This window comes from Rousettus aegyptiacus, unplaced genomic scaffold, assembly GCF_014176215.1.
Source record: "Rousettus aegyptiacus isolate mRouAeg1 unplaced genomic scaffold, mRouAeg1.p scaffold_m13_p_1, whole genome shotgun sequence".
Lineage (NCBI taxonomy): Eukaryota > Metazoa > Chordata > Mammalia > Chiroptera > Pteropodidae > Rousettus > Rousettus aegyptiacus.
This window is the reverse complement of record NW_023416284.1, coordinates 141,887,899-142,010,251: the sequence shown is the minus strand read 5'-3', so window position 1 is coordinate 142,010,251 and position 122,353 is coordinate 141,887,899. Positions and strand designations below refer to the sequence as shown.

At 33.5% G+C, this 122,353-nt stretch overlaps 1 protein-coding gene and 1 long non-coding RNA gene across 4 annotated transcripts; one reads left to right on the top strand and one right to left on the bottom strand.

The window, feature by feature from the left end:
* The first annotated feature begins 1,921 nt into the window (after nt 1-1,921).
* On the top strand, nt 1,922-27,315 carry LOC107500709. 2 transcript variants are annotated; one of them, XR_001594579.2, is made up of 5 exons: nt 1,922-2,215; nt 11,825-11,901; nt 15,241-23,486; nt 23,835-23,859; nt 24,966-27,315. It is a non-coding gene; the product is annotated as an uncharacterized LOC107500709 (long non-coding RNA). The 2 variants fall into 2 exon arrangements; XR_001594580.2 differs by lacking the exons at nt 23,835-23,859; nt 24,966-27,315 and having other exon boundaries at nt 15,241-19,878; nt 23,371-23,828.
* Nucleotides 15,105-110,889, bottom strand: LIN28B (lin-28 homolog B). 2 transcript variants are annotated; one of them, XM_036220404.1, is made up of 4 exons: nt 110,815-110,889; nt 103,066-103,253; nt 61,776-61,960; nt 15,105-15,584 (listed from the first exon to the last, which is right to left on the bottom strand). In XM_036220404.1, exons 1-4 carry the CDS (start codon nt 110,849-110,851, stop codon nt 15,215-15,217), a joined length of 780 nt encoding a protein of 259 aa, XP_036076297.1. In that variant the 5' UTR covers nt 110,852-110,889; the 3' UTR covers nt 15,105-15,214. The 2 variants fall into 2 exon arrangements, with proteins under 2 accessions (XP_036076297.1, XP_015981667.1); XM_016126181.2 differs by lacking the exon at nt 110,815-110,889 and adding an exon at nt 104,105-104,161.
* Between the last annotated feature and the right edge of the window lie 11,464 nt (nt 110,890-122,353).

The window sequence follows — 122,353 nt, the reverse complement described above, 5'->3', positions numbered from 1 at the left end:
GGTAGTGATCATTTGCCATTCTCTGAGCTCATCACCTAGCCCATCTACCGGAAATGCCCCAGGATAAACTTCTACACCTCCCAGTTAAAGTGTCGCACCCTCTTTGAAGTCGGTTCTTCCTCACTCCTCACCTTCTGCTGCCTTGGGTTTACAACCATGGCTTGTCTGGTAGGTAGTGTGCTGTGCCACGGCCATGGCAGAGAGATTTGTGCAGGTTCTCAAAGTCCCTTCAGATCACTGATGGATTTGACAAAGCCCTTATCCTTACCCACTCAGCAGCTGAACACCCTGCAGTGCTGTGAAGGTGGCAGGACAGGTATTAGCATCCCGTTTTAGATAGGAGGGAAGTACAGGGAGGTTGAGTGACTGGTCCAAGGTCACATGGCCACCAAGTGAGCAACCAGGACCCAAATGCATGGTTGGTCTGGGCACTTTCCTAGCTCCACCTTACAACTCTGAGAAACCTATTTCTTTCCAACCATGCTCTTATTCTACTCTTAGGCCTTCTTCTCATTCCACTTTGAGACCATTTGCATAGTTTCAACATTGTCGTACCAGATTCCTCTGAATTGCTACACTCCTGGATACTGTATGTTAGAGAATGCATTCATATTTCCTTGCTATTTACTAGCATCAAAGATATCCCACATTGACATTCAAGATCGCCCAGGCTCCTTCTTCATTCTGTCATGAAAGAATTCACCTCTCTCCAGTTTCCAGATAAGCCTTTCTGTTTTTCTACTCTTATTTGCTTGTCAGAGCTGCTTGTCACACTGTGGTTATTTAGCATCGCTGGACCTGCTCCCTGGAGAAGGAAGCACCGTGACTTGGGGTTGTCCTCTCTGACTCCCTGCATGACTGGCCAATAGAACCAAATGTGGTTTGAACTAAGCTAATCTACCTGACACCTGAGTAAAGGAAGTCCCACAACTATAAAATGGCTCTTACAGGAAAGGAGCCTTGAGTAAGAAGTGATTATAGCCATTTACTTCTTGATATTTTTCTGCATGTGATAAAAACACAGAGCTGCTCACGTCTGTTAGTGGTTACATATAATTATGCCATTTGTGCAGAGACTGACTGAGATGAAACACATGTCCCTTTCAAGGAGCTCAGACAGGGACGAATCTCAGGCACAATCCTCCAATGGGCTATCTACACTGCACGTGAAACAGAACAACAGAGATTCATCCCCTTTGAATTCGTTTCTCTTAAAATAGCTTCTGCTATCTTGGAGACATAGCCAAACTTTTTCAAGGTGTTTCCCATTATTTTTGTTGTTCTCATCTGTTTACTCTTCTTATTAGTACTGATATGTATTATGAGTAAGAATAATAATATCATACTTTATATTTTTTGTACATGTATTTACATAGAGAGGCAGGCGTTTTTTAGAAAAAAGAAAAATTAAAATCTGATGTTCCCCTTTAAGATAACCTGTCCGTTCATGTGAAAATGCAGGATCCAAGTTACATGCTGCCCCAAACAGATTTCTTATCTATGTTGTCTACGTCGGTCTCCCTCTCAACTCAGAGCAACTCTGAAGTACTGACCTGAAAAAGGAAGCAGAGTCCTTCTCCTTGGACGTGGCTTTGAGGTCAGACAGAAGCACGTGATCTTTGGCAAGTTGTTAAAACTTTCAAAGCGGCCGTGTCCTCATGTGGTCACTCAAACTTTTCCTAACATGTAGTTGGCACTCAGTAAATGTTAGTTCTCATCCTTTTTCCCTTTTTCCTTCAGCTGCCAAGTCAAATCCTTTAGGTTCTGGCATCTTGGCAACCCTGGTCCTTGTAAAGAGCCAGAGGGTCAGTGCCAAGACCTGAGGGACAGGCAGGGCAGAGAACTGTTACCAAGGCCCCTTCTGTTTACAGCATACATAGCCAAAGGCACGGGAACCCAGCGCTCACAGGCTGCAGTCTCTCTGGACATGCTGGGCTAGGGCAGAGAGAGAAGCCAATTCTGACTTCAATAAGTGGTCCCAGAAAGCACTCAGCCGGGAAAGGAGGCTGCAGGCACCTCTCTAAGGTGGCTAGTGAGTGGAAAACATTGGCATTAGGATAATGATGATCTCCATGAAGTGAAGAGAAGGAAAACCACGTTAAGCTGCGGTCAACTTTTAACACTTATTTTGATCTAATACCTTTGCTCATCTCCCCACGGTGGCCGGACGAAAGCTGTGAGCGGGTGGGACGGAGATGCATGGAATGTTCAATGGGTAAGTTTCGACAATAGGAAGGATGGAGAGAAATTCATCCAGACCCCAGAAAATGTGAGAAAGGGAGAAGTTCTCAAAAACTTAGGAGACTATAAGACTTGTATTCTTGACACGGTTTGAGTGCTAAAGAATGCCAGACATCATCTTTTAGACTAGAGCAATGAGGAGTTAATACCTCATCCTCAAACTCCAACATGATCTATGCCTGTTTGATTTTTTTTTGTTTGCTTAGATGTAAAAGCAAGAATATTTGGAGCAAGAAGCTGCAGTACTTCAAATACACAATAGGCCTTTTCTTCATTATTCATACATTTATGGTTAAACTATATATAGATGGACCATGTTATTTGTCCAGAGGAAGAGAGTATAAAGATACAAGAATAAGTTTTTAGTATGAGATGCTTTTTTGTTTACTTTTTGTCAAGATATTTACCAATGTCAAATTCAAGCTATAGTACTATGTAATTATACCTAATTTTTTTTTTATGTATTTGAAATTAGACGATATACATTTATCAATTTAAAATTTGGCTGAACAGTGTTCTGTTAACTCATTGCATGTGTTTCCTTTGTCTTGTGTTAATAAATAGCAATGTATAGAAAAAAAAAGAATGCTGGGACATTGGGCAGTTCATATGACCTGTTTGGATCTCGGTTTCATCTGTAAAATGAGGTGAGCGCAGGTGAGGCCTCTTCTAGTTCTGATATCCATAACTCTAAGTTGCATACTTTTTAAGGTCTGACATGGTGCCTCCTTGCTCCAGGACTTTTTTTTTTTTGGTTGAGGATGATTTGTAGTGTTCCTTAAAGTCTCACCAGCTGCCCCCACCTCTGGCTATCTTTCCTATTTGGGGCAGTCCCATCTTCTCCCTGTCTTTCACAATGCTCTGCTGGTTTGAAGTCATGTTACCTTTATTCTCAATACCAGAACTATATTTTATGTCCTCTTTTCACCCAGTATGCAATGTTTCCTTTTATACCATTTAAAGGGTTTCTCAAAAGTACTCCTCAAAGCAGTTAGCTTGCTGGAAAACCCCTTCTAGCCCTTTCAAAATGGTATTCACTGAGATTTTGGAGGGACAGGCCTATATAACTTCAGAACAGATGGAATCTGTGTTTCAACTGGTTCAGATATTCTCAAACTTGAGTGTGCATCAGAAGAATCACCTGAGCCTCCTTAAAACACAGCTTGCTGGGCCCCACCCCCAGAGTCTGATTCAGTACATCTGGGGTAGGGCCCTTACTCTGGATTTCTGAGTTCCCAGATATGTTGACACTACCTTTAAGGAGACCACACTTTGAGGTCCCCTTAATTATTAGTCCAATGCTCTTATTAACCTATGAGGAGACTACGGCTAGGAAAATTGAACTCAAGAAAAATTATTACCCAAGTAATCTCATTCACAGTCCAATGGCTTTCAGTTAAAAGCAGCTTGTATTTTGGGGGGGAAGGGGGAGGGGGCTCTAGACCAGTGGTTTTCAAACTTTTAATAAAAGAGTCACTTAGGGAACCAGTAATAATGTGGCTCCAGGAACGCAATACACCCGTAGGAGTGATTCATAACCCTAGCTGCACATTGGGGCCAGAGATTCCAGTGTAATTTACCTGGGCATCAGGATTCTTAAAAGACCCCTAGATGATTCAAATGTGTTAAGTTTGAGACGCTGTGGTCTGGAAAAAGTCAGAAACCTTCCCTTGTACCGGCATCCCAGGTGATGTGGGTATAGCTGTGAGATGGTACAGACTTTGCAGGCAAATACTTATCTAGTTTGGCTTCCTGTTTTAGGAAACATAAAGCGGCAGGGGTGTCAGTGTGGGGTTTGAAGAGTGAATAGCAGGTGGGGTAGAAGGAAACGCGCAGATTAAAGCAAGTGTAGATCGTCTTTCTGGTGTGGTTTTTTTCCTGTGTATATCAATATCTGGTTTTGGAACTTTTTAATTGAGATGTAATTGACAAATAATAACATATTACTTTCAAGTGTACAACATAATGATTTTTAAAATACATATCTAATGAGAAATAGTCGCCACAAATCTAGTAAACAACCATCGCCACACATGGTTTCAAATTTCTTGTGATGAGAACTTCTAAGATCTACTCTCTCAGCAACTTTCGAATATGCAATACAGTATTATTAACTAGGAAACAGTATGTTAGATCCCCAGGACTCGTTTATTTCATTAATGGAAGTTTGTACCTTTTGACCACTGTTGGTGTGTGATTTTGATCTGTTCAGCTCCCTCACTCATGTTCTTTGGCTTTCTATAGCTTCTTATATAAAAGAGTCAGAAACAAGCTTACAGCCTGGTTCTGGTGTTTGGGAGAAGAGAATAATTACGATCAGAATTCTGAAATGTCTCTTCCAGGACTAGTTATGTGACCTGAGCAGTTAATGTCACCTCCTTGAGCCCAATTGTATATTCCTTTGTAACACAGGAATATTAATATCCAATATCTTTAAAAAGGTTTTGTAAGAACCAAATTTCAAAGCCTATGTAAACTATAAAGCACTATAAAATTGAAAGCTATTGTTATATTCACCAGTGACCCGTAAATGGAAGCTTAAGATAAAAGCAATTCCTCCTCACTAAATTACATCTAGAAATTTGCTTGTAACATTTATCTAATTTGTCCTTATTTCTAGGTGCACACTTTCAAATCCCAAACCCAGAATACCTGGGTGTGATAGTATGAGCATTTCAACGAGATATAGTTTTTTTCTCAAATAATGGGAGCATGGATAGACTTATTAAAATGTCTAAGGGAGAATAACACCAAAGTTTTAAGTGAAAAAGATCCTAAAATTTTTTTTAAAGGTCTTGTATTTCTTATAGCTTGAAACGGGGATAAGAAATTTATGGGACAGTAATGCAAGTATGAGTAGTCAATGCAATATAGGTGTTTACAGTTTTGAAGTTTCTTATTACTAGAAGACCTAAAAATACTGAGATAAAAATTTTTGTCTTAGACATTATCGACATCAATATCCCTTAAACACCACAAACTCCACATTGACAGCCTCTGCCTTTTGCATAAGATCCCATAAAGTCATTTCTTATAATTACATATTTTTCCAAACAGAAATTCTCCTTGGCTAAGTTCATCAAACATATGAAATATACAGAAATTCAAATAGCAGCTATGAGGTGATGTAAAATTGTTTCAGAGAGCAAGTGAAGGGTGCCCTCTGGTGATGTCATGCAGCAACTGAAATGCATCATACATAGTCTTGAATCACAGAATCATTAAACCACACTTCTACAGTTTCTTAAAAATCACACTTTCATCTCAACCATAAGGAATTTCTACACTTCCAAAGACTCATTGTACAATGTGTCAAATTAGGAAATGCTATTTAGATTGTGTTATATTATTTAGGTTAGATTTGACAGATCTAAAAAAAATTTTAGTTGGGACGATGTTCCATTAAGAAATATTAATTAAAAAACAAACAAACAAACAAACAAACAAACAAACAAACACTAAGGGTGTTTTTAAACTGAGGATGACACATTACATTTAAGTAACAGTAAAAGCTTTCTTTTCACTTTCAGTTGTTTCCATATTAACTCCTGCACTTCCAAATTGAATCTCTTAAGTAACCTGACTTTGGCCCGCAGTTTTTTGTTTTGTTTTGTTTTGTTTTACTGCTAATATGTTTTGTTTTATTTTGTGGTGGGATTGGAGACTGTTTTGGAACACTTAGACATGGTGATGGGGTTCTAATAGAACTTGCTGACTCTCCTCCTGAAGGCTTTGGGAATAACATTCTGGAACAATCCAGTGTGACCCTTGATGAAGGTAGAATGATGGACCAAATGACATTCCAGGGCTCCTTCCAAACATTTTACTCTGTTAAAATTGCCCAGGTAATCTGATATGCCTCCCCATTAATGCTGTGCAGAATTAACAAACAAATACAAACCCAAGGAAACAGTGAGCACTGGCACACCTTCAGAATACTTCAACAACAGCTTCTCACATTTCAGCTCCTTTACATTTTCAAATTATTCTACCATGAAAAAGGCTTATTATGGTCATAATTAGATTTTATTATTGTTTTAAGTGGATTGCTTTAGGTGAGTAGCAGAAGCAAGTTTAACATAGGACTAGCTAATGAAAATTATTTGTACAGAATTAATTTCATGAAGAAATAAGAACATTTGAAGAGCCAGTGTGGAGGTAACTGCAATGGCTTGAATATGTGATCTGATGATATAAATGAAAGAAGTGATAAATAAAATTTGAAATATCTGATATGCCAGTAGTGAGGCCACACTTAAGAAAATGTAGAAAAGCAATAAGAAAGGACCACATGTCAATAATACACCTATTTGAACCAAGTCAAATGTAAATATGGTTTGATTCTTAAGTTCAAAATTCTCTTTCCATCTACTCTGATTTTGCAGCATTGTTGCTATTATAATATTTAAGTGTGAGTCCAGTTTTCTTGACAAAAATGTAGAACAAACCATGTCATTTGAGGTGTGAGCAAAAACCCAAAGGGTGGAGTTGACTTTAAAGAATTTTTATAAACTGGAATGGGCAAATAGCTATAGGTGTGAAGCAGCTCAGAAATTTAATGGAAATTGAAGTCCTTGACCTTCAAAAAATAGCTCACATCTTCAATAAACTTTGACTTATTTTATGGCCAAAGTACGTATACATATCTTAAAGATAAGAAAATTGTTAAGTGGGAATATTATGTTAAGAAACATGCCTGATATGCAGCCTCAGAAACATTTACCATCTCCCAGAGTACTTAAAACCACTTCGGAAAATGTGTGTACCTGTGTGTGTGTGTGCGCGCGCGCGAGAGGGGGGGGGGCAGAGAGAGAGAGAGAGAGAGAGAGAGAGATTAAGAGAAAGAGAGAGAATATTAGAAAGGGTAACATATGCTGATTTCTAAACTGAGGATGACAAGTTATATTTAAGTAACAGTAAAAGCTTTCTTTTAAATTTCATTTGTTTCTAGAAAGCAAAGCAGACAATAGAACCCATAGAGTTTTTGAGAGGAAAAAAATCAATTTTGTGAAAATAACAAGAAAACAGGAGCAGAATCTATCAGAAAATGGTAGATTGTCACAAAAGTAATTTTTCGATTTAGTAGCCTAGCAAGCAAAAGCTTCATATAAAGGCTCTTGCAGAAAGCTTATACAAGAGGCACAAACAGGGGTATAGGGTAAAAGCAGTGTGTCGTGGGGCTTCCTCTCATCCTCAGTGGGTCTTACATTTTTTTTTTTTAAATTAGGAACAAGAAAAGAAGCATTAATTACAGAAGCATATCGGACCACCTATATTTTAGTTGCCAAATTCTCCTATCATTTAAATACTATAACTTCTTTTTTTCCCCCCAGTGTAGAGGAGAGGGTGAATGTGGTAAAGGATGTTTCTCCAAATCAGCATGTGGGTTCACCAGCAAACTAGCTTGTGGATTTCTAAACATTTATAAAAAATTCAGATTATCCTAAGCCCCAGCTTTTTGGTGATAATCTAGGGAGTTTCCATTAAAATTCTAAAATTAAGTGTGCTTGTGTTCACTGCACCCCACCCTCCTACCAATGGCTGCTTAGAAAGTAACTAACTAACTAACTAACTAACTAAATAAATAAATAAATAAATAAAATAAAGTGGTGGGAAGTCCTTTCCCCTAGGTTCTTTCATGAAAGTACATAGTTTTATACTTAGGCCATCTTCCAGAACCTTCTCTCTCTCTCTCCACTGATTCTATTTCCTCTTTCTTTAAATGCATGCTTTGTATCCTTAGAAAATCAATGATAAGGTCGTGAGAAGACGTTATGGTATAGGAGCAAAGGGTTGCTGTTCTCTGATTTATAGATTAGTCTTTTTTGTCTGTCTGCCTGTCTGTCTGTTTTATTGTCAGATTCACTCGAACTCAAAACCTCGGCAAGGTATTGGGAAAAATAGCCATCTTAAAGAGTACAAACACAGAGCAGGAGTCCAACAGGGCTATTAGCAAGCAAGTTGGGAAGCAAAACTATACCATTGCAATAATTTGGTTAAGGAAGCAACTTTATAATAATTTTAGTAACTTTTTTAACACCTGTAGCTTTTCCACATTGTAGCACATTATTTGTTATTCTACGTATTTTCCCGTAATGAAATAAAACAAAACAGTAAACAAAAAACCTCTAGTTTTTTTAATCTTGAAAAGTTTATAACTGACTTTTTCTAATGGTTGCATTGCATTTATCCTCCCTTTCACTCCCATAAACAAGTGATATATAGGCTGTGTTGCTATTTTTTAAAACCTCTATAATTTGGTTTCACCCATATTTTTCCATTAAAAATTTTCAGTCTCTGATTCTGGATACTTTTTATTGACCTTTCTTTCTATTTATTAATCTTCTGTTCTGTTGTTTTTCTGCCTTTTTTTTTTTCTCTCCCTGTTCTCTCAGCAGTTAACCTTCTGTCAAACCCGCCTGTTGAATTCTTATTTTTAGTTGTTATAATTTTGGATTCTAAAATTTCTGACTTTTATATTTTCTCTATTTACTAGTTATTTTAAAAGTCTTTGTGTAATAATTGCAATTCTGAGACACCTGTGTATATATCTATTGTTTTCTGTTGTTTCCAGGGAATTAATACTGTTTATTAGCATGTTTCCTATTATTTGACTGAATGCTGGGCATTGCAGATGAAAATTTGTAGAAGCTTTGGGTAATGTTATCTTCTTCCAAGGAGGGTTGTTTTATTTTGGTAGGTAGGTAGAGTATCAGGGTTGATTTTAGTTTTCATTAGGGCTGGTCTATTTCAAGTTTGCCCCTTTCCTGGTATTTGGCCTGTAATCTTAGGGCAGGCCGTTATTCCTAGATTTTGCCCTTCCGGGATCCAGACAAAAAGCCCAGGTGTTGACCAAGGCCTGTCCAACTCTTTGAGGCTTCAAATTCCATCTCTATCTGTCCAGCACTGGATGGTCGAGAAAAGCTCTTTTAACTCCTTTAGCTTCCCAACCAGGGGCTGACTAGGGTGAAAGAAGGAAGGTGACTAATGCACCTTCCTCAGCTTGCTTAGACTGCCACTTCCTGTTTGGGTTCCATCACCCTGTGGCTGCACCTAAGGGAACAGGAAAGTGCCCTCAGGGAAAAAGCTGGGGGTAAAACTGTGGTGCTCAATTGTGCTTTGCCTTTCTCTCAAAATTGATGCCCCCTGAAGTTCCTGGCTGCACAGATTGCCCTCCAATGTATTCACCCTGTTTTTAATACTTTGTCTCACCAAATTTGTTTCTTTACTGATTGAATGTGAACTGCTTATTTTCAAATCAGATTTTTTGTTTATGCTGTTTCTTGTCTTCCATTCACTTCCTTCGCCCATCCAAATCAATTCTATCTTTCTTATTTCACTTGAGTCTTACTTCCTGCATTTATCAAAAAATGTTTTTGAACAATTTTTACTGATATGGCAAAACATTGTATGATGTGAAAGGAAAAAGTGTAAAGTTCCAAACCATTTATAATGTAACTTAATTTTATTTTTTAAAAATAAAATTTATTGGGAAAAAAGAACATAAGAAAATCAATAAAAATGTTAATAGTTACTTATAGGTGATGTGATTATGTATTTTTAAAGAGGTTTTCCATATTTGAAATTAATAAAGCATATTTCCAGGTGATGGGATTATGTATAAATTTTTATTTTTTTAAGTTTCTCCCTATTCTCTACAGTAAATTACTTTTATAACAAAAATCTGCTCTTTTAAATATTATCAAAAATAAATGTGGTTGAAATGTTTATGTAATCACACTTTCATAAGCATCCACAATAGAGACCTTCACATTCTAAAAGTGAGTCATTCACTTTTGTACAATATACTAAACACTACTGTAGACTTAAAAATGATTAAGATGGTAAATTATCTTTTTTTCACCACAATTAAAAAGAAAAAAAAATAAGTTGGAGTAGATACCACTCGCCACCCACAAACATGCACACACACAGTGAATCATTCAGGTATAGAGTAGAAATGAAAAAGAGCTTAATCATGGGACTGGCCAATTTATAGAACTCAAGTTTTATCAAATTGTTTCTGTAGTATATCAACAGTGTATACACAGTTTGACAAATCTACATTCACATTTTAGATATTGGTACTGGTGTAACTTGACTTTGTTTCTTTGTAACTTTACAATTAATAAGAAAAAAAATGGTAGGAAAATCCTAAAATGGTTCCCCCTTAGGGTTTGAATATTTTTGTTTCAGGTGACTTCTCTTGATCACATGAAGTATCTATCTTGATTCCCAAGCTTGCATGATCCATGCTGGTTAATGCAGGATGACTCTTAACGATGACAGAACCCATCTTTCCTTCTTGATTCATTCAGGCTGAATTTATCCACCATCTGTGTTATCTTAGGTAAGGTCCATATTTATAATCACCTCTGAAGATATGTTAAAACTCTTTAATTTATGCTGATTGATGCAAATACTGCCTCAGCAGCCTTTTATTCATTCATTTGATCAAGCAGTCATACAAATCATGAATAATATCCAAAACTCATCGTAAATGCCAACGTTATATGTTTTATTTTTAATCAAGTAATTTTTTTAAACCTCAAAATATCCACAATTGACAGAATAAGACATTAGGCATGAAATGAAAATATAAAATTCATGGTCTGCAGAAAGGCAAATAGTACTTTAGTCCATTGAGATGTCTGCACATGGGTGAAATGCTATTCCAAACATCTACTCTTTTTTTTTTTTTGTCATTTATAAACATACAGTTCAAATGATTTTTTTAAAAAATTTTCACTTGTAAACAACATGAGTCAAAATGGACAATGAGGTCCTCTAAATACTACACAGGATAATTTAAAAACACTAGATAAAACACCATATTAAAGACATAGAGAAATCAGTGTTCACTTTGGTCTCTAGTATGGTTAGAGCTGTTAATACCAAAAACAACACGTACTAATTAAAGTCAGCTTGGTGGTGAGTGCCAGTGGTTGGTAGATGTAAGTAATTCAAGAGGTAGTCAACACCATCATTTTCAAGCTGGTAAACTCTCACAAGTGTTAAGCCACAGATGTATTAAATAGCGTAATAATTTCTCACAGTACAGTACTTTGCCATAACTTTGCAGCTTTGTTCCATATATAAAATTTAAAAACGATTTATAGGTCAACCTCTCACTCTAACTGAACTATGACACAGATCACACAACCACCACATCTTAAAGAGGCTGATGACAGCTATGTAAGACAGAATTTGATGCTTTTAACAAGTTGTTCTCTAAAACAAATAAATCTCATTAAGACATCTAGAAAATTAAAGGCAGTGCAGCTGCACTTGTACATACTTTCCCAAATTTTATAACCGAAGGGGAAATACACATATATATTTTATGATAAACATTTCTTAGAGGAAAACAGATAAATTAATTTAAATTAACTTTAGACTTAATGAGATTTCCCATGTCCTGTATAATTCATCTTACAGTGAATGTTACAAAGTCTATTAACACTTATGAGCTTCTATTCACAAACTAAATACAACTAGCAGTAACTTGGGGCCACATTGGTGCAAAATAAAACTGGGCCAGAGTATTACAAAAATTGGCAATAAAAACATCCTATTTTTGTAGATGGACCGATGCTAAGAACATGATGTTTCCTGATCTTTTCCCCTACATTGCACGCCAAACTTCCAAGTTATAAGCAGGTAAAAATCTTTCTATATCTTTCAATTGTAAAAATACATCCAAAGTCTAACAAAGACTAGAAATGCAAGTATAAAAATGTTTCCACTATCATCTGCCATGTAGCAAAGGAATAGCTCACAGGGCTAAGAGACTGGTAAAGCATCTTTCTTAGGAATTACATTTGTGTTGACATGGGGGTGAAGTCAAGGGGCAACTAATTCACAGACATCTTGCCCAACCCATGAGTAACCCTGTAAACAGATGCTTCACACAGACCCTTCCCCTCAGTAGCTAGAAATGGCATTGCACATGCACTCTATGTCCACTCCTTGGCAAGCCAGTGCTAGTTAGTGTGCCTGGGGCAATAATGCTGCAATATGCTTGGCTTCAGGGCATCACAGACACAAATGAAGAATGGCATCTTTTATACTGTTTGCTCAGCATGAATACACTCATATACCAACCTCTGCTGCTACACTTTCCCACCCCTAACCTCTGGGCAAAGCAGCTATTTCCAAGATTGCTTCTGTGTTCTGTTTGGCTTAAATGTAAGAGTGCCCATGATTCCTTAAATTAAATACATGATAACTTTAAGGAAATGTTTGGAGACTTTGCTAACTGAGATGCTTCATTATTTCCAAGTGTTTGTCAGAAACATGCAGTTGTAAGTTGTTATCTATACTATAGATAAAAAGTTTCTGTACCAGAGAATTATCAGCCAACTGTAAGGCTGGAGCAGCATAAAGGTGTGCTATGCATCATCTATGAGGTAGCCTTTTGTTGTAAACAGAATATATTTCACCCATGTAAATGAACACTGCTCACATCAGTGATATTCCCATATGCAAGGAATTCAGGAATTCTGCTTTAGAGTACTTTCCACATGAAATAAAGAGAGAGAACTGATATCTGATATTCAGAAATTTTGATCTGTCAAACGAAGAGGTAGTTATTACTAACATCAGTACATAATACTTATATAAAGGTCCAAGTTATTTGGTTTGTTTTGAGTAAGCAGGACTGTAGACTATTCTGTAAAAAATCAACATTATATGGTATGTTCCCTGAGCAAAGTTCTTTGTCCTGAGTATGTTATGTAATAGTGATAATATTCTTATATAAAAAATAAACCCCAACTTTTGATCAAGATAGGTTTGGTATGTGCTCTTAGTTCAGTCTGGTAAGATGCTTAAAATGACTTCAAATTGTACCCACGAAGTCCACAGTATAAAATGTTTTTTTTTTAACCATGATGTCAGCTCTGAACTTTTTATATGTAAACAGGGAATGTCCAATTCTCAAGTCCATAATGTCCTATTCCTATAAAGTCAAGGAACTTTGGTTTGAATTTTCAAAGTGACTTACTGTGTTTTGCATTTTTACTGTTAACCTGCTTATTATACCTGCTAAAGATTAAGCGATGCCACTTTGATTTGTCTACATAATTTAAATAAGCTTACGATCCTCACATAAGGCAAGGAAGTACTTCTCTACAGCTATTATCACATTCAATATCGTCAAAGGTAAGCGTTGCATCACAGCACACTGATATTTCAGTATATACTATGGAGATTCTCACAAACACTGTCATGGAATTCAAGCTGGGCTGTAAAGAACTGATGACCCAGCCCAAGGTATTTCTCCTTATTTGTGGCTTGCTGAAACAGCAGCAACTGTTCAGGTCTCCCATGGCAGGACAGGGGGACAGGGCGCCAAAACTGTTCAGTAGAATATGTCTCATTTTAGTCATGCTATTTTCTCTTTTTTGATTATCCAAGCTTACACCAACAGGCTCATACAAAACGACATTTACTGCCAATGTTAAGCATTATAATTAAATGGTACCTTCTTGTCTCAGAAATGTACCCATCATATCTATAACCAGGATGACAGCAAAATGTTTGTTTTTCATGACTGAAACCTAAAGGGACCAATATTACGATTGGTCCCTAATCAATTTATTAACTTAACCAAGGACCAACTTGAGAAATGTCTTTATTCCCTTCATTGCATGTTCATCCTGAATCCACCATATAGGTACTTCAGCATGAGTAATGAAGGGAACTTCCATAAGATCAACTTTATCATATAAAATCCTTCTAGCTCTCTGGTAGGAGAGGTTTTGCTACCTCTGTCCAGGCTCATCACTCTAGTTGCCTGCAACCAAACACCACACTTTTTAATATTATTGACGGTGACACATATTGGGCAATTGTGAGCATCTACTTACTGTTCATTCTCAACTGTGGCATTTTATTCATATTTCTTGCTATTTTGTTTTAGAAAGAAATTAGATAACTCACCAGGGGGAATAAAAACAGCCACCAAAAATGTACACCAAATGACTGGAGTTTTCCTCCAAGGTCTTCAGTAGTAAACAAGGAGGGCCCCTGCTCTAAGTGATGGTTAGGACTGACTTAGTCGAGGGATGCTGCTGCCACAATCCCATCAAAAACCTCACAACATAAAAGATTATGAGCTGGTATCAAAATACCAACGAAAGCAATCAAATCACTACATTTTTACATTGCCCTCCCCTTCCTCTCTCTTAATAGGCATCTAATTTACAATCAAAATATATGAATTAAGAACATTGAAATATCGGCACAGAAATTACACATTCATTGTCTTTTCTGGAGTTATGTATCCCAGATTCAAAAAAGCTTATGGCAGTCAGAGGCATATGGAGTTAAGTTACTGCCTTCAAAGGGGGTGGGGGTCACACTACAGGTATCAAGAAAAAAAGGCAATCCCAAACTTGGGAGAACTGATGATTTAAAAACCTTTAGTACCATATGATTGGCAGCTCTGAGATCTGAAGTATCCTTTGGTTCACACAAAAGCTAACAGTCATGTTTTTATTTGTATGTAATCTAAAGGGAATGGCATTTCAAGAAAAACTTCAGGGGTTATTTTTGAAATCATCTAAAATGCTTCACATGAGTGTTTTTATTTCCTAGGGATGTCAAATTCTGTGAGGGAGGGTGTGTGCTTGTATCTATATACACACATATATAAAGATAAACTCTCTTTATATATATGTCTACATTTCTATATAAATCCTCCTACACACACACAGATTCAGGCTCTCTCCCTCTCACACATGCACATATAGATATACACTGTATCTCATTCTCTGAATAACATAAAACATGACACCCTGCTCAAATGTAATTTGCTTAGAGTGATTTGTCTGTTTAAAAAAAATTCACAGTTCCTCAACAGTAGTTAAAAATCCCAGGTCAGCTGCTATTTGTGAAATACTGTTCTCTTGTACTTGCATGAGGTAGACTTCCCAACCGGGGAAAGAAAATGACACATTAAGAAGAAGGGTTATGTCTTTTTCCTTTTTTGAACAGAAGGCCCCTTTTTGCTTTGTTCTTCTGGTGCTGTCAGTGACTTCGTGGAGGAAGCCTCTTGAGGTGACCTGCCTGGCCATTCTGAGATCTCGGACCTGGCCTCCTGAGAAAAGGGTGCTGATGTACAGCCATGCCCTCCCCCCACCTCCCGAGGGAAAGTTGAAGTGCATGGCTGTGATTCTACTTCCTGTCTTCCCTGAGAACTGATGGGCGGCTGCACAACAGTTTTATGTGGGCAGTTTGCCACCATGTGCGTGATGCTCTGACAGTAATGGCACTTCTTTGGCTGAGGAGGTAGACTACATTCCTTAGCATGATGATCAAGGCCACCACAGTTGTAGCATCTGCAACAAGAATGAAAACATCTTAGAAATAGGGAGCATATGTCATAAAATAGACACTATTTTATGTATGTAAAAAGATACTGAAATATACAAACTGTCAATGAGATCAGCTTATTTTAATGTGCCTTCTTAATAAGAACATAATGCTATTTATAACGACAGTTGCTTCAGACTATCATCGTAAAAATGCTCCAGCAAAGTTATAAAGTTAGTTGTACTAAACACACCAATGTAAAACACGAAAGATTAATCACTTCCATAGATAGAAGTAACCCTTTTATAAAATCTGGCAGGTTATTTTAAAAGAACAGTTTAGTCCACTAGAGGGCAGCCAATGTTCAACAAAAAACAACCAGCTAGCTCTAAATAAAGACAGTTTAAAAAATACAGCTGTTGACATAACATGCAATGGCAGTACATTCTGCAATTGGGAAAATTAGAGAGCAGATTAAATTTTATCAGTTTAACATTTATTTGGGGGTAAAATTACTTTGATCGTGGAAACCAGCTGACTTAAAGAATCTTTTTCCTTTGTACAAATTAAGCCATGCAGTGAAAGTTGATATGTAGGAAAACCATACGTCTATGGTGAATGATATCTGGGGCAAATTATCAAGTAATCTAAGAGCAATACAGTAAGTATCTGAATCAAAAGAATGTTATAAAAGAAAGCTTCTAACTACTTAGATTGGATTAATAAAAGTTGATGATAGTTCGGTGATGGAAAGAATTTACTTTCTTTTTCTTCTGTAAGAAATTAGTTTTCCTTTAGAGTAAATTCTTCTAAATTGAAATAAACACAAATTCATCCTAAATTAATATTTACATGCACATTAGGCGTATAGCTTTGTATTAGATATTTGAAAATTTGACTAAGCTTCTAAAAGCTGAGCGAGTAAATTAGTTTCATTCAGATTTTAAAATTTTATATTAAAAATGACAACACAGTATAAAGTGGAGAAAATCAAATTTTATACTAAAATTTTTAATCCACTTGTTGAGTATAAAATTTGCTTATTACTTTGTCCCCAAATGAAATGTTTTAAAGATTTTCTATTTTAAATTTATTTTCAAATACATTTATAACTCCATAATTCTCATTATGAAGCACAAACCATAGGTCACAAAGTTTTTAAAAAATAGCAAAGAAAGTGGGAACTGTGAGTCAGATTAAGATGATAATGACAACAAAATAATTGATTATAATTAATTGGATTTATGTGTGTGTGAGAATAACGAGCTTAATAATTTATATTACCATATATTTCAAAGACAAACTACTAAGCTACTACTTAATCTACTGAGCGGTATATGTAAAATACTTAGTATTTTATCATCTGGGGTAAATTATAAAGAGTGAATTTTTTTACTTGGCAAAAACTAGGATAACTATGGCCTGCTTCTCTAGTTGTCGATATTACCTTGGAGATTTAAGAATAATAGGTTCACAAGAAGAGGTTTTACTCTTTGCAATATTAACAAGTATTTAGGGGGAAAAAAGTGCATCATTTAAAATATTAAAGGGAAAAACCAAGAAGTCACTTTTTCTAATTGAATTATTTCTTGTGTAATTACATGCCTTAATATGATAAATTAATAAAATATTACAATGCAGATTCACTATTGTTTCAGCCATGTGCTTTAAGATAATACAAAAATAAATAATAAAAACCACTTATGCTTGAAATTTGGGTCCCCAAATATCACACTCAAAAATGACATCTTTGAAAAATACCTCCAGATTACTCATAATGTTTTCTCATATAGTTCTCTTCTATAACAGAATTCTTAAATTAAATTTGCCCATCTATAAAATATCTCCTTTTGAATTAAATTCACTTTCTTGTGGATAACATCCACTCAGGAGCTCATTTTCGAAGAAAGAAAATGGGTTAAAGGCTCAGTAATAGAGCAGGCTCTCCTGCGGACACATCAATTTCATCAGTCACTGTGGTATGCACTGTGTTATCCAATTCAGGGAACCATTTTGCCCACTCATTTACCAAGGGCCTGATGTCAGGATTCCACTTTCACAAATGCAGTCTTCCATCATATTCTATATGTGCATGTACCATTACATTTGGATTTTAAAAGTTATTTTTAAGGATATTATATAATTTTGGTTTCCTTGTATTTTGATCTGCATAGTTAATTTACTCGCCTAGCTTTTTAGATATGTGCTATCATTAAGCCAGACTGCCTTCCACACTGAAAAGATTTGCATTCAGTGTATATATGGTTAGCCTTTAAAGGGGAGGAGTGGTATTTATTCTCCTCTTCTGTTTAATTGTTCAATGTCAATCACTCTTACTAAGTGTGCGATCACACCCCATTATGAAACCCCTTCCTTCCCAAGAGACTGACACCAAAATGGAAATGTTCAGCTCACAAATGACACCACATCACATACAAGCTCTATATGGTACTATTCTCCTTTGTTCACTCTCCACACCTCTCCAAGTCATCTTGCTTTTGTTAGTTTGAATGAATTTTACATTATGGTGTGAGGTTAAAAGTGGCATGTGTCCACATGTGTAGTTACATGCTTAAGAAATATAAGGACGGACTCACGAGTGAAAGATTACATAAAAAGAAATCACACTCTATGTATTCCTGCTAATGTTAAGTATTCTACAGAATGATGAGCCAGTGGCCCAAAGGATATTTTCTCACATATTAAACATAAAGTAAATAAAAATGTTCAGATTAATCTTAGAACTTTATCAAATTCTTCATAAAAGTCATTTTACAAATAATTTAATTCTAGTGAACTAGCATAGCACATTCTAAAAATATTATTTCCTAAAAGATGCTTTTTAAGATGGAAGATAATCAAACTGGAGTCAATTTTTTTAAAGACTATCAAGATAAGATTAACATTTTAAATGGAAGGAGAGTACCAATGACAGAGCAGAAGGGAAGCACATAAAATGGGAAAATAAATAAAAACAAATCTCTTAGATTTACATTTTTAGAAGTATTTAATTACATGATGAAACAAGTAATTATGTGAATTTTAATAAACTAAGCCCAAACTCCTACTTTAGTTAATAGGTTAATCAAAACATATCCAAAGTTTTGAGGATTCCACAATAAAAATGGCAACACTGATTCAGAAATCAGAGTTTAAATCTGCTCTGACCTTTGTAAAAATTATCATTTGGGGAGTCTGAAGCACTGAATAAGTAAATTATATTTTCCAAAGACACCAGAAAAAAATGGTTAGAACTGAGCTCAACTAATGACTACTAGATTATATAGACATTATATGTAGATATTAATTTTTAAATGATACTTCGATGGCATAATGAGAGGATTCCTCAATCGTGTATTTCCCTTGAGTCTCAAAACTGATTTAAAAAAATCAGGCAGAGGGGTGACACTGCAGATAAAGGGCCAGATTTGCCTGTCTAAAAATGTAATGGATAAAAATGTAATTTAGGTGCTTCTAAGTATTTATAAAGTGTTAGCTTAATAAGAATTTATGTGGAAACTTAAATCTGTGGGGTTTGGTGAGGTCATTAAAGAATAAGGATATAGTGATCTGTAAGCTACAAGAGGAAAGATATATTGAAAGAGTAGTAAGTAAAACAATATCAGGGAAAGGGAATAGAGTGGAAAAAACAAGTGCAAGCTATGGGGAAGGGGAAAAGGAGTGAATATAGGAAGAGAGTACATAAAAATTCTTGGAAAAGAAAGATAAGAGAAAGGATCAATGAAATTTCCAAATGGGAGACCAGAGGGGCTAAAGAAAAGCCACAAATTGGAAAGAATTTCAGAAACCAATTTGGACAAAAGGTAACTGATTCTTTGAAGAGATTGTGTAATATTTGATCCTGACACGATCTAACTAAAATTCAGAAATAATACTAATGACATTCATCAAGTCTATAGTTTTCTATTCTAATATCTGCACACTTGTTATCTAATTCAATTGTGTGTCAATTAACCAAACCCAGAGAGTGTTAGACCCCAGTCTGGTGGTGGGAGGAAGGTCAATGGACAGAAAGGCCATCAAAGAACCCAAGAAAGATGAGAAAAAGGAAAGGATCCAGAATGTAGCTTTAGATAGATGCAATCTGCCTACCCTGTATGTACCTCTTAAAGGGAAGTGAGACAGATTCTAAAACTAGCTTTCCAGAAAAAGGTTCCATTTTGTTCTGATAGCTTCCAATCTAAACTTACACCTATGTATTGTTTATTCACTCTACAGAATCTGCTCCAAAACACTAAGAGGAGAATTAGAAAATGTTGAGCCTTTCAACAGAGCACATGCTTTCTGACCTCTATCAAAGTAACCGTATTCTTTAAGTAAATTTGTTTCTTTTATTTTATTCTTCTTGTATCCTAACTCTTAAGACTGAAAGCAAATTAAACAATAAAATATTTTAATAAAGTTAATTTTTATATGTTCTTCCTAAGTATAGTGGTAAAAATATTGAGTTTTTAAAAATATTGATTGGTGGTGGGTTTATGTTCTTTTAGAAAGGTTCTTATAGAACAAACATATTTAACACCAGAAAAAAATTTTATTTGTATCATTTGAAATATAGAAGCCAGTATCCCCATAAATTACCTTTATTTGTGCTAAAAATAAAATGATCTTTACACAGGATTCTGTTAACAGAAGTAAAATGATAATAACAGAAATGATAACAGGTTCATTTTATCAAGAGTTTAACTTATGTTCCAGACACTATGAAAGGTTTATAATGTGCTAAATAATTAAATCTTCTCCTAAACTCTATGAACTAGGTACTATAATATCTATTTCTATTGATGAAAAATTAAGACTCAGAGTTTACACGGAAGGCAATTTTAATTGAAAATAATAAATTTTACCTGCATTTTAATTATATAAAAACAGAGCCAATAATATTGATGTAAATTTTATTATACATAAGTCTAAAAATATACAGTGTCTTGAATTTAAAACACCAATACACACACACACACACACAATTTTTCGTGAGATTTGGGTTAATGCTCTGTCATTATGCTGTGGGGAAGTAAGTTTCTCTCTTTGAGTTACCCCATCTATAAGATGAAAGTTGAAACTAGTCCAGTCCAGACTTTTCACTGTCAATGCCCAATTTTTTTTAACCCCTCTGGTACTTTCTATGTTGAAAAATTCTGTCTAAAAAATGAATACATAATTTTTCCATTCTCCTTTATCATAAGTTTAAGACTATAGACCAGAACTTCAGGTTAACATGCTATATTATAGTCAGAGCTATTAAACTGCCTCAATAAAATTCCAGTCACAATAAAAAAGTCTGACATTTTAGTTAGCACATGATGTCATACTGTAATGTAAATGATTTATCTAGGCCCTGAAATAAAAATTGCAATTAGAGTCTATTGGTTGGAGCGAATGTAAATTGAAATTACCTCTCTTGGAGGGCAATCTGACAGCATATTTCAAAATATTAATATTACATACTCTCTGATCCATTAACTCTATCTGTAGGAATTTGCCCTATAGGAATATTCACTGATAAGCACAATGATTTGGGTACTAAGATATTAACTAGAATGTTGACCATAGTAGTAAAAAATAGAAAAATTAAATGATAATAATACTAACCCAGGTAATCTGGCTACAGAGTCCATATTCTTTACCGCTACGCTGTAAATATGTGAAAATAAAAAAGAAATTAAAAGTACACATATACCAATAAACACTGCAGATATTGAAAGGAGTTAAGTAAAAGAATTTTTTTTAAATGAGGTAGATCTATTGGTATTGACATGGGAAGACCTCTAAGACAAATTAAGTAAAAAATAAAACAAACCACAAGATAGTATATAAATATAGTATAATCTCATTTATGTTTCAAAAACACTATGCACAACTTCAAGTAATTGTATGCATTTTTAAAGGCACAGAAAAACCACTGAAAGGATAAACAATAAATTAGCAGTGGTTACATCTGGGAAGAGAATAGAGTTAGTAAGGTGAAGGAGGAATTTCATTTTTACTGCATAACTTTTAGTATACTTTCTGAGTAACAAGAAAGACTCTATATATTTGTGTAATTAAAAAAAAACAATTATAAAGCTTTTCTTCCATTTTTTAAAATCTGACTCTCATTATTACTGTTAGTTAACTGGCAGTGAACCTGTATACCAGTAGTTCTAGAATCATCTTAAAAGCTTTTAAAAGACACAAATGCCTGGGCTCAACTCCAGACCTATTAAATCAGAATATTTGAGATGGAGCCCCAGGCGTCAGTACTTTTTATAAGCCTCCCAAGAGATAGGAGCGTGCAGCTCTTTGAGAACCACAGCTGTGTAAAAACCCAAGTTTAACACTGACAACATGACCAAGGGATGACTCTATAATCTTAACCATAAGAGATGTGGTTCAAAACCATAAATCTCCCACAGCAAGTTTCAACAGGTCACTGATACCTGGAAGGAAGGAAGGAAGGAAGGGAGTGAGGGAGGGAAGGAAGGAAGGAAGGAAGGAAGGAAGGAAGGAAGGAAGGAAGGAAGGAAGGCAGGCAGAAAAAAAAAGGAATGTATGTATCGTATTTCTTTGCTAGGAAGTAAAAATGACTCCTTAAAATTTAAGTCTGTGAAAGTTGTAAAAAGTCCACACCTTTTAATGTCCCTAATATCTGCTTATTTTGGAAGGAAGACATTGCAAAAATCTACTGAGTTTAGTTTCAGATGTGGTTTCTCTTTTTCCGAAGCCATTATTCAATTCTTACTTAATTCATCAGTCAAGGATGGGTTCAATGTGCAGGCACCTATGTCATAAGAATGGGTGATCCTTTACAGCTCTGGAATCAATTGCTGCTTTCTCTAAACTTCAACCATCATTACCAATTAACATTTACTGATTTCCCATAACTCTTTTAATTCTCCATCTTGTATTGCCTTGCATCTAAAATAATTTTCAAAAGCATACACACTTGTTTAGTATGAACACACTCCTCCTAATGGTGAAATTCTGTTGGTTCTTAAATAGAAAATTACTATCTTATAGACATAAATCTAAAAACAAGATTTCTGCTTTTTATAAACTCTATTAGGCATGGAATTCTTAAAAACTCTAACATTTAAACTATATATCGACTGAAAGAATGCCACTGATAACTACTGTTCAATCTGTTTCCTATACTTGGAGAAAAAGAAAGTCCGTAAGAGAGGGACTACAACCCTAAAGCTAGGTTTTCAATATTATTTTTAAAAAGCAAAATGTAGTTACTATAATTACCATTCAGTTCTTTCTGGTGCACGACAAATGATAAGACATTTGGATGGCTCTATATTGCCTAGTTCTGGTCACAGTAAGCAATGGTCAGTGTGTTCTAGCATGGATCTAAAGTAAACTCTAAAACCATTGGTAGTGGAAAGGACTAATTTATGTCTCCTCTAAACCTTAGTTTTCAGATCATTTACTAAACTATCTGGCATCTGTAGTGAGTTCAAAGGGGGTCTTTTTATTTACCAATCACTGTTCTAACCTCTTTTATTATCTGGCTTTTTGAAGAGAAATTATATAAATACCTTGGTCTGTTAATAGATTCAGCTACCTATAATATCCATGCATAAATTCAAATGAAATGAAAAATAGAAAAAACAACAAGCACTTATTATCTATTAATGTGCACAACTTTGTACCAGATCCTAATGAAACATACGTGAATACTTACCTAGATGGTAAGATATATGTAGTTACATATTTGATGTCTTCTTCTGACTGCTTCTTAGATTGTCATATGTTTATTAGTTTTTGTACACTTTCTGATTAATGCTATCTATATTGTAACTCCAGCTAAAATTGCACCAAAGTATCTTGAAAACCAGCTAAACTACAGTAATAGCTCTGTTCACAAACTTCTCACTATCACATAAGAACAAGAAGATAAGATGGAAGACGTGGACGACAAGGTATGTGAATGGCAGTGCAGGTTGAGAGAAGTGGGGATGGAACATGTAGCAGTTTTAAAAGAGAAGGAGACATGGAAGAGAAACATCACTGGAGAAATGGGAGCTATAGGAGGAGTCTTTTTCATGTAAGGACACTTCAATCCGGTATGGTTATAAGCCAGGTATTTTTGTATTTCATTCCATTATGTTTAAAAGTACTCAGCACATTCTCCAGCAATTCCATGGAACAAAAACTATTTGTTGAGAGCGTTCTACTTTGCACCATAACTTTAAAAAGGGGATAAAAAATGAGTTTTAGGTCTTTAAGTTAAATCTGTATTTAAAATAGAAATGTTATTTCTCTTTTAGGTGACAGACAACATCTCGGACACAGGTAATCTTTTCTGGCTAATGGAAAAGTTGAAAAAACAAGGAGAAGGATGTACTCAAACTCATAACTTAGTGCTTTCCAATTTCTTGGGAGTAGAATAAGTTTGTTATGAAATAGAACCCATCTCACAGGCAGCAGGCCTTCTGCCAGCACTGCTTTCATGATCCCAAAACAAAATGAGAGAGAAATGTCCGAGTCAGGACCTCTCTCTCTCTCCCCCTCCCTCCCTCCCTCTTTCTTTCTTTCTCAGTGTGTGTGTGTGTGTGTGTGTGTGTGTGTGTGAGAGAGAGAGAGAGAGAGAGAGAGAGAGAGAGAGAGAGAGAGAGAGAGAGAGAGAGAGAGAGAGAGAAATGAAAGCCACATACACACATTTGCAGTGGTGGTGTAACTATCCAAACTTATTCTTAGAAGGTTAGTGCTGGTATCAAATATGAAGGGAAGACATTTAATATTTAACAGATCTTGAACTGGTCAGAATTAGGTGTCTACTCAGATGGAAGAATCAGATTATCATATGTAATCTGAAAATGTTGGTTCATTTATTTATGACAGCAGCCATGCTGAAAACTTAAAACCCCCAGGGTTGCTTGCTTTTCCCCAGACCATTTCACATTTGCCAGTGTCAGAGGTGTGACATCTGTTGTAAATAAGCATCCGTTTGGCCTGAAGAAATACAATTCCACTACTGCTTTTATGTCAACTTTTATAAATGTTTTTTTCTTTTTTTGCTCATCACATGATGTCTTTTAGGCGTTTGCTCTGTAAACCAACCTTATTTTTAGGGCTGTCATTATTTCACAAGTCATTCTAAAGTAATATCTTTTCCTTTATGTATACAGTGAAAACATTTCTTTACTACTAAACATTTGTCCAAAAGCACAAGAAATTTTAAAAGAGGAACTTCATCATGATTACTTGATAGGTGAAAGAATAATCTGTTATCTAGAGAAGTGAATGTAAACATCAAAACAACATATGAAAGAATTGAAATACATAAAAAAATTACATTACGTATATATTAAAAAAGCCTTAGGTATACAGATAAGAACTGCAAAATAAAAAAGTGACTACCTCATATTTTATCACACACACCTCTCTGTAAAACACAGAAGGAAGACGACATGAGACATTTCAAAGAAAGATACTACAGGTCAAAAATCAATGTCAGCGGCACGACTGAGAACTGCACAGAAGTTAGGTAAAAGTTCCAGACGTGTAAACTGGTTGTTTGCAAGCTGGAGGCAAAAGGGGGCTGGATTAAAAGATGCTATCCTAGTTTTATCCAAGTGAGTTATTAGAATTATTTAGCCAAAAGGGTTATTTAAAGCCTTGACTGACTTTCCTTTGAGATAGATACGTAATAATAATAATATATTGGTAGTATCTGTGTTTCTATGCAGATAGTGTTAAAACTTTTCCCTGTTATTGTATTACTAAATTAATATTATTACTGTTACTGCCATATTACAGAACTAATAGAAACTATGCATATGCTTTCCATTTTGATGAAGTTTATATGAGTAGCATAAAAATTTTTTATAGAGGAGTTGCTGTCCTAGAGCACACTGCTTGGTGTGATCTATCTAAAATATACCTTCAGGATTAATTTATGTGCAAGAGGCAAAAGGAGACTGTGCCAAACCATCTCTTATCTCTATAGCTACTCAGGAATCAGAAGGAGTTAAAACTATTCTGCTGAAATCACTAAGGAAAGGCTTCTAATGATCGATAAATTTGATCTGTTCCAGCACCAGCTACTGCTGAGGAAAATGATGAAGTACAGACGAGAAGTAAATGACCTCTGTCTACTTCCCCCTCCAGCCCAATTGGTCTTCCTGTGACTGACTATATATCGTCCTTTGCCAAGTATCAGCAGTTCTTAAATTGTTCACCGTGTAGGTAGGTAGGTGAAAATTGAACAAGGAAAATCGCTACTGTGTTCAGATAACCTCTATAAATTGTGATATTATCTCCTTTCCATGTAGGTCTGATTTCGAAAATTAAAGCTTAAGGTAAAGTCATGTAAGGTATTCTTGGCCTTGTGGCTACTTTTCACCCCATTCTGACTGGGTGCAGCTGCCCTTCATGTCATCCAGCTTTTCAGATGACTAAAGCTTGATGGTCAAACTGCTAAGACATCCCTGCAGATCTCTTCTCTATCAGTGATACCTTAAGCAATCTCGTTTCCTTATTTGAACAATTTAAGGCTGTGACCCTGTGAACACATGGCCATTGACATAAAAAGAGATAGCTGTCAAGCCAAGGATGGAGGCAAAAAACTAAAGGTCTGTAGGTATGAGAAGAGCAGATAGTTCCCTGGACAGAGATGGGATTGTTTACATATGTGCAAATACTCTTAATAAGTATTACCCGTTAGGACTAGATTCTATACATTAACAAATTTATTTGTGCATATTCTATAGGCCAAAAATTGGCTTGTCTTGAAGGCAATTCCTTGAGTATTTAAACAATACATTTTCCATCTCCTTTGGACTGCCTTTCAATTTGACTGGTAGAAATGTTCATGAAGAATTTCATTCATTCTCTTAGTGAGACAAAATAAAGTCCCTGCATAATTTTTCTATGTTTTTCTAACAAAAAAAATTTGAAAAATATCCTGGAAGATGTGGTAAAAGGAGGTAAACTTGCTTGGATAATACTTGATCTCGTTTCCTCATTTGAACAATTTAAGGCTGCATATATAAAAATGCGTATTTCAGAAAACTAATAGTCATCTAAAATGATAGCTGCAAATGACAAAGTGTTCTTTATTTATCATACTGAAGTTGAAGTTCTCTTTATGTTTTATTCTTATAATTTATGTGAATACAACATATGTGTAGGGAAAAAGCTGTGCTTCAGTGGAAAACTGTGCACTGTCTTGATCTGGAGCTCATACTATAGATGATCCAATTCTGATTCCATGAAAGTTACTTTACAGCTCTTTAGGATGCTGGTAAATGACAGCAATGCCTACCGAGAAGCCAATTCTGTCCTGTCAGGTGAAGGTTCAACTGACTCCTTTTCCCCACAGAGGACAAAGCTGGTTTTGCCTCCATTTGCATATTAATTTCAATATTCCCCATCTACAAATAAATAGCCTTTGGAGTCTCCTTTGAACTCTTATATCATCGCCTTTTCCCCTCATTTAATTGAGTTAAATAAAATCTAACACTTGCTTAATTTATATCTGTATGACAGTCATGATGTTACCTTTCTTAAAAATTATCCTTTAATTCTCATACAGTGAATATGCACCACAGAAGCCACTGGATGAGATATAAAGACCATTATGCCATGGTCCTTGCTTATCTTTAAGCACAGAGAATCTAGAAAAGAAATAAGTTAAATGCACAACTAATTTTAACCTCAGAGTTATTGGGCCCAATTTTAGTTTTTGTATTTCTTCTTGGTGATCTTATTTTCCTTACACCTTGAGACATTTTGTTCTTTCATAATCCTGGGAATTATTTTCAACTATGCTAAAAAGTAGCTTAGAATAATAAAATTAAATAATATTTAATAAAATTGAATAATCAAATAATTAATATAATATTATTTAATTAAATAATATTTAATAAAATTAAATTATTAAATAATAATTAAAATGAAATAATATTTAATAAAATTAAATAATAAAATTAAAAATTTTCTAAAGACATACAAATGGCCAACAGGTACATGAAGAGTAGCTCAACATCATTAAACATCAGGAAATGCAACTTAAAACCACAAACTGAATGGCCATCATCAAAAGACAAGAGATAACAAGTGTTGGGGAAGATGTGGAGAAAAGGGAACTCTCATGCATTGTTGGTAGAAATTTAAATTTGTGCAGACACTACGGAGAACAGTATTGAAGTTCCTCAAAAACTTAAAAATAGAACTATCATATGACCCGGAAACACTTCCTTCTGGGTACATATATGCAAAGGAAATGAAATCACTATCTTGAAGAGATATCTATACCCTCATGTTCACTGCAGCATTATTTACAATAGCCAAGACAAGGAAACAACCTAAGTGTCCACTGATGGATGAATGAAGAAAATGTGAGATAGATAGACATACATACAGATAAATGTCATGTGCTACTTAACGACGACGATACGTTCTAAGAAATGCGTCTTTAGGTGATTTTATCATTGTGCAAACATCACAGAGTGCACTCACACAGACCTAGATGGCATAGCCTACTACACACATAAGCTACATGGTATAGCCTATTGCTTCAAGGCTACAAACCCATATAGCATGCTACTGTACAAAAGCAGGTTAAATTAAGCACAAGAGAAAATGATGCAATCAAGAGACACATAAACACAAGATGTACGAGGCTGCTGCTGGCATAACTAGGATCACTACAAACACATGAGTAATGAATGTGTTGTGCATTTTCTGTCGATAATTACATCATCAGACAACAAGAACTTTTTAGCTCCATCATAAGCTTACAGGATCACGATAGTATATAAGATCCATTGTTGACCCAAGAATTGTTGAGGTCCATGACTATACACAATGGAATATTACTGAGACATAAAAAGGAAGTCCTGGCATTTATGACAACATAGATGGACCTTGAAGACATTAAGCTAAGTGAAATAATTCAGGGGAAGAAAGTAGTGTATGATCTCACTTATATGTGGAATCTAAAAAAAAAAAAGTCATACTCAGAGTAGATAAGTGGTAGTTGGGGGCTGAGAGGGCTAGAGAAAGTAGTAAGAGGTTAGTAAAAGACCACAAACTTTCAGCTATAAGATAAATAAGGTCTGAGAATCTAATGTAAATGAAAAAACATTTTCCTTACAGGAATTCATGCCACCTTAATGCATTTACTCTTTTCTAATATGTGATGTAATTTTCCCTTCGGTTTGCCTACTTCTCAATTCACTGTGCTGGAAAACACTGAAACAAGGGTCAGGAAACTTTGGCTCTTGTTTTTAGTTTCGCTAGTAACTAACTCTCCATCTCATTTCCAAAATGGTGCTAGGACTTGAATTCTTCTGATTCTCTCAATTTGATCTGTCTATGATCTTGGTATTTCTCTACCCTCATAACCAGTAAGTTAGCCTGTTTTTATGACTTTCTCCAAGAAATATTTGTCAGTCCAGTAGTGGTCAATGGGAGGTAAAAGAGATCCAAATTTTTCTAGAGTTAGTACTGGCAAGGTGGATACTAGGAAATGATAGAGGGAGGGGGACTACTTTGCTTATAAAAGCATTATTGAAATGAGTCAGTCCCAGCTGGGAGGAGAAGCAAGTAGGACCAGAAGGAACACAGAGGATAAAAAGCGGGGAGGGAGGATTTCAAATACCTAAACTCAGTAGTCTCAATCTTCTCTGATTTCATAACCCTAAATATCAATTATAGTACATGTTCACCTGGAACTGAGATGATATAAATTATTACTCAATTGCCCCATGTAATCTTGGAGTACAAAACTATTGGCAGAAAACCTAATCTGTTTAACAGTATTCTGTATTGCCTCCATAATGTTCTATTAATTATACAATTAAATAATTTTCTGATATGTGGGAAATAATCATTTTGAACTTAAGGCTCTCACAGAAAAAAAGAAAATTTAGAAATAACATGATCACCTAGAGAGATGATAAAATAGTGGAATAAATCATCACTATTTCATTATCCTTCAATTTTCTTATTGCATTACCCACAGTAGGGTCTGATTTTCCCATTAAAGACATCAGGAAACAGTAATTTTTTGGACATATTTTTGTAATTTTTTTGTTTACTTTTTCATTGAACACAGTTGAGAATTCAAAAATATTCATTTGTTAGATGAATAAGAACACAAATACAAAAAGGTGGCAGCAGTCCAGACTCTTAATGATTTATAACTTTGAGTTCCTAAAGAAAACTCAGAGTAACTTTGTTTTAATAAATTTCATCAGAAAATTCTGAAGATGAAGAAAATTATAAAGATGTTAACCTCTGTATAATATAGTTTTGCATATAGGGACTCTGCTCACTACTCCTATATACTAGAAACTATTCTTTCATTTAGTTTCCAGGATACTCTATTATTATATTTGTTTTTATTCTACCTTTCTGATACAATTTTCCTACCTTATTCTCAGTACCTTCCTAGATTCACCAAGATCTAAACTTATGCTTATCTAGCATCTCTCCTTTGAAAAACGGATACATTTCCTTTAAACAAACTATTTTTTATGCTGATCACTCACAAATTATTCCCACTTTGATGTCGTCCTGTAATTTCAAACTCAATTAATCTCTTCAAGGCAATTTTGACCTCTAGTTTCCAGATCTCTTCCAATATTTATTGATTTTTCCTGGAAGTTCCATCATTCATCATTGCATTCATAGTATTAGTCCTTATATTATTTGGTTGGTTCAAAGAAAAGGAAAGAAATTATTAAAATCTTCACTATCTTTTTGTCCTTTCAAAGCAAAATGGAAAGATAAAGCTTACTCTTGGGTCAGCGCTCTTAAACTTATTAACAGTTTTCTCTGTTTCTTATCCATTTGGAAATAGATTTCTGGTATCTTATCTTTATGCCATGCCAAAGACTGGTCATGCTTACTGGTACTTCGGGTATTTTTATTAGCACAATTGGCCCACTCTATCATCAACCAATGGTGATCACATTAATATTATCTTAGATAATGTAAATAACACACATATAAATTTATTAAATCAGTCACCTTGTATTTTTTTTAAAAGAGTGTAGTAAAAGAATAAAAACGATGAAAAGGTAAACTGTTAGGAGCTGTTGCAACGTGAAGGTGAAAAAGAGAATATTTAATATTAAAAGGGCAACGTTATTAAAATGGGCTAGATATAGAGTGACTGTCAAAAAGAAATGAAAACATAAATTCCCACCTACTTTAATTTTTGTACCAAATATTACTGTAATGTAGTCTAGTCAATATTGCAACATAACAGTCACCCACTGAGCTATCATGTAACTTTCTGGCAGAAACCTCACCTCCTGGGCAAAAACTACCAAAACTCAGCCCAGTTTCCCATTATCTAGTCATCTTTTGACAATTTTTTCTGGCTTTTTTTTTTTTTTACTAAACTTCAGTAATCATAAGGAGTTTTTAAATAAGTAGTAATGAGAACTGAAACAACTATTGGGTGATGTGCATCTTTGGAGATACTGTTCATGTGAAATTTGAGAAGAGTCTAAGGTTAAACTCACAGAGGAGACATCATTGAAAGAACAGATGGTAGTTAAAGCCATACGACGGAGGTTATTAGCAAAATCTGAAGAGTGAGAAGAGGACTGCTGATAAAGCTTTCAGAAATACTTTTGTTCAATAACTTTCAGGTAGAGGAACTAATTAGAAGTCTAAGAAAGAAGAGTCAGATAACTAGGAAGGAAGACAAAAAAGGAGGCATTTCTCTAGTTTAAAAATAAAATAGTTTTGCATTGGAGAAATTGGCTAACAGTGATCGAATAAGATGATCACAAAATAGGCTGATGGATTTGTCAAGTAGGAGGTAGTCTCAGGTAGAACATACAAAAATACAAAAGAATAAAGGAACTAAAATTGAACTGCAGTGCCAGTATCATATTTAACAACCTCAAACACATGACATCTTAGGAAATAGGTTTGCCAAGGAGATTCACTTCCTCAGAGAGTGTAGAAGACCCTTCCAAATATGCACACTACCTATTCTTTTGAAAATCAGGAGAGTCCAATAGAATAACAATCAAAAGCCTTTAAGAGTAAAATCATAAAAAAAGAAAAATGACACAAATACTTCTAAAATACTCAGATTAGCAAACCATTTTCAAAACTTAAAAAAAAATCAATCATACAAAAAATCAATGAATTATAGTCTCTTCAAAGTAACACGTAAAAAGACTCTTACTGTAGCAATGAAAACAACTAAAAATACTAGGGAAAATATTTTAAAAACTTCTTTCGGAATGCATTACTGATCAGGCAGGAAAGTAAGGAATGCTTAGAAGTGAAAAATAAAGTGAAAGCAGAAACCTAGGGTGGTAAGCAGAGCACTGAAACATTCTCACCCTGGAGGCATCTACAGATGCACATTACTTTGTAAGGGGGATGATGAGTGGAGAGGTCAGGTAACAAAGCTTAGGATTTGACTGGAAGTTGACAGTCTAATAAGAGATCCTGCCCCATTGCAAATAGACCCCTCCTCCCCAAACTGCACTCACAATGTAAAGATAAATGAAAAAAGCAACTTGTCCCCCCGCCCCCCGCCCCCAAGAACAGCATGAAAATGTTTCTACCCCTAACATAGTGATGGGAGGAAGAGAAAACAAATCACTGCTGAGAACTGATAACTACAACCAAGACCGTGTATGGGTTGTAGCTCAAGAGGAGATATGGCAAGAGCTGAGAATTTATTATAAAATGGTTTCCATTTGGTACAAGTGCCTCTCAGCACATAATAAAGCAAATACACACAAAAAATCTCTGGAAAACATGTATCTTTCAGCCAAGAATCAAAGAATTCCAATAGATAGAAGTCCAAGAAAAATGAGCAGTTAAAAAATCATAAAAGACATAAGAAAATAGGGCACCAAAACTACACTCAGTAGCATCAGACCCAAAGATTTCAGATATTGAGATGACTATATACAGACTATAAAATAAATACATGTTGATATGTTTAAAGCAACAGTTCTTAACATCAGACCAATGTCTGTTTTTTTATAATATTTTTGTAGTGCCCCTATTCTTATTCTCAAGCAATTTAAAATAATATAATCTACACACACAGAGCACACTACATGTTTTCTTTATAATACAAAGGGGAAAATAATTTATAATAAAATGGTATATTTTTTTAATTAAAAAATGCAGTTATGAAACCACACTGGAAGACATAATGAAATTATCACTTGTTTATGATATATTTGGATTTCAGAGAAGCCATTCCATATAAATACAGGAAAATAAAAAAAGAAAAGGTATAGGGGAATACTAGAATAAAAATTAGTGTCAGTGTACCTATATGCAATAAGAGGTGGGAAAATTACCTTAAGAAGCATAATGTGTCAAGACAAATTAAGAAACAATCAACATGTAAGAAATCAAAAAATACAACACTCTTCAAATTAGTTAGACTTATTTCATAAGTGTGGTATCCAATTAATTCCCCATGTTGTAACATGGTAGACAATAGTGATGAAGTATAATAGAAAACATATTATGTATTTTTTAACTCCACCACATTCTGAGACATAAATTCAGTGTCGAGTATATAAAAAGACTTTGGAAACCATATCTTTTAATAGATGATGGAGAAAAGTTGATGGATTCGAAAATAAAATATTATACAAGAGACTATAAAGAAATTGTTTCTGGGGACACTATTACAGTAAACTGAAAAACAACTTGTAACCCCCAAAGAAACAATTTCTACATGTTTTTTTTTTTTTTAACAATATAGATTCTTTATCTCTGTGTTACAATGAAAATCAAGAATACATAGGTTCAGTGGATTTCTGACCATGACAGACTTACTGTTACTAGACCTGCTCTTCAGTAAATAACTATAAAACTGGAAAAATAAACAGATATAAAGCAACTGTTAATAAGTATCATATGGAACAACAGGCAATAGAAAGCTGTGATACTTTATAGAAGGGGAATGTTTAAAGTAAGCACCATGTTTGACCTGGCTTTCTGCCTGAGTAGACTCTTGAGAAATAAGGATCAAGAAGATGGGACCCAAGTATAGTACAGTGGTGTCAGTGAGCTGAAGAGGTGAAGATTTGAGCTCAGGGTTTATGAAGCAATTCTTGGGACAGACTACTGGAGAGATCTGTGCAAAAGAGAACCCTTTACCTCCATACATAGAGTGAGACTGCAAAGCATAACAGAAAGAGACTGTAGTTGTTTGGTGGAGAAATAAGCAGACACCCAAGGTCACACAGTGCTGAGAAATACCAGAATTTTACTCGGCCAGGGTGAAGAGACCACACTGGATTCTGAGTCCAGTACCTTGGGCATTCAGTTGAGATCCCGGTAAGCTCATACCTTATGAATAAGGAAAAACCATACCCTAGAGGAAGGGCCACCCCATAGGACTAAACACAAAACCAACAAATCACTACAGTAATCTAGAACAAAAACAAGGCTGGCAGAATAGAAATCTACCAGTAATTCAACTGCCTGTCAGAACAAGACACAACACCTTGTAAAGAAGATAAAAACCCAGACTCCCTACAACCCATAAGCCACACACGTTCTGCATACAATAAAAAAATTACTAGACATGTAAAGAAGCAGGGAAAATCAACTCACATGCAAGGAAAAAAGTAGTCAATAGAAAAGACTTTAAAAAGACCCAAATGTAGGAAATAAAAGGACTCAAGACAGCAATTATAAATATGTTCAACAACATTAAGAAGGACATAATGAATAAACAAATGAGGAATCTTCGCAGAAAAAAATGTAAACCATAAAAAGTAAACCAACTGCAAATTCTAGAAATGAAAGCTATAATATCTAAAATAGAAAAATCACTGATTGGATAACAGCATCTTAGAAATTACAGAGAAGTCAGTGAACTAAAAAACAGATTATCAAAAAAAAAAAGAAAAGAACCGAAATACATGAACAGAATCTCTATGACATGTGGGACAATAGGAAATAGTGTGATATATATGTAATTAGTCTCAGAAGTAGAAGAAAATATGGTGAAGAAGAAAATACTTGAAGAAATAAAGGCCAAAAATTGTCTAAATTTTATTAAAAAGATTTGGGGCAACAGATTGAAAAGTTTATACAACCCCAAACATGATAAATACAAGGAAAACCACACCATTGCACATCATAATTAAACTATTAAAAATCCAAATAAAGGAGCAAGGCGAAAAAAAAGACACATTTCATATTGTGAAACAAAGAAACTGAATGACATGTAATGTCTTCTCAGAAACAGTGGAGAACAAGTGACAATGGAAGAACACCTTCAAAATTGTAAAAGAAAAAATACTCGCTGAGAGAGTTTGTGGCCAGCAGACTGCCACAAAAAAAAAAAAAAAAAAAAAAAGCAAAAAAAGCAAAAGGAAAAAGTTTCTTCAGGCTCAAGGTAAATATTACTACATGGAAACTTAGATCTACACAAAGGAATAAAGAGAACTAGAAATGAGAGATGTATATATAAACATAAGATACTACTTATTTTCTACTCTTAGTTCTGAGGTATATATCAAATGAAAGCAAAAGATTTATAAGATGAAGTAAATATATGACAAAGTAGTACAAAGGATAACATTAGGAATGAATGAAATTATATTAATTATACTTTTGTAAATAAGATTCTTACATTTCATAGCACATGAAACAATATTAAAAGGAGGCAGAAAATGAAGAACAGAGAAACAAGAAACATGATAAAACAAAAAGAACAAAATGGCAGACCTGTACCTAACTGTATCAATAATTACATACAAATAGTCTCAATGCTCCAATTAAAAGGCAGAGATTATCAGGTTTTTTAAAAAATTAAAACCTAATTATATCTTTGACTATAGGAAACACTTTAAGTATAGTTGCAGATTTGTTGAAATTATAAGGAAGCAAAAACATAAACCATGCAAACAATAATCATAAACAGCTGGTGTAGCTATATCAGACAAGGATACTTCAAAAAGAGATATGTTATAAAAGAAGTGAGTAATTTCATAAACACAAAGGGTCACTCCTTCAGAAAATATTCCCATATGTGAATGAAACTCACTTGCTGTTAACAGTTTCCAATTTCCAAATGCAGGAAGCAAATACTGTCAGAATTCAAAGGAAAAATAAGAGAAATGGCACAACTATAGTTGGATTTTCGCATCTCTTTCTCAGTAATTGGTAAAACAAGTACACACACACACACACCATATAAAAGATATGAGCCACATTATAGAACAATCCACACAATATCTGCAGAATGAGCATTCTTTTCAAGAGTACATGGAACATTGTTCAGGACAGAATATGTTTGGGGACATAATGTAAGTCTAAATGAATTTCAAAAAGTTGAATTCATATATAATATGCTTTCTGATCACAATGGAATTAGGTTTAGAAATATATAAGGCAGAGAGAAAATCTAGTATTTTAGAAATTATACATTTTAACAGATTAAAGAAGAAATCACAAGTGTAATAAAAATTAAAACAAAATGTTAAAATTTGTGAGATGCAACTAAAGAAATTCTTAGAAACTTAACGCTTCAAATGTTTATATTAGAAAAGAAAGGTTTAAAAAAAAATCAATGGTCTAAGTTTTTACCTTAAGAAGCTACAAAAGAACAAAAAACCCCAAAGTAAGTAATTTAAATTAAATAATTAAGAGCAGAAATCAAAGAAATAGAAAACAAACAAAAAGTTAAGAAAGCCAAAAACTAGTTTAAAAAGATTAATAAAATTAATAAACTATTAGTAAGATTGATCAAGAAACAAGAGAAATTACCAAGAAACAAGAGAAATGAAAGACAGGATATTCATGTTACAGACATTAAAAGGATATACAAGAATATTATAAATAATTTTATGCAAAAAACACTCCACAAATTAGATAAAAACCCATTCCTTTAAAAAAAAATACAATAAGAAAACTGACCTAAGACTAAAGAGAAAATCTGAATTGCCTTTTTTGATGATTAATTTTATGTGTCAATTTGGCAAGGCCATGGTAGCCAGTTTTTGGTCAAACACCTGTCTAGATATGTCTGTGAAGGTCATTTTTAGATGTGATTAACATTTAATTCAAGAGACTTTGAGTTAAGGAGATTACCCTCACATAATGTGGGAGAGCCCGCTCCAATCAGTTTAAGGTTTTAAAAGCGAAGAACTGAGGTTCTTGAGAAAGAGTGCGTTTTGCCTCCATACTGCCTTTGGATTTGAGCTGTAATATCAACTCTTCCCTAGTTTTTCAGCATACTGGTTGGCTCTGCAAATTTCAGACCTGCCAATCTCCAGGAAGTCTGCCTTCAGACTGACTTCACCTCAAGGTGAGCCTAAAGGCAACGTCAAAAATTCTCTGGGTTTCCAATTTACTGGTTCTTCAAATTTCGGACTTGCCTGTCCCTAATAGTAGCATGAACCATATATATAGATCCCATTTCCCCAGGGAACTCTATTATACCTTCTGGCCATTAAAGAAATTGAATTCGCAATAAAAAAATTTTTCAAAAAGGAAAGCTCTAAGCCCAGATGGTTTCACTGGTGAATTCTATCAAACATTTAAAGAAATTTTAAAAATAATTGATACAATCTTACAAAACTCTTTTTATGAGAACACTTATTTAAGAAGATGCAAATAATCTTCTTAAATAATACCTAAACCTGACTAATACATTACAAGAAAATAAAATTATATACTACCATTTTTCATGAACATGGACATGGACATACAAATCATTAGCAAAATATTAGTAAAAAGTGCAGCATTATATAAAAAGAATTATGTATATGACCAATTGAAATTTATTCAAGAAATACACAGTTGGTTTATCACCTGAAATGTCAGTTAATTAATTTACTATATTAATAAAAACATTTAGTCATTTCAGTTCAAACAGATAAAAGCATCTGACAAATCTCAACATTTACTCATGATTAAAAACTCTCAGAAAGTAAAAAAAAAAAATTTACAATAGCATTACAGTGCATAATACTCAAGAATACAAAAGGTATGGCAGACTTTATATTATAAAACAATATTCAGAGAAATAACAGAAAACCTAAATAAGTGGTTATATACCAGGTTAATGAATCTGAAGACTCAAATTGTTAAGATGTCAATTGTCACCAAATTATTCTAGGATTAAATGCAACCTCAATCAAATTCCCAATCAACAAGGTCATTTTGTAATTTATACAATTGACTATCCAAGGCTATTCTAAAAAATATAAACAAGATTAGAGAACTGATGCTACCTGATTTCAAGACTTACTAGAAAGCTGCGGAAGGGTTTTTCAAACTTGGCACTATGACATTTTAGGATAGACAATTCTTGTTAGATGGTGCTGTCCTGTAAATTATAGGACTTTTAGCAGTATCCCTAGTCTCTATCTACAAGAAGCCAGTAGCAACACTGCTTCTCAGTTTTAACAATTGAAGATGTCTCCAGACATTGCCAAATGTTCCTCGCAGGGCAAAATCACCCCCAGCTGAGAAACAACAAACAAGACAGTGTAGTATTAGCATTAAGATAGACAAATAATATAGAGGACAGAATCCATAAACATGTCACCTCTATGCGGTCAATTGATCTTCAACAAAAACACCAAGGTAAATCAATGAAACAAATAAAGTCTTCATCAAAAAGGCATTAGAAAATTTAGATAAACATATGGGGAAAAAAGAACCTCATCTTCTACTTTACACGACATATCAAAATGAGTTCATTTATGAGCGACAGACCTAAACATAAGATGAAAACAGAACTTTTGAAAGGAAATATGGGAAAATTATTTTCATAATCTTGAGGTAGGCAAACATTTCTTAAAGAGAACATAATAAGCACCAATGATTATAAAGAACTGATAACTGGACTCTACTAAAATTATAAAGCTTCTGCTATCAAAAAACTGGTATAAAAATGAAAAAGGTAAACCTCAGAAAATATTCTCAATACATTATCTGTCAATGAAATTGTATCCAGAATATATATAATGAATTATTATAACTCAGTAATAAAAAGGTTACCCTATTTAAAAATAAACGAACAAAAGAAGAAATATAAATGGCTCAAAGTACATGAAAAGATTCTCACCCATCATCATGGGAATGAAAATTAAAACCGAAATGAGACACCACTACACAGTCAGTTGAAAGACTTACATTAAAAACATTAAAAATTTAAATACCGAGAAAGATGTGGAACAACCTGAACTCATAAAAATTGCTGGTTTAGAAAATGCCGTTTCTTATTAAATTTGGAAAACTACCCTATGACCCAACTATTCTACTTTTATGTAATTACTCAAGAGAAAAATATGTGTCCCCAAAAAACTTTTATGAAAAGTTTACAGCAGCTTTATTCATAATAGCAACACATTGTAAAACTGTGACAGCATGACTCATTCCAATTATGATAAGTTTAGGCAAAACTAAACTATAGGGACAGAAATCAAGAGTGGTTATATATAGAGAGCAGAGACTGGCTGCAAAGAGGCACAGGGTAATTCATAGAAAGATGAAAAAATACATGTTAATTGTCATATTTGTTCGATGAGTGTATATTTTATCAAAATGTATTAAATTATAAATTTCAGATCTGTGCATTTCATTATATATAAATTTTAACAGAATTAAAAATGTAAAGTATGAAAATAATATGAAAATTATTAAAAATATGCAATAATATGAGATATTTTAAAATAACTTATTCATGTATATATGCTACTCGATAATATTTGAATTTAAATCTGTTAAAAGAAGTCTCGTATCTGTTCTGCAATGTATTTACATATGACTACTACAAATTAAGAGTGATATTGATGACATCAATATTGATATTGATATATAGAGCACTGATATTTTTAAAAGAAATGATATGTATATTATATATATGATTTCAGAAACTTTAAATATTAACACCAAACATCTGAGGGATGAAGAATATGGAAAACTGACCTAACTCAGTGACCTTTTAAACGATAATACTTTGGTTTCAATCTCTCCTTTTCCTCCAAATTAAGGATAAAAGACTACCTAGTATGCATAAAAAATAAATACTAAAGTGAGTTTTCTTGCTAGATAAGAAAGTAATCATCTCTTTCACCCACAATCACTAGAAACACCCCTTTATTAAAGTCACCACTGACCGCTATCCTGCCAGATTGAATGGCTGCTTCTCATCTCACCTTCTTGGCAGCATACCAACACAGTTAACTCATTCTCTCTTTGAGACACTTCTCTCTTAGAGACATAGCTAGCAAGGGCCGCCTCACTTCATTGTCCTCCCCTCTGCCCTCTCTTTCTTAGTTGTTCTTCTAATCTCAAGTTCTAAATTTTTCTCAGTCCTCAAAGTGCTCCCATCCATCCCCCGGCTTTAAATGCTGTCAATACATTGATAACTCCCAAATTTATATTTCCAGCACCTACCTCTACCTTGAACTATGAGATTTCTGTTCTAGAGGCAGATCAAACTTAATATACCCAAAAGCTTACTCCTGATTCTCTAACTCTGCTTGCCCCTATCTTCATTTCAGTAAATGGTACTTTCATCCAACTGCTCACACCAGAAATTAGCAGTCATCCTAATTCCTTCCTTTCCCTCACACTTCATATCCAGTCTGTCAACAATTCTCTTTGGCTCATTTAAATCATGTCCAGAATTTGACAGCAATTTCTTGGATGTTCACGACCATATCCCTGTCCCAGCCATCATTGCCTCTCATCTACCTGTATAATTGTAACAGCCTCTAAACTGGTCTTTCTGCTTCTATTCTTCCTCACCAAGGTCTATTTTCCACAGAGCAGCCAGAGTGACTCTTGCAAGATAAACAAACAGAAAAAGGTCATGTCACTCCTTTCCTCAAGACACTTCAAAGCCTATCCATCTCACCAAGAATAAAATCAAACTTCATAAATAACCACGGTGCTATATAATCAGACCCCTGCCAATTTCTCAGCTCTCATCTTGCACTTCCCCCTTCAGTCACATCACTTTCATCATACTAAAGGCTCTTGGAGGAGCCTCGCAAACCCGGCTAAAGGCTAAATTCATTACTGCCTTAGAGTCTTTGCATAGGTCTTGCCTTTGAATAGAAACCACTTCCTCCAGAGCTATAGAAGGCTCGTTCCATCTCTTTACTCAGGTGTCTGCTCAGATGTCATCTTCTCAGGTATTTCCTGACCGCTTTACTTAAAATAGTCCTGCTGTTAACCTCTGTCCCCTTATTCTGGGCATTTTTCTTCACAGTAGTTACTACCACCTGGCTATATTATGCATTTATTTGTGTATCTGTTTATTTGCCTCACATTAAAGCATTTGCTCCAGAATGACAAAACCCTGTGTCCCACTCCCAGCTACATGCTCAATGCTAGAACAGTGCCTGGCACACAGGAGGTATGTAACAAACGCTGGTGGAATGAATGATTTTACAGAGGAGGGACCTGAGGCATACAGAAAGTCAAGTACTCAAGGCCACAGCTACTTTATTTAAGAAATATTCACTGAGGACTTATTATATACCACACTTGGTGCTTAGAGCTAGAATACAATGATGAATAAGAAGATCAGATCCTGTTCTCATGGACTGTACACATCAGAAGAACCCAGATTGTAGGTCTCATGGCCTACTGCTCTATTATACACGCCTCTTTGAAACTTTAAAAAAGTCTTTTGAAATGGACAGGGGACCTGAACAGACACTTTTCCCAGGAAGACATACAAATAACCAATAGATGTACGGAACAAGATGCTCAACTTCACCAGCTATAAGGGAAACGAGAATCAAACCCACAATAAGATATCACCTCATACACGTCAGAACGGCTATTATCAATAAGATAAGAAATAAGACACGTTGGAGAGGATGCGGAGAAAAATAAATTTTCATACTCTACTCATAGGAATGTAAATGGGTGCAGCTACTATGGAAAACAGAATGGAGGTTCCTCAAAAAATTGTGAATAGAGCTACTATATATGACCCAGCAATCCCTCTTCTGGATATCAACTTAAAAATTTTGAAAACATTTATTTGTAAAGATATATGTACCCAAATGTTTACTGCAGCATTATTCATGGTAGTCAAGACATGAAAACAACCCAAGTGTCCTTTGATAGATGATTGGATAAAGATGTGTTACATATATGTAATGGAATACTACTAAGCCATAAAAAGGATGAAATACTGCCATTTTTGACAATATAGAGCAATACTGAGAGTATAACGCTAACTGAAATAAGTCAGACAAAAATAACAAGTATCATATGATTTCACTTACATGTGGGGTATAAAACAGAAAGCAACGAATGAACAAACAAACCAAACAAACTCATAGACATAGACAACAGTGTGATGGTCACCAGAGAAGAAGGAGGTTAGGGGAGAATAAAGAGGCTAAAGGAAGTCAAATTTATAATGATGGAAGGAAACTAGACTTTAGGTGGTGAGCACACAACGCAATCTATCTGATGATGCATTATACAATTGTATACCTAAAACTTATATAATAATATTAACCAATGTTACCTCAGTAAACTTAATTAGTAAAAGAAAAGTCTTCTGCAAGAACTGAGTAAAGCTAGAATACAACATTCCTTAGCAATTTAATGACAACTAGGATGTCTACTTTTTAAATTCATGAATAACTGCAATTTTTCTTTTTTAAAATTAAGGTATAATTGATATACAACATTATATTAGTTTCAGGTATAAAGGATAAAGATTTAATATTTGTATATATTATAAAATGATCACCACCATAAGTCTAGTTAATATCTGTTACCATGCATAGGTTTTTTTCTTGTGATGAGAATTTTTTAAATATACTCTCTTACCAACTTCCTAAGACAATCTAATTTAAAAATTTTTGATATATTTATTTAGCCTTAGTGAGCCCTATATACGTCTTACAGCATCACTTGCAAAACAGTCTTACATTTTATACCATATCTTGAATTTCCTAATAAAACAAAGTACCTTAATTAATATTTCTCAGATATTTTGGTGATCTGTGACTCACACACAAAATTTTTTTTAATTAACGAAGCCTATAATTGACCTAATAATATAAAAATAGGAAGTAATTTTAAAACACTTTAAAATAATTTAGTATTAATTAAAATGACCAACTATAAGAAAAAAAAACTTCAGAAAACAGAATAAAAACAACACAAAAATGAAAGAATATCTGAGTTTTAAAAAGTTTTTTTTTAAGGCAGTATTAGCTAGCACACCTCATGTTGATCATTAGGAGAGAGACATGGTTAAGTTTACAGTTCTGAGTTCTGGCCAGGTTTTGCTCATAATCTCACCAACTGGACTTTGAAAAGCAGCCTGGCCATGCCATTCAGGACATTGGACTTCCTTCTTGAGCCAAAAAATGAGTAATTTTTTTTTTTAACATGTTCAAGTATGTGCAGACATGACAGCATTTTTAAGTTTTGAAAAAAGTTAAATTTAAAACGAGTAAATTTAGAGTCACCCAGAATTTAATTAAACAGGCCTACCTATATAAATATACACAGGATAGCTATACAGTGTCTTCACGTATTCTTGTTATTTTTCTCAGTCCATGATGGGATTATGTATCTGTTTTTCTATTACTGCTCTTAACAGTTTAACTGTTAGACTCTTCATGATACATATACCTGTAGCATTACTTTCCCCTTCTATCTTTGACAATATCTTTCTTATACATCATAGATCTAAATTTTGCTTATTATGCTGTTGTGAATAATAAATATCAGAGGTAAATTTTTAATAAATATGAATAGAAATTAAACTGCTGCTTTTAAAATAATTTCCAATGACTATATTAATTCAATTTTTAGAGCATAAAAAACAGATCAAGCTTTGTGAAATAACAGTTTATGGAATCATTATAGAAATGAAAATTTCTATTTAAAGTACTGTACCTCTGACTTATCAACTATAAAACTGGGATTCCTGTACCAAAGGAATCTCATGAATAAAATAACTTTGTATTCCTATCAAAACCAGTGGGATTATTTTGGTAGTGACAAGAAGACCTGACAAAGTGATTTTAAAGTTCATCCAGAAAAATAAAATAGCTACAAGAATATTTCAGAATAATAAAGTGAGATTCACTTTCTAGGTACTATACGGTAATAAAAATATATAGAAATTAAAATAATTGCTAGAAGAAAAGGCAGAACAAAAGCAACACAAAATTAGAGAGCCTTGAACCATGAATACTAGAAGAAATAAGAGAATGAATCATTGTAACGAAAGAGGCTTCACAAATCTCTGGAAAGGGTTTAAACAAGGGATGCTGAGTATGGAGAAATTCAGAATAAAGCTTCATATTATATAAAGTTCCAAATTAAATTTTAGATAGATTTAAGAGTTAAAAGAAATAAACCAGAATAAATCAGATCAATATTTATCTGGCCATCAGATGGGTAAGAAACAAAGGCAGAAACTAAATGGAAGAACTCCCCAAATAAAAGTAATAAAATTGAATATGCCAAAAAATTATCATAGATGAGTCAAAATTATTACTTGTAGGTTAAAATATTTTATACCTTGAAAATCATAAATGTTCTGAAAATTTATTAAAATCAATAAAATAAGCTGGTAAGGTGACTGGTTACAAAATTATATAAAATTAACCCTCTTTAAAAAAAGATTGTAAAAATAAAAGAAATCCCATTTTCAATAGTACACCTACACACACACCCACCCACAGCACCCCCACCACACGCATACATGCACATAATACACTCCAGGACGGGCTCTATACATGTGTTTAGATTTACTCAACTTTTCTTTTATGCTAACAAAGTATAGTTTTCATAGTATAGTTCTCTATTTAGGTTTGCTTATCTCTTGTTAAGCTTTATTACTGTTTTTTCCCCTCCCTTTTGGTAAATGGAATATATTCTTCAGTGAGTTGAGAAAGATACAGAGAGGTTCTTTATTCAGCTATCCATCCTCTATCCTCCTATCTCCCCTAGCAGAAGGGTCATGGTTTGATAGTTTATTTACTGCCAGCTCAGAAGAGCAGAAATTATACCTTCCACAGCTCAGAGATTTGCCTCTGCTCAAGAAACGTTAAAAGCTAGCTCCTTACTCTTCTTAAGGGGAAGAAAAACCACAATTGGAGACCAGAAAAAAAAAAAAAAAACTCATATGGACAATGTAACCTAAGGAAGAAAGATGCACTTTTAGAAAATGTAGCTCTCACTGAAATTTTCTGGAGAATTTTAATATAAACTAGTATAGAACATAAAAAAAAAACAGGCTCTCGAGAACTAAAAATGATTTCAAATTTTAAAATTGAACAGAAAAAAACAGTAAGAGGAAATAGTCATACTTGAGAGAGAATTCAATAGTCTAGAAGTTCAAGAAAAACAATCTTACAACAAAAAGCAAGACAGGAGATGGAAATGCTGAGAGAAAAGATATGAAACTTTAAAGACCAATTTAGGAGCACTAACATTCGACTAACAGGAGTTGCAGAAGAAGAAAAGGAAACAAGTAAAAAAAAATTTTTTTAATAATAAAAGAATATTTCTAAACACATGAAGAAATGAATATTTAGAACAGGTGACATTGTTTTGTAACAAGACTTTCTCAATGAAGGAAGTAGCATGTTGACTTACTTAGATTATGGCACAAACTCCTTGTGTTGTTGGAAAACAGAAACAAACTGTCTGCAGACTGGATACTTTGAATAGTACTGTTTTGTGGACATTGGTTATTTTTGCCTAACTTCATCCAGTATCAATTTTCATAATAACACTTTGATGTTCTTTGGGAGAGTCTTCCTTCCCCTACTTTTAATCTCTGTGACCTGAATGGGACTCACTTCATTCCTCAGCTCAAGAGGTGTGCAAATGATTCAAGTCGATCGAATCAGAGTGTCACGTTATAGGTTAGATCAATAAAATCAATCCTAGGCTTTTGTTAGAATTGCTGGTAATTCTATCCTTGGCACTTGAATTTAGCACTCAAATCCAGATGTATCTGAAAACTATCCTAATTCCTGGAATTATAAATTATGTGAGTCAATAAATTTTCTGTTTTCCTTCTTTAGTCAGTGATTCTCAGACTTCGGAGTCTATCAAAATCACCTTCAGGGTTTGTTAAAAACAAAACAAAAAACAGTTGCTGGGACCAATACCCTGAGATAAATCTGTATGAGGCCTGAGAATTTTTATTTCTAACAAAATCCCAGTGATGCTGATGCTGATCCAGGGCCCATACTTGAGAATAACTGCTTTAAGCCATCATGAATTAGTTCATATAACTTATACCTGAAAGATTAGTGCCAATCTATCTTGTCAGATGAAAAACAAATGTCTTGAAGCAAAGTGGAAATTAAAATTAATTTTAAATTGTCTAGAAAATAATTAGAAATTCATACCAAAACCTGTGTAACAGTTAAGTTTTTCTTAAAGGAATACCTGTGTTCTGAAATCCTTATTATTTATAAAAAATATAGAGTAAAAATAAGCTAAATATTCAATTTATGAAAATAGAAAAAATATAACAATTAAGAAAAGATAGAAAACTTTATACAGAAAAGATATGAAAGTGAAGAAATAGAAAATCAATAAAAACACCAGAATATGTAGATAAAAATTAATTATTTGAAAAGGTAAATCCATGAGAAGCCTAAATAGGAAGAAAGGGAGAAAATAAAAATGTAAAACGCTAGGGATTATTAAAATCCAAGTGCATATATGGAAGTGACTAAAAGAATAAAAAAATGTTATTACCAAAAATTAGAAAGTATAAAGGAATAATTTTGCAGCAAAAAATTACCAAATTTGAATGAACAGGAAGCAAACAGCAACAACAACAAACCTAACAGACAAGAATCTGGAAATGAAAGTTTTCAAACTACAAACAGAAAAGAAGTTAGATGTTTTTAGCTTAGTTCTATCACCTTTTGAAGCTATAGGCATATTTTCGCCATGCACACTTATCAGTAAAATATTTTTGAACAGCCACCCCAATATATGTTTATTTTTTGTATTTACAGATTAAACTAGTATACATTATAAAATGAAAAGTATAAAGTATATAAAATATAAATACAAACTGTGATATTTTTTCCACGTATAAAGAAAATGAATTTATTATCTTGTCTGTCCCTTGGAATGTGGACTTTCCACTTGGGAAATCACTCTTTAATTCTTATCTACATTAAATATTCTATGACATGGAAAGAGACAGAAAACTCCCTAATACATGAAGCTGGAATAACCTTAATAGTGAAACATGATGAGTAAAACACATAAAAAGTCCAAGTTATGGACCAATAAATGTGAATTGAGGACATCAGCATATCATGACTAAAGTTTTTGTCCCCCTAAATATAAGAATAGTTCAACCTTAAAAAACAACTATAATTAATTTTATCAATAAACTGAAGTAGAAAATTAATAACTATTTTAGTAGATCCTGCAAAGATTTTTTTATATAATCCGACAGTCATCCACAATAAAAATTGATCAAAAGAAAAAGGAAGCAATTATGCATGATGGTTATTTATGAAATAATAGCAAACAGATTAAATTTGAAATATTAAAACCATTTTCACTAAATCAGAGGACAAGATGCTTGCAGTCACCAGCATCATTTAACACCATTTAGGAAGTTTGAGCCCACTCCATAAGAACAGAACCGGCTCTTCATCATAATATCAATAACCAGTTAAAACAAAATTTAAAAAATCATTCACAATAACATCAAAAGTTAGAATACCTAAGAATATTATAATGGATCTATATAAACATCTTATAGAAAGACAAAAAATAACGAAGAAAATGGGTCAAAATAGCTCATATGCTCCTCTAATCCACTTCTCCAAAGTAAACACTGTGATGAACTTGGGTTTATTGTGTTTTTACATTTTTTACATTTTATATTTTACATCATACATGTAAGTATCCATAGACAATACATCATATCACTAGATGGGTTTTAAAAATTAATAAAGATGGAAGATCTTTCTGCAACTTGCTTTGCTTTTAAAAAGAATTATCCAAATTGATAAAAGTAGCTATAATCTGTTCATTTTGACTCTATATCATCTTGTGAACATACTATAATTTAGCCATTCTCTTGCTAATAAACATTTAGGTTGTTTCCAGTTTTTTGCTATTACAAACAATGCTGCAATAAATATTTTTTTGCACCACTGACTGTGTGTGCATGTGACCACAACCCATGCTAAGAAAACATTTTGAATCATGATTCAGTACTCACAAATGCAAATGTGCACAGCACAACCCCAAAGTTCACAAGACAATAGTCACTATATGCAGTGCGGAGATGAATTTTATTCTAGTTCATTAAAAAAAAAAACTAGTAATACGGGTCATCACCCACAAATTAATATCAAAAGCCACTAGTGGGGCTCAACTCACAGGTTGGGAAACACTGCTCTGGGAAATCCACCTAGAAGTGGAATCAAAAGATTATGAAAAATTTTGATGCTATCAGATATTGCCAGATTGCTCTCTAAAGTGGTTTTTATCAATTAAGAATCTCATCAGAATTGTGTGACATTCTTCACAACATTTAGTTATGGTCAGATTTTGAAATTTCTGCTAATTCAATGGGAGCAAAATGGTATCTCATTTAAATTATTTTATTTATTTATTGAACATTTTTCTCTTTTATAAATTACTGCTTATTTGCTCATTTTTCTATTGTTTTTACTTCTTGATTTGTAGTCCTTTATATGTCTTGTATATTAATTCCTTATCCACTGCATGCATTGCAAATATCTTTGCCCACTCTTTATCTAATTCTCTAACTTTGCTTATATTGTTAGTACTGGACTGTTTTATGTCAATTTAGTTATGGCTGGTAACTATGCTTCCCAGAATCTTTCTCTGGATAAGGTTTCGGGTGAGGATTATCCAAAAGAGAAATTCATACATGATTAGGAAGGCAAAAGTGAAGCCGAAGCCATTATTCTTGGAGGGTCATCATGGTCAGACACAGTAACAGACACAGATCTGCCCAGCAGGCCCCAGCTTTTTCGCTCTAGTGCTCTGTGCCCAGCTTGTCTTCCTGATATTGGCCCTGCTGGCTTGCTACCAGCCCTTGTCTGCTAACCCAGAGAGGGTGTAGCTACACAGAGGCAGCAGTTTCACTGACCTCAGGGGCTCCCTCTTCCCAGTTCCCCTGCAATAGCCAGATGTGACAGCTTTTTGGAATTCCCTGCAAGCTCTGATTTGTCTGTCTAGCCCAGGGCTTCTGAAGACTGGTTTGTGACTATTTCTTTAATGTACTGACTCGTCCCTTCCCCATCATACTTATTTAGCAAATATTGAGATCTAGCTGGAAAAGCCCCTACACACTTCTATTTTCATCTACAAAATTGTGTGGTTATTATTGGCCCTATGACCTTTCAAATCAGTTTTAGATTCAACCTTATGAGAATTCTGAATGGAATTAGACTGAATTTGTAGATTAATTTATGGGAAATCACCTTTATAAAAAGATTGAGTCTTGCCATTCATCGACCTTTATTTATTTGGGTCTACTTTTCCTCTCTCTCTCAATATAAAGTTATCATTTTTTCTATAAAAATTTTTCATAATTTATTAGATATATGAATATAACATATTAATTTTTTTAATGTTCCAATTACAAAATAAACTTTTTTTAAAAAAATTACAGTTTCTAATTATTAGTTCCTGGGGTATAAGATTGTTCTTACATTCCTGATATTCAGTTGTTCTTAGTTTAATTTCTGTGTATTGAATTTATAACTAGCAATATCTGTTATTTTATTCCTATTATTTCAACAATTTATCCATAGATAATCATAGATATAAAATCATATTTTTGTGAATAACAAAGCATTTAGTTTCTTCTTTTCCAATCCTTAGGTGTTTTATTTTGTTTTCTTCTCTTATTACATTGGTAATATCTTCAGTATTATCAATAATAAGCCCAGGGAGGGACACTGTATAGGCTACTAAAACTGAGGAGACTAAAAGCAAATGCTTAAATCAGAGAACGGAGTTTGGAGTCAGCAAAATAGTAAAGGCAGAAACTGACTTAATAGCAATTCCACACAATAGTCTTGTAAAAAAAAAAAAAATTGTTATCCCTCAGAGGTTTTTATTTGTGACAGTGTAGAATGGCTAGGGATTAAGAGCTCTTTGTTTAAATTTAGCACAAGGCAATCAATCTCCTCTAACTACAATCATATCCTGCTTTCTCAATTAATGAGGACAGCTATGAAATTCAGTTCATAGTATAAGATTCTTAGAAACTAAGAGTTTTAAAAATAATTCTGGAAAGTATCAATAACACTTTTAGCCTTCATGGAAGGGCATCAGTAGATTTTGAGCACTTTTAGAGATTCTGAACATTTTCTATAGCCACTAAGAGTCAACAAATAACTCTCCCTCCTAAAAGGAGAGGAAACACTCAATTTCGTTCCTTATTAATCTCTGTTCTTAAAAACACTTGCAACAAACAAGACTAAACTTAAAGCAAAATTTTACAGGCCAAGATTTTTCAATTCTTGCTTGACTTGTTTAGATTTTCTTTAAAGAAAAGATGATGACAAGAGCATTTTTCCCTTTACAAAACATTTTCTAAATTTAAAATCTGTTCTCTGCTTATATATATCCAAGGATACACTTAAAATAGCCCTTCATTATGTAAAAATGCATGTTAACAATATTACTTTATAGAAAAACTTACTGATTATGAATCTGACTTTACAAAAATGAAAACTGCTTTACTTCTTAAAACACTACTTCTTACTAATAAGTATAAGCAGATTATAATTTGTATATCACATATATTATAAATTATAATATAAATAAGGCAATTTTGTTTATACCAACAAAAAGAAATATCTCTATAATCTGAGACTATTTCATGTCGTAGCTCTTAATCAGTTTATTTTAACCAAATTTCAAAAAATTAAAATTCCAGTGTAAACTTACAAGAACCTCTATACAGGCTCTTTAAATTTATAGGAACAGAATTAACTTGTACTTCTTCATTAATGGAGAATAAAGAAAGGCTAGCTGTTGGCTCTTAACAACTTTGTAATTCCCTGGATTACTACTTGGGCTTGGGCACAGGACTCATATTTCAGTGGAGGGATTTAGCAGTATAAATATGGAAATTTTCTGTTGATTAGTCTTCATTTTGACCAGCTCTTGTTCTATTCACACAAGAACAGATTGAACATCACAACAATATTAACATGAGAATTTGTCTTTACAGTTTAAAAGTGACACTCTAAACAAAGTCATAAGTTCATTAAAAACATACATACTTAATATTAAAGGTTAAATTAATTTCCTTTTTTGAAAGAATATGTAAGTTTATAAATATTACCTAATTCTCATATTGTCTTGTATGGAAACCATACTATAAATATTTGATCTCATTTTCACCAAGACCACAGTCTAAAGAAAGCAAGCTATATAAAGTTACTTTTTAAACCCACAATTTCTACTTGAAATATTATTAGAGTTTCTTCTGGAATATTGTTTTCTACAGGCATTATTTTACTATTTAGTATTCTTAGAATAAAACAGCAATCAAAAAATCAATCTAAAATTGTGATTATATGCCACTTGGCTTTTGACCGTTCCCATCAGGCATCTTGGGAGACCTATGCAGCGCCAAATGAAGCTCAGCCCCACACAATGTCTTGCGCAGGGTGATGAGAATGGCACATTGTCTGCCTCGTCTGAACAGAGGTCACAGCAGGGAGAGCATCTGCTAAGATAATGTGAATGAAGGAAACAACTATAATTGCCTCATTAAGAGATCTCTGGCCAAATAATCGCAAGAACAAAGGACTTGGAAAACCACCCTAAAATTAAGTCTATAATAAGGTAAATTTGAGGTAGAATAAAAATACAGAAGAATTAAAGAGACTTGGGTATTCTATTGGTTCTACTAATTTCCTTAGTCACTGTATGGATGAATGGAAACTAGGATGCAACAGTTCAGTTATTCAACTCTAGCCCTTGCCAGTCATTAGTAAGAAGCAGAAGATGCAAATCCACAGCTGTCCAGGATACAAACAAATGTAAAATAAAGAGTGCTGGAGAACTGCTTAGAAGGGATCAAAAATAGAAACTAAGAAGGGATGTCTACTGGTCTATATTGTGGAATAATAATGAAAGCATGTAATTAAAAGCATAATAAACATATTAGGAGGAAAAGAGGTAAATTTTCAAAAAGCAAAGTCTCAGAAAGACAAAGAAAAAAGCACAAATTTCTAGTGTCTGATCAATTTACTTTCCTTTATTTTCTACCTCTACCTTTTAAAATCAGATTTTTCTTAAAAGTCGATAGTGTAGAATTACAACTAAATCCCCAGTCACTGCAAATTACCAGTAGATATAGGTGTATGTATTTTATTCAACACTGTTGATTAATTAAAATATTTTATAGTAAAAGCTAAGGTAAATGTTTTCCCAATTTAAATTTAAATTAAGTATCCAAACTGGACACAGACTAAAATGTATTGACCCTGTGACAAATTATTTTTGCATGTCCTGATATTTTGAAGTTAAGCTTTATGAATTTAATTATATGGTTAAAAATTGTTATTATATAATTAGAATCTTAAAGCGAATTATGATTACTAAATTTTTCTGATTCCAACACAGTAAAATTAGCTTGTAACATCCATAAGCCAGGTTTAAAATAAGCAAACTATTTGAATGACTTTGATGTTTTGCACCCAAAATGTGCTGGCTAATTTTTCCATTCCATTTACCATTCCGGTCTTTAAACTGCCTTAATCTCCTGCCCTCAGATGTTGACCTTGTAAGAATAGGGGTCATAGGTCAGAATAGACAGACCTCAAAGGATCTGGACTATCAATTCATGCCTGAAAGATTTCTCTTCCACAATAGGAACCTACTAAACAGCAAATTCCTAAATCTAATCACACAAGTATCAGGGTGAAACAGTTATTTATTGGAATTTGTTTATTTACATTTCCAAACATCTCTAGCACTTACAAAGAGCATTTTTTCTTGTCATACAATAAATATGAAAATAAAATAATTGAAAGAAATTTTAATGTAAAATAGATATCCTTAATACATTGGTATCATAAAACTAAGTATAGATTTATCGTTTTAAAAATGCTATGTAGGTTTTAAAAAAATGTACAGCACTAGAAATCCTAATTATAAAGTACTCGGAAAACTTTGAATTTCAAAAGAGATAATGAGTGGAAGAGGTTATACTGCTGTCAAGGTAGATGGGGGAGGGGCTAGGGGAAGGTTACCAAAAGTTTGAACACACTTGCTCTAAAGGTAAATGAGGGCATTAAATAAATATATTTTTAATAAAACAAATGAAAATACACAGTCCTTCAATAGGAAACCTTAAGTAGATAAAAATCAAAACTAAAACAGTATCTTATGGCTTCTAAAAACTTATTACAAATTTAAAGAATTTAAAACCACAAAATTATTGTCCTGTAAAAATAACTTTACTAACATATGTCTTAACTTTTATTTTTTTAAAAAAAGGCAAACTAGGTCTTCTAGCTGAGAATAAATTAGACATTCATAAGTTCCTGTTTATGCTTACCTTGGTGTTTCTAACCATAAACAGTAAATATACTGAACCATCCTAATACCATTTAAATACTGAACTGTAAATAATGTCAATTTCATAATTAAATCTAAATGAAGAACATCTTAAAATTGATAAATTAACAACTCTAATATGATAAAAGGAAAGGAATTTCCTATACTTCCATGCCAAAAGCACTAATACTGAACCACATGACAATTACTCTTCTTTCTAAACAAAATATTTAAAACTTCAACTCATGTAGAAAATCAAAAAGCTTACTCATGTGCTAATGCGGTGATGCAAATAAAATATTGTCTGAAATGGAATGAAAGGAGTAGAACGATGGTATTATTTTCCAAGTTATTTTTAAAATCTCAAGTTAACATTGTTGAAAGGGAACTTGCACTATTATGAATAGCAGTTCTTGGACTGTGTGGTTGGGTCAAAAGATGTGGAAGGTTAAGGAGAACAAAGAAGATAGTCACTACCCAAGGAAAAAAACAGAATGAAAAAGGAAGTTAAAAAGAAACCTTAAACAATAAAAAAAAATGAAGCTATATGTATATACCCAATATGTACATCTACCATGTATGCATGTACTTCAAATGTTTTTTAAAAATTACATCTATTTTTATTCCTTAACTATTAAATATTAAAATAATTTAACTTATATAGAAACACTTCTAAATCAGTTGTTCTAGTCTACATCCTTTTCATAACTATCACACTTGTTAACATAAACTAAAATTTTATTATACAAAATATTTAAGTCTATGTCATAGGCTGACATGATTATTTCATATAAATACTAAAAATCAACAAGGGCAAACAAATAAATTAATCATTCTACTATCTTCCCCTTACTGTTAAAAGTTACTTCTTTTTCCTTAGTAAGTTGTGATTTATTAAAGAATAAAAATGTAACAAGTGTAGGTCAGTTTTTGAGAAAAAATATAACAAAAAACTTCACTTTACTATAAAGAGAGTTTTATGGGGGTCATTCAATCTCTTTGCTCTTTGCTAATGAACTTAAGGAAAACTAAACAGCAAAAATAAATCTAAAATTATTTCATTTGAAATTTTAAGAAAACATATTTTAAGTGTGGAGGATTTAAAATAAAACAAGATGACACTACTATTGGGTAACTGGACACTAGTAACTGATCACTAAATGTAGTACAATTTAAGACAGAATGAAAAAATAATCCAACTTTCATTTGTAAACAGTTTACTCAAAATTAAGGTAGAATTTTTAAAATTATTTATATTTCTTGCCACAAAGACATAAATCTTCACAAAATGTGGTTCTATCATATATATAAATATTAGAATTGAACAAATAAGTTAATTCTCTTAGGTGATGAAACCAAATCAGAATTTGTTAAATATTTTAATAGCATGTGATAAAAACTTTAGAGTTTTAATTTTTTAACCTGAAATTACAGAAATTAAACTTTCTAATTTAAAAAAAATTTCAAGAGAACAATGTTCTCTTCAACAGACAGCACTTGAACAATTCATATTATTAATTATCAAAAAAAAATGAAACCCAACCTGAACCTCACATCTTCTATACAAAAACAAACTCTAAATGGATTGATGATGTAAATATAAAATGTAAAACTATAAAACTACAAGAAACATGGGGAAAAAATATGTGTAATCGGAGATTAAGCAAAAATTTCTTAAACAAGACATCACAATCAACATAACCTAAAATAAAAAATAAATGCCTTTATTAAAATTTAAAATTTTTCCTCTGTGAGATGTTTAAGAGGTTGGAAAGACAAGCCACAAATTTGAAAAAAAATATTTGCAAATCACATATTTGATAAAGAGTTGTTATCCACAATTTATATAGAAAGTTCTCAAAATGCAACAATAAGAAAACAAAAAATCCAGTAAAAAATGGGTAAAAAATATGAACAGACACTTTACCACAGCTGACAAAATGATGACACAAAAACATAAAAAGAAGTTCAATATCAGTAGCAATTGGGAAATGAAAATTAAAACCATAATGAGATATCACAACATGCCTATTAGAATGCTTTAAAATAAAAAAATATTGTTAATACCAAATACTGGCAAAGATGTGGAGCATTGGAACTCATATACTGTTGGTGGGAATTCAAAACAGTATACTGGAAAAAAATTGGGGCAGCTTTTTATAAAGTTAAACATATACCTATGACCATGGTATCTATCAATTCCACTCCAAGATAAATAACACTTATGTTCACATGAAAACTGGTACACAGATGTTTGTAGCAGTTCTATTCATAATTACCAAACTGGAAGTACCCAATTGCCCTTCAACAGGTGAATGGATAAAGTGTTATATCACTGTAATGCAATACTACTAAGCAATAAAAAGGAACAAACTACAGATAATACTGGACAGCTTAGGTGAATTTCAAAGCCATTATGCTGAGTGCCAAATGCTATTTTCAAAAGGTTATAAGAAAACTAAGCCCAAAGTTGGCAGAAGGAAGGAAATAACAAAGATCAGAATGGAAAGAAATGAAAGAGACTAAAAATACAATAGAAAAGATCAAAGACACTAAAAACTGGTATCGTGAAAAAAAAGAAACAAACTAGACAAAGCTTTAACTAGATTACCAAGAAACAAATAGATAGGCTATAAATAAATAAAATTAGAAATGAAGAGGTAGCATTACAACTGATACCACAGAAATACCAAGAATCATAACTACTATGAACAATTATACACCAACAAACTGTACAACCTAGAACAAATGTATACATTCTTAAAAACATAAAACCTGCTAACCTATCACGAAGAAATAGAAAATCTGAGCACACCAATTACTAGTAAGGAGATTCAATTGGTAATCAAAAACCTCTCAACAAAGGAAAGTCCAGCACCACATGGCTTCATTGGTGAATTCTACAAAACTGAAAGAATACCAATCCTTCTCAAACTCTTCTAAAAAACAGAAGAGGTGGTAACAGTTGCAAACTTATTTTATGAGGCCAGATTACCCTGATTATAAAACCAGTAAGGATACAAGAAAATTATAGATCGACATCCCTGATGAACATAGATGCAAAGTCCTCAACAAAATATCAGCAAACCAAATTCAATAATACAGGAAAAAGAACATACACTATGATCAAATGGGATTTATTCCAGGGATACAAGGATTGTTCAGCATTGGCAAATCAATCAATATGCTATTCCACACTAACAAAATGAAGGATAAAACCATACGATCATCTCAAAAGATGCAGAAAAGCTTTTGACAAAATTTAATATCTATTTATGATAAGAATTCTTAATAAAGTGAGTATAGAAGAAACATACCTCAACATAATAAAGATCATATATGACGAGCCCACAGCTAACATCATACAAAAGCTTTCAGCTTTTCCTCTAAGATCAGGAACAAGACAAAGACGCCCATTCTCACCACTTTTATTCAACATAATATGGAAGTCCTAGCCAGAACAGTTGTGCAAGGAAAAAAAAGGCATCCAAATTGGAAAGGAAGAAGTAAAACTGTCTCTGTTTGAAGAACATATTATATATAAAAACCTCTGAAGACTCAACCAAAACGCTGTTAGAACTAATAAATGAATTCAATAAAGTTTCAGGATACAAAATCAGTACACTAAAATTAGTTGGTTTCTATACACTAACAACTCAGAAAGAGAAATTAAGAAAACAATCCCATTTATAATTCAATCAAAAAGAATAAAATACCTAAGGGATAAATTTAACCAAAGAGAGATCTGTACACTGAAAACTACAGGACACTGATGAACAAAACTGAAGAAAACACAAATAAATGTAATGCTATTCCATGCTCATCGACCGATATTGTTAAAAAGTCCATATCACCAAAGCAATCTATTTATTCAATACAATTCCTATCAAGTTCCAATAGCATTTTTCACAGAAATAGTACAAACAATCCTAAAATTTTTATGAAACCACAAAAGACCCTGAATATCCAAATCGATTTTGTGAAAGAACAAAGCTGGAGCCATCATGCTCCCTGGTTTTAAACTGTATTACAAAACTCTAGTAATCAAAACAGTATGGTATTGGCATAAAAACAGACAGAAAGATCAGTGGAATAGAATATATAGCCCAGAAATAAACCCACACAAATAGTCAATTAATTTATGACAGAAGAGCCAAAAATACACAATGGAGAAAAAAATAGTCTCTTCAATAAATGATGTTAAAAAACTAGACAGCCACATGCAAAAGAATGAAATTGAACCACTATCTTACACCATACACAAAAACCAACTCAAAATGGATTAAAGACTTGAAGATCTGAAAATATAAAACTTCTAGAAGAAAACATAAGGGGCTAGTTCTTTGACATCAGTTTGGTACAATTTTTTGGATTTGATACCAAAAGCAAAAATAAAAATATTAAACTATCAAACTAAAAGTCTCCTGTACAGCACAGTAAACCATTAACGAAACGAAAAGGCAACCTACATAATGGGAGAAAATACTTGCAAATCATATATCTGATAAGGAGTTAGTATCCAGTATATATAAAGAACTCATAAACTCGCTAACAAATAATATGATTAAAAAATGGGCAGAGAATTATACACTTAAAACTTATATAATGTTATAACCAATGTTACTACCATAAATTTAATTTTAAAAAATTGCCTAGTGAGTTAGAATTAGAATTGAAACCCAGATTTCCCGACTCCCAGCCAAGTGCTTTCCACATCATCTTCCTAAAAAAGCTAACTAATAAACAAATAACTAACTAAATAAGTAAATTTATAAACATCACAGTTCTCTAGGGAATGGATTCTTCTGGTAACTGCCAGCAACTCTTATACTACACTTTCTTTTGTGTAGTACTTTAATACTTTTATTATTTCACTTTATGTTTCCTAAAACTCTGTAAAATAGTTATGGAAGATACTTTTAGCATGTGATTTATAAATAAACTGAGAGGCAATATAGTATAGTGGAATTCTAGCTCTGTCCTTATTAGTTATATATGACTTTGGGCAAATAATCTCTCTAGGCTTCAGTTTCCTCATCCGTAATATGGGAACAATAATAGTTTCTATCTTACAGAGTGTTGTGAGGATCACATGAGTTAACAAATAAAATGTTTATGGCAATGCTTGGCGCAAAGTTAGAGCTCAAGAAATGGTAGTCATTACATAGGGTGATCTTGTCACGAGCTGACACTGTTAACAAAGTTAGGACTAGGATTAGCTTGCTCTCTGCTAAGATCTTTCCACTTGACCCACAAAATTCCCCTTCCCATTGGTAAAATCTTATAAAGGTAATATAAAGGTATTTTGAGACAAATTATTACTCTAAGCTCTTACTACCTTCTTAGACTCCCTGCACAACTCAAAACTTGACACACCTGAGACTTTAAGCATTTATAATATTAATAAGCTCTTAAGCTCCATCACTTTCAGTAGGTTCTTTCTCAAACTTGCTTTCTGAAATTCTCTGCTTTTCATTCCTAAGTAGCCGCTGCTGTGTGATGAGCTCAACGGAGATAACTTGAGCGGAAACGAAAAAAAAAAAAAACATTTTGATGACACACTAAAGCAAAACTTCAGATGACATGGCATTACTGGAGACTCAGAGAAATCACAGCGTCAGATAAACCTAGGGAGCACCTGGAATATTTCTTTCTGAAGAGAGGATGGCAGGTACAAACTGTGCCCAATTTAGTACATGGAATCTGCAGCTACAAACCATGGACCATTGTGTGTGGGCAACTGGTGGGGACCCGCTGGCTAGACAGCAATCACTGGTCAGCGACTATCATCTTCAGCTACAAAGCCTAAGGTGTGGCTCTCTGTATCTGCATTCCTCAACCCATTATTTATCTCAGTGCTAAAGTGCCAGCTGGCCTCGAGGCATATTATCCATCTGCCCAACAAGTAACAATAGAAAAGAATCAAATACAAACACAAAACACACAAAGGGCTTCATAAAATTAGTACTGAGCCATATGATAGGTTATCTCCTTTCAACCCTCTTTGCATCTTACTATAAAAAAATCCCTTAAAATCTGAGCATTCACTCCCACCAATCCTCTGAACCTTATCAACTTCACTAATGACTTCTCATATTGCTAAAATGGTCAAATGTCATTGACCATCTTATTTAATCATTTTACCATCAGCAACATTTATCACGCATGATATTCTCTCATTCTTGACATAATTCTTTCTTTGGCTTCTGAGACAAAACCTTCTCTTGATTATCCTATTTCCCTCCTTCTTACAGAATGACCTTGGCTATTCCTCCTACTTTTCTCAATCCCTAAAAGCTGGAATGCCCCAGGGCTCAGTCCTCTATTCTTTGATATGTACACTCACTCTCATGGTGCTCCTGTGCGGTCGTAACAGTTGGAAATATCATCTTTCTACTGAATACTGCCAAATTTTTATCTCCAACCCTGGAACTCCATACTCATGCATCTATCTGCCTAATCTACATCTCTACTTGGATGTCTAGTATATATCTCCAACTGAGTGAGTATGTCTGAAACCATACTTCTGATTTCCTGTTCCTACCCTAGTCTTCTCTATCTTGGTAAATGGCCCCTCCACCTTTCTTGCTGCTCAGGACAAACAAACCTTGTAGCCATCCTGGACACTTTATTTTCTTCATAGTACACATATATATTTATCAGGAAATCCTGCTGTTCTATCTTCAAAACATATCAGAATTTTTTGCTCACCACTTCTAATGCCACCATTCCAATCTGAACCACCATTATCTCTTTCTGTATTACTGGAACTGCCTCCTTAGTGGTCTCTTAACTTTAATCCTTGCCTCCCCCAATTTGTGTTGTCATCATAGTTTCCAGAATGATACTTGAAGGAGAGAAATCACATCATTTTACTTTTCAAATTCAAATCTTCCAACACTTTCCAATTCCCCCCAAATCAAAATCTTACAAAGGTTGACAAATTCCTATTAAAGGAATGTCCTATCTTATTTCTCTACTCTCAGCCTCCACTACTCTTCCTCTCTTAATGATTCCAATCCAGCACATAGTTGTTGAGCCAAAACTATATTGTTAAAAATTTTATTTAAAAGACATGAAAAATAATTTTTAAATTTTTATTTATTTCGTTTTATTTTATTTTATTGTTTTACATGTCTATACTATCTGGCAGAAAAAAATCACTTTAACGGTAAGTGTAACATTTCACTTTTATACATTTTTATGGTCTTTCTTTTATACAAAATTAGCTCCTTGAAATGTAGATGAAAACTGAATTTATTTTCTTACTAATGGCTTTTCAAACCAGTGTAAAAATATGGACTAGATACTGTAGAGATAATTAGCAATTTGGAGAGGAAAAAAAGCTAGATCCTTATAGTTCTTGCTTTAAAAACAAATTACAAAGAGAAGAGATAGGTAAAGGCAAAAGATAAGTTAAAAAAATTATGTAAGAAAATATAGGTGTATACAGTAATTTTTTTATTTGGTAGTTTAGAAAGCCAGATAGCTATCAAGTCAGACAGCATTAAGGAAAGAGTAACAGCCTTGTCTATATAAAAATTCGAAGCTTCAACACTATTTTTAAGTCACTATAATTAAAGCTAAAATATACTTCAAACGCTGAAAAAATATTTCTGATCTATTTGAGATAAGGTTAACATTGTAAATATACAAAAAAACTTGCAAATCAATAACAGCAAAATGAAAGTGAATGAAGGATAAGAAACATACAAGTCATTGGAGAAAACTTTTAAATTATGATTAACATAAAATATATTAAATCTCTAATCAAAGGATACAAAGAAAAAAAAATAAGCTGCATCTCTTAACCTATGTAATGGGAAAGATTAAAAACATAGCATCATTCAATGAGCAGTCTTACTTTTGAGGTGTTGTATATATGTCCTTAATCATTTCTGGAGAGCAGTTTGGATATAGATATCAAAATCTTTAAATTGCACAGTTTTTGATCTAGATATTTCATTATTAGGTATTGATTCTAAGCATATAAATGGATAATTTTTCAAAATAGTACATATAAGGATTCCACTGTGGTGCTGACAAAATTTAAATGCTGGAAATGGCCTAAATATCCATTAACATAGCCATGTTAAATTAAATTTTGCTATAGTCACACTGTGGGAATTTATGAAGGTGCTAAAAATTGACATGAAATGTTTCATGAGATACTGTTCAGTGCAAAAGAAATGCAAGTTTCAAAAAAATTACATTTATATTATGATTCTTACCTCTAGTTAGGATTTTGAGTGATTTTTTTCCCCAACTTCTTTATAGTTTTTCATACTGTTTGAATTTTCTCTATATGAGTTATCTCTTAAAAATAGACAAAACAATAAGTGTATTCTCATTGGAAAAAAACAAGTGCACTGTTTGGATGTACAGACAGGCACTTCTGTCTATTGGAAACTCCAACCATACTGTGTCAGAAAAGTCTGGTGAAAATGGTGGTTAGGGGACTATTAAGTGGTCAATGCTGAGCGTTCAGTTCAGTACATTCTGCAGATAGTTCAAATTGCAACACAGCTTATATTCCTGATACATTTTATTCAACTACACAGTGGTGGCATTTTATTTCATTTTGGCTAGACTATATAAAGTCTGGTAACATGATCAAAATGTAAATAACTTTTCAGAAGTCTTTTCCAAATAATAAACTGATAAACCAACAAAGCAAAATGATTACCTACCTATCTCCCTTTGGTTTTCTTTTTTGTAGTGTCTTCCCTTTGGGTCTTCTTTCACTTCCTAAGCAGGGGCTCCCACCAGGTCCTGTTACCCGTATTGATTCAAGGCCTTTGGAAGATTTTTTAAATGTGAATTCCACTGGTTCTCCTTCTTTTAGGCTTCTAAATCCTTCCATGAATAATTTGCTCTGTAAAGAATAGGGGAGGGATAGGAAGAGAAAGAGAGATCATGATTATTATCAATGCTTTATAAATCATCTCTGTAATTTTAAGATTAACATAGCAAGATACTCTCTGGTACCCATTACAAAATATAAAAGTTTTTTTTTTTTTTTTTTTTTTTTGAAGTTCAGCAAAAGTTATACCATTTTAAAGTCTCCTGTTGCAATGCTGGCGGTGAGAATAAACTAATACCATTTTCTAAAGGCAGTTTGGCATATTTACAAAAATTTAAATGTGTATGCTCTTTGACCCAGCAATTCAACTTCAAGGACTCTCTTACATATTCACACAAAGGTTAAAAAAAAAAAAAAAAGACCTACATCAAAATTTACCACAGTGCTGTCTGGTAAATAATTATAACTACTCTAATGTCCTTCGATGGGAAACTCATTAAATAAATTATAGAACAGTTACAGAATGTGATATTATTGAGCAATTAAAAGATGATCTACATGCATAATATGGGAAAATAAACAAGTAATATTGTTGATTTAAAAAATTAAGGTTAAAGAAGAGTATGTTTACCATAATGCCATCTTTGTCAAGAAGTTAAAAGATACATGTTTCTTTATGTAGAAATGGTGTCTGGAACAACAGGTAATGCACCATAAACAGTCGTTTTCTCCAATCCTTTCCTGGGAAAGTGGGGAAGCTTTTTTATACATACATGATCATACTGTGTGAGCATTTTATTATTTAAAAGAAGAGATTTTTATAACTTGAAATATATTTGATTTTTGGAACAAGTTTCCTGATTATAAAAGTGTAACCTCAGTTACAAATACGAATTGGCCCTTTCAGTATTATCTTTTTGTCAAAGTCAACATGCCAATTCAAAATATACTAACAATTATTGTCAGTTTTATTTATTTCTTCAAACACCTTTGTGTATATTTTACAGATATAATTTGGACTATCATTTAGTGTTTGAAGACTTTTCTGAATTTGGGGGCAAAAGGAAGTAAAACTAAATAGGGTAGAAGAGCTAGATTCAAGTCCAGTTGTTTAAATAAACAGCTACGCAGCTTTAAGTGGGCCATTTTATCTCTTTTCTGTTTATCTGTAAATTCAAGGGATTTGAATTTCCCCACATGTGTTCTGAGGAACAGTGGTTCCACAAAAAAGGCTCCATGAAGAAAGAATTTTGTGGTCAAATAACTTTGTGAGATGCTGTACAGTATATTGTTTCTCCTTAGGTCATATTAACATATTAAAGTTTCTGAGATGCCCTACCCTCCCCCACCACCACTGAAATAAAAATCTCTTTTAACTGTGTTTAACCTAGTAATTTCCTGACATAATTGATGCCAGAGACCTTCTTTATAAGCACAAATGACTGGTATACTTAGGGAAATACTGAACCAGAAAAATCTTCACTCCTCCCAAGTCCATTATTCAAAAGGCAGTTAAATAATTACATATAACCAAATAATTACACGAAACGAATAAAAACAACACTTCAAAATTCAATGCAAAAGACTTTTCACTATAAAAGTAATATGATACGTGAAAATGGGGTTTTTAATCTGTTTCTAAGTGTGGGTCATCTGACACTGCTACATACTTCATGTAGAAGTCTGCAACTGGCAGCACCTTTTCTGCTGTCTAATGTTATGTCGAAATCGGAAGGAAAAAAATCACAACTGTCTACACCTCTTTAAAATAAAAAAATTATTGAAGCTTTTTTTTTAAACATGTCCAAACCTGTTTTTTCTCTTAAGCTTTCTTCTTACTAACTATAAATAGTTCTTTTGCTTTTATTCCCTTTCTCACTCTCCACTCAAGAAAGTGCAGATTATCAAATCAGAAGAAGTGGAGCACAGGACAACTACTGCAATTAAGAGAATGGACAGTTTCAATTAGAGTTATCATATATTCATATGTTTTGTTTCTGTTGTAAAAACTCCACCTCTTATTTAGTTTCTAATGTTCATGTGCACTTTCTCCAACTTAATTTGGTTTCATTTTCCATTATTATAATTTTTGATAATAATAAGTAAACTTATTAATAATCTAGGTTTGGACATTTCACATCTAAAGTTAATTTCCAGCTCTTCTGGACCACTAAGTTCTGTATATTCTTCATGATATCCTGAACAAAAATATTTCTTAAATTCTATTATATGCTTATCTTTCCCCACATTAGTACATAAGATAATTTAGATTTATAATACTTCACAAAAAAATTATGACAATATCCTTAAGAAACTACAGTGGCATGGCAAGAAAAAGATGATTCACATAGAATGTTCTATCTTTGCTATTATACCAAAAACTGCTGCTACATAGGTGAGAAAGATTTGTTGAAAGATAGGGAATTGACTCATTATATTTTTTCACAAAAATCCACTTCTCTCTTTGCCTTGACAATTTTTATTAAAGGTGCCTCAGTTTTTCTGGTCAAGCTGATTCTAATCCTTAGTTTTACCCACACCGTTTACTGAATCTGGACATTCTATCTTCCTAATTTCTTTCATCTGCTCTAACCATTTCATTGGACCTACTTCAGGTCCTATCTTCTACTTGGATAAGTTTAAATAGTTTCTTCATTGATGTTTCGGTATCAAGTTTCCTCCCTACTCCATAGAGTCTTCCACACCAGCATATTCTTTTAATTAACCTTAGCCTGTTAGTCTCCTGTGTCAAAAATCTACAATATCTTTCTCAAGTTGTAGGTGAGACCAATCATATTCTAAGGCAAATAACTTGAGGCCCTTCTCTAAAGAGGCTGAAGGAAATATCTGGGGAACTTGTGAAATATTGGATCCGACATACAAACCCCTATTCATTCGAACAATTAGGAGGCCACTGGTACAAGAGCTGGCTCCCTATCCAGTCAACCTTAAATCATTCCTATCCCTCATTCTTACCCCTCATTCATACATCTGAAGGGTCAACCAAGAATCACAAAACATGCAGCATAATGAAAAAAGGCCAAGATAAATGAGAGAACAAAAGAAATTTTATATAGCATCCAATTAGTATCTCCAGAGATATTTGAGATAATATGACATCAATAAAATAAGAACAAAAACGACCAGATAATTTTAAAACACTCAGAAAATTTTATATGCTTGCTGAAATTAAGAGGGTTGGAAGTAAAAGGTTAGAAAATCTCTCAGGACATAGAATAAACAGACCCCCCTCAAAACAAAATATATGTGAGAAAAGACAAGTACAAAGGCTGAATCCATAAGAACAAATATCCAACTTGAACTAGCATTCCTGAATAAGAGAATATGGAGGGTAGAGAAAGAGAAATTATGAAATGAATACTGTAAGAAAATTTTCCTGTAAAAGCTATAGGGTATACCAAAGCGAGGCCTAGACTGGGTAGAGGCAGTATGGAAGCTTATAAACATGAGGTACATTTCTGAGTGCATGAAAAGAGGCAATGGAGATTGAAGGTAGTAATCCCAACTAAGATAACAGTTTAACCATATGTTTGTGCAGTAGGATAGCTAATACATGTTTGGAGATGACAAAAAGCTTAGTTAATTATATTACTGTGATGGGGGTAAAAATGAAGTGGGAAAATACAAGTTAGAGCCAGATCATGGAAAAGGTTGACTGACATATTAATTTTACTCTGTCTAAAATAAAGATCTAATGATACTTATTTTGCTTTTACAAGTAGCAAGATCAAGTCTGTGTTATAAAATATATAGCTTCTTTGGCAGCGTGCATGTGTGGAGACAGGAGGAATGTAGGTGGGGCTACCTGTTTCAAGGTAACTGTCATAGTCTAAGCTAGAAATTGTTATAACTACACTAAAAAAAGAAAGGAGGAATTGGTTTTGCAAAACATTTCAGCAGTCATATATATCACCAGCTATAAATTATGACTTACCTCATGTAACAATTTATTGTTAAAACAGATAGTGATGTTTTAAGAGTAGCACAAACATCTCTGTGAGACTGCTTCAAATGCTTCATCACAAAATGATAAAGTACCTTCAGCACAGTCAGCTGGGAGAAAACAATTCTAAAAATCAAAATCTGGCTTTTGTTTTCACCAACAAAAAAATTCATTGACTCTTGAATTAGTCAATTAATATCTTGAGAGTTGACTTTCTCTGATTATAACAATAAATTTAAGTGATTCTCTCCATTATTTGGTAGTATAATGAATATAAAATTAAAAATTAAATGTAGAAGGATTTCGGTAATAAAGCTGGATGATACAGTTATGTTAAAATATAAATGTATTTCTGGAATAACAGATAGTATTAGTAGGCTGAAAAGCTGAAAAAACATAATGAAAATTCAAATACACCCATTTATTTTTAAAGTCTTTATAATCAAAGACTAATTTTTTTAAGTTATCAGTGAAAAATCTAGAATTAATGAAAGGCAATTAATAATTACACAATATGCAGTGGTAGTATCACACAATATTCATGAGTAATGGCTGAGACTCTTAAGGACTATATACTTTTGACCTATCTGTCAAGACGCGGCAGGAATCATTAAGCCTGAGGCACACAGAACACAACAGAAAGATCACCGGACTAAGTGTCTGGAGATCTGGGATCTGATGTTGGCTCCACAATTAATGTGTTGTACAACCATGGACAGACTGCTTATCTCTGAGTGCGTCACCCACTTTTTTTGTATTACAGAACATAGAACTCGGTCCTTTTCTATAGAACTTTAATTTTTTAAATTCTGTGACTTCGCTCTATGTGAACATAGATAAAAATAAATAGGTAAATACTTTTTGTCAATGTTGGAGTGTAAAGGGATTTCCCTTTAAAGATTCTTAATATTTCTCAATTTACTGAAGAGAAGCAAGATTTTAATTTTTACTTAACTCAAATCCCGAAAAAAAACAAATGCTAAAAGAAATATGGAGACATCGTGGAAGTCAATGTTTACTGAATTTTACTTATATAGATAAAATACAGTTAAGTCCCATTCAAATCATTAAATTTCACATGAATAGGATCAAAACCAATTAAGATTTTTCTACCTTTCCTGAAATTAAAGAAAGCCTTAAGTAAGTCTTTCCATCTGGCCTGCACTTTCAAAACTGGGAAAGACACACTAAAACAGACAACATTCCTGGAATGGCATTTAAAAAGGCATAATGGAAAGCACCCAGTAATTAAAGTTGGATTGGAATCCCGGATTTGAATCCTAATCTTTCTACTTAAAACCTCAAGCTGCATAACCAGAGACATGGTAGAAAAACTCTAAGCCCCAGTTTCTTTATCTATCAAATGGAGACAATAATATATTCTCAGAATAAAAAATATCCAGGTCTAGTAACTGCGAGATTCCAAAGAATTAATGTAAAAGTTAAGGACAATAAATAGCAGCTCAATAAATAGTTTATACTATCTTTGTAAGAATCCAGTCTGTTCCTCTACCTGCTGATGTAAGTACAGGAGAGGTAGAAGAAAACAAACAGGTGTCAAGAATCTATTCATTAACAGGCACTGTGCAGAATGCTTTCTTTCAGTTACCTTACCGTCATTCCCTACTCCCACTTGGCAAATGTCTGCATATTACTGAGTTTCAGTTTAAACATTATCTCATCTTTGAAGCCTTTCATGACATTCAAGAGCAAATATAGATACTCCTTTTCCAGTGTTTCAATTATACCTGACATATATCATCATTATAACACTTATACCGCATTATAATGTGTCTTTTTTTATTATAAGTCTACAAACTTCCTAAAAGAAAATGTCACACATTTGTATATACATCCCCATTCCTAAAACCACCCTTGAAAGATAGCAGGGTGCTCAATATAAATTCAAGGCACAGGGGAGAATCAGGGTGGTGGGGATCAAGGGAGAGTAGCTGTGACTTACTCTCTTTTAGATGAGAAAATGGAAAGGGCCAAGGTCATTTCTGGTAAATGGTAGAGCCAGAACTCAGAGCCAGATCTTTGATACCAAAAGCCCTTTTGTAGCATGATGCCTAGGGTAATAGTCTTCAGAATATTTCAATCATCCTTCATTACCATAATCATAATATTAAGCTTTAGAATCTTCAAGCTTATAGGCCCTGGTAGGCCTTCCTCTATAACTCATGCTATCTTCTACTCTTTAACTTTTAAAACCTTTTCAAAAATTTATGTAAAATGTTTTAGTTACTTTTTAAGGGCTGACTCAGTCTGAGCGCCAGTGCTGAGGCAGCAGCTCAAGAGGCAGCAGCTTGCAGGGCACCAGCAACACAAGGGGAGAGACTGAACTGCCTGGCTTCAGGGCGAGGGCTGGAGGGCAGCTTTTTCCCAGACAGAGGTGTTGGCAGAAGCCATTGCTCCTTTGTTGAGCCCTCCCTCAACCCAGCGTGAAGACACAGGCAGCCACCGTATTTCAGTCTCCAACACTCCAGCTAACACCATTCACCTCACCCAACTCGCAGGCTTACCTAGGCCACCTCCAGTTGCTTTTCCATACAAATGGCCTGTCTTGGCTCATGCTGTGGACTTTCTTAAAATCTCTCAAAGGTTCACAAACCCCAAACAAGCAACATCTGGCCTTGGCGTGCCCTGTACCTACTGTTAAGTAGCCCCAAGCCCGGCACTAGCAGCGGCTGGCTTCGGTTCACAGCTTAGCCTCTCCCAGGCACCTCTAACCCCAGAACAAGTGGAGACTATCTGTAGATCACTTTGTAGCTCATACTGAGTGGCGCTGGGCAGGTCATAGGCAGCAGCTGAACTTGGCCTGACCAACAAAGCCAGTTGCCATCTTCAGACCATACCAGAGCACCACCCAGCAACAACACACCCAAAGGGAAGACTGGGCAGGCACCAGAGCTCCCACTAACACATATCTTGCCCCACAGGGTCAACCCCTGCATAACAGTTCCTCCCGATGTAGTCACAGCCAGTCCTCACAAGCAATCATCCTGGAAATAAATCCCTCCTATTCTCATGCCAACAGCAATCAAAACACAACTACTACAGGAAGGCACGCACAGCCCACACAAGGGACACACCTGGAGCACCCAGCTGAGGTGACCAGGGAGACTGTGCACTAGACACATACTACATAAGGCCACTCTACCAAGACCAGGAGACACAGCAGCTCCATCTAACACATAGAAACAAACACAGGGAGGCAGCCAAAATTAGAAGACAAAGAAACATGTCCCAAATGAAAGAGCAGAACAAAACTTCAGGAAGAGAACTATACAAAATGGAATAAGCAAACAACAAGATGCAGAGTTCAAAACAGTGGTTATAAAGATGCTCAACGTTCTCAGCAAAACTTCAAAAAGAGATAGAAAACATAAAAATGAAAATAGAAAACAAAAACAGAACCAGTCAGAACTGTAGATTACAATAACTGAAATGAAGAATACATTAGAGTAAATCAACAGACTAGATGAAGCAGAGGATCAAATCAGTGATTTGGAAGATAAGGTGGTAGAAAACACCCAATCAGAACAGCAACGAGAAAAAAAGAGTCCAAAAAATAAAGACAGTTTAAGGGGCCTGTGGGACAACATTAGCATACTCACATTTACATCACAGGGACACCGGAAGGAGAAGACAGAGAGCAAGGAATTGAACACCTATTTGAAGAAATGATGGAAAATATCTGTGTACCAGTTTTCATATGAACATAAGTTTTCATTTATCTTGGAGTGGGATTGATGGATAATATGGTTATAGGTGTATGTTTAACTTTATAAGAAGCTGCCCAAATTTTTTCCAGCATGATTGTACTGTTTTGAATTCCCACCAACAGTATATGAGTTCCAATGCTCCACATCTTTGCCAGTATTTGGTACTGACAATATTTTTTTATTTTAAGCATTCTAATAGGCATGTTGTGATATCTCATTATGGTTTTGATTTTCATTTCCCAATGGCTACTGATATTGAACTTCTTTTTATGTTTTTGTGTCATTCTTTTGTCAGCTGTGGTAAAGTGTCTGTTCATACTTTTTGCTCATTTTTTACTGGATTTTTTGTTTTCTTATTGTTACATTTTGAGAGCTCTCTATATAAACTGTAGATGACAGCTCTTTGTCAGATAGATGATTTAAGAGCTCCACAGTGAAAACTACAAAACACTGCTGAGAGGAATTTAAAATTAATGGACTGGTTGATATAACGTTAAGTTATTAATTCTCTCCAGTTTGATTTTTAAATGCAACAAAATCCAAAACATAATTTTTGTACAAAATGAGATGTCTAGAATTTAATATAGAAATTATATAAAAATTAAATTTATATAGAATTTATATAGATGCACAGTGTAAAAAACAATATTATAAAGGAAGAACTGAGCTGTAAGACTTGTGCCATATCACTATAAGATGTAGTATACAGTTACTGTATTTAAGAAAAGCTCTGGTATATGGATCAACAAATATATCAAAGTGACAGAATAGAGCCCAGAAGTAAACTTGTACTTATACAGTCATCTGACTGCTGATAAAGGTGCCAAAGCAAGTCAATGAAGAAAAAACGTCTTTTCAATAAAATAGTGCTGGAACAATTTGACATCTGTATGCAAAAAATGAACTTTAATCACTACCCTACTCCAAAAACGTAATTTGACATGATCACAGATCTAGTCAAAAAACTAAAATCTTAAGGCTTTCAGAGGAAAATATAGAAGGATATTCTTGAGACTTGTGGGTAGGCAAAGGTTTATGAGGACACGGAAAACAATAATCATAATCAAACTTCATCAAAATAAAAAACTTCACATTAAAAGACATGGCAAAATAAATTGAAAAGACAGATAAGTAAGAGTAAGCATGCTTGACTTTTACTCTGGAAGGAAAGACAATTTCTGTGTTCCAAGGCTGTTTGCTATATAAACTTCATTGAAAAGATAGTGTGGAAGAAATGAGTCAGTGCCTCACTCACAAGACCAATAGCAATCTGAGGGAGAGACTCAACAATTGTCTCCTAACAATATCAAGTGAAAGCAGCTTTATACAAAAACGTATACTGAGTGATTCCATATATTCAAATTTATGAAACATACAAAAGTAACCTATGGTAGGAAAAAAATTAGACTTGTTTCCTATGGGTGAGTGCATGTGTGGAGGCACAGGATGAATCCTTCTGAAGTAAGGATAATGTTCAATATCTTGAGAAGAGTTCAGATTATAGAAGTGTAGATATCTGTCAAAGTTACTGGATGGCACATTTAAACAATTTGGTATTTCATTGTGTGTAAATTTTACTTAAAAAAGATATTTTACTCTAGTTAATGATATGAATGTTGACAGGATTTGGGGGAGACAATTGATATCTGCAAATTCTTCTGAAACACATCAAAAAGATAGATTTAAATTTTAAAATATTGGTTGATATTGAAGTTATTATCATTATTATATTTAGAAAGAATTTAGTAAGACCAGTGTATATAGCATTATATTGGAAATTACCAGGGAATTTTATAAAATCTTATATTCTAGTGACTTACAATCTGACATTTTATATTACCTGTATAATTGGAATAGAGGGGGAAAGGAGGGGTTGGTGGAGAAAAGAGATGTGTGTGAATAAGAAGTAACATGATGGAATGTTATTCAACCATAAAAAAGAATAAAATCTTGCCATTTGCAACAGCATAGATGAACCTATAGGGTATTCTGCTAAGTGAAATAAATCAGATAAAGATAAATACCATATGATTTCACTTATATGTGGAATCTAAACAAACAAACAAACAAACAAACAGATCAAACAAAACAGAAACAAACTCATAGATACAGAGAACAAACTGATAGTTGTCAGATGGGAGGGGTTGGGGGACAGGTGAAAAACATGAAAGGGATTAAGAAGTACAAATTGCCAGTTATAAAAATAATATATGGTGCCAGATGGGTACTAGTCTTATGTCTAATCACTATGTTGTATACCCAAAACCACTGTAATACTATATATCAACTATAATTGAAAAATAAATTAAAAAAAAAGTAATGAACATGAACACAAGTGGAAAATAGAATAAATGAATATAGGAACCTTGGAGTGAATCTGCAGAATCATTTCAGACTGTACACTCCTGGCTGCTAGGCTGACACCTGAATTTGAAAGGTGGCAGGAAGGCGACTGAGAGAACATATGGGAGCACAGACCACGAAACTGAAGAGAACAATGACAAAGAGACCCTGCTCTCCCTTATAGCATGTTTTCCGAGGGGAGTTAGTTACACTTCAACTTTTTGTCCAATGCAGCTTCTGCCCTCTGCATGGAGCTGATTTGGCTTTGAAAGCAGTATGATATTCACCCTTTTTACAATGATCATTGATGCAGACAGGTAGTAGGGAAGATGAAACAATGAGAAGTGTGTCTACTTTCACTTTAGAGTTGAGAAAAAAATTAGGGACTTCTCAAGCTGCACAGGTAATGACAAAAATTTCAAACTTATCTTTTTGGCTTTATTCAATACCAACAAACAAACAAACAAACCCTCAGCCTTCCACAACCTCTCCGGCTCACTCTTATCTGAAGCCCTTTCAAAGAACGATTTTTAAACTGCACTATTTTTAAAACTCTGGAGTTCAGAGAAATGCTTCCGTGATTCTATAATAATTGATTTGAATTTCTATTTTTAAATATATTTTTAACATATCTTAAAATCTGTGATAGTACAGTCATATTACATTCTAAATTAAGTCAGTAGAATCCCTCTAGCATGCTACTTGATACCATTAGGTTTGCACATTTTGTTTGTGTGATTTCATAATAGTTTCTATTACTATCTTCATCCCCCTGGCTTTTTTGTAACTACCAATTTGTACTTCTTAATCCCTTCAGCTTTTTCATCCAAACCCCTAACCCTCTCTCCTATCTGGCAATTACCAGTTTGCTCCCTGTTTCTGAGTCTGTTTCTGTTTTGTTTATTTTGTTTTTAAAATTCTACGTATACGTGAAATAATATGGTATGTCTTTTTTTGGTCAGACTTATTTCACTTAGCATAATGCCCTCTAGGTCCATCCATGTAGTTGCAAATGGCAAGACTTCATTCTTTTTATATGGCCACATAATACCCCACTGTATATGTGTGTGTGTGTGTGTGTGTGTGTGTGTGTACCACATATTCTTTATTCAATCGTTTCTTATATATCTTTCAGTACATGTATTAAAACTCATGTTTTTGATTTTTAATACTATGCACAGCTCTGTATTGCCTTCATTAAAGCTTCTGGATTGTTTTTGGCCACACACACACAGACAAATCAAACAAATGCAGTTATTACTAGAGTACATGTAATATACTCAAAAGCATCAAGACTCGAGTACATAATGTGTCAGTTGTTTATTAACAAGTAAACATACATGTCTTGTTTCAATACCTTGAGAGTTCTTCCTAGCTGAATATCAGTGTGTGTGAAGTGAAAATAACCACCTATAAAAGCTAGAGGTTTCTATTTCTTGATTAAAAGCAAGGCATTTAAAAGGAAATGGGTCAAGTCATTAGACTCAAGCTTAACAAGTTCCATTATACTAATAATAATGAGTTCTTCAATTGTTTCCACTATATGGACAGTGCCCAAAACTTTCATATAAAATCATCATTCAAAGGCAAGCAAATATTATAACATTATTTTGATGTTTAGGTACTCCTCCTAGAAAAGAAAAATTAAACATACATAAGCTTCAAATAATGAAATTTAGCAAAGTGCTTGTGTGGCTTCTGTTAAGAGATAATGTCATTTTCAAATACAGAATGAAAATAAGGCTGTTAATTTGTTTTTAGTATAAATTGACCAACTTAGTTTGGAAAACAAAATTATGTCATTTGAAATAATCTACTAAATTGAATATGATGGAAAAATAGGCATTGACAGGGAAAAGCTTACTGATTTAGTATTATGGTGTTACAATGTTACTAGGCTTACAAGGATAATTTCAGCAATAAAACTAAAATAAAGTCTGAATCTAAAACACAAAATAAAGAGGAATGAAATTTTATCTCACAGAAAGATACTGACATTTTTGATATTTTTTAAAAAGACAGCATAGAATAACTTATGAGAAAAGTATTTTTAAATATAAATGTTTATTTTCAACCAAGAAAGAACAGTCAAGTCAGCTGATGAATTTGTCATATATGAACTTGAAATTGAACATTTATAATTCAAGGGTACAAGCAGTGGTTAAATACTGTCAATAATTCAACAAAGTAACAAAAAGGTCTTAAAATTTTTTCAAACTTTGGAATGTTTCATTTTTCTTTAAGAAACTGCTATTGATGAAAACAGCTACCACCTTTTATGGAATATTAATGTTTTTATTTCACTACATTTATTAAACATAGTAGTTTTCAACCGTTTGTCAAGGGTGAGTGGCAGTTCTTAAATCACCAGCCACAGAATTTGAAGGTGGAAGGGAGCTTAGACATTTCACTCCTGGAATACACACACTGCAAAATCTACTAAAATAGTGAGAGCATGAAGAAATCATAGAATGTGCTTAAGTGGAGTGCCATTGTGGTAGCTATTATAGCGGTTGACAGACATTCTGGTGATGCTCCTCTTTAGAGAAAATGGCAGCTTACACTTCACGACTATCTTTTAAATTAAGCATGGCCACATGAGTTACTTTGGCCAATGAAATGTGAGTAGGAGTGGCTCAGAATCTTTGGAGTAGAAGCTTTAAAGGTAGTGCTCAATCTGCCATATTCTCTTTTCCGGCCTTAGCAATTAGAGAAACAAGTTGCATGACGGAGCCTCCACTAGACTGAGTCCTGAAGTAAGGATCATGAGTAGAAGGCCCTGCAGACCACACTGCCCATGTGGTGTGAGAGAGACAGAACTTTCATTGTGTAGCCGCTGAATATCAGAGGTTATCTGTTAGCGAAACTTGATCTAGACTGTCTTGAGTGGTACAGGAATAAGAATCTAAAAGTGAGTTGTGGCCATAACAAAAAGCTAAAAATATCTGGCATTATCTTACAGGTGGCAAGTGGGAGGAGGGAAAATTATCCTGGATGTTAATCCATGCTATGTGGTGTGTCAAAGCATTTAGTATATCTGTCACATATCAAAATGGCTAGGTCACTCTTCAAAATAGCCCAGAACCACCAGATACTTTAACATGGAGGAAAGGAAGCAAAATAAAAAAACAACAAGACAACAACAACAAAAGGCTGGAGGAAACAAGCAAAGGTAGGGAAAAGAAATATTAAAAATCTGCAATTAACATCCTCAGATAGAAGAGACTATATTACATCCATAAAACAAGTCAAGGTTCTCCTGAAAACAAAAAAGACCTCTTGGAAATTGCATATATGATTAGAGAAACTGAAAATTCAACAGAAGTGTTACTAAACTGATTAAATATTCTAAAAGGAGCACAAAGAAGAAAAAACGGAGTGAAAGGTTTAAAATATAGCATCTACCCATCAAAGTCACAGAAAGAATGAAATAAAGGAGAGGGCTTTATTGAGGATAGTTTAAGAACAGAAAAAACATGTGTTTTCACACTGAAAAGATCAAGTTACAAAAAAAATTAATTAAAAACTCTGCACATGACAGAAATCTCAGAACAATCCAGGTTAGGGGGAAAGGGGAAGAGGGAACCTAAAACATTCTTAGGAGAAAGAAAGAAAGGTGAGGTTTTATAAAAAGGAATGGGAATCAGAATGACATCCGACTTTTCAACAGCAACAACAGAAATAGAAGATAACAGAAAAAGATTTGCAAAATTCTGAGGTAAAAGTATTTCCATACGGATTCTCTACCTAGCCAAACTACCAGAGAGAGTCCTGAAAACCAGTTACCAAGTTTGATGAATACTGATTTTACTTCCTTAACATATGTAGAAACTGCCCCTTTCCTTCGATTTTTTCTAATATGATTCTTCACTTCTCACTTAAACTGAAAAACAAACAAAAACAATAGCTTCCTACTGTTCTCTTTGTTTTCAATCCATTCTCCACATTGCTGCTACAGTGAACCTCCAGAAGTACGGTTCTGTTCTTTCTCTCTCCGTAACTTCGTGTTCCCTCGCTCACACACATAGGCTTAAAAGTTTTCAGTGTGTTCCCACAGTGTTCAACATGAAGTTTAAATATCTTAGTCCTTTACTTTCTAGTCTCTGGTTATATTCTCAGGCTTAACTGTTAACATACTTTTCTACTCCTCTATACTTTAGCTAGATCCCTTGCCTGCCTACACATGCTACTCACTCACTCTGCCTGGAATACTACCACTCTCTTTTTCTCTACCTTGACTTGTCTGTTAGATAGCCTTCCTTTCCGTTTTTATAATACTTGGTACACCTCTATGACAGACTGTCCTAACTATTTTTATAATAACGTGTCTTTCTGAAGTGACTACAAGCTCCAGGAAATAATTATCACCTCACTTTATCCTTTCAATGAGAAACTGAAGCAAGATAGGTCATGTAACTTGCTCAAGGTTACAGAACTAGTAATCAGAGGAAATGCTATCTAACCCAGATCCGCATTACTCCAACACTAATTAAGGTTTTTATGCAGAAGGAGTGAACATGATGAAAGCAATTATTTATGATAAGCTGCTACAACTTAAGACCGACGGAGTCCCTCTTATATTCCTGGGCATTGGTTTAGTGGTTTTTACAGCTAAGTGCTCTGTCTTTAAATAATTGTGAACAAGAGCATCGTTCTCTTAGCCACTTCATCAATATCTCTTTCTCTGTGGATTACCTCTTCCACTTAAAATCATGGCTCTTTATAAAAGTTATATGTAAGGTAACGGAAGTACCCAGAATTAACTATTATAGCAAAAAAAGTCTAAAACTATTTTATTTAAATCTACAATTTAGGGATGAAGAAGTTAAATCCCCAACTAACTTCGGAAAATTAAATGTCCAAAGTCTTATAACTAGTTAATGAGAAAGCTAGGACAAGATCACGTTTCTTGTCTTCGAAGTTGGTATTCTTTTTCAGTACCTACACAATGCCGTTTCCTGCAAGTCCAACTTCAGGTTACTTTACAGCCTAGCACAGTAAATCTCTATTACTGATTAACTTGAATAAAGCTTTCCTCAAAAAATAGTAAAGTGAGCTAACTGGGAAATCTGTCATTGTAATATACTGTCACAATACAAGAACAGCATTTGCTTAATTTGAAAAATTTGAAAAAACACTATGGTTTCTCTTCAATACGTGTACATTTTAAAACATGTGGAGGAGGCAACATCAATGACCTCCTCAAAAGACACATCTTTCTATAGTATTGTTTACCAATAGGATGTGATCCAATGACAGAAATAATCTGTATTTGCACTGTCCAAGAGGGTAGCTACTAACTAGCCACATGTGGCTATTGAACACATGAAATACCGTTAGTGCAACTGAAGAACTAAATATTTTATTAATTTAAATTTAAATAGCCTCAAAGACTAGTGACCATCACTTTGAACAGTACAGTCTTAAGAGTTATGTCATAAAGATTTGAGAGGTACTTTACAAAGAAGGTCTGAAAACAGATCACATTTCTATACTGTTTAATCTTCTCATTGTAAACATAGGTAATGACTATGAGATATATTATTCTGAAATATTTTTATTAACCGCATGACCACCTGACCATCGTCATCTTCCAATCTATGTATTAGAGAGTAGGATCTTATATGCCATGGAAGAAATCTTTGTGGCTGGTGCAAAGTTGGGCAAAAAACGAACAAACTTTCCTCCCCAAAAATCAGAGGATCTCTTCAAGTGCCCAGCCTGCTCCAAAGATCACAGAAGGGTCACAAAGCCCCAGGGGATCTGTCCAAGCATGAAACAAGTTCTACGACTCTGGTCTAATTCTTTCACTGGATAAATCACTGGATACATGTAAGGCAATGTCCCAGCTATGCATTCATTACATTATTTACATTACTACAAATTGTTCCAAATAACCAGACAGAAAAGAAAAAGATGTAATATTAATCAATGGCATCATTAACTTATGATTGTGCTATGTATTTTATCCCTCTTCCCCTTTCTCTAATATTTAAATATGTGTTCGAAAAAATAACTTTTAGCTAGGGACATGAATTATTTTAATATCAAGAAAAACTTGGTGAAGGGCTCCTTTTATTATTAGGGATATCATAATATTTTCTTAATCAACTCATCATCTTTCAGTAATACTGTGCCAATTTCTATACTTTCATTAACACAGTTCTCTTGTCTTCTCCACCCTTTCACTCAACATGCTCTGTTACCCTTGTTAATAATTCTTCCTTTCTCCTACATGTGCCTTTTCCCTTAAAGCCCTGACGATGTTTCCTTTCGACATTCATCAACCCTAAGAAGTATGAATTTTCGAAATGAACTATCTTCTGTTGAAACAAGGCACATGCATGAGAATTTCTGGTCTCTAAATGCACTAAGGCCTCTCCCAGCTTTTTCATCTTCCTCGGTGAAGGCCCACAAAGTCACAGATAAGAGAATATAGAAATGTCTCAACACAACTTGTTACTACCATTAGTAAGTCAAGCATAAATCTTGCCGACAGTGGGAAGTCTGGATCAGGAAATAATACCAAAAGAAATGTCATCTCTGAGTATAAAGAAACTGTGATTTGTGTATGTTTCAAGGGCAAATGATTTATGTGTGTTCCAGAGGCACGGCGTGTAGATATTGTACATATCCAGACACGTGTGCTGCTCAGCTTGCTTAAAAACGAACGCAGTAACTTCAGGGCCAGGGATACCACAGGCAGGCTTCTAAAATGTTTTAATGTGAATAGGCATCTGATCAATCTAGAAGATCCTCTCGTTTCCTATCTGCATATGACAGTAGCAGTGAGTGAAGCAATAGCAGCAGCAGGGCAAAGTCTTCTATCTAACAAAAGGAGATGATAAACCAAAAATACAAACAAAACATAAAATATATACAACATGTCAACAACTTATATATGTTTTCATATTCACCATCTGAAAACTATTTCTGAAATTTAAGGGAATTAGTAATATAAACTGGGGTTCCAAGAGATGGCATTTGAAAACCAAGGGCAATGTATCAAGGCAATTTGAATCAGCACTGTGACTTTGGTCATACTACTTAAACTCTATGTATATAATACAGTTGACCCTTGGACAGCCTGGGGGTTAGAAGCACCAACACCCTGCGTAATCAAAAATCTACATATAACTTGACTCCCTCAAAACTTAACTACTAACAGCCTACTGTTAACTAGAAACCTTACCAAAAACATAAACATTTGATGAACACTTATTTTGTATGTTATATGTATTTTATATTGTATTCTTACAAGAAAGTAAGCCAGAGAAAAGAAAATGTTAAGAAAATCATATAGAAAATATATTTCCTGAATTTATTGAAAAAAATCCACATGTAAGTGGACCTCCATGGTTTGAATCTGTGTTGTTCACGGGTCAACTATGATACTAACTGTATAGGGTTGTTAAAAGTTTTAGGTAAGTTAATATATGTCAACTGCTTAGAATAGTACCTGGCATATAGTAAATTCTATACTTAGACCACACGAATATTAAAGGGCACTTTGCATGTAAATGTGATAACATTTTTAAAGTATAAATGATTGCTATTGCTTTTTTCCTTCATCACAAATAGTACTTGCTCATTTCATAAAATACAGATTAAAATTAAAAACAGAGGGTAATAATTACCTAAAATCTCATCACACCACTTTTTTTTTTATCATTTTGTTACCACTATTACCATAAACTTTTCATTTTTTCATATGCATATCAACAGATGGAGATAGAACTTTTTAAAAATATATCTATCTAAACATTGAGATCCTGCTATTGAAAGCCACCAATGTTTATACTCCACTATTTTTCATTTAGCGGGGTAATAATATCAGTATCTTTCCATTGTATTGAGCACACTCTAAGGCCATGTTTTTAGCAGCCAAATGTACTCCCTTTCCTATCCTTTTTCCAGGCAACGCTTATCAGAAAATTCTGTATAAAAGACAAATATAGCAGGTCCTTGAATAACGTTGTTTCATCATCTCAATGAGAAAAAAAAATCGATTCCTGGCCAAGGCCACTCTCTGGGTGGAGTTTGCATGTTCTCCCCACTTCTGCTTGAGTTTTCTCTGTGTACTCTGGTTTCCTCCCACATCCCAAAGACGTGCACATTAGGTGACCTGGTGTGTCTACACTGTTCCAGTCTTAGTGAGAGTGGGTGTGTGTGTAAGGGGCTGTGTGATGGAAGGGTGTCCTGTCCAGGGTTGGGTCCTACCCTGCGCCCCAAGCTGTCAAGAGAGGCTCCAGCCACCCATGGCCCTGAACTGGAATAAGTGGGTTGGAAAATAATCACCTTACATGTTTTTATTAGTTTTTCTTAAATTTATTTATTTAAATGTTTAACATTAGAAGTGTTTCGAGTCTTTGTTTAAAAGTTTGGTGATGTTTTTGTGATCAGAAATATGCCCTAGGAACTTAACTCTTACTTATATCAATTAACCTAGCCTGTGGTAAAATTGGTTTCATTTAAATCGTTTCACCTAAAGTTGCAGTTTACAACAACTGATCCATGACAAGGTTAAATGATGACCTACAGCAGAGATAAAGCTGATATGGTTGAATCAGAATGGAGTTGTTCTCAGCGGCCCCTTTCCCAGTGGTTCTCAAAGTACTTCTAAGTAAATCAAGGTCACTTCTGAATACAATTTAACAATCTCAGTTTGAAAACATCATTTAAAAAAATTGGCTGCATAGTATTACATTACATGGATGTTCATAATTTAATAACGTAATGATGTATATCTACTTTTTTCAATGCGTTATTATAAAAAGTGTCAGAGATCTGAGGCTGTCCATTTCTCTGAAACTTTATTAATATCATATATTACTAAAATGCCAAATTTTATCTGTTAAATGCTGTTTTCTACAAGGATGCTTGTTTTTGTCTTGCCAATTAAAAAGACTTCTTTACACTTCAAGGATATTAACCTTTGGTATATGTACTGAAAAAATATATATTATTTGCATTTTGCCTTTCAATTTCCTAACAAGTTTCTACAAGTTATTTGAGTCTAATCAATAAAAATACAGTAACAGGAAAAAGATCCACGGTCATGTACAAGAAAAAAAAAATTCTGGTTTATTCCTGAGATGCATACATATATAATTTATACACAATTTACTAACTACTTAAATGTATAAGACTGCAATGTATAAAGTGTACTTTATAAATTTAAAATGTATTTGAAATAAAAGAGTTTGCTCATTAAACAAATAGCCATCTTTACATTTATAAATAATAGGTTATCTAAATATAAACATGACTTTAAGCATCAACATCAGTGAATGATTAATGATACTGAATTCTAAGAGGAAATACACAAGCAAAAAAATTAATTTTTTATACATGCAGTTGTAACATGACAAGCTGGCATATTTGGAAAGGAAAAAGGTTAAATATAAATGGTGAAGGTTAAACCTTTTTTAATCAAAAATGATAATTTGATTATTGTCGATATTTGACCAATAAATTAAACTACTATACTATAAACTATATAAACTATATACTATATAAACTACTACTATAATAAAATTAGATGAAGTAAATCATGTAATTCTGAATTATTCTGGGGTATGTTCATTGTTAAACATGTTCCCTGTTAAAGTTTAACATTGGAAAATCTAAATAAAATGATAATAAAATATTAAGAAATTTAACATCTCTCTTTTAGTTGAACTTTATACTTTATGAATGATATGTAGTCTCAGGACATTAACGATAGGTTAAATTCTACTACAATGAACTTCAACAATTTCTAGTTTTTTCCTTATGAAGTTTTATAACACTAAACACTTAAAATTATGGGCCAGGAATTAGGCATGTTAATTTTAATATTCTATTACAGTATGATTGATTTGTATTACATATTACATATAAAACTATTCTATATGATTAAAACAAATTAGATAGATAACAAAAGTACTTAACTTTATAGTATAAAAAAGTTTAAAACAATCTTTCAATATATCCAATAATGAAAACTTCCTCTTCTCAGTTTATTACTGTATATAAGTAAGACAATTTTTTCACCCGAAGATTTCTAAAGAGGACAATCTTATCAAAAAGGCAGATAGAAATAAATTAAGGATGAAAGGTTAGTGCTTCTTCTGATGAGTACCACCAATACTAATGGGATAGTTAAGCAGGCATCTTAAACCCAGAAGTGTCAGCCGTCACTAATGTTTCCACACTGATTTTTATGGGATATGAACTCAGACACTTGCAGATTATAAATCCTTATTGCAATATTAGTATGGACTTCTTCTCTCATCATTATTTTCATTAATGGTCACCAAATGTCAAAGCTTTCAACCTAAAAACACTTTACCATTTTAACAATTGTGTGTATTTTGGAACTTTCAAAACATCTTATAGAAATTGTGTTGGTGTTACATACTTTTGTTGATACTATATTATAATATTGTCCAATTGAGAAATTATATATATAAAGAGAGGGGGCGAGAGAGGGATCAATTTTATCACTGTTAAAGGGTCAGAATTTTTAATTCTTCTCTTCCTTTATGCCAGCTTATCAGTAACAAGAGACTTGTTGAATTTTTCTCCCCCAAATTTATCATTTCCTTTAAGTTACTGCTTTTACTGCCTTTCCCTTTCAGAGAAAACTGATAGCCTCACAGACTATTACCAGAATGATCCTCTTCAAACAAGGTAAAAACACAGAACAATAATGGTAAATTAAGCAAAAAAATTTTCAAGTTCAGAATATAAAATAACAATGTAAAAAAAACATATGGACAAATACTTAAAGAAAAATTAGTAGTTCTTTTAGTTACAGGCAAGATAAGGTTCGTTAAAATCATTTTTAGATTTTAATAATTTTAAAAGGTAGTTTATTGTCCAGAAACACTAATTTTGTCATACCATAACCTGTTTCAAGACTTTGTGTGAACTCTATTCGAAGCTGATTATTTAAAATCATTCACCATCTGGTCTCTATTTAGCTTTCCACCTCTCCAAACTTCGCTTAAATACTACCCTTATTGTATCTCAACTACAGACTTACTAGTGCACTTCCTAATGATGCCCACAATTATCTCTGCCACTGAGCCTTTGCTGAACCTTTTCTCTTATCACTGTTTTAGACTGAAGAAGACAAAAGTAGCCTGTAGCAGGCTAGGACTGGCCTGTCACTATCAGTCAGGCCTTGTGTTGTGGGGCGTTAACTTGGTTCTCACAGCCATGCCAGGGTTTTCATAACATAACATTTTATTTTGAATGTAAGCAAATTTAGACAATACCAACTCCAGACAAGGCCACTCTGTGACTTTATCTGATCAGAGACAAAAACAAACAGTATACAAACAAACAAACAAACACCCCTTTGCTGGCTAATATGTCTGCTTCCTTACCCTCTCCAGTTTTAGCACCATCATGTTTTTCCTGCCTTCTAGATTAAAATTCCAGTCACAGCATTATTGCTGCTTTTTGACAACATCCAACACAGAGAAAACCCCTGCTTCCTTGATTTCCCTGCCAAATTACCTAACACAAATCCAAATCCTATAAGTCCTTTCTAACATCCTCTCACTGGGATGTTCCAAGGTTCCACACGACGTGTACATCTCTCATTGCCACAAATTAGTAAATCCAATTTTGAGTCAGGTGTGCTCATAATGGCATTTATTTCTATATGGAGCATATATATTTATATATTTTTATCTTAATTTTAATCTTTTTCGAAACACATATCTAAAAGTCTCCATTATCTAAAACCAAGCTATTTTTGGTTTCAGTATACTTTTATAGTTCATATTACATTTCATGTATTTACTCACATGTTAAGCAATTTTTCCCATTATAAGAGTCTATACCTTTGCTCATTAATTCCATAAAAAAGATAAGCTCCTTGTTAATCCCAATATCTGTATCTTTAGATCACTACAAAGAAAACTATAGATATGTCATTGATCCCTTTCATTTATTGGTACTTTCCAGAATTTTGTTCCTGGATCCTTTTTTTTCCCATTCTGTATCTCTTCCTCTTTCCCGTCCCTTTTTTATTATTCCTCTTCTTCCTCTTCCTCCTCTTTCTCTTTCCCTCCCCTCTTTCCTCTCCTCTTTCTCCTTCTCCTTCACTTTCTTTCTTTTTTTAGAGAATTTTTATGAGTTTATTTGAGCCACACTGATGACATATGCCAGAGAGCAAGATCTCAAATGCGCCTTGCATTTTCTTCTTTTATGATGGTCTCCACCTCACTTTCACTACTATCTACATATGATGACTTCTAAATTCACAACTATAATCCACAAAATAGTTGTTAAAGTTATTATTAAAAATTATAAATAAAAATAAAATAAAATTTTTAAATAAAATTTATAAGTAAAAATAAATAAATGAAATAAGAAATACAATGAAATAAAGAATGTAAAAAATAATTAAAATACTCAAAAGTCATACTTCTTAATTATTTTATTATAAATATTTACTATGAAAGTATTTATACCATGGAAATTGGCAAATGCTGCAAATCAAGGCTTGACTTTTTCTTTTGTTGAATGTCTAGACACTTAGGAAAGTGATGGAGAAAATGTTAATAATGCAGATTAAATTTAACAGTGTATCATGCCTATATATATATATATACATATATTTGTTACATTGTAAATAGCACAAAAATTGAAGAAATAGCCTTACAGTATTCAAAAACTGTTATCCAATTCAGCAATGAAATCACTCACAATAAAGTTTTGACATCTTTGTCTTTCTTGTGTGAGTTTCGTGTTACTCATCAGTGTGGTAAAATTGTTTAACATTCATGTAAGAATTACACTTGTTTATCAATTACAAGCACAGTTTGGCTATGGATACAAGCATTCAGAAAAAAATCAACAAAAGCAATCTGTGAGACTAAACTGGCTACACGAAATTTATAATAAAATACTATAAATGTATTATTTGTAGATTGTGTTCTACATTCTTTATAACAGTGAAATTTATAACAATTTTTTTGGAAAAGCAATTATTAAAGATTTGTTAAATCACCCCAATCTTTAAAAAATGTTTACTGGTTCACAAATTACCAAAATTATAATCAGTGATACAGAATCTATATTTTTAAATCATGTTTTCCCTACTCGTGGAATTAAGTTTAGTTTCCAGTAGGAAGAATTTTAAGCAGCTGTAAGCAGTAAGATATTTTCAAGGTGAGAGCAGGTGGAAGTGGTGATAGTTTTTCTAGTAACAGTGCTGGTGTGTGTGTGGTCTGAGGACCAATGCTTTTCAGTAAGCTTTCGTTACTGGACAAGTATATAAACCGAGGAAAGCATCTGTACAAAAGTGTTTGGGCTGCAACAGATCAGAAATTTAATAAATTTTTAAAAAATGCTTGGAATCATTGCTCTTAGGGCACTAAAACTTCCCAGGGGAGGATACCTGATATTGTCCTGTTAAGAAACTGGGGTAGCTGTCTTCCAGCAAGCTCAGCTGCTACTCAAAAAAAGCCAGCCAGGTGCTATAGGCCAGAGGCTATTCCCAGAAGCTGCTAGTGAAAGATAAATGTGTATTACTTACTCTTTTTCTTTTTTTTCCACCTGACTTACCCTAGCCAAATTTCAGCTTCCCTATGCCACTATCACCACCATTTACCAATCTCGTGCTATCTTCACTTTCCTTTTCAGATGCCTATGTGTATGGCTGATGTTTTCTGAATCCTTGCATGAGTTTAGCTCACCTGTAAGGCTAGTTTTTATGTGATGAAACAGCCCCCACCCCCTGCAGCTTTTCTGGATGTCTTGGATATTATTTATGACTCTGGTCAACACTAAAAATGTTGAGAAATGTTTTAAAAACCTTTAATTTCCTTTAACTTAACAATAAATTATGAGATAAAGAGTAAAGATGTTAATACATAGATTACTGGCCATTGGCCAAAAATTTCTCAGTTTCTGCCCCCCATGGAACCATACCCCATGAAACAATTCTTAAAAAAAATAAAGAGGGGATGTGAATGTTCAAGTATGGAAAGTACTACATACTATATCCCTATCTTGGAGACTGATAGCATAATACAGTATAATAAGGCACTGAGAAGTCATTTACTAAATAAAGACACACAGAATTTTGTATAACCAAGAATTTACCAAACTTATTGAAAAGGGGCTTTTTTTCCTTTCAGGGAACACTTACTAATCACCATACAACTACTTGTTTACGAAACATGCTCTGGAGCATTAGTCATCATGCAATTTCACCACTAAGCCTAAGGCCGTTCAAATTAACTCCTTCCTATGATAACTTGTCCATATCTAATATCTCTATGTGTAAACATCTTTATGTAATGCCTACGGGATAGTCCAAATATATTTTGGCTATTTTGTAAATTTTCTCGTCAGATATTATAACTTTATTTTGAGGCTAACTTGGCTGCTCAAACTTGTCCATGACCTAAAGACACATTTTTTTTTTAACTCTGTATCTAAGTATAACAGTACCTGACATGTTTAAAGAAATAATCCTATAAAAAGCAATATAGTAACTCTCCCTGGTTTTTCTGGGTCTCATTGCATTAGTTTCTATGACAGCATGATTTCCTTCTAAGTGCTTTGGAATTGCTTTGCCTTGGTTTTTGTAGAAAGTCAACAAGAATGAGGAAAGAAATGCACTCATTTTGATCTGTAGTCTTTGCTTTCTGAATAGGAAGCAGCTTTATAAATTAAATTGTGCAAGTATTAGCTGGAATCATTGAGGAGATACAAATTCATGAAATAGGCTCTTTACTTTCTAGTCAGTACAAATGAGGTAATTAAAAGCCATGAATTAAAAGTTTATAATAAAAAGGTAAAGTGATAGGAATAGAAAAAACAGAAGTGAGGTGGCAATGGGCAAATGACTGAAATTTCAATATAGTTTTCTTTTGTTAAAAGCAGCTACTCTGGTACAGAAAAATTGATTAATCAGAGAAACTGACAAGGATCACAGGAACCTGGTCAATTTCTCTTAGCAGCCAGCTCCATGTGTTAAAGACTTTGAAGCAGAAAGACACCGATTATCAATTTCCTACAGAAGCTCTTTACACCAGGAAGAGGGAGTGGGGGTGGAAGTTGAGAAAGAGGAGAAACACACACACACACACACACACACACACACACACACACACACAAAGTGGTGAGAGGAGCAAAATGAGTGAAAGATTTAAAAATAGCAGTGTTTTAGAAAAGATGGAAATAATAGCACAAAGGAAACAAAGGCTAAGGTGACTTTATAGTGTGGAAGGATATATCCTGCATCCTCTGTGATGCTATATTTTTGCTAGCTAAAATAAGATGTTCCAAAATCTACCGTGGTGTCCAACCTCAGTTCTGATTAGCATTATATTAGGAATGGACCAAGCACCCAGGAAGCATGAGAAAATTTATAGCATAAAATATACAGCAGAAAATGATAAGAGGCATACCTTTCAATATATGATAGGAATAAAATTAATAGTGATAGATTAAGGATGGGCTGTTCCTAGTGGCTATGTTGAGACAATGAGGATAGTCAACAATGTAAGTGGACATGATAGGAAAGGGTTAATTCAGTATGCATATGAAGGAGGAATTGTAGCAAATAGATAAGTTGCATGGGTGACAACTAATAAATATGTAGACGAATGGATAATGAATCAATCACTGTTAAGAAAGGAACACTTAAGGAGCATATAAAGGCTGCTTCCTTTCACATTAAATGAAATTTGTTCCTTTAACATAGGTTTTTAATTTCTATAATGCAAAACAGAACCCGAAGTATGTTTGCCACTTAAATTTAGGTCAGCATAGATCTTCTCAGCATGAAAAGGAATATAAATATTTGTGCAACTCTGAAATCAATTTGGGAATTTAAAGTAGAGAGGGGCTCCTGGAAACTCCCAATGTCATATAAAATTTTCAAATGCAAAAGACTACTTCTACCTTTTAGCACATGCACCATTTTTCCTGTCCTTGCTCTATGGCCAAACATTTTTCTTTCTAAAAGAGATAAAAAGTCACCCTCTCTTAATTGTAAATGACACTGACAAGGTACTTAACATGCTTTGGTTAAGATTCATTAAAACTTGTGTAAACCTATAAATTTTAATATTTCATCGCATTTTATTATTAAGATAACTATATTACAGAATTTTATATAATATATTTTAGAAGTAAAGGTCATCTCTAATATATTTAGAATCGAATTTCATACCTGCTAGGAGAAAAAGGTATTAATTTGCCTATAAAACTGATAATCTACCTGAAGATTTAATGATGGCTTTCAAATTTATGTAAAATACATATACCAATCCTTTCTATATTTTGCATGTGAAATAAAGACACATATTTGTTTTCCCCCAAGTTTTCCTAATGACAAAATTTCCCAGATTTAAAATTTTTTAAAATAGATATTTTACATATTCAGACTTGTGAGATTATAAGTAGATTAAAATAACAAATAATATAGGATGCTAGGTTTACTCTTATTTCAAAAAATGTATGTCACTAACAAATATTATTTAGAATCACTCAAATGCATAGTATTTATTTCTCTATACTTTTTCTCAACTTCCAAATTAATTTATAAATCTCTATTTTTCCTATTATACTTCAATTAACTTTAAAATCCTCTAATTTAAAATTGGCAATAATCTGACAAAGGAAATTGGAAAGCTATTGTTCCCACTTGTAAAAAACTTTTAGGCAAATAACCTAAAAGTAAATAATTCAAAAATAGAATTTGTTTTTAAGTTATCCAGAGAAAGAAAAAAAGTAAAAGAAAATAAACTAAAAGGGAAGCAGTGATTATCTCTGGGTGGTAATGCATGATTTTTATTATGGTCTTTATATTCTTCTCTGTCTAAATTCCTGTAATCAACACGTACTATATTTACAATCAGAACGATATAATATATAACATTCTAAAAATAAAAATGTTAAAAAGTTTCGTGTTTAGCTTTCAGTCCATATTGCTACTTAAATATGAACGTATTGGTAATATCGTACCCCCCATGTTCAGGCCCTCTAAAATCATTTTAGATTACATTTATGTTTAAACAAAAGATTATAGATATTAATTACGAAGCATTACATATTTGATAAAGCACTTACCAGAGTCATTAAATCAGAGGTTCTCAAATGGGGCATTTTGCCTTTCCTGGGACATTTAGCAATGTTCGGAGACACTTCTGATTGTCACAAATGGGGAAGTGTGTTGCTGGTATCTAATGGGAAGTGGGTCAAGGATATTGCTACACATTATGAAGCACAGGATAACCCCCAACCACCAAGAATTATCTGGTCCCAAAGTCCAACGTGACCCAAAGTGTTGAGTCAACACTTTTGCTGTGGATCACTAACTTCTACTTCTCTTTATTAACAATACTATTGTATGTACCTCAAATTACAATTTTTAGAATGCTCTAGAACTCAGACTTTGGGTCATCATTTCATAAATGTTACTTTACACCTTCTTCTTTTATGCTCTTCATGTTCAAACTCTCCTCAGATTAAGTTCCAGAGTTCAAACATTACCATGAAATTTTTAAAAAAATTAACAATGTTGTATTTTGTAGTGTGTTCCTATTTTTGCAGTAGAGACAGAAAACAATGCAAAAGAGATGAGGAGAGTGGGAGTTGGTGCATGAAGGCTGGTATTTTCATTCATTTTGTTTTGCTCATTGCTGTATCTCACATATTAGGTGTTCGATAATTATTTGTTAAATAAACTGATGGAGCTAACTAAGTCTTGATGGAGGCAGCCTGCTACCAGATTTCCTTTAGAAGGCGATTCACCTGCAGGAGCATGCCCCTGGAAAAACCTAACATCAAATCATATTATATGCCTGCCTTTAAATCCAAAGCTTCTTTATCTGACTGCCTAATATTCAGACCCTTGTTTTTCTAGATATAAACTTCAGGACAGCCAATCAAGACTCTAATCATTAAGATCTCAAGTACAGATGATAGGAAGTTACACACACACACACACACACACACACACACACACACACATATGTAATACACACACACATTATTTAATTATTGATTGGACATGAAGGATAATAAGGAGTTACAAGTCAGAAATGACATTAAATTTTCCTATCTAAGTAACCCAATTTGGTGGAAGGGTAAATGTCATTTTCTTACTCATCCTGAAACAAACAAACGAATAAAAGGCAATGTCACAAAAACCTAAGAAAGTAAATAATTAAAACATTTTTAGACCTATCAATATTGATTTATTATCATTGTTAGCCTATTTTAGGAGTCACTTTGTAGTTTAAAAAGGCTTCCAGGCAAAAACATGCTAGACATATAAACGTTATCTTTAGATAACGAATGATGTAGAGTAAAACATTTCATATATAATTTCTCTGGAAATTTAGGTAAATACTGCAAATATTGGTAAGTTGTTACAAATGCTAAAATTACCTGTCTATTGCTTTTGTTCAGAGCACACCATGCTCTTTAATGATGGTAAAATCACTGGTAACAGCCTTTGGAAAAATATAAAAGATTTAACCAAAGCTAAGTAAAGAGAAAAGTGGTGGAGGACTGGATTTGACCTTGCTATTGCCTAAACAAAGTACACTTCTTTTTTCACAATGACAGCAATATCCAGCTATATCGAAAATAAATTCTACATTAATTAAAGATGAATTTCAAAAATTCTAATGTTATTAACTTCTCAACTACACTTCTCCAAGGGATGACACCTCTGTCAAAGATAGACACTTTTGCTGAGTGCTTGCTTTTTCCTTGTGTCTCCAGAGCTAGGGCCTCAGGCTTCCTTCCCAAATGGGAGTGGGGGAAGGGAAAAAGGGGGAGGAGAAAACTCAAAGAGAAAGACCACTTACGGCTGTAATAATTCTGGTGGCAGATGAAATGATAATGTTAAGCCAGGGAATAACTTGGGGACTGCCTGCTATAATAATTTAGGTGACTTCTTTTTTTTTTTTCAATTTACAGTTAAAAATTTTAAATATAAATTGAAATAATGAACTATATTCTATGAAAAATCTCACTGACAATATTATCCCATGTCTTTTGAGATTTTCCAAAATTTGTTTGGATTTTGTAAATTTGGATAATTGAATATATGTTGAACACTGAGTCTCACAGGAAATTCTGGATTACCTTCAGGAATATTAATGGTTTAATACTTTTAAAAGTAAATGCAGGGAGGATGGAAAAGTGGTCAATATCTAATAAAAAATTTCCCAAACACTATTGGTTAAGATTTTATATATATATATGTATATGTATGTATATATATACACATATACATATATATACATATATATGTATATATATATACACATATACATATATATTTTAAGATATAGCAAGATATCTTAAAAATATATATATATATATATATATCCAACCTTAAACTAAAGAATGAATTGAAACAAATGTTCTTATTTATTTGGCACTTCGTATATTTAAAGATTTGAAAGATTATTCACCATTTATTATAAAGTTTATTTTGGGAGAAAGAAAATCCAGAAAACAAATAATTTATCAACCATATATTTATAAAAACCACATGAAAACAAGTAGCAATATCCCAAATGGTGTTACTTCCACAAATGAGCTTTGTATTTATAACTAAACATGAAAATACTTAAAGCCATTTAAATCATTTTAAAACTACTTTTGTCCATGCAAATTACAGAAAACTTTGCAGGAAGAAAAGAATTATAAAGGTAAAAAAACTCAACTTTTCACTTTTTAATATCAAATTTTGTGTGTAGCGGGGAAGCATGTGGTACACAAAAAACCTACTAGCAATTGTTTTAAATTAGGTTTTCGTTTCTCGATATTTTAAACTCACAGGAACACTAAGTACTAAATGGATTATTTCAACAATAAATGTCATTACTAGATTCAAATGTAGTACTTAATAATAAATTGTGTTTTATGAATATCTTGCTATGCAAAGAGTAATTGGGGTAAAATAGATTTCAAAGATACAGTACCCCAATCCTTTCCACCAAAGCAAAATTTTAGGGACAATTCAAACATTAAATAAATATCAATCGATCAATAAATAATTAAACTGCAGTTGAAATGTTCAATTGTAAAGCACATGCAAAATTAATCACTTACTATAAATTTCAAAGTAAATGAAAGCATGACCATCATATTACAGACTTCATTACCAGATCTTAGTTATGAAAAGCTGATAACCCACCATTTTTAATAGAAACTTAAGTAGCTTTTCTATATATCTCAACGAATTTTTCATATTTACACATCTATTAACCAAGTCATCTTGGATTGATAGTAAAATCATAGGATTAAATATCATTGTCTTTTAAGATCTATAAGACCATAAGAAAGACTATAAGTACATGTAAGAATATGTTTTTAATGTAACAATAGTCTGGAACATTTTATTGAAACATAGTATTTTAAATAAAAATGCATACTAGATTTTAAAATAGTATTCTTCTTAGAAGTCTTTTAAAAGTAGTTACTTACATGGAAATATGTGCCAAAAACATTTCTATCTTAAAAATTGAGAGGCTACTTCTTTTAAAACTACCTTTGTTTCAAATATTTTACTTATTATTGGGAACAGTTATACTGTTTACTAAAATAAATTTAAATGTTTGGAAAAATAGCTTAAGAACAAATTAAGATAATTTTAAAGATTAAATTTTTGATAATAAATTACAACATCCTGTCTACATCACCAAATTAGGACTAAACATAATTTATCCTCAAGTTATATAACTTCATAATGAAATCCTTATGGTATCTAACTTCATAATATAAATATTCTAAGAGCTGGATAGCTCTCCCTAACAGCTAGTTACACTGCTTATTTATCATAGGTGACAGAAGAGAAGCAAAAATATATTCGATTAATTCCTTCCTAAATTTGCATGCAGTCCTATAAAACATTTTTTTCCCAACTAGCAATTTTCCTCACTAAAATGATCCCAACAACTATCTCTGCTTTACACTGCGAGTTCTGAGAAATAAGCTACAGTTCAGAAACCTCAAATGTTACTAAGATAACTGACAGAAAAAATAAGTATACTAAAAAACTACCATGGTGCAGATAAAAAGATCAGTATTATTTTAAAAATCTATTTAGTAACTTTTTTGGCTTCTTAAAAAAACAGCAGCATGGTTGTAAAGGTATAGTGGTTCAAAACATATTTTAATGCATTAAAAAAATAAGAGGCAGATTTCAAAAATATTTCATATAAACATAAAACTTTGATAGCTTATTTATTTTGAGATTCACTTCAGCACTATCTGTAACTAAAAGGGAAGTCACATGACTTACACAATGAAAGAGAAAGAAGTTTTCTTTCCTTTCCTTCCTTTCTACAGGAAGAAGCAAAAGCTCGGTATTAGCTATCCAAGGCCAAAGGGTGGGGCCTGCAAGCCAAAAAGCTGTAATGGATTGAGGTTAATCTTAATGGGGGCCCACTTTAACCTTCTAAAAGCATCAAAAATGTGAAAACTGCAACTAGTACTTGCATAAAATAACAAGCATTTAATTTAAGTAAGGCTTTAGAAAATTCTAATTCAGTTTATAAACAATGATGCTGCTTCTGTTGGGGTAAAAGCACCTATGATTTCCTACACAGATACACACACCATCCCCCACTGGCATACGGATACTTCACAAGCTTCTTGAATAAATAGGAGTATCCAGTGTCCAGGGTGATGGGTGGTCCTGAGGTCCTGAACCAGAGCTGTATACTTTTAAGGGATGCTGAGATAAGAACAAAGTGTTTTGTGTTTGTTTAAACCTGGGTTTATATTTAAACTCTTTATACAATTATTGATATAGTTCATAAATTTGTCCTATAATTGACTCATGCAAATTTTAGATGTCAACATAAATGCTGGAAATTAACCACATCAAAACAAAACTTTTTTTTATAGAGCTAATTCAAATTAACTAATTCAGTTTACTAAAAGTAATCACTACATCTAAAAGGTGTAAAATCTCAACCTGAAATAGAATATCGTATCACCGCACTTTCACTACCAACAGGATGCTTTTATAACATCTTATAAAATAAAATGTACTTAAATAAAATCATAAGCATCAAATAAGCAGCAATGCAATGAAAAACTTCTAAAAATAGTAAAATTAACTCATTTTGAGTCATAATCAAGCATTAATCATTTGTTTTATACTCCAGGCTTTACTATAAATATAATATAAAGGGTTTTTTTTTTCTTCTTCTTCTTCTTTTTTTTTTTTTTCTTTTTTTTTTTTGCAGAGCAGAAAGGCAGGATTTACAAGTGGCCCAAGGAAAAGATAAGCGGTGAATAGTTCTGACCCCAGTTTTTCTGGCTTGATCAAGTGGGTCTGCAACCTGAGCCAAAGGGCGCAAATTCCTCACCATTCAAAATTCTTCAATGGCATGGGGGAGGAAACAGTGAAAGGAGCAAACATGCAAATCCAACTGTACTTAGATTTGATATTTTGGTATTCAACTAAAAATCTTAATTAGAAAGCTAAAAAATGAGGTCAATATTGTAGTTAAATTTCTGGCTCATTGTTTAACCAATCCTAAAAAGAGATTTAATAAGATTTTTTTCTTGTTAAAATTAAAAATGATTCATTCATTTATCTTTTTAAATATGATACACTAAACTGTTAGGTATGTGTCTCTAGTATCATTTAATTTATTTAAAGGAGTTGCTGAAAAGTGTAATCAGTTTCTAAGCACCAGTCTTTCTATATTATTAAAAAAATGTATTATTAAAATCATACTTTGAAAAAAAGTTGATAGAATTCATTCCAAGCTTTAAAATACATCAATAATCAATTAAGCATTTAAGGTGATAAATATAACCTGTGTTGTCAGCCTTCTGTTACAGATTCAGCTAAGGATAAAGATGATTCATTTGAATGAAAAAAACATTAATATAAAATGATTTAAGCATTATAGTATCTGGGAACACCTCAGTACTGGCCTAGGGAATTGCTTACAAAGCTTAAGGAAAGAAATGGTCATAAACAAATCCTGGTTAAAATAAAATTAATTTTAAATTTACATAGTCTTTATGTAAAACTGACCAAAAAAATCTTATTATCAAATTAAACTTACAAGTTTTTGAAATAGAGGCCAACTTTCAGATTAACAAAAGTAATAAATTTAAGTGGGTTTTGATTTTTAAAAGTGGACTGTTATAACAATAGTTTAAAGCAGCTGGAAAAAATTAAGTATGTTATTAATAGCACAATAAAATAGTATGGTTCTAAGCATCTGTAAAGATAGTTTCTATGTATGAAATCTGAAAACTCTATATTTTAAAATTGATGAGAAATCGTTTCACTCAAAACTTAAAAAACAACATTTTAAAATTAGTTATCCCCAAATTAAATGAGTAGAGGCTATATAATTGGACATTTTAACAAGTGTAAATATTACATCAGAAAACTTTTTCTTTGCTTTTATACCTTGTATAAAAAGAATGAGAACTGGAAAATTTTTATGAAAAAGTTTGCTAAAAGAAAGAAAACAAAAATATATATAGCAAGCTGAAGAGCGGAACTTTTAAATCTATCATCTATCATACAATAGTTTACACTTAGCATGTGATCAATAAAAAATAGTTGAATAAATTATTGAACCAGAAATTTTTCTAGAGTAACCATTTTCTTAAAAGATAATACTTTTATATGACAATAAGCCATTTTGTTAACTTACACCTCTTAAGAATGTTAATACAAAAACTCAGTTGAGACAGAAATTAATTTCCCACAAGAAATATGAATATCAATAAACCTAAATCCCCTCTCCATTAGCTAAGAAGTTAGTTTATATTGTATGAAAAGTACAAGATTAGTGAAATGGATATTAGTCTTACTTTCACCAGCATAGAAACTATTGGTGTAAAAATAATTTCCAAGCAGAAAAAAGTAGAGAAACAAAACACATGAAAATAAATGTAAACTGTATTTGATAAAAGATACTGGATTCTAGCCTATGTGTGACAAGACAAAGTTAAAAAAAAACCGGGTTAGTGAACCAGTAATGTAATGTATAAATAATCATATAGGACAGCTGAGCCTGAGACAACTAAGCCTCTTCTCTTCAAGGGTGTCTACAAATGGACACAAAGGAACTCATTGAGGTGATTTAATATTCTATATCATGACAGTGGTAGTGGTGGTTATACAATTTGTCAAAACTCATCTAATCGTATACTTAAATTTGGTGAATTTTATTCTACATAAGTTATACCTCATTAAAACTGACAAGGTAAAAAGTAAGTAAAATAAATGATGTGGGATTCCTATCTTTTAAAAATTCTGACAACGCTTTATATGGTGAAAGTATTAATAAAAATATCATGCTTGAAATAAAGATTAAAATTTGGAATTGCTACAGTTTTTAAGTTTTTTTTTCGCATATTACCTCAATTGATCTTTACCCTACTCCTCAAAAATAGGGAGAGAATATTGACCATATTTTACCCAGGAGAACAGTGAAATTCTGAGGATGTGACTAGCCAATAGTAAGGAACCAACCAAGTGGCAGAGCCAAACCCAAACCTTCATTTCCACTGTTTTTTTCCTCACTCTACCATGTTACTTCTCCTTAGTAATAACTACATACAACATTGTTATGTCTTTACTATTTCCCAAGGTCTGTGTTAAAAGCTTTACATGTGAAACATTTCATCCTCATTATAAACCTCTTCAAGGTGGATACATTTTTGTCCCTTTGTTTATAGGATACCAAGACACTGACAAAGTAACTTACTTTCCCTCCAGATACATAATAAACTAGAATTTGACTATTGATCTATTTGACCAGATTCTGTACCATTATATAGTATTTCATAAAGATTAGATAATTGTTAACAGAATAATAGACATGAAATTATCATAGAAAGAAAGTCTATTTAAAACAATATTTTTTCCTTAACTTATACTGAAGAATATATAAACTGGATATGTATACCTGAAGACATAGGTAAATTCTCATGATACAACAAACTATTAAAAATATCTGTGTAATAAAATTATTCCCAAACCTCAGTTTATCTCTTGATACTTTAAACAGTATTAAATACCATAAAATTATAATTAAAAGCCTTGTAGTTCACTGTAATGAAAATTAAGCTATTTATACAACACATTTTGCCAAATTTTAAAGAGAGCACATGAAAGATGATGCCAATTTAGTTTTTCACCATTGATACATGCCGCCAAAAATAACTTAACCATAATTTTACTTTGGCAAAGACTAGTTTACATTTTAGTTTATTTATTCAACACATATTTGCTATGCAGTTTATGTAACATCTCTACTCTTTTCAACAATCTGAAAAGTTAGGTATTACTCTAACTTAGAGCTGATTATAGAAAAAAATGTAAGACTAAATCTGTCAACTACTCAATTATTGAGGGTGGGGGTAAAACTGTATCAGATTATTTTCCAATTTGTTGAAGATAAAATTAATCCTGATGTATCAAAATGTAACACAACACTTTTGTTACTTATTTGATAGAATACTCACTAAAAGATCATTTCTAAATGTACCCCACTGACATGCAATGTATCTTCTTGAATGTTATACTGTTATCACATTTTCTGTTATTAGATGTTATAGTCAAATTATTTTAGAGAGGGATATAAATCATTTGAATTTCTTGTGTCTGTATATGTTACAATACTATAACCTGCAGCAACTTTCCATTACTTAAAATTCAGTGAGAAATATCTCAAGGTATGATAATAAAATAACTATTTTATTTATTTCATATTTAACTCCAAATCAAGTCTATATAATATATTTAAAGACTTTCCAATTTAATTAATTAGAACTATCAGTTTGTTTAGGTTAACTTGGTTTAGAAATAAGAATACAATGCACTATATTTTTAACTTCTAGGTTAAGTGTAATACTAAAAAAAATAGGATATACAAAACTATCCTCAATATTTAAGTAATTTCTGAAAAGGAAAAATTCAACTAAATTCAAATAATAAGGGTTCTTTGCTTTCCTAAAGTAACAAAATTTACAATAAAGGACACAGTTTTTAATCTACTATGTTGAGTGCAGGTAACAAAATTTTAAAAATTTATGAAACCCAAGAACTCTGAGATGAATTAAAAGATAGGTTAAAGAAAGATGTTATGCTGAATACTTAGTAAGTGGTTTGTGGTTTCAACTTGGTATAAAAAACAATTCTGTAATTTGTTGCCTTCATTAATAGTGAATGATTTTTTTAAAAAGAAGAATCAAACATAAGAAAGAGGAATATACTTAGGAGTTATATCAATAATCTTTAAGATGAGAAAAGAAGACCAAGTCTTAAATATGCACCCAATTCACATTTCATGTTTAAATTGAATATGAAAAAGATTATCTTTTTAGAAGGATACAAAAAAAGGTCTTGAAAATAAAAAGGAAAATAATATCTTTTATAAGACAAAATCTTATAGAACTTTGATTTAAATGCCATTTAATGTGAATGAGTAGCTTTAAAGCATTTAGTTCAGGATTATTCAGAATTGGTCGACTGGGCATATTGTCTTGAAAATTTATTAGGTTTAGGAACTATTTTCAAAATATCAAAATGCATAACTCACCAACTAATGTTCTACAATGTTACATGATCATATTTTAAAATTTCCAAGATTTCTCTAAATAATTTTTTAGGAACTGAAATTTTCAATGGACCTGAGAATAATCATCATCATCTATTCTGCATATGAAAAATGTTCTCATGCTAAACTATGACAAAAGTAGATATGACTAGTAAATTGGTGATGAAATACTATGAAATGCCTTTAAATATAAACATATTGAAATGTTTTAAAATTTTATAATTAATATCGAAAACACTGAGATTTGAACTCTATACTATACCAACTGAATTGTGTATAATATTTAAAATTTTCACATAAATATGACTATTAGTTACCTCCAATGTTTTCATCTTATATTAATAAAATGTTTTAAACTTATCAGTTACAATAATTATTCTTATTTCTTCTATTTCCATTACTCTTTGAGATGTTTTCTAAGCAAATAAAAGGAACAAAAAACATACGAAATCTTTGTAATATGGACCTTTGTATTCTCCAGAGATCAAACTATAAATTTATAAATTAGAAATAAAGAGCATAAGAAGAAAACCTCAGTACTTGAAAAGTAATGAAGAATTCAACATCAAATTATTAAAAAATATATATAAGCCTGCTGAATAATGGCAGCTAAATTGAAGCCATTTTGAATTACTTTCTCTTTGAAAACAATTCTTACATAATTTGTGAAATGAAATACACATGCATCTTAAAAAAATTCTTTGATGGCAAAGAATTCCAAATACAACCCAAGTGAAAAAAAATATTATGCAAATGAGATTAAGAGAGGGCAATAAGGAAAATAGATTCTATCTCTCCCCTAAACGAATTAAGTTTCAGATGATCATTAGGTAAGATAATGACTTTGGATATAAGTGTCAAAATCTATGTAAAGAAAAACTTACAGGATAACAAATATCAACAGGTAGTTATTGGAGAACACCGCCCTTCTCCAGAAAAGATCTAATATTTAATTACTGTGTTATTCATCTAAAGTACCGTCAAATATTTGTCCTATTAAAAGCTTTTAATATTTCAAAAAGTTTTCAAAGACCTTTCCAGGTAATTTAAACATCTTAGCCCACAATCTACCTGTTGATGCAAATTTTTACAATCCATTAACAAAAAATTGAAAGAAGTATTAAGAACGTACAAAACAATTGTATTCTAATTGATGAAATTGCCTTATAGGAACTTAGAATTACAAATCGTGTTAACCATGTAACTCTTCAACTGAGAGACAAATTATGTCTTGCACTAGACTCTAAAGTAAGAAAGTCCTACAAATTTATGCTATTTACAAACTAAATCATGATCAAAATTTTCAAATTTTGAATATTAAATATTTTAAGGAACATTTCAAAAACAGTGTGCAGTGACAAAATTCAAAAATAATATTTATACATTTTTGTTAAGTTTTTAAAATTAAAATATTCAGTATTGAAGGCTGTTTCAGTATTAACATGTGTCGGAATACATATATATTAACAGTATATAAAAATAAGATCATTTAAATCACAAGTTAACATTAGCAAGTCAAATGAAGACTGTCATTTTAAGCCACCAATGAATGGTCACACACCGTTCTCAAACAGGAGAATCTCACTGCATTTATCAACAAGTCTAAAGATAGGGAAAGTGCAGCACCTAAGTCATGTGTTTCTGTTTGAGGAGCTGGTGACATTACAGAAACTAATAGGTTGTATTATTGCTAACAAATTTTAAATAAAACTAGGTTAACAAAATTAGGTAACATCTATTTTTTAAAATACATATATACGTTCTCTTCATTTCCTGGCAACTGAATTATTGTTTTTTATATCCAGTTCTTGGCAGTCAATATTTTCAAAAGAGAAAAATATATCCTGGGTTTTTAAATATTATTTTACAGAAACCAATTTATTTTCTTATTTCCTCAGGTATAGACTATTAAGAATATGTCTCCAAATATTTAAAAAAATCCATCGACACATAATACTTCTGAACACTCATCATATATTTAAAATGAGTAGATATTGGTCCAGAAGAACAATTAAATTTCCTAATTATCCATAATATCTATCTTTCATAACAGAAGAGTATATAGACATGAGGAAAAAAATCTAGTTTATAATTATACATAAAACCTAGTATGCTTTTGAAATTGCTGAAAGTAAAAATGGCAGCAAAAACAACTGAAAACATTTTTAAAACTTTTTTAAAATAGTCCTGAATTGCAACCTGATTCTATAAGCAATGCTCACATGATACCTACACATATCATTTATGACCATCTAATTGTTACTTGTGGCTGCTTGGCTAAAATCAGTAGTATTCCTACCTTTTTCAAAACAGTTATTCACATGGTTTATATGCGATTTATGTTAAGTCTCAGTATAAGACAGAAATCTAGACATCAAAAAGAAGCAACTGATATCTAAATAATCTTTCCCTAGGAAAAAACCCGAGATATATTTTAAAAAGAAACAAATACTGTAACTAGCAAAAAAAAAATCTCCTAAAATATCACTTTCTAATTTTAAATGTAAAGATTATCACAGTCTGTTTTTTTACATCACAAAAGCGCTAATACTTAAGTCTTATTTACTTTTTACATACTTCTTCCTAAGAATGTACATTCTTCTGAAGACTACCGATATACATATTTAAAGAGAATTTTTATCACATCATTTTAACATTGTTCTTTTAGTAAACATATGATGTATAACAGAAGATTAAAGCAACTCTTAAATAATCAATTATTATACTCTGGAAACTGTTTGCTATCTATAAAACTTTTCTAGCAATACAGTATTCCTTAATTCAGTGAATATAGGAATGTTTATTAACATATAATCATTGAACAGCTTAAATTTGGATGTCTCATGGTTCTAAACATTAATATTGATTAATAAGATATCTAACATTTGAATATATTAAAAGGTAAACATAGAAAACCAAATTATAACAAGGTGTGATCAGACAAAGAAGAAAGGGCTGTTTTTTTCATTCATCTATAAAACAAATTTATGAGATCGTAAAGAACAATTTAACAACCTAGAGAAGGTTCAAAGGGGGGAAAGCCAGAGCCTGACAGAAATGGATCTGTCAATGATTTCAGTCATTCAGTCTAGGGAGGAAAAAAGAAATGTGGCTTCATTTTGCAAGGTAAAGTAGGAGGCATAAAATTCAGTAGCCTGTCTGTGGACTTCTATTTATGCATTTAAACACTGTTTCAATTCACAGATTATGCTGATTCTTCCACATGTAAACAGCCAATAATGATGGCCAGGCCTTAGGAAAGGAAAACACACACCATACAGCAAGGTCAGGAAGCTACCAAGCACCACAGGACAACAGATCAAAACAATGGTTTCATGTTTTTCTATTGTTTATAAACTTAATTTAAAGATGATTCCTTAGGGAGAAAAGGAGGTTGTAAATATTATCAAGGACATACAACATAGAATCAAACAAAATATATAATTTTCACTCAAATAGACTATTTCTTGCATGTATCTATGTCAGTCAACCTACAGTATTGATAGTCATTCATAAAAATTTTAACATAAATGTCAAGCCAAACTAAACCTCTTTAATCTTAAATCCCTTTACTCCTATCTAAGAATTAATTATGACAGATAACTTAGAGTTCTTTGACTTCTTTCAATGAAATATTCAACCTTGCAAACTGTAAACATTTTTTTTTTTTTACTATAGAGAGATTAAGCAACAGAGAGGAGTGGATTGGAAGAGGATGAGGTATTAATTTGCTTGTTTCTGGATAAAATCTTGAAAATGAGAGGCGACGACATTCTGATGATATTAAGCATCTTAACAAATTACAACACACTATAAGCAATAGTGGAAATTTACCCCAAGTAGGAGACTAGCACATTTTAAACATACAGGCTAGAGCCGCCTCTGGCCACATGTTTCTCTGAGTTCAGTCTCTTAAAGAGACAGTATCCTTTGGACCTATGCCCTACAGGGAGCACATTTTTAAAATGTTTGATTACCAAGCATCCTCTCTTGCTTTTCTTCAAGTCCATACTAGGCCAACAGTATTCTACTTTATTTGACTGTAAAATCCAATTATTTTGACTTAAATCTACAAATGACTACTGGGCAGAGATTAAATAACAAGGAAAACTACCACCTAGTGATATCTACAAATACGGGGACCTATAGATTTCTTATAACATCAATTTTTTTTTTTTTTTTTTTTTTTTACTTAAGACGCTCAATGTTTCTTCATTCATTTGCCCACTCATTCACCGGCCATAGGCGACAGTATACTGTATTCCATAACAACGGAAGCTACACCACCGCAATTTTGCTGTCGAATGAAGGGAGGAACTTGCTAATACAGTCAACCAGCACCCAAGCAGTAAAATTTCAAAGATTTTATTTTCTGTTCAGGAAAAGATACTCAGGAAGGGGCCCAAACAGCACCCTAAAAACTGTGTTAACTCGTGACTATAAGGAAGATCTTGTCTTTCAATATATCTAAGGGCACATTATTGTAAAGCCATTGACAAAACTACTGACCCGCTCCACGTGGAAAAAGGTAAAGAGGGGGGTGAAAAAAGTTTGGCTTACTTGGTGTACGAATACATCGACTGGAATATCCAAGGGGCTTCCCTCTCGGTTTATCATGGAGATGAATCCAAATCCCATTCGCACATTGAACCACTTACAGTGGCCAGTTCCGTGCAAAACCTGGGATTCCTCCTCTACCTGCTCCGGCAGCTTCCCGGGCTCTTCTCCACCACCTTTGCTTGCCCCGCCTGAGTGGAACAGGACAAAAAAAGTCAGTCAGTCTGTACTGCCATACAGTTCACTGAAAGTAAGAGAGAAAAGAAAAAAAAAAAAACTGCTTGGAGGCTGGGGAGAGAGGAAATAAGAAAAACATGATTAAGTGGTTGATTCCTTCTTTTCTACAGAAAATATTTAAAATGAAAATGGCTAAAAGGGGAAGCGGGGGAGGGGAAGCCACACTGTTCTATGGATCACATCCACTTCCACGTTTCAGTATAGACGTGTACTTTTTCATTTAACTCCATTTTCCAGCTACATATTACATTACGGCACAAGATACTTTACTTGCATATTGCTGATTTAACACTGATCCCATTTACAAAGAGAAAATTTCAGAGAAACTCTTTTCTCTGCGGGCACGAGGAGAAAAGAGAAATCGCGAAGATGGTTAGAACTACTTTAATGCACATGCGGCGGCAGCGAATCCAGGGTTATCTGCAATGTGCATCTGCCCCCCACCCCCCCCCCCGCCCCGATAACTTTCAATTAAAGTTGGGGTGGGATGGGGGAGGGGGCAGGTGTATAAAAGTTTTCTTGGGCTCACTAACTGAAACTGCGCTTAATCACACTCAAACAATTCAAACAATAGCCCCCTGAAAGCTTTTCAAGTTGTGAATCAGTGTGGGCGGTACAAAACATTTTTGGAGATCTGTAACAATAGGTTGCAGAAAGCCCCATTGCGCGATGGGGGGTGGGGGTAATGCCCAGTATTGGGGTAAAACCGGGAAGGGGGGGAACGGCAAAGAAGGATGGGAGAGGGGGAGGGGGGAGAGAAAGGAAGAGAGAAAATCACAGTAAAACAATAGAAAAGAAAATTAACCTTCGGCCATGTTGCCCCACGGGCCCTCTGCTCCAAACTCGTGAGATGAAAACTTTCCCTTTGGAACGGAGTGATCTTCTGCATCAATCTAACATCTTGATTTTGTGCGATCACAAATTTAGCTCGCATGGTCTAATGTGCTTTCCCTCTTTTGATTTTTTTCTCTTCTCTCTCCAGTTTCTGGCCCCCTGAGCACACGTGACTTTGTCAATTACATGCTTTCTTGCTACTAATTTCACCTCGGATCCTTAAGGGGCTGGCAAGAGGAAGAGATAACCAATCGCCATTTCATCTATGCTGACATCAAAATAATTTATGAATGAACACGAAAAACTCAAACATGTTATCTAAAAGACATTTTGGGACGCTTCTTTACGATTAATCAGAATGCCGATTTTGTGCTTTTACTTAAACACAATGGAGGGTCCTTCTGAATCGTCGATTTAGAAAAACGGCACAGTCATATATGTGCCTTACACACAAGCCTGTCCAAATAATCTCATTTAGGGGAAAAAAAAAAGCCATCTAAATAAAGCAACGGATGTTACGCTTTTTTTCCTCCCTAAGAATTCAATTGATCGATAGCAGTAAACCTGCTTGGGACGCAAATTTCATATTTTTCAGTTCTTAGAAGGAAATACATAATTTCCAAAAAACCTAATTAAACCTAATTACATTCCTGTGAAAGTTTGGATAATCGTAATGTACACCTACAATACGAAAAAAACCACAATTACTTGATGGTGCCCTGAAATTTTTTCAAATTTGAAATAAAATCCTACAGGAAAAAATTGCTATCACCTTCACGTAGTAAAATTGTGTTTAGGTTTATCATTTCGGAACACTTTGGAGGGGGTTGGTAAGAAATTGTACTTCACAGGTTTCTCCGCCATCTCTTTCCGGGGGAGGAGATGTGATTAATGACTTCCTAAATAACAGCCCAGTTTTCCAGCCTAACATAGAGTGAACCTCAATCAGTGGCGATTGTTCCCCAAGAGCAAGACGACGTAGGGCAAGGAGGGGGAGGGGTTCTCCAGGCAGGGGAGGTGAAGAGGAGCCGCCAGCAGAGGCGGCTGCAGAGCCAGAGAAAGAGGTGGGGGAGAAAAAAGCGGGCGCCGGTGGGGGGAGGGGTGAAGAAAGAGGCAAGTAGGAGAAAAAAGGTAAATTCATGTAATATTGACTGACCCTGACATTTTAAAAGTCAACTACCAGTGGATAGAAGAGTGGAATAAACGAAAATTTAATAACGGATTAGGCTCCTACCGTCCCGTCCCCGGTCCGGCCCTTGTTTCAAAATGCTTTCCCCTTACCTTTCAAATTAGTTCAAATGATTGTAGATTACTAGATGCTGACACCAATATTACCGCCCTCATCGAATACAATAAATATCATAGATCAACTAGAAATGCTTTACTTCCTTTAAAGTAGAAAATATCGCCCGTTTTTGAAAGATTAAAATGCACCACCACTCTTTCCCCCACCCCACCCCCATTTTCTTAAACAAGCAGTTTACGGAGAAACTGTACAGATACCACTTCCCTTAGGCAAAGCTACCGAGTTGACCCTCCCCCACCAAACCCGCAATCCCCTTCGGTCTCTCCAAACGTCCACACTGCTAACTCCTAACACTCCTGACACTTTCACACAAACTAAAATGTAGGGATCTTGAATCTAAAAGCTTTTGAAAATTCACATACAGCACCTATGTACACCTCCTCTCCATATTAAAGAACTAAATATAAATGTATACTAATTAGTTCGGATCTGAAGTGAATGGATGTATATTTATGCTATTTTCCGCTGTTTGTGGTAAAAGGTGTCAACCAAGACATGCATTTGTAAAGATTTTTCGTGTTTATTTCTTGTTGTTTCTCCGAAAATGGGGCAAAGTTTTCTCATTTTATTTACTTTGCGGGGATAACCATGTATCAGCTGGTAGGGAGGAAAGGAAAAGTGTGAAAATCCAAATGATTTTGAAAGAGTAACAAAAGCTAGAGGATCTCAAAAAATTATTTGTTAAAACATTTATTAGGCATTATTTTAATAGTAGAAATCAACTGATTACATGAAGTAACTTTAATGATGACATTCCAGGTTAAACATTTCACATACAAAATAGAAAATACTAAAATAAGTTGAGTTTTAAAAAAATATTTTAAATGAAATAACTACTTTTGGAAATCAACATCTGGTTAAGAAAAAAATCTGAAAAAGTATTATGTAAGTTGAGGGGAAAAGCTGTTACTTATGTAAAAGTAGTTGTAAAATTCACAGGCCAGTATAGTCACTGACACACATTTACAAACAATATTTTATCTGTTTGTTTTAATTAGAAAATTGTTTAATCATAAAATCGGAAATAATTGATTCTGAATTCTTGTTTATTAGTGACTTTAGAGAAATTCAAACCTATCAACAATTAGATGAAAAGTGTGAAATGCCATAACTGAACCACATAGGATGGTACAGTTATGAGATTCACCTTCTGCACTGATTGGGGGCCTCCACTATTAGTGGAATTAAGGTAGGGTTCACTGGACTGGTCACTGGTGTCAGAGGTTATCGACTCATTCATTTCCTGAGAGGGACATCAGCCTTTCAAGTTGTGTAGAAGGCTTTTTCCAACTGGTAACTCTGAGAAATTCTCTAACATTCATTCACAAAGAATTTAAGGCAACTGCATTTACATACCTTGGGGGTGGGGTAAAGAGGGAGAGAAGGGAAGAGGGAAGGGTATAGGGAGGAGGAGGGAAGGATATTGGGAAGGAAGAGAAGTGAAGAAAACAGTGAGAAACAAAATATCACCATTTCAGGGATGTGGTACTGTCTTCTACATAGATTCTTCTTTTGTGTACTCCCCCCTCCCCTTCTTTTGAGCCCAAGATCCTTTAATAAAACTGAACATAATCTCTCTAAGCTCATAGAATGCTTCTATCACATAAAATGGTCCTATGAATCTCCTAGAATGCTTTCCAATTTGTCACCTTCCTGAAGTCTTCTGGTTTTAATTTTTTTCTCATTTCCTACTTGTTTTTAGTGCCAGAAAGACCTGTGCTTGACTCAAAACGCATGTTTTATACTTGTGAAAGCCAAATGTTTTAGTAAGTTGATTTATCATAGTTCTTTCAAAATGTCTTTAAAATAAGTTCAAGTAGCAACAAAGAATTGTCAATGCACGGGGGGGGGGGGAGGCGGGGTTGGTAAAAAAATCAAGGAAATAACCTAGCATAATGCCTGCTGGTTATCATACTCTAAGGTTTCTCCATTTAAAAAGCTAAGTACACATGTTCGCAGCTGTTGGTGTGTGTGTGTGTGTGTGTGCGTGTTTATCCAACAGTACAATGCAAGGAGCCAAAAGAGGTGCCAGAGCCCACCGTCGTTGTCTTCCTATAAGCAACGAGTGACTTCTATCAAACCAGAAACAATGCTTCGGTTCTTCTTAAAACTAGGAGGAGGGGCTGTGGCATTGCAGCAAGCGACTCCACCCGTGCTCCCCTCCCGGCAAATAAGGCCAGGCTCAGGAGCCCCAGCGCTGCCTTTGCAGCCGTGTATCTTCACGCGCAGCTCGCGCCCCAGGGTCCCAGAGACCCCCAGGCCAGCGGATCTGCCCTTTCCCTCCACCTCCACCCCCTCCACTTCCTCTCCTCTTTCTCTAGTCACCTTTCCCTTTATTCAACACATCACCACCTCCTCTCTACAAGTGGAGCGGTTCAGAAGAAGGCTAATGGTTTCTCACTAATTAAGGGATTTTACATTTGTCATTGTGTCCCCAAGAACACCAAACAAAGGAAACCCTTGCCTTCACCACTATGGAAGGCAATACTTGGCACAATCGACTACTTTTACTGCCTTTCCAGACATATATGATTTATAATTCGATCCCTTTGTCAGGTGTCAGTCTCGGAAATATAAGTGAAGCAGAAGGAAAAGGGGACTCTGGAGCACCCGAAAAAATGACCACTGCCATCACCCGCCTCCACTCCCCTACCAGGCCGTGCCTAAAATGGAGCGGTCTCCAGACTCCTGGCGCCGTACTTTAGTGCAGCCACGAAAACATCGCCGTGCGCCTTCGGAGGATCAGGAAAAGCCGTAGGCCTGGAAGAGGGTGGGGGTCGGCCCCAGGAGATTTTAGGGAACCCACCCTATGGCCTCAGCGTGAGGTTTTTAGCCTAAAAGTTGCGACGCGCACGTCGGGCAAACTATTCGGGATCCCTCCCACCGCGTTTCAGCAAACTACCTGGCAAATAACTTTCTTTAAATTCTTACAATTCGGAGTCAAATGAAAGGAGTACTCGGCTGGATGCCTTGATCTTATAGTAAAGGCACTTCAGAATACGGGGGCATTTTGTTTTTGTTTCCGAAAAGCAAAATTCCGTTCTCATTTAATTTCCTTATCTGGTAGCAAAATGCTCTGGCTTAACATAATTGTTCCAATTTGAGAATTTTTACACAGTTGTAAAAGTCTCTTAAAATGTTTTTCTTTAAATATCTCAACACACTTCCACAGATTTAAATAAAATTATAGAAAATACAGGAACTTATTAGCATATATTTAAAATTTTCTAGACAAATTGCTTTCATATTTCAAAAACAATCATTTTCAAATGTTTCTTTTTGGTTTGTTACATTTCAGCAAAGTATTTAGAACAATAAATAAAATTATTCAGAAAAGGGGCAGTATTTTAAGACCACCATTTTGTAGAAAGTTCCTTTAAAAAAACTGAAATAGCAAAAAAAAAAAAAAAAAATCCTGTTCCATTAACATACTCCCTCAATGAAAAGAAAAAATAAAAATGTTATTACTCCTCCCAAATTGCTTCTGAAAGTGCCAACACTTTCTTAAATGATTTTAATCAGAACAAAAAGATAGAAAAATCATTTTGTAATAACACTATAGTTTTACACAGAATTGCACAAAAAGCTTCATGTTTTATAAGAAAAATGAGTACTTTTCACCTGTACTACTTGAACATGTATTTCATAATTTAAAGATCTTCTGTAGTATATATTCTGAGTCTGTAGAAATGACACTAAATAATATAAACGTAATTCTTTCCCCTTCCCTAAGGCAATGAATGAAAGTTGATTCTATAACAATCTCATCGAAATAAATAATCAACTGAAATAAGAGTGTGGACTGTTTCCTAGGTATTTATTTTAATATTTTCATTTTGGATTTATTTGGAAGAAGATGACAGGTGGATGGAAAACAGGAAGGAAAAGAACAGTGGGGGAATAAAAGATCAGGCCAGTGGGAAGAAATCTTCAGCCTTCACAGATAGATGCTTGTGTGGGAAAAAAATCTGTGGAGAAAGAGCATCCAGCTAGAAACTGGAGGCCAGAATTCTGGTCCCATTTATCGACCTTGTGACCTTGCTAATCACTAAGCTTCTCTGAGCCTCAGTTTACTTATCTGCAAAGTGAGGAGACAGGATAAGTTGATTTTCGAGTCTTTCAGTTTAAATGTAATCTCTGGAAATAACCTTTCTTTTGGAGAATATGGAACCTCTCCCGGACAACCCCTTTTTAATCACAAGGAAACACAGACATGAAACTTTATTGCAGTCACTTAACACATTGGTGTTAACATTTTTTCCCAACAGAAACGAAAAAGGTCTCTCGACTGCCTCCAGTTTGCCCCATGAAAAAACCACAATCTATAGTAATCAGAAACTAGTTGGTAATTTAAAATATTGTAGCAACTTTTCAGAATCTTCTTTTTCATGATACTCATTAGAGCATCATCTCCATGTCAAAGGATTCACTCTAGAAAAAAGGAAAGTGTTTGTCAAATGACAATGCCTATCAGTGGTTCCTCATTAAATCTTTTGATTCCTACTATTTTCCTCTTGCTATCTACAATCCTAAAATTTATAAGCTTAATAACATAATAACGTCTTTTACTTGTACTAATTAATGCTCATAAACTTTTTCATATTACAGCTCTTAAGTGTGTTTTCAAAGTAATATTATTAGTCAAGATAGAGTCAAGATACTAAATTCATCGAAACATAAACTGGAGTATTACATTATCAAATAAAACTTACTGAAAAAATGTTGTAAATTCTGTTAATTTCAATAATATAAAATATTTATGTACTGAAAAATCTAGGTTTTATAGTACATCTAAATAATTGAAATGTACAAAAACATCTAAGTTTAAAATGTTAAAAGTTCAAGACTCATTTTTGCAGTATAATGAGGAACAAATATGATACAAGTTCATGAAAATCAAAATAAATGGAACTTTCCAAAATTAGGGAAATTTCCTAATTACTTGAAAAATGTCTAATATATTGTTCTGCTTATATTATGGTAAATTACTTGAAAGTAGCACCAAATCTCTATCTTTTAAATTAATTTAACATATATTTATGAATGCCTATTTTGCTATGAGAGTCACACAAATGAACAAGCTACAAATAATTTTCATTCAGCTCCATAAGCATGTAAATATCTATTTTGGTCAAGTTATGAAAAGGGAATCACAAAATCTAATATTGCTAAAATCAGGAGGAAAAGGAGTTAATAGGAACATTTCATCCATGCATTCTGGGGGAGTATGTTTATAGATGGAGTGATCTGGAGTACAGTAGGATATGGTACCTATCTTGCCAAAGTGAATTCCTGAAGGTTGTCAAGTTTTCTCACATGCCTCTACTGTTCTTTTTAAACAAAAGTAAAGTATTGAAATAAAAAAAAAGACTAACCTGGGGCTGATGAAACTTGGTTGAATGACCTCATCATCTTCTGAAGAACCTAAAATCAGAAAGCTCAAGTCAGTACTATATTAATTGCCTAATTAATTGCCTTCTTCAGTTTAATGACTCATTAGAAAGCAATAAAATGCCTAAGTTTTGACTCTGTGAAGTCAAAGACTCAGCTAGCAAAATTAGATAACCAACTGGTAAAAACTTGCCTTTCATTCTTATTAAAAAACACAGGTTTAAAAAAAATGTTTAAAAAAAAACATTCATAACAAGACCATTATGATGTAGTCCAATATCCCAATTTCATGAATTATACAGTTAAATTTTTAAAAAATATTTATTATTACACTGTAATTCAAGAATCCCATTTTTTAAAACCAGTTAAAAAATCAACCCAATCCACAATAGTGTGTTTCTTGATGAACTTACTCGACTATTCTCTTCAGATATATTTTAGAAGATAATGAGAACCTAATTGTGGTACTACATCATCGATATTAGGTCTCTCTGTTACTTTGAGAAAAATTACATTAATGGTAATACATTTAATCATTAAGTATATCTAATTAAAGGTATTAACATGCATTATCTCAGATTTTGAAAAGCAACAACTGTTCTTTTTAAAAGATATAAGTACTGATGTTTCTAATATATCCGCTGGCAGATGTCACAACACAATAAAACTTGCAATAAAGAGGTCACCCAGTAATAAAATATAGCAATTGGAAGAGAAAGTCCTACTGGCCACTGAATTAACATATTTATCCTGAGCTCAGTTACTGAGATTTGGAAAATAGATTGGTTTGAACATGCATCCACTCACCTGCTACCACCCAGGGTTGTCTTTGTCCCCTTAATCAAGTTTTACACACTATATCTACTATATCAATTCACAAAAAATAAGCCATTATATGTAAATTCGTTAAGGTGCAATCTCATTTCTTCTTAAAACTAAATGGAGGCTTTTCCAAGTGCAGAGTTCTACTGAATGTTGACCCAAGATTCTTCTTACAAGGGATGATAATCCCACTGAGTAAGATTTGAAAAGAATAGAGGAAGAATGTGAACAAAAGGCAAGTGAAACTCTGTACATTAAATCCTTCAGTTATCCTGTGTTTACAACCAAAAGACAGAAGATAATGACAGACCTTAATGTTAACAAAATTCATTATTAAAACTTATTGAAATAGAGCTTTCCTTTACACTGAGGCTATACTAAGCTTTATTTTGCACATTTGGTTTATGTGGGGGTGTGTTTAAATACAACTAAATTTCAGCAAAACCCTAACTCATGTTTTTCTATTCTAATAGCCCACAACTCATGTTTAATCTTCTCTATCTGCTTATATTTACAGAGAAGTTCAAACTAATATATTCCAAAAATGTATACAAACAATTGATAGGGTTAAAAAAAACTTTTCAAATAATTCAGATGATAACTTAATATAAATGGTAGATTTAGTTAAGTGAAAACCAAATATTATAACACTGTTTCAGAGCTCTAACTATGAGTTTTCTGGGTTTAAAAAGAGCCAGTCAATTCGAATGATGAAGATGTCCCAATTTTTCACTATCTAAACTTACATATGATAGTTTTTCATTATTGATAGTTTTAATATTATCATCCCTTTTCAAAGGAAAAGATTATTTATACACATCAATATATTTCACTGATGTTAATAGTATAAAATTTTTCAAAAACAAGTTAGTAAAAAAAAAAAATTGTTTTAAAAGGAATGTTGCAATCCACAGAACGTTTACTGAACAAATATGGTAAGAATGAGACAGGTAAATATTACATAAAATATTTACAATATTAAATGTTCATATCCTTATTATAAGTGACTTTGAAATAATAAAGAATTAAAATAATTCTTTGAATGCATAATAATCAAAAAGCTATTTAGAATATTCTACATGAGTGTATTTATTTAATACTATAATATTGGGTATATATTAAAAAAAATTTAAATTGTGATATCCTAGAATACACTTCTCTGACCCCTTCACTAGAATAATCCCTGTTCATCATTTAAAATCTCCACTTAGATCTTTTTCTTATTGTTATATACTAAGTACAAGACCTCTACCATATAATACTATACTGTAATAGCCCATGAAGATGTTCTCTCTCTCAATTTGGTTCTATGCTCTATAGTGGCAGGATTGTGTTTATTTGGCTCATCGTTATAATCATGGCACTCTTTAGTGTTCGATATATATATTTTTAATGAATCAATGACTTAATGAATTTCTGAACCTGGGCTGACTATCTCTAGGGTGCCTTTTATTAAATAAGAGAAGTTGTATACAATTGCTTAAAAATTATCTTTCCATAAAAAGAGAATGTGATAGGCAATTAATCATTTGACTATTGCAAATATAAACTATGTACATATAAAGTGGCTTCAAATATCTTTATTTAAAATATACATAACTTACTGCTATAAAATTGTCTAACTTATATGCATTATCCATTACAAACACTCTTAGATATCATACTTTCTAATAAAATATGTAAAAATATTCTTCTCAAGTACTTTACATATTGTTAATCTGCTGTTATAATATTCAATGTAAAGAAAAATAATTACTACTGCATATTATAAACTCATTTATTTAAAAAGTGCCAATTAAGCTGATAAGATCAGAGAACTGAATAATAAAACTACTATAATATTACACAAACTTTATTTAAATTCAAGTTACACTGTGTTAACTTCCCTTTAATAGTAATAAAAAGCACAAGTTACTTTAAGTTGGTAAAATATGATTAAGCAATTAAGAATATTTACCATAATAAAAGGAAAATTATTTCATTATTTATTCTCATCACCATGATTTCTCAACATGTTAGAAAATATTCAAGAAAACAAAATTTTTGTCTTTTATCAGTATTTTCTAAAATAATATAAATTTCTAAAATACATTATAGTTTACTAAATGAAATATTCATTATGGCTTATAATAAAAATTAACCTATTTACAATATGACTCAACTGTCATTGAAGTAAATACGGTCTTTGAAAATCAAAGTAGGCAACAATGTGACTTTTCTTTCTTAGAAGAATTGAGGAAAAATTTTTAAATGACTCTAGTGAAAATCATACAGCAAACATACTACACAAACACTAGACTAAAATTTAAAGCACAATATTTATTTATATTTACTATAACAAATATAACACAAACACAGCAAATAAAATTTTAAAGGTTTAAGTTCAACAACGAAGTGAATGTTTTCTTACACCATCTTCTAAATGAATGTTTAATAAGTATTGAAGCCCTTCACTGTAATTATATTTTGCAAATTAGTCAACAGACTAAATTCGAATGCTGCATTAACAAAATCAGGTTAAATTATTTTTCAATTTAACTAAATATCTTACTGTAACTTTAGGTATAAGTGAAAATACTACCCTCAATTATATATAGGTATTATTTTTTAATAATGACGTACTTTAAAGTAAGACATTTACATGTGACTTCACACAATTGAAAAATCATACATACTGAAGTGTTAAAACAGGAAAATTTCATATTTGCTGAAATATTGTGAATATCAAAAGAATGAAAAAATTTATAGTACTTAGTATTTCAAAATTGTATTTTTGACATTTATGAAGTAAATTATAATACATTACTTGCAGTGCATTATATAAACACTTTAGAGGCTAATATTTGTAATATTGCTAAATCACAGATATGAATTTAATTTTCTAAACCATTTTTAAGTTGAAATCTTATTGGTTTAACATGAGATATGGGCAGTTTTAGCATTCTCTTCAAATAGCATAGTAAGAAACAACTTCTTCTAGGAAATAAAAAACAGTGAATAATAATTTAAGTCAACTGGCATATTGTTAAAATTATTTAAAGATACTGACTATAGCACAATTGTTAATTTGTAAACACAATTCTTGAACTTAAATGTGAAAGTTGTAACACAATTGAGCCACACCACAGTTGGTTTTGCTAATGCAAAGAGTTTATATTTTCCACAGTATGACACAATAGTTTCATATAATAAAGCTCATAGATGAATCATTGAGGTCTCACTGAATTAAAGAAAAAAAAGTAAAATAGTGGTTTTAAATTAAGGAGTAAAAATAATGGCAAAATTCTTGTTTAAGAAAGCTAATCACATATTTTTTGAAGACCCATCAAGATTTTAAGATAAGAATTTTAAAGTAGCTTCCTTTTAAAGTAAAAACTTTAAATTAGCATATCAATAAACTAACTGGAAAAAAAATATTGAAAAAAGATTCTAAGTAAACCTGAACACCTCTATTTAATTACAATGTTAAAAAAATTTTACTTTTTAAGTTTTAATATACAAAAATGTTAATGGTTAAAATTTACATTATGAAAGATTAAGAATTTTTAGTGCATTTGAAATAGTTTCAATAAACATTTTAATATAATAAAGATCAAGAGTTATTTTAGAGGCTGCTCATCTTCATGTCACTGCTTTGATCTAATGGTATAATAAACATTAAGTAAAAACAGGATTTTAACTAGCAGAGGAAAGACTAATGTCAAAGACTCATACCAAGAGACTAATGAAAATAGATAAAACGTAATTTACAGTTTTTCTAGAAATTTTAATCTATGAAAAAACTAGTCTGTTTCTAACTTATACGGTATAAAATATTTTAGTTAAAATGTTTTGTAGAGTGTGAAAAAGAGCTACATAGGAAATGTTTGAAAAATATAAAGTACCATTTTGGTTCATGCATTCACAAATTAAGTCTGTAAAAGAAATACTAATTTGAAAGTATCTAGAAAATTTAAAACATGTTTTTCCACCATCACAACTGGTCAGACAACACTATGTCCTTTTTTCTATATAATTAAGCTTTTGTTCAGCCATGAAAAAACTAGAAACTGATTGCTTGAAAATGAGCTGCATGCCCTTTGTCCTGGTTGGTCACCTTTGACCCTTAATTTGATGATCCTGCATATCAACCCATTCTATTTTTAGAAAAATAATTTCAAAGTTCTATGTCTAAAATAGTACTGTTACTGAATATTAAATGTATTACAACATTCCTTTTCAGGTAATTTCCACAATGGTTTATCAGTGTTCATTTCGCACGATGTAGAACATAATATTGTAAGCAGTGACAGCCTGGTGTTTGTCCTGCTTCAAACAATAGAAAATTTCCCCAAAGTACTAAGTCAAGATCATTATAATTTCAAAATTTATACTCTTCTATTTAGAAGAGGGCTTATATTATTATTGTTTCTAAGTAGAATTTACTTCATGAGTGATTTCTAATTTGATTAATTTTAATGATCACATATTTTGATGTTCGATAGTGCCAGATTATAAACTCCAATCAAAAACTGCGAATATCAAATTCATACTCAACCTTACAGTGGTGTCAACTAAAACTAGTTTTTCACAGAACTCATTAGTTGCTTAAATTGGTTTTAAAATCTTGTCTTTATCTGCAAGCGGCAGCTTTCAAAGAAAGAGAAAGCCTCTAACATTGATCTCATTGATTATACTGACATTATTCAAAATCAATGTTATACGGTAAATTAATATACTTCGGGGTCAGAATTTCTCTATCACAATTTCTGATTGATTTCAATGCATCTGGATAAAAAGAATGCATTTAAAAGTATATATGAAATATATGTATATATTTCCTACAGTGATAATGCTACTTGAACCTCTATACAATTTCTGTGTACAGTTTTCAGTCAGATTTAGCAGTGACCAATATGGCTGTCTTTGATTCAGCACTATGGTCAGCGACTTCATAGAGAGTCACTGTGTCAGAGAAATCCAACTCAGTATTCATGTGTACAGTGGGCAAGTTTCTCAAACCAAAGTGACTCTATAGTTCATATATTCCCAGATGTTTATATAAATCAATCTTAATTTTTTAAAATAAAGAATTTTCATTGTTCTGCTTGGTAAGCTAGAAATTCTTTACCTTGTGGTTTACTGAAAACAGGTCTAATTTGTAAAGAAAACATTGTCCCTTTAAAAGGCAAGAAAATCAGGCACAGGTTCTAAAGAATTTAAACATAAAAACTTTGGGCATTTATGGGCTATAGAATTTTAAAAGAAAATAAGATTCTCCTAAAAATTACCAAATAAGAAAATTCTTTAACTGACCAAAAATTTGGAATGTCCCTTTTATACTCTATAGCTTCAATTACTTCTAAATTGACTCATCTCTGATTCTCTCACTTTCCTTTTTTTTTAAAATCAACTCAACTATAGATTAAGATAAATGTTGATAGATCATTTACTTACCTGAGCTTTCAAACACAGTCCTCAAATTTGGTAGTTACGAATAAACTTCAATTATTTTAAAGAGACATCAGTCCTATACCTTAAGACTTTTATACATATGTTCTATTTAATATCTTATTTTTTCCTTAATCATGGTCTGTGAAGTATGATAGCAGTGTTACAAACACCAAAAAAAAGTGACATGATCAGATACCAAATATTATCAAACTATTAGACAGGTAAGATCTGTTTAACCTTTTTCTTCAGAGAAAACAGGAAAAAAAAAACCCTTAAATCCACTATATTTACTAAAATTCCAGTGGTTTCTTTGGAATTTACATCTGCAACACACTTTAAGTCACTCTGAAGACTGACTTTGAGCACTACCATATTAAAACTCAATCTGCTTCACTTACAAAGTACAGTTGACTGTATTCCCCCATAACCCAGATTTATTTAAATACTGATTAATTTCACAACAAATTTTTCATTGTTTCTGAAAGTCTGGCACAGATATATAACAAGACACTCTACAATATGACAAGGATTAATGAGAATTGATCTTTGAATCACTTGGTTCCAGATCTATTAATTGAAAAGCACCTACAAACAGTTTTAATCATCCACGTACATTACAAAAAGATTCAGATCCTTAAATTCTTATGACATTTTCTCATCAAGCAATGATCAGTATCTTATTTGTAAAATGCGAAAGTCAAAAAAAGCATAATTTATACTTTGTAGCATCTTCACTTCCCCACCAAGTACTAGAAAGAGGCCTATGTCACTTTGATTTCTAAAGCTCTTCAGGAAATTTAGGCACAGTGGATTGTACTATTTTATACATTCAGAGATAAAGGATTTGAGAAGCAAGAACTGTCCCTCAAATGAACAAGGGTCTAATTATGAATCTAAATTAAATACAGATTATTACATAATGTTATATTTACAGTATGACTTTTTTATCAAACCTGTAAAATCCAAAAAAAGAGAAAAAACATGACATAAACTTCATAATTGAATTTGTTTTCAAAAATCACATAAACTGGCATAAATTTCCAATAATTTAATTTTCAATTTAAAAAATTTCCTGAAATATTTTATAAAAATAGTGAAGTTTTATAATTTATTCTTGAACTTAAAAATCGACTTTACCAACAAGTGAATTTTAAAAAGCGGTTTTTACATTACCACCTATCTAAATACGGTAATAGTCTGCACAAAAATATGACATGAGGATTTTTTTGATCAGACTTTGCCAACAATGCTGTAAAATGTTTTAAATTCATTCTAATACTAGTTATGCGTAATTTTAACTTCCACGGTATTTGTGACCAAAAAATAAAAACTACAATAAACATGAGCATATTTTATTTTTACCTTGCATTAACAATTGTAGGTATAAAAATCCTCAGTGGAGAATTTAGTTCTATGCACAGTAATACTTGGTAACGTTAAAAACCTATGGATAAAAACACATTCACAGAAAGAACAGAAAGGAACTCAAGGAAACACAGGAACCTAAGATTTCAGTCTGTGTTACATGAAACAATTCAAAATGGCGGACTTACTATTACTTACATTTAAGAATTTCCCGCAATGAGGATACTAAATACATACTGTAAGATGTTACTCGAAAACACTCAATATTTACCAACGTGCAATTTAAAAAGTTTTTGGAGTACAAATCCTCGTAATGCACACGCATCCAGTGTTCCAGTCAGTAGCCAACGTTCCTGAAAATGTACCGTTTCTTCTTTGGTTTTGTTTTCAAATGCAACCTAATCCAACTGCGTTTTTCTCCGTTCTCTTCAAATCTTTAATTTTAATTCATGAATTTACATCACCAACACCGAAGCAAAAAGGCTCCCCGACGCCTGCTGGCTACAAAGCAACTCGGTCTGCGGAGAGTACTTGAAGGGCAGGTGCGGACGCCCCCTGGCGACACTGCCCCGCGTGTGCGAGGCGCCCGCACCCGCCGCGCCGACCCGCTGCCGGGACCCCAGCCCGCGCCGCACCATTGCGCTGAGAAGCCCGCGCTCCCTCCCCGCCCAGCTCTCCGGCTCGCAGCCGGCTTCGGGCGCCCGGCAGCAACCGCGACAGCGAAAGTGAGCAGCAGCGCCGGCGACGCCTCGCCCGCAACGAAAGCCGACCCAGCAGCGCGCAGCGGGGTGAGAAAGGTGTGAACCCGGAAGTATATCGACCGCCCGCATCTCAGTGGCAACACGGGGGCAATAAATCAGGGCCGGCGAAGGAAGGACGCGGCTCCGGCTCCCGAACGGCAACTTGCGGCGAGTCCTGTCACTTCCCCACCTTGCCCTGTCCTTCCCCCTCCCTGGCGCTCGCGCCTCCTCCTTTCTTCCTGCTCCTGGGCACCGAGCTCCCCTCGACGTTGCTCACGTGCCAGACCCTGAGCCGCGAGCGGCGTCCGCACCGGCGCGCACACCCGGCCGCACTCGCACTCGCACGGCCGCGGGGCGCGCTGCTTACCTCCGGGGCCTCATGGTCGCGTCGCTAGCCCGGGTGTGAGCGGGGGAAGAGGGTGTGAGTACGCGTGTGGCGTTCGGTCAGGAGGAACTGGGTGGAAGAAGGGGGCTGGAGTCTGTCACTTCCTGAGGGAGCGCGGCGGCCGGAGACCCGGGGTGCGCGCGGCGGGGCCGGGAGGGTCAGCACATTGTGAGCCGGCGAGGGGACGTGGCGCGGAGGGGCCGGGGAGCGAGGGCGGCGTTCGGCTGCCGGACGCGGAATGTGCTGTCGCCGCCGCTCCGCCGCAGCCCGGCGGGTGGCGGGCGTGGGGAGGAGGGGGCCGGGCCGTGGGGGCGGGGGGCGCGGGGCGCGGCGGCGGCACCAGGCTGCTCCACTCGAGCCTTGCGTCAGGCGGCGGCACGCGCACACCTGCCCGCCGCAGCTCCCGGGCGCGTCATTGGCTGTCCGCGCCGAGCGCGCGAGATTGAACTTTCCATTCATTCTTGGGCTGGGCGGGCGCGCTCGGCGGCGGCGGAGCTTTCCCGGCGGGCTCTCGGGGACGTGCGCTGCCTCCCTCCATCCCGAAGGCGCGTTCTCGCGCAGGACGTGGGCGCGCACGGTCGTCGCGCCGCTGGCTGTTCTTGTGAAGGCTGCGAGTGTCGGGGCCTGTCATTTCTGTCCCGCCGCGCGCAGCGCTGCATCCTGGAGGCACCTCAGCTGGCGGTCCCTGGGGTGTGTTCCTCGAGGGAGGCGGGAGCAAAACTGTAAAAAGGTACCGACCGGGTCGTTTTCTCCTTAACTAACAAACACTCTGAAGCTACCAAGGGAGACTAAATTGCTAACTGTGCAATTCAAAGTAATTGAATCACAAAATCTAGGAGCGTAGTAGACAATGTCAGAAGATTGGGAAACCTACTATCAGCTGTATTCTACACTGTACTTTTCTAAACACCAAAATAGTCAACCTCAAACTGAATACGAACATTCTTTGTCTCGCAAAATACCAAAGATCGGTGGCCAAAAGTACTGTGATACGTGTAATGTATACCTAACTCTGGTATGGTGATATATCTTCCCAAAATGTCACTGCCTTCTCTCCTAGTCTTTATACCTAATGACTTCATAGTTCTTTATTGTCATTCAAAGTTTCTCTTTATACTCACAGAACCAAATAGTCCTGGTCAACCATTGTCTGACCAGCTACAGAACCAAACATACCTTTGTGGTCTGTGATCTGGTCTAATTAAATATAGACCGTTGAAAGTTATTAAAGAGTTTATTTCAGCACAGTAAAAAAACAGACACATTCTAATATATATATATATATTTGTGTATGTTTATATGTCATGTGTGTGGTATAGAAAGTTACAAGTGGAAACCTTTGAACATGACTAATAAAGGCCAGTTAGCTGGCCTTTATGACTAAGAGGCAAATCTAAACTATTGCTGTGTAATGATGACTGTATTTTCCCTTCCAGTTCCTGGATCAGTTCATCCCTCAGGGATAACCACAGTCTAGAAAAAAATCTTCCTGGCCTGAGGGGGAGATTAGTGCAGACAAACTGGTTAGAAGCAGAATCTCATTGTGACCCCCTAAGAATTTTCTAGATTGGCTGCCTTCGACAAATGCCCTAGATAGCTGCCCAACTTTCTATTAAGCCTGTGTAGAATGTGACTGACTTTAAAGATGCTTTTTAATTGGCAAATACATAAAGTATTAAGTTACTCATTTAGTAGTACAGAGAATTCTTTTAGATACAATTCTTAGTTATAACCATTGTATCAATTGCAATTGATTTGTTATAATGGTACATACTTTACATTATTATGATTCCAAATATAATTTAGTGGAAAAGGATGCAGATATTGATCACTAGAAATGAAAAACAGCAATTAATTATACATCACTATCTGAAATATGATATGCTTTGACTTAAAAGCATTATAGTAATTTTTTATTTATGAGTGGAACTTATAAATGATGCACATACAGAATTAACTGTTTTTTTCAATAACTATATCGTTCATGTTCTTTATAAGACTTTAGACATATTGATGTCATACCCGTTTGAAGTCCTGAAAAATGTAAACAAAATAAAAATTAAAACACATTAAAACATAACCTAGAGTTAGTATCCCAAGTAATCAAGAGGTCATTTTTCCTTTTGATTTCAAACTAATTGTCATCATGGCATCACACAGCTATGACAAAAATGAAAAGTGAGACATTATAATACTTAATGTATTATTTTAAGTTAGGTGCTGGGAAAGGGGAAGTAATGAACTTTGATAGACAAAACACTTACTAAGGAATGTCTTAGCATGATTAGACATGGATGAAAAGCTGCAGGAGAAAGTTAAAGGCAAATGACTTTATCATTTGTGTGTGGCTCTTGGTTATTTCTAAAAATGTATCTTCCTAGTGCCATGGTGATAATTCGCTTAACTCCTAAAGTAATATCTGATAATTACTCCTTGAAAGAACACACTATCTTATTCTTAATACCTCTAGTGCCTACAATAGTGCTGATACATAATGAGTGTGAAAGCAATTTTGTTTTTTAATTAGTCCCTGAGAATGTACCGTGATCATATTTTTAACAAGACATTTGGAAATTATAGAATGCAGCATGTTATATCTCTTCCTCCCTTTTTATTAGTAGATTATATGAAAGTAAATCCCAGACATCATGTCATTTTACTTGTGAATTATAATTAGCTATTTTCCATTCATCATTGGATTGTCTTCTGTATTTATTTCACTTGGAGAACATTGGATTTGAGTGTCCTGCGTGGATGCCGAGGACAGTGCACATCCCT

Excerpts from the sequence above, each read along its gene's own strand:
- LIN28B (XM_036220404.1), bottom strand. The coding sequence starts at position 110,851 with ATGATGAGGTCATTCAACCAAGTTTCATCAGCCCCAG. Across the intron at positions 103,254-110,814 it reads CCAAGTTTCATCAGCCCCAG|GCGGGGCAAGCAAAGGTGGT; the intron begins GTTAGTCTTTTT and ends TGTTCCACTCAG. Across the intron at positions 61,961-103,065 it reads TCGATGTATTCGTACACCAA|AGCAAATTATTCATGGAAGG; the intron begins GTAAGCCAAACT and ends TATTCTTTACAG.